At 44.0% G+C, this 119,301-nt stretch overlaps 1 protein-coding gene across 1 annotated transcript; it reads left to right on the plus strand.

The window, feature by feature from the left end:
- Positions 1-541: 541 nt before the first annotated feature.
- MCMDC2 (minichromosome maintenance domain containing 2) lies at positions 542-71,916 on the plus strand (the record flags this gene model as incomplete). The annotated part of the gene is made up of 14 exons (XM_082259409.1): positions 542-647; positions 32,734-32,864; positions 35,795-35,854; positions 36,551-36,746; positions 39,277-39,399; positions 39,495-39,602; positions 43,661-43,789; positions 52,902-53,139; positions 54,009-54,214; positions 54,293-54,453; positions 58,007-58,186; positions 60,658-60,797; positions 61,520-61,629; positions 71,750-71,916. 14 exons carry the CDS (start codon positions 542-544, stop codon positions 71,914-71,916), a joined length of 2,055 nt encoding a protein of 684 aa, XP_082115535.1.
- Positions 71,917-119,301: the final 47,385 nt, after the last annotated feature.

Below are 119,301 nucleotides of genomic sequence, written 5' to 3' on the forward strand. Positions count from 1 at the left end.
ATGCTCAACATTAAACAGTCTATTCAAATTGAATTGGCTGAAATTCACCCCAAAACACAAGAATTTGGGAAGGGTTGAATCTTTTCACAGAGCAATGCACAGAACACATGTAATTTAAAAGTGCCAATTACAATATAGGGCACCATGGAGCACATAAAACACCTAATTGCAACGCAGTGGTGTGAATGGGCCCTAAAACTGCTCTCATGCATACAGAGACGTCATCCTCATAACAGGACACCTTCTACTAGAACAGTCATACATAGTGTCTCTTTCTTAAACCACATTTCTTTTTTTTCTTTTGCTGCTATATATTTTATGAAGACTGTACTATATAGATTTATTCATTTTGTTTTTTAATCCTAAGAGATAATAAATGACCTTTCTTTTCCCAGGGATCACAGACAGGGCCATATAGCCTGAGGTGAAGACTGGCTGCTTGACTTGTTTTCAAGTTACACATTTTCCCGCCAAATTTAGTGTGTGAGGAGAACAGCTGTGTGACTGACAGACTGTGAGGAGAGGCGGCAGGTCGGCAACCATGAGCCAGGCCCCAAATGTCAACCTTATGAGGCAGGCTGCTCTCATCTATATGGACAGGAGTGGTGGGCTGGAGAAATTCATAGAGGACTGCAAGAGATATAATGGTAAATACAGTACAAATGGACGTTTACCACAAACATTTAACAGAGAATATGTTTATTCTGTAAGCGGCTTTCTGTTCTGTTTTCATATCCTCCATGCATACAGACTTGGTTTTTCAGTGTCAGTAATATATATCTAAAGCCAAAACTTTGTTTGTTCATTTTGTATAATAGGGAAGGGTTACTACCTCTTTTCTTGACAACTGTGTCCCAGTGCATAGAGTTTCCTTCACTTACTGTTTTGTAGACGCAACAATAAGTAGGAGGAAATCTCTCCAAAGTGAAGGGAATTCTTGTTAAGCAGTTGTCTCCAGAACAAATCCCCCATTAGAAGATTCCTCTCTATTGCTGTACTGCTGACAACTCCAGATTTTGGATTTTCTCTCACTTTCAGGCCCAGTGACAACGTTTGCCAGGACAAATAGAGAGGGTGAATCTCCCTAACGGGGACACTCACAGCAGTTACAGCCTGACAGAGGTTTTAGTCCCTCACCACTCCATCCATAAGTAAAACAAGGCCCCTTTCACACTTGCGGACTGTTTTTCCGTTTATTATCCATCCGTTGACGGATGAAAAACTGACATTAATACATCTCTATGGAAAAACGGATGTAAATGGATGATTGTAATGTTCTGGTACCCAGACAAACCAGCTCCAGAGGCCTTCAGGAGCCGGCCTTAAGGGGGGGGTACTGTAATGTTCTGGTACCTTTGGGTACCCTAATTACTCTTTTATAAGTGTATGCGCCCCACCATTCTCTTTTGGTAAGGTGCGCATACACCTTTAAGACTGAGCGCCGGACTGGATGGCTATTTAGATCGCCGGCTCTCACTCACATGTGTTCGTTCAAACTGCTTTGTGCCTTGATGCTAACCTGTCTTGAAGCTCTCATGCTTGCAAGCATACCTCGCTGTCGGAACCACGCTGCGCTGATCCCTGTATCCCGCTACCAGATCATCCGCTATTGCCGAACCTCTCCTCTGCTACATTGCTATTAGTGATAAGTACCCCACAGGGGAAACCTCTATAACCTTTATACTAAAGCTTACACTATCTAGCTCTGCATACTAAGGACTATTACTACATCTGCATTATCTAAGATTGCTAGCTCTTGAGCCTACTACCACCTGTTCTTGCACTGGGTTGATCTCTCTTGTATGTCCACCTGCTACTCTGTCATCTGCTACCATACATGATTGCTAAACCTATCTGCATCCCATCTGCTACTATCTTACTTTCAAGAACATTTCCTTTCAAGTGTCTGTCATCTACCATCTCTACCCAACCTGTCTCTTCAGCCTATCATCACTGTGTTACTATATACATAAGTCACTCTAGGAAACATCTTATTGAGTGTGTGTATTTACTTGCTGAATTGAGATCATCCACACATGATGAGTCATTGAGAGTTGGGATTGGTGTCTCAGCGTTTCTCTACATGACTACTGAAGTGGAATATTTCTGCAGCTGAAAATCCACATCATACGTAAAACGCAGGAGCGTTACAATGATCACCCATTTACATCAGTTTACATCCACTTCCATCAACATCCAATTTTTGGACAGATCAATGCCCTATTTTTCTTCAGTTAAAAAAAAAAAAAATAACGGATCGGACGAAAAATGGATGTAAATGGACAAACAGTCAGTTTTTGCATTAAAATATGGCTCCGGGACTCTAGTGGTTAGGGACTCTAGAATGGAGGATGCAAAAATTAGATAAAAAAAAAAAAGGATGACAAACTGAGGTAAACTTCATACGTTTTTTCTTTGAATAAACGTGACTGAACTGATGAAACGAAGGGTACGGATGTATGAAAGGGGCCTTAGATACACCTTAATACAATAGGAACAATACAAATTAAAAAATTAAAAAAACGAAAAATTTTCCAAGAAAAGGTGCTAAAGTAACCTTTTTTTCCAATTTTATATGAAACTCTCAACATTCATTTTATTTACGTATGGATGGTATTTATGAAAGAAAGTTGGCAACAGGAAATCTGTGGAAGATAGTAATATGTAAATCGTGAGCAGATAAATCACAGGAAGTGTTCACAAATTTAGAACACAGTGAAGATCTAGAACATGCTGAAGATCTAGAACAGGGGTCTTCAAACTATGGCCCTCCAGTTGGTCAGGAATTACAATTCCCATCATGCCTTGTCATGTATGTGAATGACAGAGTTTTACAATGCCTCATGGGATGTGTAGTTCTACAACAGCTGGAGGGCCGTAGTTTGAGGATCCCTGGTCTAGAACATGCTGAAAATCGAGAACACAGTGAAAAATTTAGAACATGCTAAAAATCTAGAACATGCTGAACTTAGGCCCCTTTATATGGGAGGTCTGATCAGGTCAGTTTTTCAGGTGGACCTGATGGTGGACCTGATCAGATGGTTCATTCACCCCTATGGACAGGTGGGTATAAACAGACTTGTGTCAGTTTACACCCTCCTACCTCTGGATCCGATGCTGTTTGCTAAAAAAAACAAAAAACAAAAGGGGTTCTGTTCTCTTCCATTTAGGCAGATCAAATTGGAGGGTAGTAGGGTGTAAGCCGACAGTGGTGGAATCTGTTTACTTCCGGCTACCCAGAGAGCAGAGTGGGCTCTGTCTGTGTACTGCAGAAAGACACGGATGTGTCACCCGCCCGCTCTTCTCTGATCAGGATCAGCAGGGAATCCCCAATTTTGTATATTTTGTTCCTCAAAGTACAGAAATTCCGTTGTTTTCTTGCCTAGGTTCTATCAATATTCTCCTGTGTGAGTCATGTATATATAAATAATCTTGTGCATGTTTGAAAATGTAGCAGTTCTGTAACAATGTCATTAAAGAGGTTGTAAACCTCCTAAAAAAATAAACAACTAAAAACCTGTAAGAACATGGCATAATGGTATTAATGGGCTATTATGCATCGCATACTAGCTCATTATGAAATACAGGCCTTAGAACAAAGCCCTTCCAGCGGAGCCTGCTCACCGCTGAGAAACCCGGCATGTTCACCCATCTTCCTCTGTGGGTCGCGTCCTCCAGCCTTCTGATTGGCTGGAGCCGCAATGACGATGACGCATGCATGCAGGAGCCAAAGTTCACGGCACAGGGCTCTGAAGGAACGGCACGGGCGGCCATTCCTTCAGAGCGCATGCGCCGCTGATGTCACTGGCTGCATGTAAAGTAAATATCATAGGCTTACCTATAGATAAAAGCTACAGAGGGAAGGGCTCATTCACACGAGCTTTGCTCTCTAAAAATGCAACAGTGTTCAGATCGCAGAGAGCATTTGACAGGCAATGAGGAGGCATTGTATCGTCTCCTCACTGCCTGTTAACCCCTTGAATTCCACACTAGCAAGCCACAACATGCAGTTGTGGGGAACTTGCAGAGCAGCCCAAATCACTTGTAGAGTGCAGCAGGCGCTATGCCCACCAAAAGTGACGGGGATATAATTCCTGCTGCAGTCGCAGCATGTGCAAATCCCCAGCCACTGCCTCTGCAGCTAAAGGGGGTAGCAGTTGAGGGGATGGTAAAAGCACAGCTCAGGCACAGTGTTTTCACATGTGATCTGTGATCTGTCATCATGGGCACATGTTTGTCCCTGAACGCACAAGACACTAAATACCGGTACCACTCAGTACAATGTTCAGCCACGTTCAGCCGAGGTCTGCCATAGACTTTGACAAGCAGCCTACAGCAGGGCTGGACACTGAACCTGTCCTGGGTACATTAAAATTGCAGTAAAAAGAAGACATTCACCTTCCTCTCCCACCTTCCATAATTCCATACTCCTTTTCTTTTTAAAACATTTTTTTTTTTTTTAATCCAAGTTGCCCCCATTTTCAGTATTGTCGCCTAGGCGAGAGTGATGTACCTGATGGCTTTTGAGATACTCATGTTACGCTGTGACGCATCATCAGTTGTCCGGTTGTCCCTTCTGGGTTTTTACAGCCAGACGCAAAGGCGATAGAAGCTCAGAACCCAGTATGTGGTGGTGAGGGAGCAGCAGATTACAGCAGGACAACTGTGGGTTTGCTGGATGTGAAGCCATAAGCTTGTTTTTACATTTCTCAGCAGGCTTTCAGCTTTTAGGTGAAAGTGATCTGATTAGCTATAGAGCCACCCACAGGGCTGTACTTTGGGGCATGCAGCACTCAGTTACTCACAGCCAGGACGAGTCACAGCAGGACTGTCTGAAGATGGGGCTGGCTGAAGATCAACGCACCTGAAAAAAAAAAAAAGATTGCCGTGGACGGGCCGTACACGCTCGGCTATTCTAGTGCAGATAGTGCATGCGGGGTGACATGTTGGCGTGGGGCGGTGCCATTTTTAAATGCTAGGCGCCTCACCAAACAGTAAGTGAGACCCCTTTGCAGCCCCTTCACCTCAGGAGATGCAGTGCTGCAGGCATGGTACAGGAGATTCTCCAGGAGAATCTCCTGTACCATGCCTGCAGCACTGCATCTTCTGTACTTTGCCCGCAGCACTGCCTCTCCTGTACCATGCCTACAGCCCTGCATGTACCATGCCCACAACCCTAAATCATGCCCACAGCCCTGCATCTCCTACACCATGCCTGCAGCCCCTGCATCTCCTGTACCATGCCCGTGGCCCCTGCATCTCCTGCACCATGCCCGCAGCCTCTGCATCATGCCAGCAGCCTCTGCATCTACTGTACCATGCCCACAGCCCCTGCATCTCCTGTACCATGCCCGCAGCCCCTGCATCTCTTGAACCATGCCCACAGCCCCTGCATCTCCTGCACCATGCCCACAGCTTCTGCATCATGCCCGCAGCCTCTGCATCTCCTGCACTAAGCCCCACAGCCCCTGCACCATGCCCGCAGCCCCTGCATCTCCTACACCATGCCCGCAGCCTCTGCATCTTCTTCTCTATGCCCGCAGCACTGCCTCTCCTGTACCATGCCCACAGCCCTGCATGTGCCATTCCCACAGCCCTGCATCATGCCTGCAGCCCTGCATCTCCTACACCATGCCCGCAGCCCCTGCATTTCCTGCACAATGCCCGCAGCCTCTTCATCTCCTGTACTATGCCCACAGCCCCTGCATCTCCTGTACCATGCCAGCAGCCCCTGCATGTGCCATACCCACAGCCCTGCATCATGCCCGCAGCCCTGCATCTCCTACACCATGCCCGCAGCCCCTGCATTTCCTGCACAATGCCCACAGCCTCTGCATCTCCTGCACTATGCCCACAGCCCCTGCATCTCCTGTACCATGCCAGCAACCCCTGCATCTCCTACACCATGCCCGCAGCCTCTGCATCTTCTGTACTATGCCCGCAGCACTGCCTCTCCTGTACCATACTCACAGTCCTGCATCATGCCCGCAGCCCTGCATCTCCTACACCATGCCCGCAGCCCCTGCATTTCCTGCACATTGTTCACTCTCTCGGCTTAATTCCCTGACCACAACCTAAATAAAGTTTATTTCTGTACCACTACGAAGTATAAAAATGGTGCAGAGACCAGAAGAGGCAACGATGGAGAGAGGCCCACTGTGATAGAATCATGGTGCCTGAGAGAATAATACCTGGTACACACTTGGATGCAACGTAATTTTAGTACAGCGATCTCCCCATAAGCTATTGTGTCCTGTCAAGATAAAATACAGGGGCTGCATCGTTTGTTTTTCCTTTATGTTCTCCTGGTGATCCTACCAGTAAGTCTGTTCTTTTTCAACTTCCTTTACCAGTCGAGCTGTTTAGACAAAGTAGCAGTTATTAGATGGATGAGACAATCCATTTAACACTAACACTGAAGTGCTTACAATGATCAGCTTTTATTCATTCATGTAAAACTTTTATCCCAATAGGAAAAAAACTGTTGCTGTAACAGTTAATAAAGCTAATAATATAATATATATATATATATATATATATATATATATATATAATAAAGTTAATAAAGCTGGAGTTCAGCTTCATTTTCTTAGTCCATCTAAAGCTGGGCATACATGGATCGAATTTCAGCCAGTTCAGCAGGGAGCAGACACATATTCGATCCATGTGTGGCTACTGTGGTTGAACAGAAGTTGATCCACCGATCAACTTCTGTTGAATTTTTTCGCTCAATCAGCGTTACAGGCAAAAGACTGCAGCACTGATCAGTGTATTCTGATGGATGAGGACTCTGCCTGCTATCAGAATGCAAAGACAAAGTGGGGAGGATTTCCCCATCCACATTAAATGTGTGGATGGGGCAGTCCTGTCAATTTTTTCTGTTTAACCTGCTGGTTGAATGGAAAAAACGGACCCATGTATGGCTAGTTTAACACTACCCACTTCCCGGACCAGGGATGCTCAACCTTTTGAGGAGCAAGGGCCACTTAGGGGATTTGGTAACCAGTCACTGGGCACAATGAACTATGGGGCATTTAGGAGTTTTGGTGCATTTTTAGAAAGCGCACCAAACCTGCAGGATATAATAGAAGTCTATGGCTCAGTGCAGCTTATCCACAGGAAAACCGCAGGTGCACTGTGCTGCTTCTGCAGATCAGTGTGAAAGCAACCTAATAAAGCCTTTTTTTAAGTGTCAATATGCCTATTGCAAAATGATGTGATGTTTATGAAACTGATCTTTTTCTCTACCAGCTTCTGCTGGCATTGCTAGGCTGCTAGGAAGGTCCCAGGCGAAGTGCACTTGATATCACTCTACCTGCTTCCTCCGCTCCCGGCTCCGGCCTTCATGTTGATGCAATGCCTGTATATCAGTCTCATTGTCTTTACAAAAGACAGAAGAAAAACAAGAACTGCAACCCAAAGAAAAACTTATCTATACACTTCAAAGGCAGAGCTGTATAGATCTCTGTATTTAACTGATTTTGTGCCGAATTCCAAAGGCCAGAATCTCTACCAGATATCAGAATTTGTGCTTTGGGTCTTTTCAAATGAGTGGACTGGCCCTCTACGCCTGACAGCTAGGAGCTGGGAATGTTGAAGGGAAATAGCACCAATTTTGTTAAAATCTTTGCAGATGTGGGTAAAAGAGTCCTTTAAAAAGACATTATTTAAAAAAAAAAAAAAAAAAAAAAAAGGTTTTGTTTCCTGAAGGTTATATTGAGTTATGTTGTTAGATCACTTTAGGCTTCACACTTTTATTCCCAGCTGACTCTAAAGTTGCGCGATTTTCAGTGCAACATTGGAGTCTGACTTTGACAGGACTTTAAAGTGGTTTTGATAAGACTTTTACACTCTCTGTCATTGAAGTCATGTCAAAGTTGTATCAAATTAGTGCACAGGGCCATCTTAATGCATGGGCACCCCTGGGCACTGCCCATGGGCCCAAGGTACATGGGGGGTCCCATGATAATCTTTCATAACATCATACTTGCCGACTGTCCTGGATTTCCCGGGACAGTCACACTTTTTACTAAGCTGTTGCGGGATGGCTGTGTCCAGGGCAGCTTCCCGAAACCTGTACTCTGATCCCCCTTGTACTGCGTCCTCAATTGGAATGGCATTTCACATGTCCTGCGACTTTGGGTCTCACATGCCGGATCCTAATGGGCCATACTATAAGATTTTCTGAAGACTTTTTCCTTCAGACTTACCAAAACCATATAATATGAGGTCAAACCTAAACACTTTCAATTTGTATCCAATCTGGCAGGCCCTTGCACTACATAGAAAAGGTAAATCTGAAGGAAACAATCTTATAGTGTGTATGGCCCTTAAGTCGCACAAGTGTGAAAGGAGCCTGAGATACACCTAGTGCTAAATTGATATTTTCTATAATAACTTTCATCATATTTTTTATAGTTTATGCTATGTTTAGGAACAACTGATACTCCTGCTTCTAACAAATGATCACTAGCCAGGACGGTTGCTATCATGGGGCATGGTGAGATTTTTGTCTCAGGTCATACCCTCTGTGTGAATGACGCAAACTTTGCATGTTACATCATCATCTTGGCTATGAAAGCAGACCCAGATCGCGGATTGGCATCCCGCCAGTCTAGAGCATGAGGTCGCGGGATACATCAGAGGGCTCAGCAGGCCACGGGTTGAGCACCCCTGTCCGAGACTGACAATGCTGTTCTACAAATGTGTCTGCTTTCCTTTTTCATCCAGATTGCAGACGCTCTAAGACAGAAAGTGAGCTACTGGTAGGATCACCAGGTGAAAAAAAAAAAAGGAGAAAAAAAATGCCATAAAAAAGAAAAACAAATGCAGCCACCATATCTAAGGATTGGTAAGCTGCAAAATATTACATTTTTGGGGGGTTTAATACCGCTTGAAGAATGTCAGGTGGATGCAAGGAGAATGACTGGATAGATTAGAGTTGAAAGTGTCTGAAATTTGCAGCAGGTGTATGGTAGGCAAAAAACAAGATGTGTTCTTGAGCGCTGCTATGTGTTGACCATTGTGTGGTTATTTTCCATCTACCAGATGTAAACTTGTAGTTGGATCGCTCACACCTATACACACTCTCATAAAAAGTGTATCAATATGCAAAATTACAAACAGAAATGGTGCCGTGCTCCTTCAACAAAAATCCGTGTTGCTTGTCTCTTTAAACCTGCATTCCCATAATGCAATGAAACCAATATTTCAAATAATGAGTTATAATGTAGTAAGTAATGAGTTATAAAGTAAAAAAAAAAAAAAAAGTGCTGTAAACAATAATACAATCCTTAAAATGTCCTTTGGTGTATGAATGCTTGCATACACCTCCACTTGCAGCAGTGGCAAAGCCTCTTTGATATATTGAAACGTGCATCTGCTAGAGTAGTGCCCACCTCTGTGTGCTCCAATATACAGCAAGCAATAGTGATTATCCCCTCACCCGATGTGCCCTCACCTGGGGAACAAGACAAACAATGGCCTATAAGCACACGGTTTGCCACTCTGTGGATCTGAGATGTTTCTTACCTTTGTGGTTGCCTCTGGGTATAAATCCTCCTCTGAATGTGGTTAGCGGTCTTTATTTATATACTTCTATAGTAAAAAAAAACTCACATTTTACAGGTGCTGTGAATGCACCAAATTATACATGGCATAAAATCCTCAATCCTAAATGTGGGTATATAGCCACCAAGCAATGTTTGTTACCGCAATCCTCGTTTGGTGCATGACTCAGCATGACGTCGGACTGGCTCCTCCCTGACACGTTGCACCACAGGGACACGTGGCTTCCTCAGGGGAAATGTGTGTACGGTAGGCAATTGGACTTTAGGTCTTCGTTAAGTAATATAGGTGTGTTTAAGAAAAGAATGCAGAGGAATGTTTCTTATGAACAGCACAATGTATAGTGCAAGTTTTAATGAAAAATACCCTGCTAAGCATGTCTGACCTGTTGGGTTAGCAATTTGTTACATAATTAAAATTTTATTTTCTAACCCTAAGAGTCCATTCACACTGCCGCGACTTGTGAGGCGACTTGTGTGCCCTCAAGTCGCTTGACATAACAAAAGCAATGTAAATCAATGAAAGCCGTCTTAATTGGCACTACTGAAGTCGCTCCAACTTCAGAAAAGGGTCCTGTACTACTTTGAGGCGACTTGTATCCGACTTGTCCCAATAGACTTCAATGGGAGTCGCCTCCAAGTCGGATCCTTATCTTATTTGAAGCGACTTGTGATCCGACTTTCCAGGAAGAAGAAGGAAAATTAACCAGGCATTCCCCACATTGCAGCCATGCCGACAGTTCCTATATACCATTATCTCTGCCTGGTCTGTGTGAGTGGCACTGGTGGGCAGTGGCACTGTTGGACACTGATTCATGGCACTGGTGGACACTGATTCGTGGCACAGATACGTGGCACTGATATGTGGCACTGGTGGACACTGATTCGTGGCACTGATACGTGGCATTGATATGTGGCACTAGTGGACACTGATACGTGGCACTGATATGTGGCACAGGTGGACACTGATTCGTGGCACTGATACGTGGCACTGGTGGACACTGATTCGTGGCACTGATACGTGGCACTGGTGGACACTGATACGTGGCACTGATACGTGGCACTGGTAGACACTGATACGTGGCACTGATACGTGGCACTGGTGGACACTGATTCGTGGCACTGATATGTGGCACAGGTGGACACTGATACGTGGCACTGTTGGACACTGATAACGTGGCACTGGTGAGCAGTGGCACTGGTGGACACTGATTCGTGGCAGTGATACGTGGCACTGGTGGACACTTAGTGTGAGGAAAGGGATATGCAGTGTAGTTAGTGTACTATATACCACTATTGTTAGATTCAATAATCTAGTTTCTGTAGGGAAAGTGTTAAGTGTCAGGGTGACTGTAGTGTAGTTAAGGGTGAACTGACTCTGACTGCTATGCCAGGGTGTCAGAACTCATCCATGTCAGGGTGACCGCCATAAGAAAAAGATAATTTTTCTTAGAATTTTTATTAGAGCAGGGATGTGGCTCCGCTCCTTTCACACCTGGGCGTTTTTGTTTTAGGCGTTTATTGGGCTTTTCTGTGGACGTCTTTGGAGGCAGGCATGACATCTGAACTTCTGTATAGGGGTATATATACACACACACACATGTATGTATATATACACATACACACATATAGGTGTGAAAGGAGCAGAACCCCATCTCTGCGCTACTGAAATTATTTTCAGGGATGGTGTTACCCTCCTTTCACACCTATATGTGTGTGTGTATATATATATATATATATATATATATATACCCCTATACAGAAGTTCAGATGTCATGCCTGCCTCCAAAGACGCCCAATAAACGCCTGAAACAAAAATGCCCAGGTGTGACAGGAGCGGAGCCCCATCCCTGCTCTAATAAAAATTCTAAGAAAAATGATTATCTTTTTTTCTGGTTCTGGACATGCTACAGGGCTGAAACTTCACATGTACACTTTTTAGACCCCCCAGATACTAAATCCAAAGAAATCTCATTTATTTTTTTTTTTATTTTTTTCAATAATTGGCTCTCTATCAAAAACGACAATTTTTAAGAACTTTTTTTGGTGGGCAATGAGGAAATGACAACACATCATATCCTGATTGGCCAAATACAAAGTCGTACAAAGTCGTCTATCATACAAGTCGCGCTGAAGTCACGCTGAAGTAGCACTAAGTCGCGCTGAAGTCGTGCTAACAAGTTGCCCCTTATGAGGCGACTTTCTGGTCGCGGTAGTGTGAACCGGCTCTTAGGAATGGAATGTATACTGGCTTTTTTATGCATGGGCTCACATACTAAAATGCTAATTTTTATCTGTCAGCACTAAGGCAAGTCTCCACCTAGTCCCACAATACTATGAGGAGTTTTAAGGCGCTTTTCCACTGCATGGTACCGCATGGTAAGGGTTAGAACAGTTCGGTACGGTTTTGGTACAGCGGCACTTTTCCACTACATGGTACGGCGTCGGTACAGCTCACTTAAACAGTACCACCTTGGTTGGGGTTCCAAGCAGGCCGTACCAATACCATATCCCACAATCCTTTGCATGCAGCATTGATTGTTTGTCACTACTAGCCACTGATTGGTCAGAGAATCGTTGTAATCCCACCCACTTAGTACTACAACAGTGGAAAAGCAAACCCAGCCGAGTAGAGCATATACAGTGCTGAAAGGTGCCGACTCGTACCACTCAGTGGAAAAGCAAACTGAGCCGAGCTGGGCCAAGCAGTACCGAGTGGAGCCGAGTCAGTACTGGCAGTGGAAAAGGAGCCATTAGTAGCCCATTCGGAGGCTCTGAGCGCCTCTGAGAGATGTGGCTAAGCAATCTGGAATTCCTGTTCCACCATTTAAGGCCTCGAACACAACAAAACAATAAATATAAAGCACTATAAACACCAACTTTTAGTTATCGTTTACCTGTGGTTTCTGAGCTTGCTGTCATTTTAAGGTAACAAATAGAGTTTTTTTACATAGTTTCCTAATTTATTATGATTAAGACTATAAAAAAAAAACAAAAACAATAAAAATAATTATTTTTTTACTCTGGTAAATATTAAGTATTGCATATGAATATTATGGAGTCTTTTCAGCCAGCAGATTCACTTTTAGTCCCCTTTTTACCTGTTAAGTATTGTTTCACTCTCAGATATGCTGTAAAGCTGGCCATACACTGATCAAATTTTGCCGGTTGGCAGGGACCGACTGAATTTTGAACCAGCTCAACAGAAGGCGATGGCCCCAGCTCGACAGAAGCTGATCGTTTGATTGACTTCTGTTAAAGGGACATGCTGGAAAATCTTTCTTGATCCGTGGCTGCAGCAAATCATTTGCAGCCACTGATCAGAGAATTCTGCATAGGTGTGCGCAGCCTATTGCATTAGGGTGTGCACCCCAAAGTTTAAATACACATGCATGTGTTTGCCTACATGTATATGGCCCCGGTACATTACTCTCCCTGCTGGCAAAGTGAAATAGAAGTGTGTGGCACTTCTCTTATGGCAGAGCAGGTCCGAGGGAGATCTTTCCCATCTCCTCACTGGCAAACAGAGCGATAATGCTAATGTGCCCTAGGTGATTACGGTGTGCCCAGCCACACCCGGCACACCCTGTGCGCACGCCTATAGAATTCTGACAGTGATGGGTCCGTCTGTAAGAAAACAATATCCTGGCAGGGGGATTCCTCCATCCACCTCCTTTGTATGAATGGAGGAAACTGACAGTGTATGGTCAGCTTCAACAAACCTACTGTTTATAGAGCTCATATGAGCCCTCACAGTAATGACTGTTCCCTTATCAAGAAGGTTCAGAGGGAGGTTTCAGTCACACAAATGGAGCATCAAAGCAAGCTGTGCTTGCTGTGCTGTTTCTGTCAGCTAACTCATATGCCTAGTACACACGCAACGATTATCGGCCGACCGATCGGCCGTCTTTTGTCCAGTGTTGTTGTGTTGGTTGAAATGTGCTTTAGACTGCACACAAATTTTCTCGGCCAACAAAAATCAACTTCAGAAGTGATGTCATGTGATGGTTTACTTTCCGTGTGTTTTTTCTTCTCGGAGCATGCCCAGTCTTGCTCATCAGGTTTTTGTCTGCCGAAATCTGTACTGACTGACGGAAAATCGGCCGTTCTGTTGACGGCCAACAAAAATTTTATAGCATGCACACCAGATTTTGTTCGGCCAAAAAGTCGCAGTCGGTTGTCGAAAGCATCGTACTAACAAGCCGAAAATTGGCCGATCGGACGTTGGCCGAAAATTCACGGCCAACTATCGATGCGTGTGTACGAACTGTGCACAATACCCAAGCAGCTTCTATCTTTCATTTTTAAAGCTTTAGAGCTCTTTCACACGGTCCGCCTCCGTAGGTGGATCCGTGCTGCTCAGCAGGGGATCGTAAACACAGATCCCTGCTGAGCAGGAAGGCGACAGAGCCCCAAGCATCTCTATCGGGGAATCGAAAGAGAGGGGACCGCCTGTCCGCTCTCATCCGATCCCATCCAATCCGATCCCCTGGGCGGATGGAAAATAGGGTTTCACAGACAGGATTGGATGCGGATGGCAGCGGGTGTCAGCGGACATGTCTCCGCTGACATTCGCTGCCCCATAGGGATGCATGGGGGATCCGATCAGATCCGCCTAAAAAACTGACAGGCGGATCGGATCACTCGTGTGAAAGGGGCCTAAATGAGCAAGCTAAAGCTAGAGGCTGATTGGTTTCCATGCACTGTGCCAGATTGTGTCTGTTCCAATCTTAGTAGATTCCCCCATAGTGCTCTGTGATTAAAAGAAATAGCTAAAATAAAACTGACCCTAATTCATTACAATTTCCCTTTCTTTTGTAAGTACCACAGTGGCTTAGTGGTTAGTGTTTAGTGTTTCTGCCTTGCAACACTGGGGTCCCTGGTTGTAATCCCAGGCAGGACATATATCTGTGTGGAGTTTGCATGTTCTCCGTGTGTTTGCATGGGTTTCCTTTCTCCTGTCAATATTAGCCCTAGTATGTGTGTGCCTATGAATGGAAGAGAGGGACCTTAGATTGTAAGCCATCTGAGGTCAGGGACTGATATGAAGAGTATGTAAAATGTTGCATAAGTCACTGTAAAAAATGCCTATAAATTAATAATTGCACTGACAAAATCCATCTGCCGACTTAATCATTTTTACATGCAGCCATCGAGAATGGCAGAGTATGCATTTTCTACTACCTGGATAGCAATCTAGTTCCCTTAAAGTGCACTGTCTCATTCAACACTGACTATTTTTAATTCTTACGTTGCTAGCATTAGTAAATAGGTAGGAAAGTATATCATACGTACTTGTTTAAGGCCCCGGTCACACTGGTGCGACTTGTCATGAGATTTGACAGGTCGAAATTCCATGACAAGTCACACCCTATTGCCAGCAAAGGAACTGTTTCGGAGCAACGCTGACTTTGAGTCCCGCATCGATTTGAAAAAGAAGTTTCTGCACTATTTTTTCCAAATTCAGGGGTGACTTGCATAGACATCTGTGCATAAAATCGCACAGATGTCAGCCAAGTCACAGCTGAAGTTGCACTGACATGTTGCAGTGACATGTGACAATTGAAGTCGCACGATTTCAATGTCTGATTTGATGTGACCGGAGGCCTAAACTTCCTGGTTTCCAGGCCTAGGTAAATGATGTCATACATCCCAGGAGTCTTCAGGAGGGGTTTTCTCAGCTAAGCACACTCTCCTGCCTGCATGCCTGAGCTAAGGGCAGATGGATTCCAGGAAGTAAATGCTGCATGAATCATCTGTTCTTAGACTTGGTTCACGCCTATGCAGTTTACTTTTGGTCATTTCTGCAGTGCTTTTGGCTGTGCATATTGAATTTTTGCACACATAATTTTTTTGCAATTTGCTTTTTTTTTTTTTTTTGCAAATTAAAAACCGTGGCAAAATCGCAGTGACATTGCAGCAAAACTCACTACAGCCATGGCCAAAAGTTTTAAGAATGACACAATTATTCATTTTCAAAGTCTGCTACTTCAATGTTTTTATGTTTTTTTTTTTTTTGTCAGATGCTACCTATGGTATACTGAACTATACACAAGCATTTCATTAGTGTCAAAGGCTTTTATTGACAATTACATGAAGTTTATGCAAAGAATCAATATTTGCAGTGTTAACCCTTATTTTTCAAGACCTCTGCAATTTGCCCTGGCACGCTGTCAATCCACTTCTGGGCCACATCCTGACTGATGGCAGCCCATTATTACATATTCAGTGATTGGAGTTTGTCAGAATTTGTTCCCATGGGATTATGGTCTGGGGAGTTTCCTGGCCATGGACCCAAAATGTTCAATGTTTTGTTCCCCAAGCCACTTGGTTATCAATTTTGCCTTATGACCAGGTGCTCCATCATGCTGGAAAAGGCATTGTTCATCACCAAACTGTTCTTGCATGGTTGGGAGAAGTTGCTCTCGGAAGATGTTTTTGTACCATTCTTTATTCTTAGCTGTATTCTCAGGCAAAATTGTGAGTGAGTCCACTCCCTTGGCTGAGAAGCAACCTCACCCATGGAATGGTCTCAGGATGCTTTACTGTTGGCATGCCTTGGACAGGGGATTCATCAGAGAAAATGACTTTAACCCAGTCCTCTGCCATCCAATCCCTGTACCATTTGCAGAATATCTGTCTGTCTGATGTTTTTCCTGGAGAGATGTGGCTTCTTTTCTGCCCTTCTTGACACCAGGCCAACCTCCAAAAGTCTTCTCCTCACTGTGCGTGCAGATGAACTCACACCTACCTGCTGTCATTCCTGAGCAAGCTCTAAACTAGTGGTGCCCCGATTCCACAGCTGAATCAACTGTAGGAGACGGTCCTGGTGCTTGCTGGACTTACTTGGGCGCCCTGAAGCCTTCTTCACAAATGCAGTGGAAACGGGGTTTTTTGGATTTAAGTTCATTTTCATGGCAAGGAGGGACTTTGCAATTCTTCTGATCACTCTTCATAACATTCTGGAGTTTATGCAAATTGCCATCATAAAAACTGAGACAGCAGACTTTTTGGCCGCGACTCTCCCTAATGAGGAGCACAGACAGCAATAAAAATGGATGACATGTATTCTAATCCCTCCTCATACTATTTAACTGTTTCCAGACCGCCCACCCCAAATTTACTGCGGCAGGCCAGCCCTCCTGCGCGAAACTACGCAGGGCTACGTCGGTCGCGAGCCTGCAGGTGGGGGCGAGCGCACGCCGGCGGCGACACGATCCCGCCCCCACTCGACAGCGGGGACTCTGATGCACGGGGCAGGTACCTCCGATTGCCGCCTGACACCCGCGATCGCTCCCCGATGAGAGAGAAGAACGGCCAGCTGTTGTAAACACAGCCGACCGTTCTTCTCCCTGGAATGATCACAGAGCGCCTGTGATCCTTCTATATAGGATAACAGGTCTCTGTGATCATTTCACAAGCCCAACCCCCATGCAGTTAGAAACACACCCCTAGGTACATATTTAACCCTTGATCACCCATAGTGTTAACCCCTTCCCTGCCAGTGTCATTATTACAGTAACAGAGCATATTTTTAGCACTGATTACTGTAGTAATGTCACTGGTCCCACCAAAAGTGTCAAAAATATCAGTTACCGGTCCGAGCTGTCACAGTCCCACTAAAAATCGCAGATCGCCGCCATTTTGGGTGCGAGGGCCACATGAAATGACCTGGAGTGCCACATTCGGCCCGCGGGCCTTGTGTTTGACACATGTGCCCTAGTGCCTAAAAGCTGAAAAAAAGCTTACAAAAAAAGGCCTAAAAAACACCAGTAAATTGATATGCTCAGCTGTGAATGGTCTTTTAGGATTCATATATTCTTACTTTTATCAGGTAACGTCATCCAAACTGATAATGGCATCTGAAGCCTCACTGAATACCATTCAATGTTCCCGGCCATCCCTGCCACTGTGCACACTGAAGAAACAGCAGTGAAATATACCAAACTGCTGTTTTCTTTGCAGCCAGGACGATAATGTAAAAATGCAAAGTTTGCCTCATTTACACAAAACTGGAACGTGCAAAATCTGGTAAAGCTCTGGGTAGAAACCAATCAACTTCCAGGTTTCTCTTTTTTTTTGCCAAAGCTTAGCGTGGTAGTGAAGTCTCTTTTACAATATAAAATAATGTGCCCCCCTGCAGGTTTGAGCGATAATGTAGTATGCACCGCACACTAGTACATTATGACAGATGTTCTGCTTCGTGTTATTGAACTGTTGTATAACACTAGTCAGACAGCTTAACAATAATTCAGAAGTCAAGAAACGTGAGACATCAAATCTGTATGTATTCTTTTTTCTGAATAACTTTGTAAAACTACAACATAAGCATAAACAAAACATATGTGTCAGTACATTAAACATTATACAGCAGCCTCACTCCATCAGTGGATGTACTTACAGACAATTCTCTCATTAGTCCTGGAATAGATAAGAGCTCTTCTGAATGCTGTCAGGAATAGTTATGAAATGGAGGAAATACAGTTCCAGGTTAAAGGTTACTGCCCTTCCCTCTGAGGGGAATACCTTTTCCTGTCAAGCTCTAACAAATACACTTCCAGGTTAAAGGTTACAACCTCTTCCTATGATGGAAAACATTACTTCCTATAAGCTCTGGCAAATAACTAACTCTGACCACTAGATTACAGCAACATCAACAACATTGCAGTATAATCTGTAACAGCACTGACCAATATGGGCAGAACACTCCCTGTCTGGCATAATTTATTATGTCACTACCCAAACAATTACTGCTATGCAGAAAAAACATAAACAGGTAAATGGAATCCTACTTAGTCTGAGATCAAAACTATAATGTCTGCTATAGGTCTGAGATAAATTCTGGCAGTCTCATTTTTTACAATCTTGACCTCAACCTTTCTAACCTTGCCATCCCTGCTAGGTAGAACATTGACAATAAGTCCTACGGGCCACTCGTTTCTGCTCTCTTGGCTGTCCTTCAACAGAACAACATCACCCACTTTTACATTTGGGCGATCCTCAGTCCATTTCCTGCGGCGTTGCAGGTTTGACAGATACTCTCTCTTCCATCTTTTCCAAAAGGTGTCTGCCAAGCATTGTACTTGCTTCCATTGTTTCGCATGGACTTGGGTTGTACTTATGGTTCCAGATGGAGCCGACAAAGAGTTCACCTTTTGAGTCAACAACATTGCTGGGGTAAGGACCATAGGTGTATCTGGGTCCAAGGACACAGGAACTATAGGCCTGGCGTTCATAATAGCTGTCACTTCTGCCATAAAGGTGCTTAAAGTCTCATGGGTCAAGTTAGCAGGTTTGGTTTGTAGCAACATGGCGTCCAAGATTCGCCTGGCAATACCTATAAGTCTCTCCCAGACACCACCCATGTGTGAGGAGTGTGGAGGATTAAAGACCCATGTACATCCTCTGTCTTGGAGAAAGTCTTGCAATTGTGATTCACTGTCACAAATGTTAAGTTCTTTACAAGCTCCTACAAAGTTTGTTCCTCTGTCAGAACGGAGCAGTTTAGCTGGGCCACGAATTGAGAAGAATCTCCTCAAGGCATTAATAAAGCTCGATGTTGACGTGGCTTCAAGTAGCTCTATGTGTACAGCTCGGGTAGACAAACAAGTGAAAAGGACTGCCCATCGTTTACTGTCCGCGCTGCCTCCTCTAGTGCGACGGGTTAAAACAGACCACGGACCAAATACATCTAAGCCCACACTGGTGAAGGGTGGTTGAGCAATTACTCTGTCTTCTGGTAGCTCTGCCATCTTTTGACTTTGTAACCTTCCTCGCAACTTGCGACAGATGACACATTTGTGTATAACAGCTGATACCAAGCGTTTGCCACCAAGAATCCAGAAACCTGCGGATCTAATTGCACCTTCTGTGATGTGTCGCCCTTGGTGAACTACTTGTTCATGATAGTACCTAACAAGCAGTGTTGCAATGTGGTGATCATGAGGTATAATGACAGGCTGTTTCTCTTCCTCTGAAAGTTCAGCAAGAGACAAACGTCCACCTACTCTCAACAACCCATTCTTGTCTAAAAAGGGGCTAAGCCTCCAAGACGGCTTTGTTTTGGGAATGTCTTTTCTTTTTTGATGCAGTCAATTTCCTTCTGGAAATGCTTGTATTGAACAGAAGAAATTATAACAGACTTTGCCTGAGCAAGTTCTACTAGATTGACCTGTTCATGGAAACCTTCCCACCTTCTGACCTGATCGCTATTGGTTTCTCTCCGGAAGGATTTAGCGACATGGATGAGTCTGGCTAGGGTCTTAACTAATATCTTCCAACAAGAAAATCTCTCAAAACAATGTGAGTGAAGTGTGGTTTCAGAAGCTTTGGTGCTGAAACTCGTAATTTCCGATCTGATTTCAGGGTCAGCTTCGGGCTCTATGAGTGGATAAACATTAGCAGTGTCTATCTGCTCACAGTGTGGTTGGTACAGAAAGGATGGACCTGAGAACCATATAGAGTTCTGAAGGCATGCTGCTTGAGTAGGTCTAGTGGCATAATCTGCAGGGTTTTGCTCTGTAGATACAAAGAACCACTGATCTGGGTGTGTAGATTGCCTGATTCTATTCACTCTGTTGGAGACATACAGATAGAACCTCCTAGTGGTGTTGCAAATGTACCCTAGGACAGTCTTGCTATCAGTGAAGAATTTCACAGCATCAAAGTCAGTGTCTAGTTCATCTGTGATTAGCTCAGACATTTCGACTGCAAGTACAGCAGCACACAACTCTAAACGAGGAATAGTGTGGCCTGGTTTAGGGCTTAATTTGGACTTTCCCATGACAAATCCAACATGACACACATTTTCTGCATCAATTACCTTCAAGTAAGCTACTGCACCTATAGCTGTGGTGGATGCGTCTGAAAGGATACACAGTTCCTTCCTGCAAGCTGATGATAGAGATACAGGAACATAGCATCTGGCTATCTTTAGGTGCTCTAACGTTTGCAAGGATTCTGTCCATTGAACCCACTCACTTAGTCTCTCCTGTGGAAGCAATGCATCCCATTCACTTTTCCCAGATGACAGTTCCCGAACTAGGACCTTACCTCTTATTGTCACAGGCGATACAAACCCTAGGGGATCATAGAGGCTATTTACAGTAGATAGAATGCCTCTACGTGTAAAAGGCTTTTCCTCTGAGGAAACTCTGAAAACAAAACTATCTGATTCTAGATCCCAACTTAGGCCTAGGCTTTTCTGCAGGGGAAGAGTGTCTGTACCCAGGCAAAGATCTTTCTGTCTGCTACAGGGAAGGCTTCCATTACTTTTTGGCTGTTGGAAGCAATTTTATGAAGACACAGGTTGGATTCTGCCAGCATTTGCTTTGCTTTACTGAGGATGGAAATTGCATCTTCAGGTGTGCTAGCAGAAGCGAGTCCATCATCTACATAGAAATGTCTCAATACAAAGTGTTTGGCTTCTTGTCCATAGCGCTCTGCATCTTTCTGGGCAGCTTTTTGCATGCAGTATATAGCGACAGAAGGAGATGGGCTATTGCCAAATACGTGCACTTTCATTCTGTACTCGACAATTTCTTTGTCTATATCATTGTCTTTGTACCAGAGAAAACGTAGAAAGTCTCTGTGGTCTTCTCTGACAAGAAAACAATAAAACATTTGTCGCACATCTGCTGTGAAAGCAACAGGCTCTTTTCTGAAGCGCATGAGGACACCTAGCAAAGTATTGTTTAGGTCAGGGCCACTCAAAAGTACGTCATTTAAAGAGACTCCTTTATACTCTGCGCTAGAATCAAAAACTATTCTGATTTGGTTAGGTTTGTGTGGATGGTAGACACCAAACATTGGTAGATACCAGTGTTCCCTGTCTGTCTCAAGTGGTTCTGCAACTTCAGCGTGATCGTTGTCTAGCATCCCTTTAATGAATTAAATGAAATCTCTTTTCACCTCTGGCTTTCTCTGCAGTGTTTTTCTAAGTGAATGCAAACGCTTCATGGCTTGTTCCCTGTTACTAGGCAAAACACGTCTGGGTGTGCGAAAGGGGAGAGGGGCCACCCAACTGTGATTGTCATCTTGGTAAGCCTCTCTATCCATAATCTGCAAGAAGGTCTGATCCTCTATAGAGAGGGCCTGTTTGTCATCATCTTTAGTTTTCTGGAACACTGTAATCCCTAGATTGTCTGTTTCAATGTTGGAATTGACTTCTTCTTTACCATATAGTGTAAAAGAGTCACAGTGTTGTGTTGACCTGCCAAAGCTTTCCTTGACAACAAAGCTGTTGTGACAGGGACTGAGAAGGGATGTGCGTCCATTTGTTAACACAGACGTCTTCAGAGAGCTAATGTTGTCAGGCTGGTGCACTGTCCCCAGGCAAACTTCTCCTACAATGACCCACCCCAGGTCCAGTCTCTGTGCATAGGGGGCATTATAAGGTCCATTTATTTGCTGGCGCACCTTGTGTACCTGAAGGATGTCTCTCCCAAGAAGTAGAAGGATAGAAACATCTGGCTCAACCGCTGGGATAAGGTGAGCAATTGAGCGGAGGTGAGGGTGGTGATGGGCTACTTCTGGAGAGGGAATCTCAGTTTTGTCGTCAGGTATCATGCCACACTCTATTAGGGTAGGAAGCGGGAACTGCACTTTCTTATTGAAGGATTCAATGGTAAAGTCAGTGGCTCTTCTCCCTGTGGTTTCAATTGTCCCCGCACATGTCCTTAGAGTGTATGGAACTGCACTTGCCTTAAGGTTAAAGATATCAAAGAAATCTGACTTTGCAAGGGATCTGTTTCTCTGTTCATCTAGCACTGCATACATTTTCACTGCTCTTTCTCTCTTGCCAGTGGGATACACGGTCACTAAACAGATTTTTGAGCATGATCGTGCACTCTTGCCTTGTCCACATACTTCAGTGCAATTAGACATTACTGAGGAGAGTGGGGTCTCTTGTTGCTCCCTGCCCTGATCTTTCCTGGGTTCTACAGTCTCTAGTGAAGCAGGAGCAGGGCCAGGGTGTAAAGCTGCAATATGTCTCTCACTGCCACATTCTGTACATTCTACTGGTATTTTGCAGTCTTTGGCAATGTGACAGGTAGATCCGCAGCACTTGAAACAGATGCCGTTTTGTTTAAGGAAGGACATCCGCTCTGCTATGGGTTTGCTTCTAAAGCCTTTGCATTTCTTTAGTGGATGTGGTTTTTTGTGTATTGGGCAATGTCTATCAGGGTTTTCTATGGTGTGTACCTTGTGGGTGCTTTGGTAGTCTGTGACTTCTGAAGGTACAGCTGTTTTGTGTGTGGATACAGAGGTCCTACCGTGAGGTCTGTGAGGTCTCTCAGGTCTGTGTGGTTGATTGCCGCTGGTGGTGAAGGCGAAACTGGGATCACTTCGGATTTTCGCTTGCTGTCGGACAAACCTAGAAAACACAGAGAAAGGGGGAAAGGCAACTCCATAATCTTCTTTGAATTTACCTCCCACAGACATCCACTTGTCTTGCAGATTTGAGGGCAGTTTCTCTACTATGGGATTAGTGCCTCTAGCTGTATCTAGATATGAAAGTCCTGGTAAGTAGCCATCCTCTTTGGCATATTCTATCTCTAGTAGAAGATCACTTAGTTCTTGTAGCCGCACGTTGTCTCTGTAGCCCACTTTGGGAAAGACTTCAAGTTTTCTCAACAGTGCTCCTTCTATTACCTCTGGGGATCCATATGTTTCTTCGAGTCTTTTCCAGGTCATGTTGAGTCCTGCTTCAGGATTGAACAGGGTTGCTCTTCTCATCCTCTTCGCATGCTCTACTGACTCGGTACCAAGCCATTTTATCATTAAATTAAGCATTTCTGCTGGTGATAAGTTCAGGCCTTCAGTGGCATTCAGAAAGGAAGATTTCCATGCCCAATAGTTTTCAGGACAGTCATCGAATTGGAGAAAGCCTGAGCTAACCATTTCTTTGCGGATGAGATATTTGGTGACGTCCACTGCACATTGTTGTTCGCGCATGTAATCTATAGGTTGAGGCGATGGGAACACTTGTTTTTTGTTCTTAGGGGTTTCTGGTGCTTCATTCTTGATTTGCTGGCAGCCGCTGACCTCATGTGGTTGATTGGGCCTGCTCAGGGGGTCTGTTGATCTCGGCCTGACTTCCTTTGCTTCAGGTTTAAGAGACTGTTCCTTTGTGTGTGCATCAGTAAGGTTCTGGATGTACTCACTTGTACGATCTGCAGAGAATAGAGGTTTTTCTGGAACCTCTGCGCCTTTATATGATTTTTCACTTTCTGATCGACTTGTTCCCATGTAGGCATCGGCCTCTGCTTGAGCAACTGCAGCTGCAGTCTGTCGCTGCAGGATGAGCAATTCTGCTTCTTCTTGTGCTATGACAGCTTTCTTTGCTGCTAACTCCTGCATCATCTTGGCTTTCTTTGCTGCTAACTCCTGCATCATCTTGGCTTCTTTTTCTGCGTACTGTAGCTGGACACGGGCAGCTTCTGCCTTGGCACGAGCTCTATCCGCTGAGGAACTTGCTGAGGACATCTTGCTAGCCCGTGAAGATCTGGATGCATGCGATTGTGCATCGTCTTGCTGGGCGCCGGGAATGTTCTCCCTGCCTTGCTGTGTCGGCGGTGGCGTGACATCAGCCTTGTACTTTGTTCCTGATCTTAGACTCATGCTGCAGTAATGGCGTCTCAGTTTATTCCAGACCGGATGTAGTTGTCTTTTTACTGTTCTGCTTCGTGTTATTGAACTGTTGTATAACACTAGTCAGACAGCTTAACAATAATTCAGAAGTCAAGAAACGTGAGACATCAAATCTGTATGTATTCTTTTTTCTGAATAACTTTGTAAAACTACAACATAAGCATAAACAAAACATATGTGTCAGTACATTAAACATTATACAGCAGCCTCACTCCATCAGTGGATGTACTTACAGACAATTCTCTCATTAGTCCTGGAATAGATAAGAGCTCTTCTGAATGCTGTCAGGAATAGTTATGAAATGGAGGAAATACAGTTCCAGGTTAAAGGTTACTGCCCTTCCCTCTGAGGGGAATACCTTTTCCTGTCAAGCTCTAACAAATACACTTCCAGGTTAAAGGTTACAACCTCTTCCTATGATGGAAAACATTACTTCCTATAAGCTCTGGCAAATAACTAACTCTGACCACTAGATTACAGCAACATCAACAACATTGCAGTATAATCTGTAACAGCACTGACCAATATGGGCAGAACAACAGACTTACCTCCAAACAAAGCCCTTTAGCGATGCGCTGTCAGGGCTCTCCCTGGGGCTTCCATCTTCACCCAATCTTCGTTCCGGGTTTTGCATCTCTGGCTGCTTGATTGGCCGGCCGGCCAATGTGATGTCACTCCCATGTGTGCAGGAGTCACATCCTGACATCTCTAGGGTCTCTTCAGTTTTAAAAAGCCTGCCTGTAAGCAGATTTGAACAATTCTGACTACCAGTTTGATTGAACAAGGTAAAGTTAGAAGCTGATTTGTTTACTATGCACAGCTGTACCACATTCTGAGTGCACCAGTTTTTAGTAAATCTACCCCAGAGGGTGTGACCCGAGACAAAAATCCCACCTTGCTTCATTATAGCAACTATTCTGGCTAGTGATCATTTACCAAATGCTGGAGTATCAATCGTTCCTAAACATACTGTTACTAAAAATGTGATGAATGTATAGAAAATATCAGTTGAGCAATATTTGTAGTGTAAAGGGATCTAAAAACCTAACCCAAGTACATTTTCAGGAAAAAAAAAAAAAAAGTGTCCTTTAACCACTTTACGACCGCTTCACGTAGATTTACTGCACCACTCTGCCGCTTACAGGCAAAGCGACGTAGACCTACGTCGCTTGCCCACAAGCCAGTAGGGGGCGAGCGTGTGTCGCCAGGGGCACGCTCCTGCCCCAGCTCGTTCCCTGGGGAGCCAGCGTGTGTGACCGGTGGCTCCGATGGCCGCCGGCCACTCTCAATCTCCCGCAGCTGAGAGAGAAGGACTGACTGCTGATGTAAACACAGCCGTCTGTCATTCTCCCTGATGTAAGTGCAGTGACTATAGGATCCTGCTATATAGGATCGCATGTCTCTGTGGTTACTTCACTAGCCAAGTCCCTGACAGTTAGAATCATGCCCCTAGGGACACACTTAACCCCTTGATCACCAATAAAGTTAACCCCTTCCCTGCCAGTGTCATTTTTACAGTAACAGTGCATATTTATAGCACTGATTACTGTAGTAATGTCACTGGTCCCCCCCAAAAGTGTAAAAAATGTCAGTTAGGTGTCTGATCTGTCCGCCGCAATGTCACAGTCCCGCAAAAAAATATTGCAGTTCGCCGCCATTACTAGTTAAAAATAAAACAATAAAAATGACATAAATCTTTCCCGTAGTTAGTAAACGCAAAAACTTTTGTGCAAACCAATCAAAATACGCTTAGTGCGATTTTTTTTTTTTTACCAAAAATATGTAGCAGAAAACAAATTGGCCTAAAATGTTAAAACATTTTGATTTTTAATTTTTATTTTTTTTCCAAAAATATTGTTATTTCTTCAAAATTGTCGCTCTTTTTTTTGTTTATAGCGCAAAAAATAAAAAAATCGCACAGGTGATCAAATACCACCAAAAGAAAGCTCTGTTTGTGGGGAAAAAAGGACGTCAATTTAATTTGGGTACAGCATCGCACGACCGCGCCATTGTCCGTTAGAATCACGCAGTGCCGAATCGCAAAATAGGGCCTGGTCTTTGAGCAGCCAAATCCTCCGAGGCTAAAGTGGTTAAAGGAGCCCCTTTACCCACATATGCAAAGATTAAAACAACTTGATGCTATTTCTCTAGCTATCAGGCGCTGGGGTCAGTACACTCATTCCAAAAGACCCAAAGGACAAATTTTGATATCTGGTAGAGATCTTGCCTTTTGTAATCCGACATGGAATCAGTTATATACAGAGAACTGCACAGCTCTGCCTTTCAAGTCTATAAATAAGTTTGTGTTTGGGTTGCAATTCTTGTTTGGGCTGATTTACAGGTATGTAAACTGTGGGGAAAAAGAAACCAATCAGATACCTGACTGCATTACCCCAGTGCAGGATAAAACATTTAAAATGTAATTTGATTATAACCTTTATTTTCTTAAGTCCACCCCCCCCCCCCCCCCAAAGAAAAGACTTTTATTAAAAAGTAATTTTGTAAAAACATACTGAGATTGTGAAACTAAAGCCTGGAACACACTAACAGGTTTTTTATTTCGTTCAACCCAAAAACTGAGCTCAGGAGGAGCCACTGTACTATTCGAATTGTGGTACAGCAATCTTCCCCCGCTGAGTTATTATTTTCTGACCCCCCCACCCCACCAGTACACACCAGTCAGCAGTGTACTCTCAGCCATTGGCTTAGAGTGCTGATCAGATGCCGTTAGGCAGATTTTATTTAACCAAGCCCCTTTGACAGAAGCTGGACTCATGTCAGCCCGTGTGTATGGCCCTTAAGAATATGTCAGTAAAAGTCTGTTTATGCTAAAAAAAAAATTCATTTCACTATAGTTAAATGAACAGAGCTAAAGGCCAGATTAAAGCCCCCTGGCCCCTCTATTGCTTAACTGACAAGAAATTATGGGGTCGATCATTTAAAAATGGGCTGTGCAAATGTGTTAAAATTCACCCAAAAGTCATGGATAATCACCATGATGTTTGTAATATGTGTGAAATGCCCACTTCTAATTTCTTCTATATCTACAGAATATTTCCTTTGAAGGGCGAATGTAACATTCCCTAACATTTGATTCCAAGAGAACATTATTAGACTATTTTCTTTCCACTTTATATGTTTTTTTATTCATAAGAATAAAGTGAATCTGGAAAATACTGCCCTATGACTACTAGTAAATAAGTATTTACAGCTGAAATCCACATATATTACAAACTTACAGGTATTATCCATGATATTTTTGCTCATGCGGAGAAATTCACACTGCAATTTGTATTTGTTTTTTTAATAAATAGACCCCCAAGACTCTGTAATGGCCAAAAGTGAAGTTTGCTTCCAGGTCAGTCCCACAGACCCCACAACTATATGAAATAGAAATGTATTCATTTTATTTATTTAACAGACCGGGCATGAAAAAAAATCTAGCTACAGACTGAGGACTTTTATTTAGAAATGATGAGGGAAACCACGTCTTTCATAAATCATTTTAAAAAAATGTTTACGGTATATTTGTTCTCTTTCTGAGTTAACAATTCTCACCCTGATAGTCACAGATTTACACATGTAAAAAAACAGTAAATGTTTACTCAAAATCCTTTTATTCCAAAAATACTCATGTTGATGTTAACAATTTTTCACTCTCAACTTAAAGCGGATCTACACTGTATCTGAATACCACAAACCAAAAACACTCCCTAATTAATTTATAGTATTAAAAGCAAACTCACCCATCCATCCATGTCTAGGTTCTTTATTTTCAAAGCATTTCTGGCCGTGGCTACCTTTAGTAAGGGCAGGTGATTTATGTTGCATTTACTTTCTGGAATCCATCTGCCCCTAGTTCAGGCATGCATGCAGGAGGGTGTGCCTAACTGAGAAAACCCCTCCTGAAGACTCCTGGGATATAGGACATGATTTGCCTAGGCATAGAAACCAGGATGTAACTGACAAAATAGATAAAAAAGTTTAAAACAAATAAATATAATATAACTTCCTACCTATTTACTAATACTAGCAGCATAAGGATTAAGGGTCCATTCAGACTAGCGCGACTTGTCAGGCGACTTGTCAGCCTGACAAGTCGCGCTCGGCCGCTCGCCATTGATTAGTACAGGACCGGTTCTAATAGGAGTGACACAAGTCGCTCCGACTTAGAAAAAGGGTCCTGTACTACTTTGGGGCGACCTGGAGGCGACTTGCATTGACTTCAATTATATGAAGTCCGTGCAAGTCGCGCCAAAGTCGTGGTGCACGCTGTGCACAAGACTTCACAGGTCGCCCCACAAAGTCGGATCGCGCCAGTCTGAATGGGCTGTAAAATAGTCAATGTTGATTTGGAAACAACAAAGAAAAGGCAGAGGTGCCTACAGACACTTCTGCAAGTGGTTGCAAAAAAACGGGCTCAACACTGGTTAAAATGAATAGAAAAATAATTTTATTGAAAACAAAAAGATTGGCATAAAAGGTCAGTCACTGAAATCTACAACTGACTGGATATTGGCCTGTGGAAGTGCTTTCAACTGATGTACCACAACCATATCAACACACACAAAGACACATGTGGGCCCAAACAACTCCACCCTGCACTCTATGGACTCCCACCCTTTGCTATCCTAAACAGCAATATACACATTTGGTAGTAAAACCATATGAACCATCAAATACAACATTCAAGAGATAGGTTATTACTGTATGGATGTGGGGTAGTCCAATCATTAGGTAATAAAGTTCACTGTCTTCATTGGGCTTCAAGGAGGACTTATTCCCAGGAGTCTTGTACACCTTGGAGGAGAACATTATTAATTAGTAACTGTGAATGAATCAAAACAGCCAGTAAATGGGGATAACCGATCCCCTAATCCCCGATCAGCCTCCAAACAGTGTAACATGCAACTCGACGAGACACTCCAGGGATGTAGAGAACCAGTTAATGCAGGAAATTGGACACGCTGAATCCCAATGTGAGTAGGCTCAGTCCATGACTTATTGATGTTGGATACACAGATATGTGGATAATGCCCCAGTAAGTCCTGTGTGCAATTACCGGTGTATACCTGTAAGGTTCAGGCTATGACGCCTGTAAATCAGGGAAATCCAGATATCACTTCATATACACTTGGCTGTGCTGGGAATAAATTGGCTTAAGAGTTATGGACAAGGGGCTTCAAAGTGTCCTGTGTCACACCCTGCATCAAGCTCAATGTTAATAAATCAACCCGATCAGCTCCCTTAACCACTTAAGCCCCGGAAGATTTTACCCCCTTCCTGACCAGGGTTTTTTTTGCGATTCGGCACTGCGTGACTTTAACGGACAATTGCGCGGCCGTGCGACGCTGTACCTAAATGAATTTCACGTCCTTTTTTTCCCACAAACAGAGCATTCTTTTGGTGGTATTTGATCACCTGTGCGATTTTTTTGATCATGCGCTATAAACAAAAAAAGAGCGTAAATTTTGCAAAAATAATAATATTTTTCAAATTTTTTTATATGAAATTGCCAAAAAAAATGTAAAAATCAAAATTTTTTAACATTTTTGGCCAATTTGTTTTATGCTACATATGTTTGGTAAAAAAAAATCGCAAAAAGCGTATTTTGATTGGTTTGCGCAAAAGTTATCGCGTTTACTAAGGGAAAGATTTTTGTCATTTTTGGTGTTTTTTTTTTTAACGAGTAATGGAGGCGATCTGCGATTTTTTTTTTGCGGTACTGCGACATTGCGCCGGACAGATCGGACCCTTGACTGACATCTTTGACACTTTTGGGGCTACCAGTGACATTACTGCAGTAATCAGTGCTATACATATGCACTGTTACTGTAAAAATGACACTGGGAGGGAAGGGATTAACTGTATTGGAGAGGGAGGGGTTAAGTGTGTCCTAGGGGCGTGTTTCTAACTGTGATGGGACATGGCTACTACTGTAAAAACAGAGATCAACGGTCCTACATAGTAGAACCGTCTGATCTCCATTTTTACACAGGGGAGAATGACAGGCGGCTTACATTAGCCGCCTGCCTTTCTCCCTTTCCGGCGAACGATCGCGAGTGACCAGCGGACATCGGGGAACGGGAACGAGCCGGGGGGGGGCGCGCGCTTGCCCGCTATTGGCTCACAAGCCGGTGACAGGCTAGTGACGTATATATACGTCACTTTGCCTGGCCGGGGCTGACTGCCGCAGTATATGTATTTGTGGCGGTCGGCAAGTGGTTAAAACTTCATGTATGAGCGACCTCAAAAGGACTTATTGCAAGGGTTTACAACCACTTTAATGGTTAATCCAGCTCTGCAGAGCTATATGAATTTTGCTTTAATTTTTTTCTAAATGCTACTCTATGCATTTTAGTAAAGTGCCAGAGTAAATCTACATTAACACTTTTCTGCATTTTAGTATGGTGTGTTAAGATAAGAAATCTGCTTGCTGCATTTTCAGTATACCTCCAAGCAAAGATGGGTGACAGCCCATGCATGCACCACAAGTACAATGCATGAACTCTGCACACATAGGTGTGAATGTAGCCTTTCTGTTATATGAAAGCAAAGCTTAGCCAGAGAAATTTTCATTTATATGTGTTTTGTTTTCCGAAACATGATTCATATTTTTAACAAAGTTATTTGCACCTCTTGACATTTTCTTTATTGTATAATCATTTATCAGTTCAAATGCAATTAAGCTGCCATATTTTGAATGGTAACGTGAGTAGTTGCTGCCATCTAGTGGCGAGAAAGCATACTAAAATGTAGCTGTCTTTCGTTCAGCATTTGTTATTAGGGTTAAGAAAAAAACAGCGTTGAAAGAAAAGGAAAGTTCCCATTTCTGAGTTTTTATTCTGAAAATGCTAGCTGCTTTGCTGCTGATTCTGGGGTTTTATAAATGTATTGGTCACCGATCAAAAACAAATATCCTGATCTGCAGTTCTGACTTCATTCTAACTTCACTTAACTAAATTCTTGTTTTAAAGTGGTTGTACAGGTAGAATGTTTTTTACTTACTAATTAATGGACACACAGAGCTTGGCTCGGGATCGAGCCCACATGCGTGCACCTATAGAAAGCGGCTTGCTATGGGGGCACTCAGCAGGAAGGAGAAGCCAAGAGCGCTGGTGGGGGATCGGGGCTGTTCTGTGCAAAACCACTGCACAGAGTGGGTAAGTATAACATGTTTGTTATTTTTTAAAAATATAGGTTTACAATCACTTTAAGACAAGTGTCTCAGAAAGCATTGGGCTTGAAAACTCTGATATGACTTCCAGACAGCTGTCTTTTTGCAAAAGCAGTCTTTATATTTCTCAGCACAGGTTTCCTTTAGGTCCCGCTATATTATGTGCAGCATGAGCATTGTTGTTCTGTGCCAATGACACCCACTGCTGTGTCTGAGCCAATGAGGAGTGAGAGAGCTGAGAGAGCCTCTGCTCTCATACACATCGCTGGATCAAGGTTTTGCTCAGGTAAGTATTTAGGGAGTCTAGGGGAGCTGCTTGCAGAAGTTTTTTTTTTTTTACCCTAATGCAGAGAATGCATTAGGCTAAAAATCCTTCAGCCTTTAGAACCACTTTAAGTATAGCACCATCATCAACACTTTACTGTGAAGTTGAACAATAAGTAGGCATACATTTTTAACAATACAGAACAACTGAAGACCAGAATTAGAAGGGTACTTCTTGTTGAAGGTTAACAGGATTCTTGGGGAACTCTATGTTAGCTTGACCAGAGCTCCACCTACGAGGGAGAGTTCCACTTTAAGCCCCCTTCCCCCGCTCCTGGTAAAGAAATGGCACTTTTGGGGAGTGGGGGGATGACGTTGAAAATGATTTTAACAGGTACTCACTCCCACTTCCGCTACAATCGCCTAGCAGATCGGAAGCAAAAGTTTTCTTTTCCCCCCTTCCTCCATGCGGTCTTCTGGGACACGTGAAAGGTCGCAGAAGAATACTGGACCATTCACAATGTGCAGCATAGCTCTCGCATGCACAGTGGGCACCCGGCTGTGAAAGCTGTCAGAGTCGGGCACCCACAGTTAACATGCTGGTGCTGGGGACTGACGATAGGAGATGAAAACGGCTGGGATGAGCACACTGCTGGATCGTGGGACAGGTGAGCGGCTGTTTATTAAAAGTCAGCAGCTACAATTTTTGTAGCTGCTGGCTTTAAATTTTTACACAGGAGACTGGAGCTCTCCATTAGGTGACAGAACAGCAGTGGTTATCTCTATTTAAGTCTAACCCTGTCTGACTGAAACTTCTGACCGGGCCCTTCCTTAAGGGGTAAGTTCACTTGGATGTGAAAAAATGGTAGAATAATTATTTTTGGTAGTTTACATTTAGAAGTTTAATATACTTAGATCCGTGTAAGCCATTGCTTGATAAGTTGCTTTCACTTACTGCATACAGCTTCTGCTTATGACCATGCTACCAAAGTATTGTGCATTCTCCACCCTCTTTGTGACTGTTTGCTCTAAATATGTCTTGTTGTTCAATTATATTTGCATGTATCCTGACAGACTCTACACACAGTTATGCAGTGTACCGATTTGTAATCTCCATTAATCCTGTGGACATCACTGAACTCAATGCCACACTTGGAAACTATATCCTACATGAGCCACTAAGAGCTTCACAGATCTTCCAGTCGGTATGGCTTAAAAGTTTATTAGATATCATTTAACCATGTAATATTGTTTATACTCTACTATGCGCTGAAACTTTCTCATCTATATACAGTATATATATATATATTAGTATATATAGTGTGTGTGTGTGTATGTATTTTTATATATATATATATATATATATATATATATATATATATATATATATATATATGTATTTACATAACACAAAAGTAGAAAAAGATGGGCCTTTAAGGGCCAAATGGGAGGAGAAGGATCAGCAACAACACCAGATAAACTAAAATATAATTTTATTGTACATATTAAAACAGTACATAGGGATGTTTACCCATGTCTAACATAATTAAAAAAGACAAACATGTAAAATCGCATTGTAGAAATACTTCCCAACAAGGGAGTGCTGATAACTGTTATCAGGAGATGACGTTAGGGTCTCAGATGGAGCACGGTCTAAGGGTCCCCAGCAAGCCTATATAGGTACATCTCATAAAATTAGATGTCATCAAAAAGTTAATTTATTTCAGTAATTCAATTCAAAAAGTGGAACTCATATATTTTATATAGATGCGTTACACACGGAGTGATATATTTCAAGCATTCTTTCTTTTAATTTTGATGATTGTGACTTAAAGCTAGTGAAAACCCAAAATTCAGCATCTCAGAAAATTTAAATATAACATAAGACCAATAAAAAAAAGGATTTTCAATACAGAAATGTTGGCTTACTGAAAAGTATGTCCATGTACAGTATAGACAAATATGTATACAGCGCTATATAAAATCAAATAAAGTGACAATGTGCATCATATAAATCAATAAACTCGCTTAAAGTGCAATATATATTCCTCTTAAGTGCAATATATAATGTCAATAAAGTGCATTCAAAGTAAAGTGCATAAGAGTCCACTAAAATATAAATATAACCGTGGATTAAAATTCAATAAAGTGCTTGATAGATGTTTCATATGAAAGTGCATGTGACACCACCACCGTTTAGCCACCAGATGGCCTCTCACCTCACTGAAGCATTAAACCAGCATTGAATCCTCAATAAGACCAGTATAGGGAATGCCACTTCCTGAATCGGTCTCACTGAAGCATTAAACCAGCATTGAATCCTCTAAAAAGACCAGTGTAGGGAATGCCACTTCCTGAATCGATCTCTCACCATCCCATGGACATGATATGTGAATAAAGATAATGAGGCATCTAAGTGTACACTGCTATTATCCTTTAATTGATTCACATTCAAAGTAGAATTGCACTCACATGAATTGGCACAATGGGCTTGTGCGGACCGTACACACCAAAACAGTAGCTGTCGGGAGCCGTGCTGGTGGGTCGCTGCTCGTCCGTCCAGGTCTCCTCCCCCTATACGCGTGGCGTCTTACGCTTTTGCGACACAACTTCCTCAGTAGGGGTGGCTATGTACAGTATAGTATGCACTTAATACTTGGTCGGGGCTCCTTTTGCATGAATTGCTGTATCAATGCGGCGTGGCATGGGAGACGATCAGCTTGTAGCACTGCTGAGGTGTTATGGAAGGCCAGGTTGCTTTGATAGCGGCATTCAGCACATCTGCCTTGTTGGGTCTGTTGTCTATTATCTTTCCTTTGACAATACCCCACAGATTCTCTATGGGGTTTGGGTCAGGTGAGTTTGCTGGCAAATCAAGCAGTGATACCATTCATTAAAACAGGTATTGGTACTTTTGGCAGTGTGGGCAGGTGCCAAGTCCTAATAGAAAATGAAATCAGCATCTCCACAAAGCTGGTCAGCAGAGGAAAGCATGAGGTGCTCTAGAATTTCCTGGTAGAGTGCTGCGCTGACTTTGGACTTGATAAAACACAGTGGACCAACACCAGCAGATGACGTGGCTCCCCAAATCCTCACTAACTGTGGAAACTTCACACTTCACCTCATGCAATTTGGATTCTGTTCCTCTCCACTCTTCCTCCAGACTCTGGGACCTTGATTTCCAAATGAAATGCAAAATTTTCCGCAGTCCATGATGATTTGGGGAGCCATGTGATCTGCTGATGTTAGTCCACTGGGTTTTATCAAGTCCAAATCCTGCACAGCCCTCTACCAGGAAATTCTAGAGCACTTCATGCTTTCCTATGCTGATTGGCCAGCAAACTCGCCTGACCCAAACCCCATAGAGAATCTGTGGGGTATTGTCAAGAGGAAGATGAGAGACACCAGACCCACCAATGCAGACGAGCTGAAGGCCGCTATCAAAGCAACCTAGGCTTTCATAAAATGTCAGCAGTGCCACAGTGATCTTATGTAATATTATAATTTTCTGAGATACTGAATTGTGCTTGAAACATACCACTCTGTGTGTAACGCATCTATATAAAATATGAGTTTCACTTTTTGAATTGAATTACTTGAAATAAATAGACTTTTTGATGTTCTAATTTTTTGAGATGCACCTGTTTAAGTACATCACTAATCTAGTCTCAAAATACCAACCAAATTGTCCTCTTTGTTCCTCCCAAGACCTTCTGCTCTCTAGCTCCCTTGTCACCTCCTCCCATACTTGTCTCCAATACTTCTCCCGAGCCTCTCCTATCCTTTGAACTCCCTACCCAAATCTGTCCAACTATCTCCAACTCTATCCACTTTTAGGTGATCCCTGAAAACTTTTCTCTTCAGAGAAACCTATCCTGCCCTCACCTAACAACTTTACTTTTATTTTCTCCATCAGCTCTTCCTCCACAGTTATTACCTTTTGTATTACTTGACCCTCCCTCCTAGACTGTAAGCTCTAATGAGCAGGGCCCTCTAATTCCTCCTGTATTGAATTGTATTGTAACTGTACTGTTGGCTCTAACGTTGTAAAGCAATATGCCAACTGTTGGAGCTATATAAATCCTGTATAATAATAATAATAATATACATGTATATATTTATGTATTTATTTTAGGTATGTGATGCTGCAATAAGAATCCTTTCCTTGATTGAACAGTACCAGACTGAAGCACAGGTAGATATTCTGCTCTGAAAATCCAAAGGGTTGGTGATAACACAGAAAATATTCAGCATAGACTCATTGGAAATGACTGAATCAGTGTAGCTGCTGTATAACAAATGTCACTACAGCAAATCCATATTGTGGAAGCTGATGAGAACAAAACATTTGATCAATGTGTGAGACATATAGATGCCTACAGAATGTGACTGCTAGATGTACAGTATATTAGGCACAGCAACCAGCAAAGATTTAGTGAACACTGATACATGCTTTCATTCATTTTCGTTCATTCTAGTTTTTAAAGGGACTCTAATTAAAAGTGCATACTGTATAAATGCACCTAAAGAAAAAAGTGAACACTTTAGTTTCTTCAGAAATTGTTACTTATGATTGAGTGGATCTCTGGATCCCCCCTCTGTGCTCAGTGGTTTCTTCTACTGACACTACAGGACTCGGCAGTGATGTAGGGATTGGCGTGAAGGACCACTGAGCACAGTAGGGAAGGAGATTAGCACCCTCAGACAGGTCAGCTTCTGAAGAAGCTTTGATTGGGGATTTCTCTTCTGTCTCCTCATGCTGTTGATCTGTAGCTGTTCAATGTGGGTTTCTTTCTTACTTTGACACATATTTCATTTAAACTTTGTTCTTTCTATCTTTATGCAGCGCATGTAACAATGAACAAGGTAATCTTGTGTTCTCGCTCTGCAGATAAATGTAGTCCTGAAACTAACACACTTGCCTGAATTGCCTGGCTATCGCTTAAGCCTATGCAACTTCCCCTTGGACTACAAGTCTCAAAGACTTTATATGATGGAAGGAACAGTAACTGCAATATCTACAGTTACAAAGTACACTCAAGGAGCACAATTTCTCTGCTCAGAAACAAGGTGTCCTTTTTCTCAAGGTAAAAATACATATATTTTAGTCTACTTTATTCACAAAAATGTATCATTTTCACTTCTCAACCAGCCCATCTTCACAGTTGTCCAGTGCACACTTTTCTACTTGCTAAAATCTGTGTACTAATATCCCAGTAAACTGATTAATGTATATTGACTAATCTTTTCACACTTAGGACTATGCTACTAACATAATGATATTCAGGGAGATTTGTGTTAAAGAAAGATAAACTATATCTGAGCATCACAAACTTAAAATGCTGTTTAATTCATTTATGCATTTTTAACATTCAAAGCAAACTCACCCATCTAGCCATCCATCCATCCATGTCTCCATGCTTTATTTTGCTAAGAAATCATTTAGAAAAACACTTTTTTTCTAGCTGTGGCCATCTTGATTAAAGCGTTTGTATACTTAAAAAAAAAATAAAAACCCTGCAGGAGAAAGGCATATAGTGGGGATCGAAAGTTTTGGCACCCCGGGTAAAAATTTGTATTAATGTGCATAAAGAAGCCAAGGAAATATGGAAAAATCTCCAAAAGGCATCAAATTACAGATTAGACATTCTTATAATATGTCAACAAAAGTTAGATTTTATTTCCATCATTGACACTTTCAAAATGACAGAAAACAAAAAAATGGTGTATGCAAAAGTTTGGGCACCCTGCAGAATTTATAGCATGCACTGCCCCCTTTGCAAGGCTGAGACCTGCCAGTGTCATGGATTGTTCTCAATCATCGTCTGGGAAGACCAGGTGATATCAATCTCAAAGATTTTAAATGCCCAGACTCATCTGACCTTGCCGCAACAATCAGCACCATGGGATCTTCTAAGCAGTTGTCTAGAAAACTGAAACTGAAAATAGTTGACGCTCACAAAGCTGGAGAAGGCTATAAGAAGGTAGCAAAGAGTTTTCAGATGTCAATATCCTCTGTTCGGAATGTAATTAAGAAATGGCAGTCATCAGGAACAGTGGAAATTAAAGCAAGATCTGGAAGATCAAGAAAAATATCAGACAGAACAGCTCGCAGGATTGTGAGAAACAATTCAAAACCCACGTTTCACTGCACGATCCCTCCAGAAAGATCTGGCAGACACTGGAGTTGTGGTACACTATTCCACTATAAAGAGATACTTGTACAAATATGGTCTTCATGGAAGAGTCATCAGAAGAAAACCTCTTTTACGTCCTCACCACAAAAATCAGCGTTTGAACTTTGCAAAGGAACATATAGACAAACCTGATGCATTTTGGAAACAAGTTCTGTGGACCGATGAGGTTAAAATTGACATAACATTTCAGCAAATTTTGGATGGTAACTTGATGCCTTCTGTGAAAAAGCTGAAGGTAAAGAGAGGATGGCTTCTACAAATGGATAATGATCCTAAACACACCTCCAAATCCACGGGGGATTACATCAAGAGGCGTAAACTGAAGGTTTTGCCATGGCCTTCACAATCTCCTGACCTCAACATAATTGAAAATCTACGGATAGACCTTAAAAGAGCAGTGTGTGACAGACAGCCCAGAAATCTCAAAGAACTGGAAGACTTTTGTAAGGAAGAATGGGCAAAGATACCTCAAACAAGAATTGAAAGACTCTTGGCTGGCTACAAAAAGCGTTTACAAGATGTGTTACTTGCCAAAGGGGGCAGTACAAGATATTAACTCTGCAGGGTGCCCAAACTTTTGCAGACACCATTTTTTTTGTTTTCTGTTATTTTGAATATCAGTATACTGTGCTATAATATGTCTTTGTGATCTGTGCTGTAATATCATTATACAAATGTCCTGTGCTATATTATGCCCCTGTGCACTATGCTATAATATCATTATGTAAATGCACTGTACTATAATAAAGTTCTCTGTGTGCTGTTATTAATATTATGTATCTGTGATGTGCCCTGTACTGTAATACCAATATAGTGCACTGTGCTATAATATGCACCTGTGTATTTTACTTTAATAATATTAAGTGTAGTGTGTTGCAATATTCCTCTCTTTCTCCGTGCTTTAATCCCATAATTTCAATGCACTGCACTAAAAGAATTAATTCTCTGTACACCGTGCTGTAATTATGGCAGACCACGGTGTTCAAGGCTACTAAAAGGGGGGGGGGGGTACAGGTAGTAGTCCTGTATCCGGAATGGTCCTGAGTGGGTAAGCAGGGGGGCACAGGCCCAGCAGAGACAGAGGTGTCCCTAGTGCGGCTTAATTGATTTAATTTAATTAATTTTCGTAGAGTGCAAGAGAACAGCAAAGCATCAGTCAAAATCTTTCTTCTGCTTACCTCCTCTTCCAACGCAATAGGGTGAAAAGGGCCCTGTCGGGTAAACTGTAAGGGACCCTATGATTTCTAATTTCAGCCCTGCACCTCAATACTGGATATTACCCTCCACTTTTGAAAGGATAGGAATGGTCAGGTGAAGATATGCAGGTAGCATTTGGGTAAACACAGGTTTGCTTAAAAATTTTAAAAATGTTAAAATTTATGCACTTTACTAATTATATTATTATGATTATATCAATCAGATTTTCAGTATATCAGAGTCCACATACCTGGGGCTACAGAATTAGCCACAGTAGGACAAGATTTTATGTGCGAATTATGTTCGTCACCACTAAAAGAAGACATGAAGTACAGAGTTCTTGGTGGTATGTGCTATTCTTTAGAAGTTATAAGTATTTCACCTTAGCCTAAATATTTGTCTGACAAAAAAATCAAGTTAACTTTTATATTGTGTCCTCAGATAAACAGGTGGTTGAGTTAACAGATGCAAAGTCATTGCGTGTTCTCCAGGGACATTATTCAACCTATCAGAAAAGCCACTTCAAGTCATATGCTGTATACGTCAGAGGTAACATCTTTCCTATTTATTGGCCCTTTATGTTCCCACTAAAAATAGTAATCAGCATTAGGTTCCTTTCACACCAGATGTATTGCCAAATTTATTTCAGCACATGCAAAAGCAAGGAGCTGTAAAAAAAAATAAGATATGTGATTTGGAGCAATTCACACTGATGTTAGTGCAAGGTGATGCCTCTAAGCACAACACAACGCACATAAGCGCTCAGGTAAAACAGGAGGTCCACACAACTTTGGCTCCTCTGTCAAGCTGTAGACCATAGGTGTCCAACCTTTTGGCTTCTCTGGGCCACATTGAGTGTAGAGAAATTTTCTCGGGCCGCATATAAAATATATACTATAGTTAAGGTATATAAGTAATAAAACGCTGCTGCGCCCTCCCCAGCCCCCCAGCACTAATTTAACACAACTAGTGGATGATCCCCTCCGAGGCTGCCTCTGTGGCCATGCCCCCGACTTGACTTCCTTCCACCCCAGCAAAAAAAAAAATTTTCAGGGGGCAGTGGGCCGCATTGCCTGCGGTTCTGGGCCGCATGCGGCCCCCAGGCCGCAGGTTGGACATACCTGCTGTAGACCCTTTGCATGTTTCAGGAAGTAAGGACAAAGGTGCATTTTAAAGTATAACCCACAGCAACACAGCATGCCAGCACATGTGCGTTTACTTGCGCCAAGTGTGAATGGATCCCCCTAAACATAAATTACATCAGGTAACATGCATTTTAATCTTCTTTTTCCTTTCTGTTTTTTTTTTAAAAGATAACTTCACCTTTAAAAAAATATATATAATAAATGCACATTTTTTTGCAGGTAAAAAATTTAGCATTTATTATTTTTTGTTGCAGGAGCCTGGAAAGCATTGCACCAGCGATCAGCAGATCACTAATACCATGCAGGTCTCCTGTACAATGTTAGTGTATCGGCTTACCCGCATATCCCTTACGCGTAAGCCAATACTCGCTGACAGGAAGATTCAATGAACTACCACGGCGCTCCACAATGAATGACAATTGGCAACTCACGAGATGTTAAAATAGTAAGAGCATTTTCATGTAAAAACATCTGTCCCAAAGCTTCTCCAGACTGTCCCGAGGCTCTGGCAGCCTGGCGCGCAAGCTGTGTTCCCTGTTGTTGCCTGGATGGAAGCAGGATGTGGCCGGACACCGCCGTAACCAGCGTGGAACGCAAGATCGCACTGGGCCAGACGTGATGTCACACAGAAGGCATGTTGGGCGCGATGACGTGAAGTGGGCTGTTTTACTTTTTATCTTAAATGTTTTACTTTTATTTTTATTATTTATTTTTTACTTTTATTTTCTTTTATTATTTTAATTTATTATTTTCATTTTTATATATCATTTTTCAGATTTTTTGTTTTTTGCTTTTCTATTTTCAAAATGTTTCTATTTTCTATTTATTCTTATTTTAATTTTCCACATACTTTATTTCTTAATATTATTCTGAAATTCATTAGATAACACTTTCATAATTAGACCAGATAACTGATTTCTTTTTTTTAACGTATTCTATCCCAATACATGTATACATCCATTTAATAGTTTGAACACATGATAGCCTTGTCTCACGAGTTTTATCATGTCATTTTTTAAATTGCCTTCTCCTTTCACTTAATTTAATTAATTGACATTCACTTTGGCTAATCGTACCTGTCCCTTTGCTGTTGTTTGTCTATATAAGATTGACAGGTCTGTTGACCAATCAGGTCTGAAGAAGAAGCTTGTTGCTTTGAAACGCGTTACCACCCACTTCAAGTCATTACGCCCAACACTCCCTCCAATTGACGTCACGTCTAGGCCAATGCTATCTTGCTTTCCACGCTGGTTATGGCGGTGTCCGGCCACATCCTGCTTCCATCCAGGCAACAACAGGGAACACAGTGTGCATGCCAGGCTGCCAAGGCCTCGGGACGTTCCGGAGGAACTTTGGGACAGACATTTTTACATGAAACTGCTCTTACTATTTCATAATCTCCTGAATTGCCAATTGTCATTTTAATTAAACCATTGCTTTTATATGCTGCACTTAGTCTGGCTCCCCTTTTGTTCCTGCTGTTCATGGAGAACTACAAGCCGACAGTCGCTAAGGATGTTGGGGCTTCCACTTCATTCAGACACAAGGAGCTGTGCGTCTGAATGATGCGACCGTGTGGGCGGAGCACCTCACGGCCTCACTGGTTTCAAATAGTGGCAGCTAGTGCAGGGAACTTCACTCTGTACTTCTGCTACAGGGAGGGGGGGTCAGCGGGTGGCGGCTGCAGCACTGTGAACATTTACATGTTCTCAAAGGTAAACTTATTCTTTAAAGAAAGGAGTACACCTCATACACTTTACAGAAAAACAGTGTACAAATCAAATTAGCATGATAATTGTGCAGGTTAGAAAGCATCTGCTGGCTTACACAGCTCAATGCAATCTGAGCTTCCACAAACATTATAAAATACAAATAATGAAACAAAGGTACTGTAAATTCCCAGTGTGTAGGTGTCTCACGGTTTTTATTTGAGAAACAAGACAACCCATAGATGGGAAGATACCCCAGCATAGCAGAAGGAATAGATGCTAGTATAGAAGAGAAGAGGAGGAAGAATAAAACCCAGCCAGCTGGGCTCAATTTGTCAAAGGAGAGGGGAGAACAAAGAATGATATGAAGGAAAAGGTAGGGAATAAAAGATGGAATGACAATAGGAAGGGATCCATTAATCAGCATCACCTATAGGATGAAAATTACCATACAAGATACCATCCTATATGACTTCCTGTCATAACTCTGACACATGAGGGATAAAAACGTAAGAGGACTATCGTCCAAACAAACAGTAATCAAGGACTTGCAGCCATTGATTGTATCTGAAAGAGTACTTAAAGTGATTGTGAAGTCTTGTTTAAAAAAATAAATAAAAATAGCAAACATATTATACTTACCTCCTCTGTGCAGTTGGTTTTTCACAGGGCAGCCTGGATCCTCCTCTTCTCGGGTCTCTTGTTGCTACTCCCAGCCACTCCCTCCTATCGAGTGCTCCCACAACTAGCAGCTTGCTATGGGGGCACCCGAGCCGAGCTGCAACTCCGTGTGTCCATTTAGACACGGAGCTGGCTTTTGGTCCCAGCCTCTCTCTCTCCTGATCGGCTAACTGACTTTGACAGCCGCGGGAGCCAATTGCGCCGTGGCTGTGTCCCAGCCAATCAGGAGGGAGAGTCCCAGATGGCCCAGGGACTTAGGGACATTGCTGGAGAGAGATGGGGTTCAGATGAGTATTAGGGGGTGCTGGGGGAGGCTGCTACACACCAAAGGTTTTTTATCTTAATGCATACAATGCATTAAGTTAAAAAAAACTTCTGCCTTTGCAACTGTTATAAAGCTATTCCAATAAAACCATTTATGGTTTATCTTAGAGGTCCTGTCCCCAAGGGCCGCCGTAACGTCCTCCATTTTCTGGCTATTATTTACTATGCAAACCCCTGCCCCACAGTCGGAGGAGAGATACTTTTCCAAACACTGGAGATGCAGGTCTTAGTCACATTTAATAGCTGCAGAAGAAAAGATTTCTTGTACTGTCTCAGTGGCTTAGGGGTTAGCTGAAGAAAGATGTATAATCTCTAAGTCTAGGCGCCAGAAAGTTTGTAAGGCCAAGCAATCCCAAAAGACATGTAAGAATGTGCCAACCTGAGTTCCACATCGCCGGCAAATCGTGGGATGGTGAGGGAAGAGTTTGGCCAGTTTAGCTAGTCTTCTATACCAGTGGTTCTCAACTCCGGTCCTCGGGACCCACCAACAGGCCAGGTTTGCAAGATAACTAAATTACATCACAGGTGATCTAATTTGCTGCTCAGTGATTGCAGTATTCTAGTCTGCATCCCCCAAGGTAATACTTAAAATCTGGCCTGTTAGTGGGTCCCGAGGACCGGAATTGAGAACCACTGTTCTATACCACCTGGTTGATCTTCTTTTTCTGATTGCAAGTGGATTAATACCTGCACTGAAAATTCTAAATCACATCATCTGATTACCATGTTTATTTTCTTTTTCTTGTAGATGAGTTAATTAACAGGATGAAAATAGGAGGAAGGTATAGAGTGGTAGGAATTCCAGTATGTGGGCCTAATGGTTCTCAACTATCTTTTTGCATAGAAGCAAATAATATTCATCAGTACATAGCAGACAGTAAGTGCAATACCTTCTAGGAATATTTTTTCATGTATCAAAATACACTAGTTCATATATATTACACAAGCCAAATAAATCCTTTAGGTAGTGTTTGACTTCTTTAATTTCATGGTGAATACTCCAGGAGGATTGGAGGTTTAAGTTATCATCTGTTGCAGGATTTATATTTTTGCCCTTGTGCACTGTGAATTATTTTGTCTATATATGTTCATATATACAGTATATCTTATAGGCCAAGCTAAAATGATTGTATCAGTGAAAAATAAGATAAATTTAGGTGCATGTCACAAAATTAGAATATCATCAAAAAGTTAAGTTATTTCAGTAATTCAATTCAAAAAGTGAAACTCGTAGTTTATATAGATTCATTAAACACAGAGTGATATATTTCAAGCATTTCTTACTTTTAAATTTGATGATTATGGCCTAAAGCTAGTGAAAACCAAAAAATTCAGTATCTCAGAAAATTAGAATATTACATAAGATCAATAAAAAAAGAATTTTTAATATAGAAATGTTGGCTTACTGAAAAGTATGTCCATGTACAGTAAAGTATGCACTCAATACTTGGTTGGGGCTAATTTTGCATGAATTACTGTATCAATGCGGCGTGGCATGAAGGTGATCAGCCTGTGGCACTGCTGAGTTGTTATTGATAGCCAGGTTGCTTTGATAGCGGCCTTCAGCACATCTGCCTTGTTGGGTCTGGTGTCTATCATCTTTCCCTTGACAATACCCCACAGATTCTCTATGGGGTTTAGGTCAGGCGAGTTTGCTGGCAAATCAAGCAGTAATACCATGATCATTAAACCGGGTATTGGTACTTTTGGCAATGTGGGCAGGTGCCAAGTCATCCTGGAAAATGGAATCAGCATCTCCATAAAAATTGGTCAGCAGAGGAAAGCATAAAGTGCTCTAGAATTCCCTGGTAGAGGGCTGCACTGACTTTGGACTTGATAAAACACAGTGGACCAACACCAGCGATTAACATGGCTCCCTAAACCGTCACTGATTGTGGAAAATTCACACTGGACATCATGCAACTTTGATTCTGTGCCTCTGCACTCTTCCTCCAGACTCTGGGACCTTGATTTCCAAATGAAGTGCAATATTTACTTTCACCTGAATAGAAGACTTTGGACCACTGAGCAGCAGTCCAGTCCTTTTTATCCTTAGCCCAGTTAAGACACTTCTGACATTGTCTCTGGCTCAGGAGTGGCTTGACACAAGGATTGTTACAGTTGTAGCCCTTGAAGCACTGACAGCAGTCGTAGTCTACTCCTTGTAAATCTCCCCCAAATTCTTGAATGACCTTTGCTTCACAATCCTCTCAAGGCTGAGGTTATCCCTGTTGCTCGTGCACCTTTTTCTACCACACTTTTTCTTTTCACTCAACTTTTCATTAATATGTTTGGATACAGCACTCTGTGAACAGCCAGTTTCTTTAGCAATGACCTTTTGTGACATTGAGAGACCATTTAAAGGCTCAGGAAACCTTTACCGGTGTTTTGAGATAAATAGCTGATTAGAGTGTGACACCATGAGTCTACAATATTTAACTTTTTTTACAATATTCTAATTTTCTGAGATACTGAATTTTGGGTTTTCACTAGCTGTAGGCCATAACCATCTAAATTAAAAGAAAGAAATGCTTGAAATATATCACCCTGTGTGTAATGAATCTATATAATATAAGTTTCCACTTTTGGAATTGAAATACTGAAAACAATCAACTTTTTGATGATATTCTCACTTTTTGAGATGCACCTGTAAGGAATGCTTCTTATAACTGTCAGTATACCTATGATATACTTTGTGATTTTAGACTTCCTGTTTTTTTTTTTTTTTTCTAATTCTTTATCAAAGGCAACAACACAGTACTATAGGTATACAGAAAAGAAAAACATATCAGAATGACTAGATTTGGAGAGTCTAAGATCACATTATGCAACAGTACATTGACCTCAACTAGAATGGTGTTACCATTACAGGCAGGGCTTTACACCTTCAGCACTGACCCTGTGCTTACTGCTATTTGCTGTCACTGGGGGGGTAGTCAAAGGTTAGGGCTGTGGGCTTGCAGAGGTGAGGGAAGGGGGTAAGTGTGCAGAGGCGAACTAGGTACATAGAAGAGTCATGGAAAGGGGAAAGTGTGCAAAAGTCATTGGGTGCAGAGGTGGGCTGTGGACATTGGTTAGCTATGGCCAGGGGTGAAGAGGTGAGAGGTGAAAGGGGAAAGTGTGCAGAGGTGAGCTGCATATAGGGTGAAGGAGGGGGGGGCTGCAGAGGTGAGTTACAGACAGAGATGCAGTGCTGAGCTGCAGACATTGTGGACAGGAGTGCAGAAGTGATCTTTTGATGGGGATGCAAAGGTTAGCTGTGGATGGTGTAATAAAATGTGGTCTCCAATCATCCTAGAGAGGTAGGTTCCAATTATTTCTTTGTATTTATCAGAGAATTTGAATTTGGTATAATCAGTGGCAAAGCCAGACATTCTTTCACCAGGGGCAAAAACTCAGTTTGAAGATACATTCTCCATCTATACACTCCCAGCCCCCTGCCCAGAGGGGGAAGCGTAATAAATACATAGATAAGCCTTAGGATGGTAATAATAATAGAAGTTTTGGTAATAGTGATTTCAAGCCTCACTTCTGTACTGCCTTAGGAGGGGCGTCGCCAGGAAAGAAGTGAGCCAAGAAGCAGTCTTCATTAGGTTCTGCTCCTGTGTGTTCCTCTTCCTTCCCGGCAGTGCCCCTCCTAATCCGCTGTAAGGGTAAGGCTTGAAATCTCTGCTGCTTTCTTCTGGCATGGCAACTAGGGTTGCCACCGTTTCTTCAAGCCAGTCCCAAACACTTTAGCTGCACACGCCAATTTTTATTTTTTTGTAGTATATACTATAGAATTGTAAAAGACCAGGGACACCTTTGGTTGCCCCAAGGAGAGCAGCAATGTGGCATGCATAGCACGCCACATTGAACAATGGGTGTGGCCAAATTGCGTTAAAAGTTGAAGGGGTTTAAAGGGGCATGTTATATAAAACAAAAGCATTCTTGTACCTATAAAATATACTAAGATTACTAAACCAAATGTCACTTTAAAATTCTGTGGGGACAGTATCAGTAGGGCAGTGTGTGAACAGTGTTAGTTGGGTAGTGGATTGTGTGTGGACATTGTTAATACGGCACCGGACAGTGTCAGTAGATTAGAGACTGGTGTCAGTAGGGGAGAGGTTAAAGTCAGTAAAGGAGAGGTTGGTGTCAGTAGGGCAGTGGATGGTGACAGTAGAGCAGTGGAAGGGGTCAATAGGGGAGACGATGGTGTCAGTGGGGAAGTAGACGGCGTCAATAGATCAGTTGAAGATGTCATTAGGGCAGAGGTTTGTGTCAGTAGGGCAGTGGACCGTGTCAGCAGAACAGTGGACAGTGTCAGAAAGGGAGAGTTTGGTGTCAGTAGGGCAGTGGATTTAGTCAGAAGGGCAGTGGATGGTGTCAGTAGTTTTTATAATATTTTTTATTATTTTTTACAATTATTATTTCTTTACGTCCTCCGACAGTCGCCGCCCCTCATATAGTCTTCACCAATGGGTATTGGCTTCCATTCCGCAGGAGTAGCTAGGCATAAGACTTGTTAGAAACAAAAGCTTTTAGCTTAGACACACCCATGGGGGCTGTCCCACTGGTCAATACCCCCCCTGCAGTAAGCCATCCCAACTCAGTTTGTCTCTGTCTAGCGTTAGGAGTAGATAGGCTTCCCTGTGCTGGGGCTACAGTCTCAGCCTTCTAATCTTTTCTTATGATTTTTATTTGCAAGAATGTCAGTTTTTCTTTGCTTTACTAACTGTTTATTTTGTCAGCTTTAGTTTAGTCAGATCTTCGGATGAAGATGGATTTTGCGGAGCTGGGAATCGGACTGGCCGCCCTGGTACTACAGGGCAGAGGGTCAGATGGATCCCCAGCCCGCCATCGAGCGTTCGGCTATGGTTCGCCCTGGCGTTATGAACGACCCATCCCTGTTCGCAGCAGGGATGCAGCCTGTGAGGTGGCTACCTCACATGGACGCTTATGCGGTTAAGTTCTGCTGTGTCCTGCGTTTTGGCTGACGGCATTCCCTGTCATCTGAGGACAGAGGCTTTCCGTTAATAGAGGCACCCCATGCCATCCGGTACAGGTAAGTACTTTTCTGTGTGGGGCCTCAGTCTGGGGTGGCAGTTCTGTGTTGCTGTGTGTCCCCTCATGTCTGTGCGTTTGTGGGGCTCCCTGATGCGATCCCTGCGGGGGTCTTTTTTATTGCACTGCTGGTGCTGTGTGGGTTTTGGGGGCCCCTCTCCTGTGTCACTTTCATTGTTTAGGAGGTGCAGACTGTGTGTGAGGCGACCGCTGCGGCTGAAAACCATGCGGTCCGCCATTTTGGATGTGGGCAGCATGTCTGGCTTCATTATGGGCTTTGCTAATAGCTTGCTGTGTGGTGTTTTGGCGCCACCCGGCGCCATCTTGTGTGTGGCAGAACGATAGTTCCGAGCACATGTCGGCGGCCATCTTGCCGAAGCCTCCCATTACTTTCTATGGGCAGCCATTTTCCCTTAGCCTTGCAGAATATAGTTCAGCTTCTGGTGACCTCACTCCCTTTTCCTCTGGAGCAGCGATCGGTGTGGTAACACTCTGTGGGGCTCTGCAGACTGTCTCTTCCATATCTCTCTGTTTTATCCTTCCTGGCTCAGTTTTGTCCTTTTTAGGGGGTCTGTGTACACTGTGGATATAGCGGTGGGCTGCGCTATCCGCAGCGCTTTTAAAGGGCCAGTACTTTTTTGTCATATTTTTTGCAATGGAATCTCAGGATAGCAAATTCCCCCCAGCCTTGGTGGGGGACCCCAGTTCTGCTGAACCCCCCCGTCATGCCTAATTTGTCCCCTGTGGTGGCGACTTTAGTGTCACAAATGGAGGTGCTAATGGCTGAACGAGCTGCTAAGAAAAGGCCTAGATTATCTTTCTCCTCTGATTCAGATGGTGATGTGGCTGTTGTGCCCTTTTCAGGGTCTCGTTCCTCCCTGGACCCACTGGGGTCTGAGGGGGAGGCGGAGGTGGAGGCGTTTTTTTAACGCCCAGTTGCATCTCATTCCTTAATTCGCACCTTCATTCAAGGTGTGCGACATTTGGCCCCTCCCCGGAGGGAGCCTTTACCTCCATGGGACTTGAACTTGGTTCTGTCCACGTTACAGTGTTCTCCTTTTGAAAACATTCGGGAGATATCGTTGCCTCTGCGGTCTAAGAAGGTTGCCTTTCTAGTGGCGATCCCTTCGGCTTGCATGGTGTCGGAGTTAGCGGCATTGTCTTGCCGCTCTCCTTATCTGGTGCTTCACAAAGATAAGGTGGTCTTGCGACCTCATTCGTCGTCTCTCCCTAAGGTGGTCTCTGAGTTCCACCTTAATGAGGACATTGTTTTGCCTTCGCTCTGTGCGAAGCCAAAGTATCCTAAGGAGGTTGCATTGCATTCCTTGGATGTTGTCAGGGCGATCAGGGTTTACCTGTCGTCCACTGAATCTTTTCGGAAATCGGATTCCCTCTTTGTCCTTCCTGAGGGACCTCGGAAGGGCATGGCTGCGTCTGCGGCGACCATTGCCAAATGGATCAGACAGACGATTGTCCAGGCCTGTGCCTTGAAGAAACGGGTTCTGCCCTTCCCTGTTAGGGCGCACTCTACCAGATCAATGAGTACGTCCTGGGCCTACCGGCATCAGGCCTCGGTGGCCCAGGTGTGCAAGGCTGCGACTTGGTCATCGGTGCACACATTTTTCCAAATTCTATAAGGTTGATGTTCTGGCATCAGCTGATGCCTCCTTTGGCCGCAAAGTTCTCAGTGCGGCAGTGCCATAGGAGACCCTGGTTTTTTTGTGGGTCCCTGGCTGTTGGGGTTGTTTATCCCCTGGGTTATTTGCTTTCCTGGGCTGTTGCTCCTGTTGAGCCTTTTCTGTTGCCCAGAAGGTTCTCTTACTCTGCGTGTAAGGTTCCTTTCTCTGATGTGGGTACTGCGTTGCCTTTTCTACGGTTGCGCCTCCCACCCCTCATGTCTACACTGCTTTGGGACATCCCATTGGTGAAGACTATATGAGGGGCGGCGACTGTCGGAGGACGTAAGAGAAAACTGAGTTTTTGTAAAATCTTACCGTAAAATTCCTTTCTTTGAGTCCTCCGACAGTCGCCGCCCCCTCCCCTCTTTTGGGGTTTTTTCTTGTACACTTACTGCTATGCTACCAAACTGAGTTGGGATGGCTTACTGCAGAGGGGGTATTGACCAGTGGGACAGCCCCCATGGGTGTGTCCATGCTAAAAGCTTTTGTTTCTAACAAGTCTTATGCCTAGCTACTCCTGCGGAGCGGAAGTAAATACCCATTGGTGAAGACTATATGAGGGGCGGCGACTGTCGGAGGACTCAGAGAAAGGAATTTTACGGTAAGATTTTACAGAAATTCTGTTTTTTTCCATTATTTTTTTAATATATTTTACAATATTTTTTGGAGCCTGTTGGGGGGATTTGGTGAAATATCTGGGGTCTAAACAGACCCCTTATGTCTCACTTTTAAGACAGAGAAAGGAATTCATTCCTTTCTCTGCAGCCTCAGCTGCACTGGACAGTGAATGAATGGGAAGTGCTCTGTGCTGAGCGGCTTACCGGTCATTCACAAACTGAACATTAGTAAACGACACAGATTGTTATACTTTCATTATTAGAAAACACAGGAGTGATCATTTCAGATCACTCACACTGTTCATTCAGAAGAGGAAGGGGCCGGTAAATGATATTTACCGACCCTTTCTCCCTGCTCTTCCTCCTGACACATACTGCAGTAGTCGGTGGGAGAGGTGACAGGGGGAGCCAGCAGCACTGCAGGGGGGGAGGGAAAGGACAGGGGGGGACCAAGGCAGCAGAAAAAGAGGAGGGTGGAGGGGCTGCAATTCCTAGCACTGATCGCCATTCAGCTGGTTTTCAGCGGCAGCAGGAAGAGAATACAGCCGATAGGTTCTAGCAAATCCTGCTCCTGTTTCCCCTCCTGTGCAGATCTGATTTTCAAGGCAGCAAGGGAGCAGGCTGAATCCTCATGGTTTGGATCCTGGCTCCCCTGCGATCAGCGGCAGTGCTGGCTCACAGAGAAGCCAGTGGTGTGAATGCAACTTAGCGGCTCAGCTAGGTCAGTCCAGCCTGAACCAACCTCCCAAATCCCAGCTAGTGTCAGCACTGCAGACAGTTTGGCACCCCCCCCCCTCAAGATGGCACCCGGGCATGTGTGCCCCCCCCCCCTAGTATATAATGTATAATAGAACCATGTCTTGTGAAAACAGTCCTCCTGCTTCATAAGAAACATCATAAGGTCTTCCACTTTCACAATGTCAAAACTGTCTTAACCCATTGACCAATCATAGGGGGCAAGGGGATTTCCAGTAAGATGGGATACAGGTTCTGGAAAAACCTTTTTAAGATGAATTACCAAAGAATGGTGGTATTTCCATCTTGTGAGTGAACTGAAATGTAGTAGACATGCCACTGGATTGTCTGCAAGGGATAGTGTAATAAGTTTTTAAAATTAAAGTGATTGTAAGGCTTAATGCACTCTGGACGTTATCAACATGTCAGTAGAAAGCTGTAGCTGTAGAAGGCATTTTTCAGCTTTTTTGCAGTAGCGTTTTCAACATTTTTTAGCTTTTTTCAGTTGTAGTATTTTTTAGCTTTTTTCTAGCAAAACTATACTCCCACAAAAGCTTATGCCTCAAAAATGTTGATAAACGCAGAATAGCCGCATTTTTAGGCGTTTTGTTAGCTTTTATCAGAGTTAGAGCATTTTTACAGATGAAAAACACCTCCTAAAACTCACTAGTGGGGGGGTTTTCCAGCCAGAAAACGCCCCTCCCAAAAACTGTTGATACCAGCCTATGTGTGCATGGACACATAGGATAACATGCTGGGGAGTTTACTGGCTGCAGAAAAAAAACGTCTGATGCCAAAAACAGCAGCTGCAAAAACATCCAGTGTGTATGAGGCCTTAATCCATACCTTGTAAAATAACACAGTCAGTTTAAAATAGAAATGAAAGGCAAAACATTTGTGTAATGAAAAAAAATAAAATAAACTATTATAAATACCTTTTTACCCCTTTTATAAGTGATCACATTCCCTCTGCTCTCAGGTGCATAAGAGCTGGGGAGGAGTAATGCCAGTACACTGAGCTTCCCAGTGAATAGCTGAGCGGGGGGGTGTCACACAGGACAAATCTGATCATTGGAGGAGAGCAGGCTGAGTTCCCAGAACAGCTAAAAAACTGATTACAGTGTGTTCTCCTGCTTAGTGTGGTAAGTTTTTAATAGGAAAGCAGGGGGACTCTCAGGAACACCATTTCACACAAAGGAAGCAATACAAGGAGAACAGGATACTTTTTCATACAAGTACATGGTACAGCAGGCACATATCAGGAAAAGGAAGATCGGATGTGTGGGCCCCTGCATCTCCAGCAATTAGGATCAATGTTTGGGAACATTCAATGTAGTCTCACAGGGACCCATGTACCATCTAGTTAGAAACTTATACCCAGACTCCTGGAGCCTGGAAGAGATGGAAGATACAGTGGGTACGGAAAGTATTCAGACCCCCTTAAATTTTTCACTCTTTGTTATATTGCAGCCATTTGCTAAAATCATTTAAGTTCATTCTTCTTCCTCGTGAATGTACACATAGCACCCCATACTGACAGAAAAACACAGAATGGTTGACATTGTTGCAGATTGATTAAAAAAGAAAAACTGAAATATCACATGGTCCTAAGTATTCAGACCCTTTGCTCAGTATTTAGTATTTAGTTTTCTTTGTCCCGCAACCTTTCTACGTCATGAGACCTGAGTTCTGGCCATAAAATAATGGTTTGATTGGGTGCTTAGGTATACAAATATCATCATTTTAGCTATCCAGACAGATTCACACTTGTGGCATCTACTTTACACAGGAATGTCATTTGCGGGTGATCTTATCCTTTATGAACAAAGAATGTATTGTACAAGGAAGTTCCTGGATGTAACAACTGTCCACACCTTATAGTGATATCTTTATATCCTAATTTATCCACTAGGTTCTCTGACCATAAGTGAGCCACTTCGAGAACTTTATGAAAAGACCTTTGGTTCCCCATGGATTTTCACGGGAGTACTTGCAAATATTTTTGCTTCACAAGTTGTCCCAGTAGGGACTTACAATACACTTAAACTCTGCATACTACTCAGCCTTGTGCAAACGTGTAACGAAGATGAAGACATTGGAAATACCATAGACCTTTTGGCAGTGACACGTGAGACACTGATTGTGGAGAGGTATCTTAATTAAACTGTATCTAAACCCAAAAACAAAAATGTAATCTATTGCTCGTTACCAATTAGTAAAGTTGTGGTGACTGCATTAGTTTCCTTCTTTTTTTTTTTTTTTTTCAAGTTCACTTGGTGATTCTGCCAGTAACACACCTCCTGTCCTAGGATGACAACATTCACAATCCTTCTGTATAACAAAGGAAACAGAATAGGACTAAGGGACTGTATCCTTCTCCTTATTATCTCCATAACACAGAAGGGTGTGGTTCTGTAGTTTTCAGAGATAGCTGAGAACAATGTATCTGATATTAATCACAGGGATATGGCATGACCAAGTTCTCAGCTAATAAAGTTTCTGAAAAAAATCAACAGGTATGCTTTTGCACATATCGAACAGAAATAACAAAACATTTTCAATCCTATATTTAACAGATCGAAAGGGAGTAAATAGGAGAAGTTTCATTAGTAGGGTTTTCCTTCCCACTTAAAATGTACATTGCAAATACTTATCAAAGACACATTTTTAGTGTGAGAGAATGTTTATTCAATGCATGTTAAAACCCAGCTCCATCTTTTGGCATATTTTATATTGAAAGTAATTGTATAGTGTTTTTTTTTTCTTTATTTAATATGTTCATATTATTAATATATATGTATAAATAAGTTACATTCTTAATTAATCCCAGAGATATTAGACATTCACATTCCTTCTTTTCCTTTTTATTTTATTTTTTTCAAAGGAATTAGTTCACAAAAACTTTCTGTACAACCTCTGAATATACTCACTGTTATTTATTTGCATTTTACAATTCAACTTACAAAAATGGGGGGAAAAGTGTAACATTTAAAAAGGGCAGATAACATCTGTTTTTCAGACTGATGAGTTACAGTGTGGGTCTTCTTCCACGTGGAGTCCGACATACACCTTTTAGTGACATCTTGGCTACTGTAAGAAAAGATGAACATGGGACAGGGACTGCTATCATCCATGCTGGCAGCGCTTTAATGGCAAAAGGAGGAGTCTGCTTTATTGGAGATATAAATTCACATAAAAAAGACAAGCTTGACCATTTAAAGTCAGGTAACTATAAAGTGATAAAATGTAACTCCGTCCCAGCAATCCTCCATGATGAGCTGCTAATAGTACTTTTTGTCATAGTTTTGGAGAGTAGAAACATGGCTGTGTTCATACCTGGGAAGAAATATGGAATAGATGTGGATCACCAGATATTTATACCGCTACAGTGTAATTTCTGGGCATATGCAGATTTCTCTTCTAAGAAGTGCAGTCCAAGAGAAAACACATTTATTGGACAGATGGTAAGTATTGTGAAGAATGGTCTGCAAACAGCACATAATAAATTAAATTGCTAGCAAGGTATGAAAAAAGAGGACTGCAAGTGTACAGCAAAAACATTTCTAACAAAAATAACTTATAATTAACAAAGTAGAACTAAGGGCAAATGTTTCCATTTTGGAAGGAAGGGTTAACTAGTGGTGCACTGAAATTAAAATTACAGTACTGAAAGTGAAAACCAAAATTGACAGTTTTTAATATATATATATATTTTTTTAAATAATTGTATTATATTTGACTTTTAATTAATATCTTGAATTTAAATAAATATTCATTTATTGTCAGCCATTATCTGCACCTTTTGAAGCGGTGTTAAAAATCCCGCTTGCTGCATTTATGTTGCATATTTGGTTAGCACCTCCCCATTGAAATGCACTGGAAACGCAGCAAGAACGCATTTTTTTTAATCATACTATGAAAAACACACCATAAGCGCGGCAAAATCCCAGCAAAGTTGCGGGCGTTTTCGGCATCCATTATCGGCAACTTTTTTTGCTTTCGGCACAACGCTAAAAACCCTTTTTTCTGACAATAGTTTTCGGCGGACAAAATTTTGGTGCATCATTACTTATAACCCCTCAGTTTTTTTTTTTTTTTTGTCATTGGTGTCCTATTGTGGGGATTTCTCTTTACTTCCTCTCCTAGAGTGAAGGAATTCCTGGTTGTCCCCAAGGTCACCGGAACTAGTGTCCCCTTTGGAAGATTTCCCCTCTATTACTGTTCTGGGGACTACCCAAAAATTAAAGTTTTCCTTTTCCTTTCACCGATAATGGTGGTAAACATAACAAATAGAGTTCTCCCCTGATGTGGGCACAGACAGCAATAAAAACCTGGCAGGTGTCCTAATCCCTTTCCGTCCACTCTATTCAAAAATTATTGGCTCAGAGAGAGGGTTAGGGGTACAGGATACTGTAAAACAACAAAAATATATCAGCTCTTCCTAATAGCACCAAACGTGATGGTGGTTCTTATGTCTCAGCGGCAGCCTACCAGTAATAATTAAATCCTTTTAAGAGCAACTAATTGGTGTTTCTAAAGTCTTCAGTAGCATTCTTCCAAAAATTATAGATCCTTTAAGTACCATTATTGATGGACCTAGTTACAGCAGTAGCAGCTTCCCGATAGGAATTGGTTCTCAGGCCCCAGACAAGCAATCATCCAACCTAAGTTTTCATGGACATTCTTCACACACAGCAGACTCCTCTGAATATGATCCATCAGGCTGCCATTTTCATTTTCCAAGCCAGCTCAGATTCCTTGAGTATGGACTCTGGATTGCGCTTCCAGGCAAAAGGCCTTGGAGACCAGTGTTGAATCTCTTCTACACAGGCATCCTCCATAGGCAACAGATTTGGTAGGTAAAGGCACTCTTCTCACATGGACTCCCTTCCCAGTCACTCCAAATATCTATCTACTTCCCCAGCCTACATCACTGTAATAAACTCCTCAGGGATTGTCAAAGGCAGAATAAATATTCATAACCCAATAGGTTGTAACTTTTCACAATGTCTAGTTGGAGAACACTCCCCAATAGCAGACAGAAGAGTACAAATCCAGGGTTTAGGAGAAAACCAGACACAAATAAGAAACTAAACAAAGCTCTGGCTTGCTATAGGATAATGTAAAACACCGAAATTTGTTAAGTATTTTCCAACCTACAGCAAGGTCCCTACGCTATTAATCATATGATCAGCCCCACAGTTGTAGTAAGAAACATTGCACCCCAGCATACCTTTGGATGTGCAATATCTAACCCAATAACAGTACACATATTACAGTGGGTACGGAAAGTATTCAGACCCCCTTAAATTTTTCACTCTTTGTTATATTGCAGCCATTTCCTAAAATCATTTAGGTTCATTCTTCTTCCTCATGAATGTACACATAGCACCCCATACTGACAGAAAAACACAGAATTGTTGACATTGTTGCAGATTTATTAAAAAAGAAAAACTGAAATATCACATGGTCCTAAGTATTCAGATCCTTTGCTCAGTATTTAGTAGAAGCCCCCTTTTGATCTAATACAGCCAGGAGTCTTTTTGGGAAAGATGCAACAAGTCTTTCACACCTGGATTTGGGGATCCTCTGCCATTCCTCCTTGCAGATCCTCTCCAGTTCTGTCAGGTTGGATGGTAAACGTTGGTGGACAGCCATTTTTAGGTCTCTCCAGAGATGCTCAATTGGGTTTAAGTCAGGGCTCTGGCTGGGCCATTCAAGAACAGTCACGGAGTTGTTGTGAAGCCACTCCTTCGTTATTTTAGCTGTGTGCTTAGGGTCATTGTCTTGTTGGAAGGTAAACCTTCGGCCCAGTCTGAGGTCCAGAGCACTCTGGAGAAGGTTTTTGTCCAGGATATCCCTGTACTTGGCCGCATTCATCTTTCCTTCGATTGCAACCAGTCGTCCTGTCCCTGCAGCTGAAAAACACCCCCACAGCATGATGCTGCCACCACCATGCTTCACTGTTGGGACTGTATTGGACAGGTGATGAGCAGTGCCTGGTTTTCTCCACACATACCGCTTAGAATTAAGGCCAAAAAGTTCTATTTTGGTCTCATCAGACCAGAGAATCTTATTTCTCACCATCTTGGAGTCCTTCAGGTGTTTTTTAGCAAACTCCATGCGGGCTTTCATGTGTCTTACACTGAGGAGAGGCTTCCGTCGGGCCACTCTGCCATAAAGCCCCGACTGGTGGAGGGCTGCAGTGATGGTTGACTTTCTACAACTTTCTCCCATCTCCTGACTGCATCTCTGGAGCTCAGCCACAGTGATCTTTGGGTTCTTCTTTACCTCTCTCACCAAGGCTCTTCTCCCCCGACAGCTCAGTTTGGCCGGACGGCCAGCTCTAGGAAGGGTTCTGGTCGTCCCAAACATCTTCCATTTGAGGATTATGGAGGCCACTGTGCTCTTATGAACCTTAAGTGCAGCAGAAATCTTTTTGTAACCTTGGCCAGATCTGTGCCTTGCCACAATTCTGTCTCGGAGCTCTTCAGGCAGTTCCTTTGACCTCATGATTCTCATTTGCTCTGACATGCATTGTGATCTGGAAGGTCTTATATAGACAGGTGTGTGGCTTTCCTAATCAAGTCCAATCAGTATAATCAAACACAGCTGGACTCAAATGAAGGCGTAGAACCATCTCAAGGATGATCAGAAGAAATGGAAAGCACCTGAGTTAAATATGTGAGTGTCACAGCAAAGGGTCTGAATACTTAGGACCATGTGATATTTCAGTTTTTCTTTTTTTATAAATCTGCAACAATGTCAACAATTCTGTGTTTTTCTGTCAGTATGGGGTGCTATGTGTACATTCATGAGGAAGAATGAACTTAAATGATTTTAGCAAATGGCTGCAATATAACAAAGAGTGAAAAATTTAAGGGGGTCAGAATACTTTCCATACCCACTGTATATAGTATTGTTCATGTCAAAAGGGAATACATTTGTACATTTTTTGCATGGTTACCATGAGAACATAGAATGCACTAAGAGTGAATATATTCATTATCTATTCAGGATTTAAGTATGATACCCATAAACTTCATGGATGCATTTGGAATGTTGGTTTACTGCAGTGAGTCATCTCTTAGTCACCCAACTGTGCATCTTGTACAACACAGCCTACTAAGGGCAGTGAATCCTGGATCATCTCTCTGCCCTGCATCTGAACAGTTCACCACACAAGACTTTGAAGAGGTAGCTAGCACAAAATCAACAGTTTATGCATCTATTATTTTTAAACATTATTGCTACTTTTTTTTTCTTTTTTTTTTACTGATGTGAATGTTTGATGTTACAACATAACATATGGGTAACTGTCTCTAAGAAGAGCAGAAAAAAACACCAATAACATTTACTTCTCTTTTGGTGTATAAAAAAAAATCTGATTGAATGACTGCATATCATGCGATTTGATCTCACAAGATCCAACAGCACAATATAAAACACAATTTGACACTTCAAATAAAGTTAAACAAGAAAAAAAAAACAAGGAAGCAGGGCAATGTACTAAAAATGTTGATGCAGGATCTTGGTATGAAACCTGTTGTGGCAAAATGCATTCCACAGCTTTTGCTACAAGAGCAGAAGGAACATCATGCTGCAGTTGCTAATGACTTTCTTCAAACCACTATCAATGAACTAGATTTCCTCAACAAGGTCATAACGGAAATGAAGGCCCAGTCGTCCCAATGGAAGTCGTCTGGTTCTCAATGCCTGAAGGAGTGTGAAAGTGGCAGCTAAATCAAGATCATGTTAACTGTGTTTTTTGATTGGGAAAGTGATTTCTGTAAAGGATTTTGCAGAGTGTTTTGAATAGTGGAAGAGACGCTGGGAGAACTATGTGAGGTCCCATTGTACCTACTTTGAAGGGGACTGAGGTGTCATTGTCCTATATACGTTTCCTCTATCTTGTATCTTCAAAAAATGTCTCTATTTTTCATTTTACGTGGCTTGATACTTTCCGGACAGACCTCATATGTATTTATTTTGTGTTAAATGCATGCTAAGGTTGCATCTCAAAGGGACCTTAGTGCACCCTTTGACAATACCTTCATCTTCCCTTCTCTCTAACATCTCTGTTCAGGCCTAATCCAGAATTAGCATCTACTTCCGGCTTTGAAGCTGACCACTTATGTAAAGTTTTCTTTTGTTCAGCCCAGGGGACGGTTGTACCACAGTCAGGGATCAGGCTCAGAGACTAGGAGAGAGGCTCCTACCAACCTGCTGGATAAGTACACAAGTTTGGTTTAAAAAGGAATTTCCTGCAGCTGGCTACTGTATTCTGACAGCCGTCCCCTGGGGCTGTCAGAATATCCTAACAGAGACTGCAGCTGATGGGTTGCAGTCAATGTTCAGCTGTGCTACAGTCAGAGGTTAGGCTCAGAGCTCATTACCTATAGCAGTAGCGAGGCTCCCACCGGCCTGGCGGATGACACGGGCTCACCGAGAGATCTAAGCACTAACTGGTATTCACCAGAGCCCATTATAGTGGAGATGGGTTTTGCTGCATGTTAGTACCAGGTCACAGTCCTCAGGATCAGCCCACCAAGAGGTGAGGAAGCCAGGGTCCAGTAGCAGATATAAGAGGTAGGAACCAAGCAGAAACATAGTCAGCAACCATGCAAGAGAGCACAATAATCTGGCTAACAGGAAGTACAAGACAAAGTTTGTGGAAGGAGCTCAAGGTTCACCAGAAACAAGGTACAAGACAAGATTATCCAGGGGATCAGACAGGATACTGTCCAGCATTTCAAGTGGCTCAGCAAAAAGTGCTACTGCTGGATGCAGTAGAGGTTGTGGGTTCAGATCCCACTCCCAAGAGACAACATTTTTCTGCCCAGTTCTTTGATTTCTCAATTAAAGTTTGTCAAGTCAGGTGGTGTTAGCAGGGCCACCCACTTGCCTTGTTCTCGTCTTGTTGCCTCTAACAAGTCAGCCTGCTGCTGCTTGCTCTTACCTCATAAGATGCTAGATAGTTACAGTTTTACAACAATCCCAGTGAGTGTATCCCTGAAAAGACTGATCAGTGTATTCTGGTGAGGGGTAGCCCCCTCTGCCAGAATGCAATAGCTCAAGCAGAAGAGATCCCTGCATCACACATTGGTTGTGTTGATGTGCAGATCTGTCAGGTTTTTTTTTTTTTTTCATTTAACCCACTGGTTGAATGATAAAAAACTGATTGTATATACTTTGCTTTAAGGGCCATACACACTATAAGATTTTCTGAAGACTTTTTTTCCTTCAGACTTACCAAAACCATATAATACAAGGTCAAACCTAAACACTTTCAATTTGTATGCAATCTGGCAGGCCCTTGCACTACATAGAAAAGGTAAATCTGAAGGAAATCTGACAACAAAAGTTGGATAGTGTGTATCCAGCTTTACTCTATAATGTTTATCTGGTAAACCTATAAATGAAAATACCCATTCTTGTAGAGCTTGAGGTATTAGTATTGTTTTACAGATTATCAATCTATTGTCCTAGATTGTTGGCAAAATTTAGGGTTGAGGAGACACCGCACTAATTTTACCATTTTCTAGAATGTTGTGTTGGTAGTTCACAAATATAGAATGCTTTTAGTTTATAAACATAGAAATATATTACTACTAACTTAATTACTACTATACATTTGTTAAATAATTTGGTGTTTTTTACTTGTTTAGCTAATTTCTTATGCAAAGAGTTTAACGGTGACCTTTAGCCCCAGGGCTGAAACATTACTCCAGAGTTATTATTTGGCAAGCAGAAGGATAAGGACAGACAGTAGTGGATCTAAAATATCAGCATCAGCATTGAGACATCTGTGAGTACATTCTATAGTATAACATAAGCACCTCATAGTACACTAAACATAAATGTACAGTTTCCCTCAAAGAACAGGTGCAGTAACTCCTCCCTTTCTGAGTCACTCTATCTCTGCCCCCTACCCACCTCTGAGCACCGTCCCGTCCCTTGGTTCCCCCCCCCACCGATCTCACAGTACTGGCCCTTTTACAGAGTACAGAACCAAGTATAATTTTGTGGTGCTAAATCATTTGTATGGGATTTGTTAATGATAACAGGAAAAGCAGTAAAATATATCCTGTGCAGCCAGCAACAATAGACCCCCCCCAACAGTAATAGACACCTCCCACAGTAACAAAATATCACCCCAGCAACTATAGATCCACTCCTACAACAATAGACCCCCCAGTAACATCAACAGATTTCCTAGCAGCTAGCAACAATAAACCCTCCAGTAGCCAGCAACAATAGACCTCTCCCTCAACAATTGACCCCCCCCCCCAGCAACAATAGACCCCCACACAAAAATAGATTCCTGCCATCTTCAATAGACTCTCCAGTATACTCTAGTACCCCTTGCCATTACATACATTCAGTGCTGTAACTGCGTTTCCCTAAATTTCTGCTGAAAAAAAGCTCTGCATATACATGTGGAGTACTTATTGTAAAGAAAGAGGATAACAACAGAAAAATGTAATTTAATCCTTCATCCAATAATATCAAACTTTTTTTTATTTTTAGTTCTTCAATGGCAGAAGCACACACAAAGTTAAGTTTGAGAAGGGAAGTGACAGAAGAAGATGTATTGGTTGCCATTTTATTATTTGAAGGTTCTCTTACTCTGAAACATGGTAAATGTTTTTTTTTTTTCTCTGCAATTAATATGACTATATAAAAGTAAAAAATATGAAATATGTAAATATAAAAGTATGATCTTTACATGAAAAGGGTTAAATATTTGGTAGGTAAATTGGTTGATCATGTATGATTTCCATCATACGCAGGGCCCTGTTACTTTACGTCTTAACTACTTCTGGTCCCGAAGGTTTTACCCCATTAATGACCAGGCCACTTTTTGGGATACGGCATTTACTTTAACTGACAATTGCGTGGTCGTGCGACGCTGTACCCACAAATAGAGCTTTCTTTTGGTGGTATTTTATCACTTCTGTGGTTATAAAAAAGACCAACAATCAAAAAAAAAATAAATAAAACTAAAAAATATTGGTGTCTTTCTGCTATAAAACATAGCCAATAAAAATTTTTAAAAATATTTAAAAAAAATCAAATTTCTTCATCAGTTTAGGCCAATATGTATTCTGCTACACATTCCCAATAAAGCATATAATGATTGGTTTGCGCAAAAGCTATCACGCCTACAAACTAGGAGATAGATTTATGACATTTTTATTTATTTTTTTACTAGTAATGGCGGCGATCAGTGATTTTTAGCGGGACTGCAACATTGCGGCAGACAGATCGGACACCTGACACTTTTGAGAGAACCAGTGACATTACTACTGTAATACTACAAATATACTGTAATACTACAAATATGCAGTTACTGTACTGACATTGGCAGTGAAGGGGTTATCACCAGGGACGATCAAAAGGTTAAGTGTGTCCCTAGGGGATGCTTTCTAACTGTGTGGGGGATGGATTCACTAAATGAACAGCCCCGGCTGGCTATTGCACGAAACGACGTACAGGTACATAGTTTCGTGCAATAGAGCCGGCTTGCCACGGTATATGTACTGCTGGTGGTCGGCAAGTGGTTAAAGTGGAACTTTAGTCAGAAAATTAAATCTTGATAGATCTCTCCAGCCTGTCCCCTTTTGCAGGTATAGCTATGAAAAACATTAAAAATAAGTGCCTATACTATATAAAATCCAGTAATACACTGTCTTGCCCTACTCTGCACATGTTCAGTTGCTCTTCATTTTTCGGCACTGATGAATTTGTAGAGACTGATCTGCTAACATCCTTAAAGCAGAATTAAACCCTCCTATCCTTTACAGCAAATGAAGCTGCTTCTGTTTGATCTGCAATTACCATAATGCTGCACATGTGACACCATCCTTTTGAGGACTTGATTGAGAACGTTAGAAAATGTGATGGTTAGCAATCACGGTGTCCTGTGGAATAATGCCTTTTGTCAGATAATGCATCTGACGAACTGCGCATGCCCAGTAAGTAACGTCACTCCAGCTGATATCCCGATCAGCTGGCATGACGATGACACTGCGCATGCGCAGTTTGTCGGAGGCATTATCCGACATGAGGCACACCGCGGAGACCGCAGAGGGTGTAGAATTAAAATGTCAGATTTGGCCTCGCTCCCTGCGCTCTCTGCAAATGTGCGTGACGAAAACTATTGTTATTGGCCAGATTATTCTTATTGGGAAATTGCAGGAATATTGTTGTGAGTACAGTACATGTAAACATAGCTCTGAGGGGGACAAACAGAAGTATATCTGGACACCTGATGTAAAGGAGAACTCTGATGGGCACACCTGATGTAAAGGAGCACTCTGATGAGACCATAGAGAGCCAACGTTGAAAGAAAATCGCCAAGGCCGAGACCTGTCCCTTGATGGTACTCAACGTTGCTCGACCCCTCTCTGTAGGAAAGCCAAGATTCGAGTCACCGAAAAGGAGAGAAGGTGAACCCCAAGAGACTCACACCACGCAATGTACGCCTTCCAAGTAAGATGGTAAATCTTCCTGGAAGTAGATTTTCAAGCTTTTTAAAGCGTAGGAATCACTGATTCAGACAACCCTTTATCCTTCAGCACCTGGCTTTCAACAGCCAGGTCGTCAACGCCAGCAATTGTAAAGCAGGATGGGAGATCGGAACTTGAGACAGCAGATCTTCCCTGAGAGGGAGTCTCCAAGGAACATCGGCGACCAGCCATACCAGATTGGCGTGCCAAGATCAGCGAGGTCAGTCTGGAGCCACTAGAATGACAGGAATCCCTTCTGCCTTGATCCTGCGCAGGAGTCACGGCAAAAGCTTGAGAGGAGTAAAGGCGTATATCAGTTGATAAGGACTACAGGGAGCCACTAAGGCATCTGTGGCGTTGGCTAGAGTGTCCCGAGACCGTGCTACAACCTCTGAACTTTCCTGTTGAGGCGAGAAGCCAACAGGTCCACCTGGGGAGTTCCCCACCAGAGACACAACTGACTAAACACCTCCGGATGAAGTCACCATTCTCCTTGGTCCTTGGTCCAACACCTGTCGACTTAGATAGTCCGCCTGCCATTTTTCCACCCCTGGAATGTGTACAGCAGAGAGGGCTAGAACGAACCATTCTGCCCAACTTAGAAAGCCGGCTACTTCACGAGCCGCCAGAACACTTCTCGTGCCCCCTTGGTGATTGACAAAGGCCACGGCCATGGCATTGTCTGATTGGATCCGTACCAGAAATCCCTGAAGATGAACTGTCCAATGATCCAGGCAAAGCCTGATTGCTCGGAGCTCCAGTACATTGATTAGTAGCCTGGACTCCTCCAGGGTCTAGACTCCTTGAGCACAATCTGTGCTGAGGACACCTCCCCACCCGGATAGGCTGGCATCCGTGGTGACAACCGTCCAGTACAGGGGAAGAAAAGATTTTCCTTAAGAAGTGCCGGAGAGCAGGGACCCCCTTGTTCTCTGGCTCAACATGATTAGATTGTCCACAGACTGAGGATCCTTGTTCCACTTCACCAGAATCTCCTGTTGCAGAGATCTTGTGTGGAACTGTGCACCGGAACCGCCTCAAAACGGTAGACACCATTGGGGCCAGCACCCGTATGCAAGTCCAAAGAGATGACCGTCTGCTGGACAGCAGAAGCTGAATCGTCTCCTGCAACTTCTAAAGTTTTTCCAGAGGGTCGCCACATTTTTTGGACCTGCCCCCACCTTTCAACCTTCTGGTCCGGGATGCTCCATATGATTGGCCGGGTCTCCTCCATCTCGCTGGATCCTTCCCTGAGAATCTGTCTTTTGGGTTTGTTAGATGACCTAGTGCCCCGGGTGGTGGACCGGACGTTGCTCGGTCTTTTACTTTTTTATGCCAGGAAATCTATTGTACTCCACTGGCGACGACGCTCCCCACCCACAGTACAACAATGGCAGATCCTGGTGAATTCGGTTCTCCCCCTCTATAAAGACACATATGCTCACAGAGGCTGCCCCAAAAAGTTTGACAGAGTGTGGTCCAGATGGATTGCAGATTCCTCCACAGCCATGAGTGATTGAGACGGGTCTCGCCTTTCGCCCTAGGGTGCCTGGCGACTCCTGTCTCTGTGCATGGTTGAGCTCCGGGGAGTTGCGGGAAAATTCCACGCTTGCTAATTGGCCTTGAAGGCGGGTCTCGTGGGGCCCTCTACACTAGTTTTATGTGATGACTGTTGAGTTTACATGGCTTATACTCATGGTTCTTATGTAGCTGTTACAACTGTACTTTGTATTGGACCCCTGCGTGGGTACCATGCCTTACATGTCTGTATGAATGTTCGGCTCGTTTCTGGTCTGAGCCTTTGCACCGCTGTTTGTTGAAGTTGTTTTTCTACGTGTTTATATTTCAATAAAAAGATTTAAAAAAAAAAAAAAAAAGTTTTTCCAGAGGGAGAAACACTCTGGCCGAGGCCGAGTCCAGAGTCAGTCCCAAATATTCCAGGCTCATGGACAGGACTTCTGAAGATTCAGAATCCAACTGAACACCCTCAGCGTTTACAGAATGATCTCCAAGTTGGCCAACAGAGCAGTCAAAGACTCTTCTCGCAAAAGCAGATCGTCCAGGTACCCCAGTAGCGCAATCCCCCGCTGACGCAGTAATGCTAGAACTGGGGCCTGCACTTTTGTGAAGATCCGAGGAGAGGAGGCGAGACCAAAGGGTAACTCCACAAATTGATAATGCTCCACTGCAAATCAGAGGAAGCGCTGATGGGCGATACCAATGGGGATGTGAAGGTAAGCGTCCTTGATGTCGATGGATGCGAGAAAGTCCCCCTGATGTAGGGATGCTACCACTGTGCAAATGAACTCCATTCAAAACTTCTGTACCCGCACAAAGCAGTTCAGCACCTTGCCCTCCTATCTGGGAACCGTAAACAGGTTTGAATAGAAACCGGGACAATCACTGTTTGAGACAACAAGTCTTGCACTGCCCTGTAGGGATCCTGTAAGCAATCTGGGGATAAGTGTAGGTTGGAAGGAAAGAACCCTGCTGGCAGGTATGATCAAAACTCAATCTTGTAGCCGGATTGAACGACATTGTGGACCCAGTTGTCCTGATTTAGGAAGGTCCATGGGTCCAGAAAGCAGCGCAGACATCCACCCACCCCCTGATAGGGGTGAGGGCGCCCCTTCATGCGAAGGAGTTTTTGTCCGCAGGCTTGGCAGACCCCGCTCTTGGTTTGCCCAACCAAGACTTCTTGGAACCCCCCCATTGGAGGCCCTGGAGAGTTTAGATCCCTTGTCATGAGATCTGGAGGAACGAAAAGGCTGCTTGTGAGCAGAAAAAGAGGGTCCCCATCTGCGACGGGACTCCTTACCCTTGGAAGCCTGAGAAAGAAGAGTGCTCTTTCCCCCTGTGAGACCTCTGATGATGTCATCCAAGGAAGCTTCAAGCAGGCGATCTCCCACGAATGGAAGATCGGACAAGGCCTTCTGAGAAGCCTGATCCGCAGACCACCACTTCAAACAGGTAATGCGCCGCAGGACCACCGCAGAGACAGTCGAGAAAGCAAGGGAGCGGCATCCAAAGAGGAATCACAGGCGAACTGTAGCCCTTGGACCAATTGATCTGCCAGCTCCACAAACAAACTCAGGAGGAGAGCTGTTTCTCCTGCAGGTCCCGGTGTAAAACTTTTGCTCATTCAGTCATGACTTGTGACACCAGGGTGATGGTAAGTGCAGACCCAGCCACAGTAAACATATGATGGGTCAAGACCTCCGACTTCCTATCAGCTGGATCAGAGAAGATCAGGGACTCTTCTACCAGTATTACCGTGGTTTTATTCAACCTGGAAACCCGGAGAGTCCACTACAGGAGGTATCGTCCAGAGGAGACACGATTGGGAAGGAGGGGAACCTGGGGGTCCGACCATCCCAGGGAGGGGCCCACGTCCACCCCAAAACCTGCCAGGGGTAGAGGGGGGACAGCTACTTACCACACCAGGAAGAAGACTGCAGATAAATAGGTACAATTAATATAGGATGATTTGCTTCATCTATGTGTATCAGCTGAGGTCAATCACTTGACTGGATATTGGTAAGGGTTTACAACCACTTTAAAGCCTAGAGCCAGCCAAAACATTTTATTTATTCTGTATAGAGTAGGAAAAGGTTAAGTAGAAGTAAAGACAAAATATTTTTTTCATTTTGGATGAAGTAGGAAAGGGTTATACCATTATATATTGTGCTGTGAGGGAAGGAGCAGAGAGCTGGGAAAGCTGTCTACTAATGCTGGACAGGAACTACTTAACAACAAGAGTGGGCTGAGAGTCTATCGATGCTGGTCGGTACCAGAGTGGTTGGGAGAGTCCAATTCTATTTGCTGGCTATATACCTGTGACCCCTGTAGGGCTACCTCCATTTGGTGAGTGCGGTCCAATTGGGGGGGAGCATGATTGTACCTGTTTGTGATTTCTACACAAATTACGAAATTATTTCTGCATTTATTAGGTACTTTTTTTTCTAATTAGGTTATATTTATTGTACCCATTTGCACCATTGCACTTTATTTTTTGTATGTTCACACTTGAGCACACACGACACTTTATTTACAGGTTATGTCACCACATCCTATTTATTGCACATATGACATTTTTCTTTTTGCACACATGACACTTTATTTCTAGGGAGCGCCACCATACCTTTCCTTTTTTCCATTAAGTAGAAGTAAAGACCAAACATTTTTTTCATTTTGGATAAAGTAGGAAACTGTTATACCGTCTGATAGTTTTTTTTTTTGTTTGCTATCTGAACAGCCAAGGCCCAAGCCAGACTGCATTCCAGGACATGCCATTGAGGAAATTTCTGAGGTGTGCACCTGGCAAAAAAAAACAAAAAAAAAAACAAATACAGTGCATTGCGAAAGTATTCGGCCCCCTTGAACTTTTTGACCTTTTGCCACATTTCAGGCTTCAAACAAAGATATAAAACTGTAATTTTTTTTGAAGAATCAACAACAAGTGGGACACAATCATGAAGTGAAATGAAATTTATTGGATATTTCAAACTTTTTTAACAAATAAAAAACTGAAAAATTGGGCGTGCAAAATTATTCAGCCCCTTTACATTCAGTGCAGCAAACTCTCTCCAGAAGTTCAGTGAGGATCTCTGAATGATCCAATGTTGACCTAAATGACTAATGATGATAAATAGAATCCACCTGTGTGTAATCAAGTCTCCGTATAAATGCACCTGCACTGTGATAGTCTCAGAGGTCCGTTTAAAGCGCAGAGAGCATCATGAAGAACAAGGAACACACCAGGCAGGTCCGAGATACTGTTGTGGAGAAGTTTAAAGCCGGATTTGGATACAAAAAGATTTCCCAAGCTTTAAACATCCCAAGGAGCACTAAGCAAGTGATAATATTGAAATGGAAGGAGTATTAGACCACTGCAAATCTACTAAGACCTGGCCTTCCCTCTAAACTTTCAGCTCATACAAGGAGAAGACTGATCAGAGATGCAGCCAAGAGGCCCATGATCACTCTGGATGAACTGCACAGATCTACAGCTGAGGTGGGAGACTCTGTCCATAGGACAACAATCAGTCGTATACTGCACAAAACTGGCCTTTATGGAAGAGTGGCAAGAAGAAAGCCATTTCTTAAAGATATCCATAAAAAGTGTCGTTTAAAGTTTGCCACAAGCCACCTGGGAGACACACCAAACACGTGGAAAAGGGTGCTCTGGTCAGATGAAACCAAAATCGAACTTTTTGGCAACAATGCAAAACGTTATTTGTCGTAAAAGCAACACAGCTCATCACCCTGAACACACCATCCCCACTGTCAAACATGGTGGTGGCAGCATCATGGTTTGGGCCTGCTTTTCTTCAGCAGGGACAGGTAAGATGGTTAAAATTGATGGGAAGATGGTTAAAATTGATGGGAAAATGGATGGAGCCAAATACAGGACCATTGTGGAAGAAAACCTGATGGAGTCTGCAAAAGACCTGAGACTGGGACGGAGATTTGTCTTCCAACAAGACAATGATCCAAACATAAAGCAAAATCTACAATGGAATGGTTCACAAATAAACATATCCTGGTGTTAGAATGGCCAAGTCAAAGTCCAGACCTGAATCCAATCGAGAATCTGTGGAAAGAACTGAAAACTGCTGTTCACAAACGCTCTCCATCCAACCTCACTGAGCTTGAGCTGTTTTGCAAGGAGCAATGGGCAAAAATTTCAGTCTCTCGATGTGCAAAACTGATAGAGACATACCCCAAGCGACTTACAGCTGTAATCGCAGCAAAAGGTGGCGCTACAAAGTATTAACTTAAGGGGGCTGAATCATTTTGCATGCCCAATTTTTCAGTTTTTTATTTGTTAAAAAAGTTTGAAATATTTAATAAATTTCGTTCCACTTCATGATTGTGTCCCACTTCTTGATTCTTCAAAAAAAAAATTACAGTTTTATATCTTTATGTTTGAAGCCTGAAATGTGGCAAAAGGTCGAAAAGTTCAAGAGGGCCGAATACTTTTGCAATGCACTGTAAGCATTTCCCATACAATAATACACCCTCGTGGAGGTTTACTTGCTAAGCCTGGGAAGGGTAGGAATGGCAAAAATCAGAAATGCCTCTGTTGCTTAGAGCCTCAACCAAGCCATCAAAGCTAGCAACTGTATGGCAGCATCAAATACTGGGCCCCACGACAGCAGGTCTGGCCGAAATGAAAGAGTCCGGGGCTTGTCCACCAACAGACTGCTATTGTCTGAGTACTATGTTATTCACAGCCAAGCTAGCATTATAAGAATCACTAAAATGCCCTCCACCTTTTACCCTGGGCAACTGTTGAAGCAGGAGAAACACACAGATCTGAGAGAATAAATTGCAAGGGGTCACCAGGATACCCCCTACAAAATGCCCAAGGATCCCTTGTCTAGGACACAAATGGTTTATCTTGTTGTTGAACCTGAATGCCAGAAGGTCCACATCCTGTGTCTCCCCCCTTTGGTAAGGAGCTTCGAACAGCTGCAGTTGAAGGGCCCACATTTCCATGCTTGGATTGTCCAACATGGAGACAAACAGAACATGCAGTTCTGCCTCCTCTTAATTGGCATGGCTTCTGGTACCCTCTTTGGTGACTAACATTTACCACCCCCATGGTACTGCCCAATTGCACCCAAACTGAGTAACCCTGATGGCAGGCAATCAGACCAATGTTAGAGAGCTAGCCAAATCACGCAAAGTTCCTGCATGTTGATCAGCAATTGCTTTCCTTCAATGACCAGACTCTAAATCAGGGATGGGGAACCCCAGATGTTTTGGAACTGCATTTTCCATGATGCTCTACTACATTGCAGGGTGCATAAGCATCATGGGAAATGTAGTTCCAAAACATCTAACATCTAGGGTGCCAAGGTTCTCCATCACTGCTCTAAACCAATCAGTTCTTCAGAACACCTCCCCAGCCTGATAAGCTGGCATACATTGTCAAAACCACCCAAGTTACCAGAAAGAATCATCACCCCAGCATTTGCTATCCACCATTTTCAAGCCCACTTGGTCTTTGGATGCAAATGCATGGGCAAATCCAAGGACTGCAGTAGTTTGTACCATCCTAACTGAATACGGAGTTGTAATTCCTGGAGTGGAACTGGGCATACAGAACCACACCAAAGGCAGCAACCATCTTTCCTTCCACCCTTATGCAGAAGTGAATCGAGGGGTTCTCAAGAGACCTCAGGGAGTCAACCTGAGAATGTAGGGACAGGTACTTCTCCTGTGAAAATAACACCTTCAATCTGCCTTGTCCAGGACTAGGCCCAACTATTCCTAAATGTTGCTTTGAAACCAAGACCAATATTTGAAGATTAGGTACCCAACCAAACCACTACAGGAGGAACAACAACAGACATTTGACATCAACATTTTGGCAGATTGTCAGGATACCTTGGGCTCTCGAGCCCCCAGAACCAGAGCCAACATCTTGATAAAACACTCCAGAAACAGTAAAAAGGCCAAACAGCAATACCACATAATCTAGTGACAGTACACCACAGCACACTGGGCTCTATTCACAAAGCAGTATCGTACGTCAACCGAGTATGCAGTAAAATGCCACACAGCATTTTTCAAAAAGTTTACATGTTTACTGGTTGTTAAGGACACCGGTGGCCGCCTGCTCCTTAACCACCAGTACACATTCCATAAATACTGCATGCCTCGATCACTACTTAAAGTAGTTGTAAAGTCTTCATGCAGGAATCTTTGAATGAAGAAACTCCCAAGTCCTGTCTTATAGTTCTCAATGGACTATGAGGGTGCTTCCAGCTTTCTAACAGAAAGACCGTGCAGAGATACAGGCAAGAAGGCTGGAGCCTGACATTGCACCTACGAGCCACTGATCGCCAGTGCAATGCTTTGCAGGCTCCTAGAAGGAAAAAAAAAATATATGCACATTTTATTTTTTGTAAACTTATGTGCATTTATTATTTTTTCCTGAAAAGGTGAACTTAACCTTTAACTGGAAATAGGTCAGCCCAGATTGCTGCACTTTGTTTTAGGATATACCATTTGACAAAAAAAAGTTACCTTTTCCGCATAAGATTTTAACCTATTGCAACTCCCAAAGGCTTGGATTTTCCCAATCGTGTTTCATATCATGCTCTCTATTGCAGACTAATCTAAAATCATATATTTAGGATTTCTTGTTTTCATGTGAAAAAAAAATGGATGTTTATCAAGTTTATTTTTGTTTCAAGCAAAGCTTTGTAACTGACATTAAACCTGTGTTTTCATGCAGGCAGCTCTGTGTTCTCTGTATCCCGTAATCCTCTGTTTCCAGTTGAGCTGGTGGATGAGAGTAGTTTGTGTCAGCGAGATAAATACCTGAGAGAATACCAGCACCAGCTCTTTCAGTTTATCATGGCATATGGACCAGCAGCAGCAGTTTCTATCTCTGAAGAATGACACTTGCCCATTAGATGCAAGAAATATTTGCATGTTTTAATCAATCATTTTACTACTGAACTTTTCAACAATAAAACAGTTCTCAAAATAGCAACTAAAATTTATTGGATAACATACCACTAAATAGAACACGATCTAGAAGTCTTCCTAGTGATTTTTAATGCAACTCTTTCCCTCAAGTGCACACATAGCAATTTGTACATGTCTCCTCTACTTTTCTCTTCAAAAGAAGTCTTTCTGGTCTGAGATGCCAACTCAAATGGCAAACATGTAAATCCTGGTACTTGTGTATTTTTTGGTGTTCACAAACATCTGGCACAGATCTGATCCTGCTGCAGCCACATACCGTCTGACTTTCTAGGAAAAAAGTTAGAGGTCTGATGACTGGGTAGAAGGAATGATTTTGCCTGCTCTCAGCTGAATAAGGGCATTTTCATCTAGGCAGCTAAAATAAGGTTCAGGTGGCAACAGAGAGGTTGGGTTAAAATACAATGGATACAGTCAGAAGAGACAGGCCCAGAAAGGTATAACATAGTATAAGGTAGGTACCAGGCAAATATATTCAGTAAGCGAGAATGCATGTTGTAGACATCAAGGATCATTCTGGTGAGATAGAACTTAAATACTCTAACCACTTAGTGTTTCTCTTCAGTGCTGGAAAAAATGTTAAATCTGTATAGGCTGCTGGAGGTTCTGTGTTTATGGATCAAAGAGCAGTGTGGGATATTGGGACCAGGAGCAGTTTTTGATAGATTCTCATTAGACAGCTTGGCAAGTACATATACCTGCTAGAAAAATGCTTACAGGAATAATGGCTGTGGCTGCTGCACCCAGGGTACTTGATGCTGCTGGTGGTGCAAGGGTTGTGAAGATGTGTGGGGACTTGTGCCAGATTGTTTCATGTTGTGGGCCACGGTGCGGGGGGAAAGGACATGTCGCATTGGTGACAAAAAAGGGGGACGGCCTGGGGAGGAGTGAACTGAGAAAGGTGTGGAGGGAGTGTAGTCAGGTGGAAGGGGTATTGTGGAACCAGTGCGCAATGAGGTTGTGCAGGAGGATTGCTCATTGAGGGGTGTGGGATTCCGAAGGGAGTGTGAAGTGCTGGGAGTGGCTACAGGAGGAATTTTCCCCTCCCCAGCTACTTGCCAAGTGGCCAACACTGGCATCACCCTCCCACTACCACAACCTGCAGTGGCAGGTGATTGTGATGTTTGGGAGGGCTCTGCCAATGGGGCATCTTCAGCTCCAACCAGGCGTTGGCGTGTGGCCAGCACCTGAGTGCCAACACTTTGCCGATCCCGTTGATGCTGGTCTGCTAAACTTACCAAGCAGTCACGCATATCTTGTTGAACCCGTACCATCATTGCTACAGATTCCTGTATGAGCCCTAGCAGCCGTACTACCTCATGAGATTGCTGAGTAGGCCTCCTTAACTCATTTTGGAGCTGATACTCGACAAGCAGCGTGTGGGCCACATCCAGCAGAGATGGACGAGGTGGGGTAGGTGACAATCCCGCTGCATCCAAGGCTGCCTGAAATCAGAAGAAATAGACCAAATCTTTATAAAACATCATTACTAAATAGTTCAGATTAGTTTGACAACTTAATACCCCAAGCAGAACGTAGAAAAGTTGGATGTGCTTCTAATAAGTACTTGTTCATTGTAATATTATCCAAGCTAGCAACACTTCTGATAATGGGTACATATTATGTTGGTAGGACTAATATGACAAAGGCAAAACCGTTTCAACATGAATCTGTTCCCAATTAACCCTGGTGTGGTAGGTTGTTTCTGCTTTTGGTAAATCTGTTACTACACCAATGACTTTCAACATCTACGTATGTTGTCTAAAATCTCGCCATCAATCGGCTACAGGACAACCCAACAAAACGACACACATGAATTTGGACCTGGAAAATCAAAGACTGGCCAGACTTTAAAGGTCCTGGATGTTTTTGGCACATTTGTGGCACCCCAAATTATAACATAATTCCCTGACGTTCAAGATCTAACTCTTGTTGTGCTGGTGCATCGTCAGAATGTCATAGCACAAATTTAACACACACAATGTAAGCCACATCTAGCCCAAAAACATTACTACCATTGAAATGTTACATGTGCACCTTGTTCCCTTATATCACATACCCCAGCATTGGATGCAGAATCGTCGCCAGCTCCTGATCCAACTCCAGCTGCTACTTCAAGAGGGGCCTGATGTTCTTTGAAAAAAAAAAGTACAAAACAGGTTTAGTACATAACCTTAGGCAGTAATGATTATGGACAGATTTCCCTCCTAGCTTCAGGAATTAAGCATTGAGGCTAAACATTCAAAAGTGCTTTCCTGGGCTCATAGGACACTTGCTAAAACCCTCCCAAAGGTTAAGAAGGCTTGGTCTGAATACTAATGACGGCACCCATTAATGCTGACAACAGTGTTTTGCAGGGTAAACATCTAAAAGGCAACACTCTTTCTAAAGAAAAGACGTGTGTTAACTGGGTTAATAAGATTCCTAAAAAGATACATTTGCTATACATACCAACACCTTCCTCCAGGCCTTGCTGCACTGGGGGTGTTCCCTGCTGCTGATCTTCTGTAAAGAGGACATAGCAATATGAGCTATCTTGGAAAGGATAAAATATACATCTACATTGTTTGGCACAGTACGATATGGGACCTACCAGGAGGAGGGTCAGCACCCGTGAGTCCGTCTGGGTCGCCAAGCTGCATGGGCTGTGGAGGGGCTGAGATCCGTGCTACAGATGAACAAATTGCAGGTTGGGGAAAAGAAAAAAGGACAATTGTAAGGCCAAGTATAAAAGTCTATTCATGTCACACATAGGATACTAGTTCATCTTTTCACAACAACTTGCACAATTGACATCCAAGTTAATATCCTACCTTGGCGCAAAGCATCCGAATCTACGTCCTCTCTGGAAAAGATGGTATCGGGGCCTAGAATCCTCAAAAAAGGTACTTCGTAATTCCAGAGAGAAACTTGTGCACTTGGATCCAGCCGACCTTCTCGGTCATAAAGACCCTCCGCAGCCCATGCAGTTAGCTTATTCCGAACGGACACACGGATGTCGTTGACCCTCTTCCGCACACTGTCAGTGTGGCGACGTTCACCACCCAGTGCATTTACAGCATCCCGGATTTCATCCCACAATCTTCGCCTCTCAGTTACAGAGGTAGCCGGGGCCCTGGTCCCATGTATCGGCTCATATCTGGCCATATAGGCCTGGACCAGGACCCGGTTCTGATTGGGGGTGAAACGGGGAAGCCGGTGTAATGTGAACAAGCTGCCTCTGGTGGAAGGACCCTCTCCAGGACTACTGTGAGAAGAGGCAGCTTGTCCACTTGGTGTGTTATCACCTCCCCTGGCTTCCTCCTCCGGGCTGGAGACGGTGGACTCCCTCCTGGATACAGCTGGAGCCTCCCTCACACCAGAGCCAGACGATCTGCCCACCCTGCCCCCCCTGGCCACCCTGTCCCCCCTGGCCACCCTACTACTTCTCCTAGGCCTTCCAGTGGGTGGGGCCATGAGAGCACGAGGTGGGCAGAAAATCTGGCTGTCCAGCAGCAGCAAATAGCCCCAAACACCTAAATCTGAAATGACAAAAGAGAAAACAGAAAAAAACATGAGTTGCAGATTGCTCTTCATATACAGTATAATTAGTGAACAGTTACAGAACACACTTACCAAAGCTAGCCACTGCTTGTTTTCAAAGCCGCGTTGGTGGTGGTGGTGGCAAAATAGAGCCTAGGAGGCTGCAAAGAAATAAAAAAAAAACATTAGAAAACGCATATGGTCAAACATCACACGAGGCCCTGCAAAATACTTACCTAATGGCACAAAAATACTTTCTTGGTGGTGGTGGTGGTGGTGTTGGTGGCAAAATAAAGCCTAGGAGGCTGCAAAGAAATAAAAAAAAACATTAGAAAACGCATATGGCAAACATCACACGAGGCCCTCCAAACACTTACCTAATGGCACAAAAAGACTTTCTTGGTGGTGGTGGTGGTGGTGGTGGTGGCAAAAGAGCCTAGGAGGCTGCAAAGAAATAAAAAAAAAACATTAGAAAACGCATATGGTCAAACATCACACGAGGCCCTCCAAACACTTACCTAATGGCACAAAAAGACTTTCTTGGTGGTGGTGGTGGTGGTGGCAAAAGAGCCTAGGAGGCTGCAAAGAAATAAAAAAAAAACATTAGAAAACGCATATGGTCAAACATCACATGAGGCCCTCCAAACACTTACCTAATGGCACAAAAATACTTTCTTTAGTGGTGGTGGTGTTGGTGGCAAAATAGAGCCTAGGAGGCTGCAAAGAAATAAAAAAAACATTAGAAAACGCATATGGTCAAACATCTCACGAGGCCCTCCAAACACTTACCTAATGGCACAAAAAGACTTTCTTGGTGGTGGTGGTGGTGGTGGCAAAAGAGCCTAGGAGGCTGCAAAGAAATAAAAAAAAAACATTAGAAAACGCATATGGTCAAACATCACACGAGGCCCTCCAAACACTTACCTAATGGCACAAAAAGACTTTCTTGGTGGTGGTGGTGGTGGTGGCAAAAGAGCCTAGGAGGCTGCAAAGAAATAAAAAAAAAACATTAGAAAACGCATATGGTCAAACATCTCACGAGGCCCTCCAAACACTTACCTAATGGCACAAAAAGACTTTCTTGGTGGTGTTGGTGGCAAAATAGAGCCTAGGAGGCTGCAAAGAAATAAAAAAAATTAGAAAACGCATATGGTCAAACATCACACAAGGCCCTCCAAACACTTACCTAACGGCACAAATGAGGTATATTTGGTGGTGGTAGTGGTGGAAGCTTTTAGAGGCAAAAGGAGGCTGCAAACATTAAACATACATGAGAAATTGCATGACCTACATACGTGCACATAATAAATTACAGTTATCATGAAAGCAAAAATGGGGTCTTTGGAAGCTGGGAAGGTAAGGGGGCAGGTTTAGACGCCAAATCTAGACTGCACACCTTAACCAAACATGAGAAAACACTAGGGATGCACCGAAATGAAATTCTTGGCCGAAGCCGAATAATAATGAAATGCTTGGCCGAAGGCCGAATACCGAACGCGGTGTTTCGCATTTTTTCCATTTATTTTGCCAATTTTTTGTCCTCTCTCTTGTCCTCTCGTGTCTCTCTCTCTTGTCCTCTCACTCTCTCTCTTGTCCTCTCATGTCTCTCTCTCTCTTGTCCTCTCACTCTCTCTCTCTTGTCCTCTCATGTTTCTCTCTCTCTCTTGTCCTCTCATCTCTCTCTCTCTCTCTCTTGTCCTCTGTCTCTCTCTCTCTCTTGTCCTCTCATGTCTCTCTCTCTCTCTCTCATGTCTCTCTCTCTCTTGTCCTCTCTCTCTTGTCCTCTCATGTCTCTCTCTCTCTCTCTTGTCCCCTCTCTCTCTCTCTCTTGTCCTCTCACTCTCTCTCTTGTCCTCTCTCTCTCTCTCTCGTCCTCTCTCTCTCTCGTCCTCTCTCTCTCTTGTCCTCTCACTCTCTCTCTTGTCCTCTCTCTCTCTCTCGCCTCTCTCTCTTGTCTCACGTGTCTCTGTCCTCTCATGTCTCTCCTTACCTCCCTCCCATCTGCATAGTCGATGTTTGCTGTATGGCTCCTGTGCCCTGTCACAGGCGGAGTACATTTGGTATCACTCCGCCTGTGACAGACCCCGGCGCTAAGCGGCTATACAGGAAGCATCCGCTCTGCTTCCTGTAGTGCCTCCGGCTATGTTATGCTCGGGGATGGCGGGTCGCCGGTCGGGACATTGTTTCGGCACAAATTTATTCGGCCTTTTTACTTATTCGGCCGAACACCGAAAGTGCTTTTTTTGCTATTTTCGGCCGAATAATGTTCGGTTGCCGAACATTCGGTGCATCCCTAGAAAACACATGTCAAAACCACATGCACATGGGGCCAACTGACAATGATTAAAAGACACTTGAGGGGTTCCCAAGCTATTGTGGGTTGGAGGGGATTCACCATAGACAACTTAAGCACTCCCAAGATAAGTACAAATTATCTCCTTCAGGAAACAATAACGGTGAGCAAGAACACACAGACAGACATATATATATATATATATATATATATATATATATATATATATATATATATATTTTTTTTTTTTTTTTTTGAGAGAGAGATACAATTGTCTTACCTAAAGATAATGTACGTTGTGGGTCACAGGGTCTTGCTAGCACATAACAAACATCCATCTATAACATCCAGCAGCCATATTGGCCATGTGCTCATTTTATAGCTGGCTCACAGGTGTGACAATTAGCGGCCGTTTATATATATATCTGCGCATGTGCGAATTTGCGCGCTCAAAATGGAGAACGAACCCCCAAACGCTTTAGATGGTGCAATGTTAGCCTTTATCGGTGCCCTGTTTGAGGAGGCCCTAGCACAGGAGGCAGCAGAAGGTGGGGAAGCAGGTGCTGGGGAAGCAGCTGCAGCAGCACCTCCAGTCCGTGTGCCCTTACCTCGCCAGCCACGCATTTTTGCTCCAAGGATATATTTGGACAAGCTGCGGGATTCTGATGTCAGGAGGAAGTTCCGGCTCGAGCGAGGAACTATTCTACACCTCTACCAGCTGATAGAGAACAAAATTGAAGCGGACACACAGCACGGCTATGCGGTGCCTGGCATGGCCAGATTGCTGGCCACTTTGTATACCTTAGGGCGTGGCAGCTTCCAAGCCACTTCTGGAAGTATAATGGGCATTAGCCAGCCCACAGTTTCAAGGGTGTTCATGTTGGTCATTAATGCCATAGTGGATATAGTGCCCGATTTTATCCACTGGCCACAGAATGAAAATAAGTGGAATGAAGTGAAGTTGGGCTTCTACCTGCGGGCACACATGCCGCAAATCCTAGGGGCAATAGATGGCACCCACATAGCCATCAGGCCACCAAGGAGCCACGAAATGGAGTACCGGAACCGCAAGCAGTACCACTCACTGAACGTCCAATTGGTGTGTGACGCCAAACAACGCATAATGAGTGCCAACACTGGTCAACCAGGGTCGTGCCATGATTCCAGGATGTTACGAAACAGTACTCTGTACCAGGAGTTTGAAAGTGGCCAAATGCCCGAAGGGTGGCTTATTGGTAAAGTATTTTGTCTTAACAACATAAACTGTAAGATTACATAGACATAGGAATAAGCTACATCATTGTACACCCTGATTTAAGCAAAGCCTACATAAAATGTATGTGTTAGGAGTTGGCAGGCTGTTTGCACAAAACCAGATCATCAGCGTACCAGCTCACAACAAAAAGATTTCCAAAGTAGTCTTTGAGTCAAATGAAGGTGGTTAACCAATGTGTAAATGGTGTCCTATAGCCACCCAAACAAAACATAAAAATTATTCCAATGGTATTGCCATATCCCAAAAGTACTTTGCATAAGTGAGTCAATATTGGTTTCCTCACTCTAGTTTAAGATATATTCCAGAAGTAATGCCTATGCTAATGTAATAGGACCAAAATACGGGACAAGTTGGAACTTGCAAGAGAAACACACCACTTTGTGTGTCCTTTTTCCCATTTGTATTAGTGATTTAGGCAGTTAGACAGAGTTGAGATGTTTCATATGAGTTTTTGCACACAGATGAGCAGATTGTTTAGAAAAATGCATCATTGTCTCCCATTTTGAGGAGTCATCTAAAGTCACATGATATGAAGAACTAATGTATATTTTTTTTGTTTTCAGGGGATGCTGGTTACCCGCAGCTGACGTGGCTGATGGCTCCAATCAGGTACCCCCAGGGCCGAGCAGAAATAAACTACAACAGGGCCTTGCGGAAAAGCCGGAGTATCATAGAGTTGACCATAGGTCTTCTCAAATCCCGGTTTCTCTGCTTGGCCCGGCCTGGGGGTGAACTCCTGTACTCTCCTGAAAAGGCTTCCAAGATCATCCTGGCGTGCTGCGTGTTGCACAACATGTGCGTTGCCTGGGATTAATCTTGGGAGCTGACGGAGGAGAGGGAGCCAGATGTCCGTCAGCTGCCACCCCCCAGGCAGCGGAGCACCGCTGCAGGTATGGCCACCCGGAATACCCTGGTTGCTAGCCACTTTACATGTAAGTACTGTAACCGGTCGAGATAGGGCATGTGTATTAATTTGCTAGTGGAGACAGAGGGTAATTATCATCTGCCAATGACACTTGCCATTAGAGATAAAGTGTAGTCAACATTTATAAACTGTGTTACTTGAGCAAGAACATGCACCACTAACCATAAACATGTTGGTATTGTGAATAGTGGAAAGGGCTGAGAAGAGCTGACAGGTGTTCAGTTGTGTCTATGCCACCTGTGTAGTTATTGATAACATGAACGGCTGCTTGGTATCTTATGGTGTCCTAATTTTTCAGAATCTGGACATCTTGGAATCATGGCACGTACCATGAGAAGCCTGTGGTGATGGGCTGTCTGGCATCACAGGTGTGTATTCAAATGTTTGCCTTAATGATTTCTGGTTTGTGTAAGTTGTGTGAAAATGTGTTATTTTACTCGTGATGTAGAAATTTAATGAAGTTCAGAATGAAGCAAACGGGCATTAAGATGTGATTTTCATAATGAAATGTCTTATCCTTTGGTTTATTTTTCCAGGAGTGGTACTGCTTGCGATTGTAGCTGGTAGAAACCCACCTTCATGTAATCCACTCATCTTCATTTGTGGTCAGTGGATATTTGGTGAGGCACATGGCCAGAACTGGCATCAATGACCAACACGAACACCCTGGAACTTCCGAAGTGGCTTGGAAGCTGAACAGCAACCTGGCCATGCCTGTCCCCTATGAGCTGGTAGAGGTGCAGAATTGCTTCTTGACTCTGCATGAAGTTGGTGAAGATATCAGAATCCCGTATCCTTGCCTAATGTAGCCATGGAGCAAAGATCGTGGGCTGGCGCTGTAAAGGCACACGGACTGGAGACTGTCAATATTAGCTTGCTGCATCCCTCCTTATGCTGTAATTCCATAAACAATAAACACTTTTGAACGGAACATGTGTTTTTTTTTGGGTGGGTGGCTACAGACTAAAGGGCCATACACACTATAAGATTTTGAGAAGACTTTATCCTTCAGATTGACCTTTTCTATGTAGTGCAAGGGCCTGCCCGATTGCATACAAATTGAAAGTGTTTAGGTTTGACATCATATTATATGGTTTTGGTAAGTCGACAGGAAAAAGTCTTAAGAAAATCTTATAGTGTATGGTCCATTAAGCTGCCAAGGCCGGAGCTTTGCACTTTGCATGCTGCTTGTACTGGTAATGTGAGGGGTTGGAATGTAGGGTAGGGATGTGACAGTGTTGTGTTGAGGTGTGAGGCAAATGTAGTGTTGGACTATGAGGGTCTGTGTTCAAATATGGAGAGAGTCCAATATCAGACACCTATGTTTATTGGTCCAGAAATTGTAAGAACCATGGTAAATGTGTAAAGAATTGCAGCTCCAGAAAACTAGGACCCCACTCATAGAATCAAAATTGTGTTGGTTCCATTAATGTGCTGGAAATTTGAGTAGAACACACCCCCCCCTCCACCCACCCCCAAAATTAGATATTCTTTACAAAATTTATAAAATAAATGAGAGTGAAAAGAGATCCCAAGTGTAGTGATTTGAAACCATGACGTTGTTAACTGCAGTGAAGTTGCAAAGCACTTAGCTATTGTGCAGAATAGAGCTGTTTGGTGAAAATAAAGGAGTGTGTTAAGGCTAAAAAGCACATATAGCTAAAGTACTAAACATTGTATGGAATCTCGGAAGAAGACCATGGGAAAATTGTGAGGTTTCATCTTGACCTGAAGTGGTGTAGAGGTTTGGTGACATGCCTTTGCTACTTGGAGTCATAAGATTGATTCTACAGACAGACGAGATCATAAAATCACTTAAGATGTTGTAAGTTTGCAAGCGCTTCTGGGTGTAACTATTTAGCAATATATATGATCCAATCCGTTACATTTAAATAAAAAAGAAGTTAGGTGGAGATGATAAGCCTCGAACCTACAGCAGAGGGAGATGATGTGTGCACAGAGGATGTGTGCAGGAACCCACTAGACCACATTGCTATGTGAAACTACTCCGTGCACAAAGACATAAGTATGCAAATTTGCGAAGACGCGATCGTAACTGAATACCATTGACGGCGGAATTCATTGTTGCTGTCCCGCTGTCCAAATCGCCAGTGCGCAAGTTAATTGATTTTAAGGCGGAGAGACTTAAACAAGCCATAGGTGTCTGAAGCTGCAGTTTCTTTAAATCCGGCCGCTTGTGTCTCAGGACTATGTAATGTACAACATAATGTATAGAGTGCAGGGGCCAGGAATTACATCATAGTCCCAGAATTTCCCCTTAAGGCTCATTCAGACCAATCCTCTATATTGAGCTGCTGTCTGTTGTGAATACATCCACCTTGGAGCTGCATGCAAGCAGGATGCAGACGCAGTGGCTGCATGGACAAAGTTGCATGTCAAAATTTGTCATGTGGGTAGGAGTGGATATATGAATATAAAGCAGCTACTGCGTTTGCATCAACTTTTATGGGCTGCCTGCATGCAGCTCCAAGATGGACACACAGCAGACAGCAGCTCTGTGTGGAGAACGAGACTCAATACCTGTTTGAATGAGCCCTTTCAACAGAATCTGCAGAGTTCCCCTTTAAACTGTAAGGGGGAACTCTGATAAAAGGAGGCCCTGGACAACCTGATTTAGAGGGGAGCCTTGGCAACTCTGATGTAAGAGGGCTCTGATGACAGAACCCCCTTACATCAGTGTTCCTCTTTACACAAGAGTTAGCAGAGTTCCCCCTTAAATAAGTGTCCTCCTTACTCCCCCCTTTACCTTAGGGTTCCTAGTTGCACTTCCCTCCAAAATCGTTGTCCATTCCAGGCATGCAGCCTGTAGGGCACTGCCAGCTTTCTCTGGCTCAGGCAAGCTGTTGAACCTTCCTCCTCCTCCTGCCTGTCTTCTTCAAACTATTAGAAACAGGCGCCAAGCGATTGATGTCACGTGCACCCTCCCATACCTTCCATGCTACCTGAGTCAGGCAGCGTTTAGCTGTCTAACAATTGGCCAGTTCTAGAACTACACATGTGCAGAGCTGGAAAATGTACAGGTGTTGTTCTCCTGTCTACAGACATTTAGGTTGGGTTAACATAGCTGGGGTTCGGGACACGGCATGTAATTACATGCGGTGTTTGTATGGTGCGATTTGAGCCATTCGTTTGTATGGCACCAAATCTGCACAAAAAAAAGGTGCAGGACCCTTTTTTCCTGCACTGGAATCAGATTGCATGAGTGCTCACATCTATGCAATCCAACTCTGTCAATCGCACTGCCCTTTGCAGATCGTTTTGGGGTGTCATTAACTTAAAATTTACACCCCATGCAGTTTGCATGAATGCTGTGTGATTTCAATGTGGTGAGGGAAATGCACAGGATTTGCTGCATTTCCCACACCGCATATATGTGAACCTAGCTTCATGGACAGAAAAAAAAGCGCCCTTTTTTTTTTTTACAAATTATTCATCTGGGTTTAGCAACCCAGACTGTGACTGTCCCTATATTTCCTGCTCTAACTTCTCAATCTCCCTGCCCTGTTCCTATCTTCCTTGCTCTGTCCACATCTCACCAATCACCATATCTTCTGATTCCTCCCCATCTCCTTTGCGCTGTCCCCATGTACTCTTCTCTGACTACCCCAATTTGTCTGTGTCCCATTCTCTGTCCTCATTATATCCTAATTTTTTCATCTTTCCTGTGAGATCCATAATGTACAGTCACTGGGCTGTATAATGAGAACTATCTAAGCACTTTGTCCTACCTTTCACTGTGGCTGTGAGATCCCTCCATACCATTCCTGCTCCTATGCCTACTGGCTCCTCCCCCTGCTCTCGGCTCCTCCCCATCATGTCACACACGCCTCCAGCTCAGCTGCGAGTATCTCCAGGCTTGAATGGTGCATCCCCAGGCTCTGCTACCACCCAGGTGGGAGGGAATTGTTTTTCATTGCGGACACTGCAGGGAGAGAAATGGGTGGTGGAGGTGGTTCAGGTGTTCAGAAAGAGAGCGGGCACTGGAAGAGAGGAGTAGGGTCGGAACTCGGGGGGAGCAGCCAAAAGTCACTATAGGGAGGCAGCAACTTGTGCTGGCCGACACCGTGCACTATACCTGACCTGAGCTGGGTAAAGCTGCATGTGACCAGGGCCGGTGCCAGCATAAATGTACAATGTACACAGGAGCAGGAGGTTACTAGTATGCCTGAAGGCACTGAGGTAGACATGGTTGTATTTTGTGTACTGCTATGCCCGGCCAGCAGCCGCAACACTGAGCAACACATGCCGGCAATTTTGTTATTCTTCTTACAATGCATTTCCGGGACATAGAGGTGGCGGTGTTGCCGCTGAGCCGTGGCCACCCCTGTTCACAGTGCCGCCTGGGTCCAATGGACCCAGCGGGATCCATGGAAGGGCCAGCCCTGGGTGCAGGCCCATTCAGTTAGATAAGGCACATTTGGTGGGCAGTACAGGAGGGATAATTCTTGCCTTACTGCAATGCAAACCATTGCGGCAAAGAGATGTGTACACCCCTATTTGCTACGTCTTCAGCTTAAAGAAGTTGTAAACTCGTTTTTGGTTTTTTTTTTTTTTTTTTACACCCTGCAAGAGAAAGACATAATGAGCTAGTATGCATCGCATACTAGTTCATTATGCAATACTTACCTTAGAACGAGCCCCCGCCGTGCCATCCGCTCACCTCTATGACGGGCGACATGTCTAGTCGCCCATCTTCCGGGATTGCGGCATCCGGCCATCTGATTGGCCGGAGCCGCGGTGACGTCACTCCCGCGCACGCGCGCGCGAGCCAACAGTCACGGCACGGGGCTCTGAAGGAACGGCACGAGCGGCCGTTCCTTCATAGCGCATGCGCCAGTGACGTCACTGGATGCATCGAAGGTAAATATCTCCTAAACGGTACATGTTTAGGAGATATTTACAGTACCTATAGGTAAGCCTTATCATAGGCTTACCTATAGGTACAACTTGCAGAGGAGGGTTTACTTCCTCTTTAAGGGGGAGCTTAACCATGTGTTTTTTATCACCCCCCACAAGTGTAAAGTAAAGCCTAGAACACACTGCTAGTTTTCTTTCGTTCAACCCAGTGGGCTGAACGAAAAAAAAACTTGACAGCTTACGTCGGAGCCACGGTACTAACAACGATGTTAGGATGTTAGTACAGCGATCTCCCCTGCTTTTCTATTGTGTTCTGACAAGGGGACGGGGACGCCCTCGCAAGAACACTGGCCATTTGCTGAGAGAGCTGATCGGGAGCCAGCTGGCAGACCTTTTAGGCTTCTGTCTGACTCATTGCAGTACACACGGGCAGAGTGTCAGACGGTTTCTAAAGAACCAGTCGATGCTGCCCAACATTAAGATCGACATTAGGCTTTAGCCTAAATTTCTAGTCAATTACCAGAAATGATATAATTTCTTTAATATTCCCTGAGGAGGCAATTCATACTTGTTGTAAATGAGGAATTCTACTAACTTCTTCCCCCAAACCTTTTCCAAAAGATACCATAGGACTAGATTTTAATAAATACCACAATATACAGCTGTATCTCAGTTATAGTTAACTATGTTGTGGATCATATGTGATGAAAAAAAAAGACCAGATCTTACGGACACTGCTCCACTTTCCACTCCCCACAATTTTAAACTTTTTAAAGTTGTTCACTAAATGTTTTGGCAATAGTTCAAGCCCTTATACACTTATACATTTTTGCTTTTTACTTCACAAGGGCATTTTGTCTATTTGTACTTTACTTACAGTATATGACATATTATTTGTACCTTTAACCACTAGCATATTGGGCACTTATACCCCCTTCCTGCCCAGGCCAATTTTCAGCTTTCAGGGCTCTCACACTTTGAATGACAATTGCGCTGTCATGCTACACTGTACCCATATGAAATTTTTATCATTTTTTTCACACAAATAGAACTTTCTTTTAGTGGTATTTAATCACCTCTGGCTTTTTTATTTCTTACAAAAAAAAAGAAAAATGTCAGAAATGTTTGAAAAAAAAAAGTTTTTCTTATTTTCTAGTAAATTTTGAAAATAAATAAATGTTTCTCCTTCACTGATGTGCGCTGATGAGGCGGCACTGATGGGCACTGATGAGGTGGTACTTATGGGCACTGATGAGGTGGCACTTATGGGCACTGATGAGGAGGTACTAATATGCCGCACTGATGAGCACTGATAGGTGGCACTGATGAGCACTGATAGGTGGCACTGCTGGGCACTGAGAGGTGGCACTGCTGGGCACTGAGAGGCGGCACTGACGGGCGGCACTGATGGATACTGACGGGTGGCACTGATGGGCAGCACCATCAGTGCCCACACTCAGTGCCCATAGTGCTGCTAGTCAGTGCCTAGATGAGCAGGCACTGATGGGCACTGACTGGCAGCACTATGGGCACTGACTGGGGGCATTGATGGCGGGCACTGTGGAATTTTTTTTCCCCTCTTCTGTAATCAGGGCACTGGTGATCAGTGCCCTGATTAAATTCCTTTGTGTCCCCTTACCGGTGATCTGCTCTCCTCTTCCTCACACTGCAGTCTCCGTGTGAGGAAGAGAGCTGGCGATGAGAGATGATCTCATATGTTTACATATGAGATCATCTCTCATTGCACGGTCCGATCACGTGGTAAATGGCCGCTGTGATTGGCCATTCACCACGATCTGTGATTGGCTGTGTCCAAGGGACACGGCCGACACAGATTTTCCCCGATGCGCGCTCGCTGGAGCACGCGGGGAGCCTGTTACTGGGAGGCCGTTTAAAGACAGCCTCCTGGAAATTCGAGTCCGCGCTGTAGCCGTACTTCGGCTATAGCGTGGGCCGGAAGTGGTTAAGTCAAACTTTAAGCACCATTTCTTCTCGGTTACGTTAGGCTACTCCAAGCATCCTCAGGAATCCTACATGGCTCCTAAAAGCAACTTCTTTAAATGTAAAAGGCCTGAATAGACCATTTAAATGTTCCATTCTATAAAGAGAAGCAAACACACAGAAATGTGACATTATATGCATCCAGAAGACCCATCTTTGCAAAATCAATCCTAACCCAGTCAAGCATTGCAATTCCTCCCACTGCTAGTCTGCATGTTATACCAAAGCTCACCAATCACTTTTTACAGAGCGTGATAATGGAGGCAGGTATAGGATTCTAGGTGAGAGAATTAACAATCAATCACATTACAATAAACTTCTAGTATTACAATAGTAAAAATATATATATATATATTTTTTTTTAATTTAGCTGTATATTTCTTGTTACTACCATAACTTACCACCAAAGAACAACCCGAAATAAATGATCCTACTGACAATCGCAGCAATACCATAACTGGTGCATCTAAAAAAATTTGAATATCAAAAAGTTAAAATTATTTCAGTAATTTAAATTTAAAATTGAAACTTATATTATATAGATTCATTACACACAGTGATATATTTCAATCATTTCTTTCTTTTAATTTTGAGGATTATGGCTTACAGCTAGTGAAAACCAAAAATTCTGTATCTCAGTAAATTAGAATATTGTGAAAAAATGTAATTTTGTAGACTCATGTTGTCACACTCTAATCAGCTAATAATAAGATCAGGAGAAAGCTTAATACCTTTTGAAAAAACTGGATTTTTGACTTACCATAAAATCCTTTTCTCTTAAGTTCATTGACGGACACAGTTCTTTCTGATTCATATCAGTAGGGTAATACTGCCCCCTACAGGAGTAGGACACTAGGCAGAAAAAAGTTCTGGCTACGCCTATGGGCAGTCCCGGAGGGTACACCCTCTCTCTTCCTGCATAGGATGCCAGTTTTGTATCAAAGCAGTGTCAGAAAAGTAACACCAACCCAACTCAACATAGAGGGGCGGGTACTGCGTGCGTCAATGAACTTGAAGAGGAGTTCCGGCCTCAAAATAAAAAAAAATCGATTTTGGGCCATCAGCTTGCTGAGGGTCACCTGAAAAAGAAATGGATGCTCCCGATTTTTTTTTTTTTGTTCACTTACCTTGATATTGGAGAAAATATACTCACCTTCCTTCCACTTCCTCTCTCTGCGGCCGCGGCCTGTGCCATCACTTCCGGCTTGCGATGACTCCTGGGAGCTGAACATCATCGCTCCCAGGAGTCAATGCGCCTGCACTTCGCTCGTCACTTACGGTGCAGGCGCGGCATTCCCTGCTACACAGCTTCTGGGCATGCCGCGCCTGCACCGGAAGTGACGAGCGGGGCCGGTGCAGGGCATTCTGGGACTCCGACGTCACCGGAGAGGATGCTGAAGAGGACGCGCTGGCTTCAGCTGCCCACACCTAAGATGGCAGTGCTGGAGAAGAAATTTTAAAGGTAAGTATTTCTTCTAAAAGGTAAGTGCGACCTGCGACAGTTCAGAGGCTATCCATTGTGGAATGTACTAGCCCTGACTGTCCCAGGGGTATTTTTATCTAAAATTCACCCCCAAGGCCAGAACTTTGCTTTAAGAGAAAAGGATTTTACGGTAAGTCAAAAATCCAGTTTTCTTTATCGTTCATTGACAGACACAGTTCTCTCTGATTCATATCAGTAGGGAAGTCCCAAAACAGTGCCATAAAATGAGGGGTGGGAACAGCAGAAAAGAACAGGCAATATAGGACCAGGCAACATAGGACCCATCAGCACAAAAGATGAGGCCCACCTGAAAACAACAGTAAACACCCTCAAGGAAGGACAAAAGCCCTCCAAACAGCAGCCAGCAAAAAACCTTGTGGCCGAAAAGAGGCATCTGCAGATGCCAGCGCATCCACCTTATAAAACGTGGTAAAGGTGTGAACAGACTACCAGGTAGCCGACTTACAACCAGGAGCACAGATGCCCACAAGGCGAAAAGTCCAGGATGTACTAGGCGCCCAAGGAGAACGCGGCGAAACAGGGAAAGGTAGGACCTGACCCCTAATTGAATAAACCTGCACCACCGTCTGTCCGATACATCCGGGAATAGACGCAGCAGACGCAGGCAGTCCCATTCAAAGGCCATCCGGAAGTACAAAGAGCGAGCCTGATGCATGAAAAGACTCAGTAGTCGCCAAGTACACCTGGAGTGCCCGCACTCTCAATAGAGTAAGCAATGCACATTCCATAGGATGTGAGGGCTCAGGACACAAGATGGGAATACAATGTCCCCGTGCAAGTGAACACCAGAAGTTACCTTCGGAGGGAAGGACAGATCCGGACGAAGTACCACTTGGCCCCATAATCAACATATAGGGAGAAAGACAGGACAATGTCGCCAGTGCCAACACCTGCATGCAGAGTGACAGCAACCAAGAAGGCCACCTTCTGTAATAAGGTAGGCAGGGGATACCCTTGAATACTCGCAAACAGAGGGTCAAAAAGAACCGACTGCACCAAATCACGGTCCCCAGTGGGTAACGGAGGTCGCACCGGAAGCACCAAGTGTCGCACCCCCTGGAAGAAGTCACGCACCAGGGCACAGGCGGCCAACAGCCTTCGGAAGAAATTTGCCAAAGCCGAAACCCGACCCTTGACAGTACTCAAGGCCAACTTGTGATCAACTCCCCATTAAAGGAAGCCAAGACCTGGGCCACCGAGTAAGAGCGAGGGGGAGCCCAGGCAATATACGACTGTTTCGTATGATGAACAAAAATCACCCTAGAAGTCGCTTCTCATGCTTCAAGCAGGGTGGGAATCACTGAAGCAGCCAAACCCCCGTCCTTCAGCCCCTGGCATTCAACAGCCAAGTCGGCAAAGTCAGTGACCGCAAAGTCGGACGGGAGATGGGCCCTGGAGACAATAACTCCTCCCCGAGAGGAATTCACCAAGGAGCGTCTGCGGCTAGCCTGACCAGACCGGCGTACCAAGCTCAGCGAGGCCTGTCCAGAGCCACAAGAAAGACCAGAATCCCTTCCACCTCGATCCTGTGAAAAATTATTGGCAGCAACTTGGGAGGAGGAAAGGCAGACCGCAGCTGAGACTGACCTGGCCCATCCGTGAGCACGCACACACGACCATGCCGGCGGCAGCCGTGCGCAGGTGACCATGCTAAACTCCACGGAATCGTTCAAGTTGAACCTAGCGAATGTTCTTGCCCATGACAAAACCCATGGTGCCACCATTGCACCCACCAGAAGGTCCCGGAAGCGGGCCACAAACCACAGCACTATCCTGTAGATGCAACGCCAACAGGCCCACGTCTGGAGTGCCCTCAACAAAGGCACAACTGCAGAAACACCTCCAGATGAAGGGACCATTCCCCTGCATTCAAGGCTGTCCACTGAGGAAATCCACCCGCCAAGGTTTCCACACCTGAAAAGGGAACAGCAGAAGAGCTGAAACAAGGCACACTGCCCAATGAAGAATTGACACATCCAAGGCCGCAAGGACACCCTTGGTGTCCCCTTGGTGAATGACATAAGCCACGGTTGTGGTTTTGTCGATTGAACGTGCATCGGGCAGCTGCAGGTGCCCGATCCAGTGAACCAGGCAAAGCTGGATCGCTCTCAGCCTGACCGAGGGCGAGTCCAAAGTCAGGCCCAGATAGTTCAGTCTCATGGAAGGGACCATGGATGACTTCTGAACGTTCAGAACCCACCTGAACTCCTCCAGAGTTCTCGTGGTGACTTCCAAATCCGTTTGTCATTACCGTAGGAGACTCCACACGGAGAAGCAGATCGGCCAGGAACCCCGGACCTGCCGCAACAGCACCTAGAAGCATAAGCGAGACCCAAGGGCAACACCACAAGCCGATAGAGATCGGGAGAAAATAAATTAGAAAAATTCTTGAAAATCTGGAAAGAGTTTAAAGGTAAAGAGGTTTGGGAAGTGTGTAAAAAGGGGAATAGAAGGAGTATGGAGAGTATAGAAGGGAGCAGAATTTAAGAATAAGACAGAGGGAGTAGGAAGAAGCGGGTGGGTTGGGGGGGGGGGGTGGTATTCGTTATACTTGTAAGAATTAATTTTTTTTGTTGGTTATATTTTTTTTTTCTGAAATTTTGAATTTCAGACTTACAGTGTGTAATAAGTATAATGTGAAAATAAAATTTATATAAAAACATAAATCGCAGCTTTGAGAGGATAGTGTTTACACTAGCCGCCTGCCTTTCTCCCTCTCTACCGACGATTGCTGAGTGACCGGCGGACATCGGGTCCGCCAGTCACACGTGCGGGGGGGGGGGTCCGTGACCACGCGGGAGCGCGCCGCCCGTGGCGCACGCTCGCTCCCCAGAGCCTCACTCTGCCTGTGAGGGGCTGACCGCCGCAATATATGTACTTGCGGCGGTCGGCAAGTGGTTAATAACCGCACAAAGATTGCTACCTGCAAAAGTACACAGAGTTCCAGATATAGGATGAGATGTCCTCTAATTTGTCATGATGAAAATCTCAGGAAATAAATACCAACCCAATATACCAGATAAAAAAAAGGATGACAAAGCCCCAATATTTATTATGATTGATATTATTATTACCTGACTGCCACATACAACATACAATGATACAATGATGTCTGTCAACCCCTCCATATTGCCCAATATGGGTTCCTGACTCCTCCCAGGGTAATTGTCCACCCTCTGAATAGGCTTGGTTTGCCAATCAGTCCAATATATCCAGCGACCTTCCTGTTAAAAATAAGATCATTGGCCCAGTAATTCAAATGGCAAATCAATTTTTCTTATACTGTACATTGTGTTGACCTAAAGATTATCACAGTGTCCCTTCATCCAATCAGAGGTCTTTAACTTGTAATTTGGTTCAACCATCCATTCACTATTATCAATTCACAATTCCTTAACCCCTTGGAGCCTAAGCCTTTTTCTGACATTTGTTGTTTACAAGTTAACCACTTAAGCCCCGGAAGATTTTACCCCCTTCCTGACCAGGGGTTTTTTTGCGATTTTTTACTGCGTGACTTTACCGGACAATTGCGCGGTCGTGCGACGCTGTACCTAAACAAATTTGACGTCCTTTTTTTCTCACAAACAGAGCTTTCTTTTGGTGGTATTTGATCACCTGTGCGATTTTTTGATCATGCGCTATAAACAAAAAAAGAGCTTAAATTTTGCAAATATTTTTCACATTTTTTTTATATGAAATTCCCCCAAAAAAATTTAAAAATCAAAATCTTTTAACATTTTCGGCCAATATGTTTTATGCTACATATGTTTGGTAAAAAAAAAAAAAAACGCAAAAAGCGTATTTTGATTGGTTTGCGCAAAAGTTATCACGTTTACTAACAAAGGGAAAGATTTTTGTCATTTTTGGTGTTTTTTTTTAACGAGTAATGGCGGCGATCTGCGATTTTTTTTGGCGGGACTGCGACATTGCGGCGGACAGATCGGACCCTTGACTGACATTTTTGACACTTTTGGGGTTATCAGTGACATTACTGCAGTAATCAGTGCTATACATATGCACTGTTACTGTAAAAATGACACTGGCAGGGAAGGGGTTAACTGTATTGGAGGGGTTAAGTGTGTCCTAGGGGCGTGTTTCTAACTGTGATGGGACATGGCTACTAGTGTAAAAACAGAGATCAACGGTCCTACATAGTAGAACCGTCTGATCTCCATTTTTACACAGGGGAGAATGACAGGCGGCTTGTTTACATTAGCCGCCTGCCTTTCTCCCTTCCCGGCAAACGATCGCGAGTGACTTCTTAGGGAATGCACTGACTTCTTAGGGAACGAGTCGGGGCGGGCGTGCGCCTCAGCGGGCGCGCGCTTGCCCGCTATTGGCTCACAAGCCGGTGACAGGCTAGTGACGTACTGGTACGTCACTTTGCCTCGCTGGGGCTGACTGCCGCAGTATATGTACTTGCGGCGGTCGGCAAGTGGTTAAAATCAGTATTTTTTGCTAGAAACTTACTTAGAACCGCCAGACATTAGATCTATATACATACAGTATCTCACAAAAGTAAGTACACCCCTCACATTTTTGTAAATATTTTATAATATCTTTTCATGTGACAACACTGAAGAAATGACACTTTTCTACAATGTAAAGTAGTGAGTGTACAGCTTGTATAACAGTGTAAATTTGCTGTCCCCCTCAAAATAACTCAACACACAGCCATTAATGTCTAAACTGCTGTCAATAAATTTGGCCAATTTAGCCATTTTCCCTCCCCGGTGTCATATGACTTGTTAGTGTTACAAGGTGTGAATGTGAAATTTTATGAACTTCTCTATACCTCAGTTAACCACTTTAAGACCAGAAAGGATATGTTCCATTCCTGACGAGGCCCTATTCGGCACTGTGTTACTTTAACGGACAATTGCGTGGACGTGCGACGCTGTAGGCTGTACCCAAATTTTTTTCCCAGAAATAGAACTTTCTTTTGGTGGTATTTGATCAACTGCGCGATTTTTATTTTTTGCGCTATAAACAAAAAAAGAGTTTGGGTTTGGGTATTCATATCCGGTTTTATATAATGGCTCTTATGGGTCCTTGGATGGTCTATAGGGCTGTTTACATTAATTTAGGATTTTAGTACAATTTTGGTAATGTTTCCCGCTTGCGGACGTATACCTTTTTCCATCTATGGATATTGGGTTATTGTGTAATGATCTCTCCCTTGGAGGGTGGATGTATCCTTCCGGGAGATGATCGTTTGTTTTGTTTCCGGAGTGAAGGTATACTTCCGGTCCATCAGCCATTTGTTTTAAGGTCTGAGAACTCCTTCCGGTGTCCTAAGGCGGTCCAGGTGTGGTTTCACTTCCTGTGTGACCCCGGAGGGCGTGTCGGATGACCCCTTGCACTTCCGGATTCGATTGGCCTTTAAAAGACGTCTATCACGCTGCTCCCCCCCCCCTGATGACGCAGTTGCCTGCGAAACATGTAGGCGGAGCCACCAGCGTCGACGTCACAAGCCGGATTGAACGTACCGCTTGCCAGCGGTTATTGGATTTTACACTGAAGGTCTTTTTATGCTCTTGCGTGTGGTGAGTGCATCTAATTTTAAATAAATTTTTTATTGGAACATACTGCACCATGGTCTTTCCCTGTCTCTATATTTCATGTTTGAGAGGGACGCTACATGGTTGATCCTGTCCTTGGGAGGAGATCTATGAACCCCAGGAGCTTCTGATAACACTTTTGGGAATCTGACCGTCCTGCTTTGAGCAAAAACGTTTAGCGACCTTTGTGAGAGCATTGGTCACCTGTATCTGGTAAGAGACCAATCGGTCACTATACGTGTGGTGGAGGTTCTCACTTTTTCAAGCACCTAGTAGACGGATTTCCTCACTTACCATGGTGTACTGGTGGATCGGACTGTTCCATATTATTATTATTCTCAATTGAACTTACGTTTCCATATATACACAGGATTTTATTTACAGCGCTGCATTTTATATCTCAATTTTGAAAAAAAAAATATATATATTTTTCACATTCTGCTATATGACATTCTCAAAAAAAAAATTTAAAAATCTAAATTTTTTAACATTTTAGGCCAATTTGTTTTCTGCTACATATTTTTGGTAAAAAAATCGCAATAAGCGTATTTTGATTGGTTTGTGCAAAAGTTATCACGTTTACTAACTACGGGAAAGATTTATGTCATTTTTTTTTACTAGTAATGGCGGCAATCTGCGATTTTTTGCAGGACTGCGACATTGCGGCGGACAGATTGGACCCATGACTGATATTTTTGACACTTTTTGGGGGACCAGTGACATTGCTACTACAGTAAAATTGGGATGGGCGGTCGGTAATTGGTTAAACAAGATTTAACCTACTATGTACAATTTATCTGAATCACAGGTGGTGGTAAATATTTAGTTTTTCCAATTCCATTTTCTCTGTATAATACATTATATGATTAGTTTAGCTTAGATACATAACAATAAGTCCTAATACAACAGAAATGGGTGTCATTTGGTTTTAAAATTGTAGTTAAAGCGGAGTTCCACCCTTAAAAGTCACTTTGCCCCATCTGCTTGCTCTGTTTTACCTAACAAAATAAATGGATAATCACGATTTTTTTTCTTTACTTAGCTTGCTTTAGAAGAAAATATACTTACCTTACTTCCTCTTCTTCCCTCTGCGGCCGCGGCCTGTGCCGTCACTTCCTGCTTGCATTGATTCCTGGGAGCTGAACGTCATCGCTCCCAGGAATCAATGCGCCTGCACCGGCCCCGCTCGTCATGTCTGGTGAAGGCGCGTCATTCCCTGCTAAACGGCTTCTGGGCATGCCCAGAAGTTGTGCAGGAATGACGCGCCTGCACCGGACATGACGAGCGGGGCCGCAGCAGACGCATTCTGGGATGAAGAGGACGCCGAAGAGGACGCGCTGGCTTCAGCTGCCCACACCTGAGATGGCAGCGCTGGACAAGACATTTTCAAGGTAAGTATTTCTTCTAAAAGGTAAGTGCGACCTGGGACAGTTCAGAGGCTATCCATTGTGGAATGTGACTGTCCCGGGGGTATTTTTAGTGAAAAAAACTTTCAGAGGGTGGAACTCTGCTTTAAGTGTGGCAGAGAAAGACAGACAAGTGGATTTGAAGTATTTTGCTTGATAAACTATTTTTTTTTTTAACCACTAGCCGACTGCTCACAGTAATCCTACTGCGGCAGTGCGGCTCTCCTGGGTCCGGCAACGTAGACCTACGTCGCTCACGTTCACGGCTCCAGGGTGCGCTCCCGATCCTGGTCTCATTCAGCTCAGAGCTGATCAGTCACCAGATGCAGACCAATGATTTTTGGTCTGGATCTGGTGATCGGTTCTGGCCAATGGCATCATGTCCCCTGCCTGTGTAATGTTAACACAGGCAGGGGAAGTAATGTAATTTTCCCTCCTGGAGCCCTTTTTGTTCCAGGAGAAGAAGAAGAAGCATCTAAAATGTAAATTCCACAACACTACACTGACACTACCACACATAGGTACACTTTTAACCCCTTGATCACCCCCCCTAAACCCCTCACGTAAGCAATATTTATTGTGACATAAGCAATCATTTATGTGCACATTAGCACGTATGTCATAATTATATTTATTGTTGGTATTTATGTTGGCACCAGTTACCATTATACACCTTCCCACCACATTATTGGGTTGAGTGGGCTAGTCCCCAAACCCATTTATAGGTAGCAGTGACACTCAGCTTGTTATTTATTTCATTCAGATTTATTTTGATCACAGGCAGCGCCATTTCTCACCTGCACATAGCACTTTTTCAATTGGGATACCAAAACCCGGTGATAGTTTTTAGTGAGGGCAGCAGCCTTATTATTTATTTATTCACCACTTTGCTTGGTCCATAGCGTGGGAAACCCCCATATTTCTTGATAATTAAAATCTGCCTACAACCCCTCCCACTGATCAAAGGAAGTACTAGTCATTGGCTAGTGCTGGGGCCCAGAGTCCTGCATTGGAGCTCTCAAACAAATTGTAATCCAACAGTAAAGGGGTGGAAATCCCAAAATTATATCCCAAATTAGGGTGGCACTGTCCCTTTAGGCGAAGCAGAACAAGACTGTGGCCAAAGGCCTCTCACTAGTATGCAGTCTGCTGTAAAGCCTGCTCCCTTTCTCTGGTGTACGGAACCCTGGACATTCAAGGGCTGCGTCTGTGGCAATGGCGGCAACTCTGGACTCTGCAGTGACGATCTGTTATAAAGGCAGTGGTGCTTGCTTGGTCCCTCTGATGGTAGTGGCCTCTGAGCAACAGCACAGTGCCACCCTGATATGAGTTCTTGCCCTTCATGTGAGACCCCCCAAGCCCAGGCTTCTTCTTTTTGCTCCTCCATCTGGCACAACTTCCTCCTGGGACTTGTAGTACCAAAGAAACAAAAAAGGGCGCACCGACCTAGCGCATTATCCTCAATAGAAGGCTTTATTAAAGTAACATTAAAAAATGGCTACTCACAGACGTAGATAAAATAAATCATATCAAGCTCAATTGCTCAAACGTCCGGGTGTAGTCCATACAATCGTTCATAACTGATGAGTTGACGGCTGACGCGTTTCGAGGCCCAGCCTCTTCCTCAGAGCCACTGTGTCATGGCTTTCTCCTTGGTTTATGTAGTGATGTACTGATCCAGTCCCTACCCCTAAGTGGGAGTGTCTCTTCCCCCGGGGGAGTGGCTAGAGTACTACAGCTCTTCCTCTCATGACCTCACTTATTAGTGGTATATAGTGACATAAATCAATCATGCTGATACAAAACAATGCTAAACATATATGCTAAAAATGTATATGTATACATATAGTTAAAATCATGTACATGAAAATAGGATTAAAATGTAATATAGTAAAAGTAAAAACCATATACATAAAAAACCATATACAGTAAAACCTTGGATTGCGAGCATAATTCGTTCCGGAAACATGCTTGTAATCCAAAGCACTCTTATATCAAAGCAAATTTCCCCATAAGAAATCATGGAAACTCAGATGATTCGTTCCACAAGTCCTTCAGTTTATAGTCCATATAAAAAGATTATAGCATTGCGATAGGTTATATAACCATAAAATGTCCATCCACAAATAGCCACTTCCACAAGGGGATTAGAAGCAAAATCCAGCAGGAGCTACAGAGTATGAAAGAGAAGAGAGGCGCCTCTAAGTGTAGCAATATGGTTCCATTTAATGAAGGTACAACATTTAGCAACTCACATGATTGATGAATAAAACAGGCACATCTTAGTATGCAGGCATCCGGGGTAAAGCTATCCACATAGACTATCTTCTGCACCGCCGACTGCCAGTCTGTAATCCTGACCGGGAAGACCACCCTGCAGTAAAGCGATCTGAAAGCGAGGGGCAGCATGGAAGGGATGACGTAGATGGTGGTGTGGAGGACGGTCTATGTGGACAGCTTTAGCCTGGATGCCTGTATCCTTAGATGTGCCTGTTCCAATCATCAACCATCTGAGTTGCTAAAGTTTGTACCTTCATTAAATTTAACCATATTGCTACACTTAGAGGTGCCTCTTCTCTTTTCTACTCAGCTGTGACTTGAGGCTACTTGTATATCAAGACATCGCTTGTAAACCAAGTCAAAATTTATTTGAAAATTTTGCTTGTCTTGCAAAGCGCTCTTAAACCAAGTTACTCTCAAACCAAGGTTTTACTGTACATAAAAACTACCATGAGCAGATATCACAGACTGATGGAGTTGCTTGCTGAGTGCATATAGAGACACTGTAGGGGCTCCCTGAACTGACAATGGAGGGCAGCTAATGTGATCACTATTGGTAATACTCCCCATAATTTTCCTTTTTTACCTTTGCTGGTCTGCTGTGGTCTGGGCCATAGTCTCACCCACTCCTCTCCATACAATCCCCAAATTCTTTCATCATACAGGAGAGGGAGGGGGGGCGTGGAGAAGAACTGCACCAAACAGGGGGAGTCAACACGGGGGTGGGGAGCCGATCGATCATTATACACCGGCTCCCGGCTCCGTAGAATGCTAATAGAGGGAGGACTCATGCGGAATATGGAGCCGATCGGTCATTACATGCCGATCACCGGCTCCGTGGAACGCACGCCGTTACATGGCTTCCGGGTTACCGCGATGCGTTCCAGCTGTCGTCACTTCCGCTAACATCACTTCCGCTGACGTCACTTCCCATGAATGGAGATGCTACGTACAGCGAGGTAGTTCGTCTCCATGGTGACCCTCCCTGGCCCTCCATTGGTCCAACGAGCACCAGCACCGCCCCTACTGCACAGCACCATATCCTAATAGATTACATATGAACGATTCCAGTAATCCTATATTTTAGCCTCAATTATAGCACTGTCCCTTATTCTAGGACCTCCACCCTTAATATGGAACCATTTAAAACCACAATACGTCTCTAATGGACTCGAGAGTATTGTATATGGATATATGTATATTTTACTTACTTCCTCTTACTATTAGTACTATTGTGGTCCTAGTGCATACATGTGGTGGCGCGCATGATACATACGTACAAGGACCCACACCGGCCATGTGATCACATGCCCATATGCACACACACATGCACGCAGCACCACATATGCACAATATGCATATAAGATGGACAGAGCCCTTCTCTACGTTAATCTGAGTCCAAAGACCGTTGATATGAACACGTGTATAAGAATATGCTGCACTATATATCTAGATAAATGCTCAATATGGTCACAATATAAAACCGACAATTAAAATCAATATAGAGAATAATTGATAGCTGAGGGGAATGTGTAGGTGTACATATATACCTTCCTTTTGAGGGTTGACCCGAGGATTGACTTTTCCGTCTCTCCAGGGGAAAAGACCCGTCCTCAAGTCTGGGTGAACCGATATCATCATTCACTGATAGTCACAGGTTCCCGCTAAACCTGCGACTATACGGCTGTTTGCAAACTGGATGGGACCATGTTTTACAATATAGTTCCGAGACTCCAGAGCAACATCCATGGATGCCGCTCCGGAGACTCGAACTAGAACATGATCCTGATTCAATTTAAAAAATTGAATCTAGATCATGTTTTTTTATCCTTAGAACCGATATCAAAAAGCAGAGAAGGAACAGACCGAATGTAGGGTGCCCACGGCACAGGCTATCCAACGGGCCCGGCATCCGACCTGAACATGTGGAAATGTGTATGGGGATCAATAGAGCCATCAGACTCAGTGTACCCATTGTCCTTACAGAACCCCATGGATCTCTAGATCCTCATTAATGCCCCCTGGTGCTAAAGCCCCCAGAGAGAAGATCCAGTATGTTTCTCTCTTGCAGAGTTTCTGGAATCTCACCCCATCATCCTGGTCCTTACTGATGGCTTCGATCCCAAACACCCTTAGCCCTGTAGGGTCTCCATCATGGAACTGGCAAAAGTGGCGGGGTACCGAGTAGTTGTTACGATCTCTCGGTCCCTCCTTGGTCTTTTTGTTGAGTATGCTACACTTGTGCTCCCCGAATCTTACTCTCAGGGGTCGTATGGTACGTCCGATGTATAGTAGACCACATGGGCAGATTAGGGCATATATAAGGTAGCTAATGTTACTTTAATAAAGCCTTCTATTGAGGATAATGCGCTAGGTCGGTGCGCCCTTTTTTGTTTCTTTGCTTTCAGTACCGGTGGACTACCCCAGTCCGTTATGGGCAGCAAGACCTAAGCCATCTAAGAAGCCAGTTGTGAGTCCCGGGAGGAGTGTGGTCGAGGGGCCTGGATACCAAGCGCAGGAGGAGGGTGGTCACACCTTATTGTTTTTTGGGACTTGTAGTACCACCAAGTCTGTCGGTGTAAAGTCTCCAGATGGGGACTACATCCCCCCCCCCACAAATCCCTGCAGTTCCCAGCAGATCACTGGGTGGGCTTTCTCTCCCCAGAATATTGTGCAGCCAATCCTTGCCCTTCTGCTGTCTGAGTGAGTGGTAGGTGGGACCGCCATCCAGCAGCTGCAGAGTCCTCTTTCTCCTCTTCTCTAGCCCAGTAGCTCTGGCAGGGAGAAGAAGAGAGTCTGCAGGGTAAGCTGTGTGACAACCCATCATGCAGAGGGACAAAACAGCACCACTGCCAAGGCTGCAAAAGCAGTTATGTATTCAAAATGCAGTACATGTATTTAACCATTTCAAGACCAGGCCATTTTCTGACACTTGATGCTTACAAGTTAAAATCAGTATTTTTGCTAGAAATACAATATATTTTAAAATATACTAAACCGTAAAGTTAGCCCAATTTTTTTGTATAATCTGAAAGATGATGTTACGCTGAGTAAATGAATGCCTAACATGTCATGCTTTGAAATTGTGCAAACTCGTGGAATGGCAACAAACTACGGTACTTAAAATCTCCATAGGCAACAATTTTAAATGTTTTACAGGTTACTTGTTTAGAGTTACAGAGAAGGTCTAGTGCTAGAATTATTGCTCTCGCTCTAACCATCGCGGTGATACCTCACATGTGTGGTTTGAACACTGTTTACATTTGCGGGTGCAACTAATGTATGCGTTTACTGTGGCGCGTGAGCATGGAGGGATGGCTGCTTTATTATTTTTTTTTTTTAGGAAGAGATGTCTAAAATTATCCCGCACGCTGGAAATAATATATAAAAATGTTGAAGATGTGCAGAAGAAATTGTTATACCTATGTTTAAAAAGAGGAAATAGAGAGTTTGCTGCCACCTCTGAATTTCCCAATAAGGAAATCTGGATAATGTATAGAAGGAGATGTGAGGTAGGCGCTCCTCTAAGAGTATATGAAATGGACGCATTTCATTACTTTCTCCATATGTGAGCGATGGTACCGTAGGAAGCCGGTAAGAGAGCTGCGAAGACCAGGGAAACATCCTTACTGCAATTAAGGCTACATACCCCTGCAGGGGTAAGGATTTGTGGTGAGTGTATAACCATAAGGGGAACAGAACCTGCACGAGCCTTGATGCACTAAGGAAGAAGGAAGCACTGTCACTTTAGGCTTTGGATATTTTTACAGCACAGGATCACGGGTAAGGCTCCCCTTCACGAACTTTGAACCAGCACATTTTTATTTTTTGTCACCATTAGTGTTTTAATTATTGTCATATTTATATAAGGCACATTGTGATGTACTCGTTTGAAAGTTGGATATAGAGCACTTCAATTCAATATACTGTAATCACATTATTGGCACTTAATTACTAATTAATCACCTTATTTAATTTATTCTTCTACATGTCACTCCCTCCAGTGGTTGGGAAGGGAATCACAGCCTTAGCAATTGGCTGTAATCATAATAAGTACTTTCTCATCATATATATTATTTTTTTTTTATTAGAAAAAAAAAAAATGATTTTCTTTTTATTTCATTGATTTTTTACCCTGTCCCTTAAAGTTTTTTTTAAATCACTTTTATTTCTGTCACAAGGAATGTAAACACCCTACGTGACAGCAATAGTCAATTCGGGTATTTTTTTTGAGTGATCTGGGTTACCTTGTTTGGGGCAGAATCAAGTTTCCAGCCCAATAGAAATCAATTGGAGTGCCTGAAAAACGCACATAACACGTGTTTTTGTGCCTAACAGCCAGTCTCCTCCTCCTGGTAACCTCCTTCCAACTGAAGGAAACAAAAACCCTTACACCTGAACATGCATGGAAAACACATGTAAACACAATTGAAGAAGCCGACCCTCACGTGTGCACCGAGCTTTAGCACTGGAATGAGCGATTTCCGAAAAAGGATGCAATGAGGCTTTATTACCTTGGTTTCATGTTCTGTTCTATCACTTAGCTTCATATTTTATTTATTAGAAGGTAATCGGTGTACATGAGTTTAGGAAGATTTATTTTGGAGAAAGAAAGACAGTGAAGAGCGTAGAATTTGGCTCTTAGCACGCAGAACAATCTAGGAGTAGTGTGTACTTCTCAGTGTTTTAGTGAGCCCTGAGGAAGAGAGGGGGGGGGTCTGGAGGGGTCTAAGCAAGTGAGGGGGGGTGAGGAAAGGGGTGTCTAAGGAAGAGGGGGGGGTCTAAGCAAGAGAGGGGGTGAAAGGGGGGGTCTAAGGAGGAGAGGGGGGTTCTGAGGAAGAGAGGGGGTGTCGGAGGAAAACAGGGTAGGTGGGTGAGGGGGGGGGGGGTCTGAGGAGGAAATGTCTAAGGAAGGGAATGGGTGTCTAAGGAAGGGGGAAAGAGGAGAGGGGGGGTCTAAGAAAGATGAGGGCTGAGGAAGAGAGGGGGGTCTTTGGGGGTGGGGGGGTCAAAGGAAGAAGGGAGGGTAAGGAGGGGGTGTTTGGGGGGGGTCTAGCGAAAACCGGGTAGGTGGGGGGAGGGGTCTGAGGAAATGTCTAAGGAAGGGGGGATGAGGAGAGGGGGGGTCTAAGAAAGAAGGAGGCTGAGGAAGGGAGGGGGGTCAAAGGAAGAAGGGAGGGTAAGGAGGGGGTGTTTGGGGGGTCTAGGGAAACAGGAGTAGGTGGGTGAGGGGGGGGTCTGAAGAGGAGAGGGGGGGGGTCTGAGGAAGAGAAGGGGTGTCTAAGGAAAAGGGGGTGAGGAGAGGGGGTCTAAGGAAGAAGGGATGTGAGGAGGAGAGGGGGGCCTGAGGAAGAGAGGGGGTGTCTGGAGGGTGCCGAAGGAAGAAGGGGAGGGGGTGTTTAGGGGGGTGGGTCTAGAGAAAACATGGTAGGTGGGGTCTGAGGAAATGTCTAAGGAAGGGGGGCTGAGGAGAGGGGGGCCTAAGGAGGGGAGGGGGTGTCTGGGGGAGGGGGTCAAAGGAACAAGGAAAGGTATTTGGGGGGTCTAGGGAAAATGGAGTAGGTGAGTCTGAGGAGGAGAGGAGGGTGTCTAGGAGGAGGGGGAGCTCTGAGGAAGAGAGGAGAGATCTGAGGAAGGGGGGGTTTAGGGAAGGGATGAGGGGGCTCTGAGGAGGAGGGAGGGAAGGTCTGGGACTGAGTTCTCACCCCTCTTCCCCCTTGTATATACAGACCACACCGGAAGCATCTTCTTCCTCCCTCCAGTCATGTGACAATGTAATAGAGAACAGCAGCCTTCCCTCACTGCAGCAGCGCTCTCTATTGCCACCTGCAGGCTGGAGGGAGGAGAAAGTCTAATCCTCTCTTCCAGCCCTATGTCTGTATTCCAGTCAGTGTGCATAGGGGAGGAGTGGCCTCACAGCCAGCGCGCGGAGGTGGGCGTGCGCTTCCTCTGATTGGTGGAGGGGGCGGGCGGTGACGTCATATGACGCGAAGGCGGAGCCTCGTCATTTTTTCCTGTAGACTGCCAAGGAGAGGGAGTGTTTATTTCGCTGCCGTCTCAGCGCCCTACAGCGGATTTGTATGAGATTACAGCCACAGTTTTTTCATCGATAATCTCTCGTCTGTATCCAGGAGAGACAGTAAGTGTCATTAGTTGTCATCAGTGCCGTCGGCAGGGGGGGGGGGGGGGCTGACAGGGGCTATAGCCCCGAGTGGGCCCCCAAAAAGCCCCGGGTCTCCTGTGAATTGTTTATTATTATTAGCCCCGAGTGTTACTGTCCTATATGGTCCTCTTCCTTGGGTCTCTAATGCCCGGCCTGTCCCTGTCACACTGGTTGCTAGTATAGCCTGCCGCTTGTCGTCTAGCAACCAGTGATATCACTCCTCACGTGACAACAGCAGGAGAGACGAGGCTGAAGTTGGTTTCTTATTCGGCAGTTTCTTATACATTACTATGACAAATAAACCTTCTTTCCTCTTATTCCTCTGCAGTAAATCTGTTTTTTTCTACATAAATGTTAAATATTATTTGTGAACAATCAGATTAATAAAAAAAAAATCTAGATTATTTGTGTTTTTACTGAAAAAAACGATAGTGAAAAATGGATGAAAAAATATGCATTTTGAATAAGTAACTGAGGAATTTAAGGGGTTAAACTCTGTTGGGCCACTGATCTAACGGTGGAAATATAAAGAGTAAGGACCCCTCCATAAGGCTCCCAGTGTTCAGAGCGGAGGATTTCAAATTCCTCCTCCGCGCCTAGAATTAGCTCCGCCTCCTCCACCCAATTCTCTCTTCTCTGGGCGGCAGCGCGGATAGTGACAGGAATAGTGTCCACTCCATAACGACTCCACTTGCCAGCACCTGCAAAAAGGTAAGTTATTTACAGCAAGTTTGGGGGGGCGGGCGGACTCCTGGTGCCGCTCCTCCATGACAGGAGTGATCGTGATTTCACTCCTGCAGCTGCCACACTTGTTGGGCGGAGGATTAGGCTTTCTCCTCCCTCCAAAATGCAGGGGGAGATAGAAAGCTGGCAGACGTTCCTTCCTCTCTCCCCTTGTCATTTCATTTATCACATGACTGCAGAGAGGAAGGAGAAGTTGCCTTAATTTAAGAGAGATGTGAGTACAACTGGGGGGGGGGGGGGGGGGGGTGACATGGATGGGGACAGTGTGATTGGAGAATGTGATGGGGACAGTGTGATTGGAGAATGTGATGGGGACAGTGTGATTGGAGAATGTGATGGGACAGTGTGATTGGAGAATGTGATGGGACAGTGTGATTGGAGAATGTGATGGGACAGTGTGATTGGAGAATGTGATGGGACAGTGTGATTGGAGAATGTGTTGGGGACAGTGTGATTGGAAAATGTGATGGGGACAGTGTGATTGGAGAATGTGATGGGACAGTGTGATTGGAGAATGTGATGGGGACAGTGTGATTGGAGAATGTGATGGGACAGTGTGATTAGAGAATGTGATGAAGACAGTGTGATTGGAGAATGTGATGGGGACAGTATGATTGGAGAATGTGATGGGACAGTGTGATTGGAGAATGTGATGGGGACAGTGTGATTGGAGAATGTGATGGGGACAGTGTGATTGGAGAATGTGATGGGACAGTGTGATTGGAGAATGTGATGGGACAGTGTGATTGGAGAATGTGATGGGACAGTGTGATTGGAGAATGTGATGGGAACAGTGTGATTGGAGAATGTGTTGGGGACAGTGTGATTGGAGAATGTGATGGAGAATGTGATGGGGACAGTGTGATTGGAGAATGTGATGGGGACAGTGTGATTGGAGAATCTGATGGGACAGTGTGATTGGAGAATGTGATGGGACAGTGTGATTGGAGAATGTGATGGGGACAGTGTGATTGGAGAATGTGATGGGGACAGTGTGATTGGAGAATCTGATGGGAGAATGTGATGGGGACAGTGTGATTGGAGAATGTGATGGGACAGTGTGATTGGAGAATGTGATGGGACAGTGTGATTAGAGAATGTGATGGGGACAGTGTGATTGGAGAATGTGATGGGGACAGTGTGATTGGAGAATGTGATGGGACAGTGTGATTGGAGAATGTGATGGGACAGTGTGATTGGAGAATGTGATGGGGACAGTGTGATTGGAGAATGTGATGGGGACAGTGTGATTTGAGAATGTGATGGGACAGTGTGATTGGAGAATGTGATGGGGACAGTGTGATTGGAGAATGTGATGGGGACAGTGTGATTGGAGAATGTGATGGGGACAGTGTGATTTGAGAATGTGATGGGACAGTGTGATTGGAGAATGTGTTGGGGACAGTGTGATTGGAAAATGTGATGGGGACAGTGTGATTGGAGAATGTGATGGGACAGTGTGATTGGAGAATGTGATGGGGACAGTGTGATTGGAGAATGTGATGGGACAGTGTGATTAGAGAATGTGATGAAGACAGTGTGATTGGAGAATGTGATGGGGACAGTGTGATTGGAGAATGTGATGGTACAGTGTGATTGGAGAATGTGATGGGGACAGTGTGATTGGAGAATGCGATGGGACAGTGTGATTGGAGAATCTGATGGGACAGTGTGATTGGAGAATGTGATGGGGACAGTGTGATTGGAGAATGTGATGGGACAGTGTGATTGGAGAATGTGATGGGGACAGTGTGATTGGAGAATGTGATGGGACAGTGTGATTGGAGAATGTGATGGGGACAGTATGATTGGAGAATGTGATGGGACAGTGTGATTGGAGAATGTGATGGGGACAGTGTGATTGGAGAATGTGATGGGACAGTGTGATTAGAGAATGTGATGAAGACAGTGTGATTGGAGAATGTGATGGGGACAGTGTGATTGGAGAATGTGATGGTACAGTGTGATTGGAGAATGTGATGGGGACAGTGTGATTGGAGAATGCGATGGGACAGTGTGATTGGAGAATCTGATGGGACAGTGTGATTGGAGAATGTGATGGGGACAGTGTGATTGGAGAATGTGATGGGACAGTGTGATTGGAGAATGTGATGGGACAGTGTGATTAGAGAATGTGATGGGGACAGTGTGATTGGAGAATGTGATGGGAACAGTGTGATTGGAGAATGTGATGGGACAGTGTGATTGGAGAATGTGATGGGGACAGTGTGATTGGAGAATGTGATGGGGACAGTGTGATTGGAGAATGTGATGGGGACAGTGTGATTTGAGAATGTGATGGGACAGTGTGATTGGAGAATGTGTTGGGGACAGTGTGATTGGAAAATGTGATGGAGAATGTGATGAGGACAGTGTGATTGGAGAATGTGATGGGGACAGTGTGATTGGAGAATGTGATGGGACAGTGTGATTAGAGAATGTGATGAAGACAGTGTGATTGGAGAATGTGATGGGGACAGTGTGATTGGAGAATCTGATGGGACAGTGTGATTGGAGAATGTGATGGGGACAGTGTGATTGGAGAATGTGATGGGGACAGTGTGATTGGAGAATGTGATGGGACAGTGTGATTGGAGAATATGATGGAGAATGTGATGGGGACAGTGTGATTGGAGAATGTGATGGGACAGTGTGATTGGAAAATGTGATGGGGACAGTGTGATTGGAGAATGTGATGGGACAGTGTGATTGGAGAATGTGATGGGGACAGTGTGATTGGAGAATGATGGATACAGTGTGATTGGAGAATGTGATGGGGACAGTGTGATTGGAGAATGTGATGGGGACAGTGTGATTGGAGAATGTGATGGGGACAGTGTGATTGGAGAATGTGATGGGACAGTGTGATTGGAGAATATGATGGAGAATGTGATGGGGACAGTGTGATTGGAGAATGTGATGGGACAGTGTGATTGGAAAATGTGATGGGGACAGTGTGATTGGAGAATGTGATGGGACAGTGTGATTGGAGAATGTGATGGGGACAGTGTGATTGGAGAATGATGGATACAGTGTGATTGGAGAATGTGATGGGGACAGTGTGATTGGAGAATGTGATGGGGACAGTGTGATTGGAGAATGTGATGGGGACAGTGTTTTTGGAGAATGTGATGGGACAGTGTGAATGGAGAATGTGATGGGACAGTGTGATTGGAGAATGTGATGGGGACAGTGTGATTGGAGAATGTGATGGGGACAGTGTGATTGGAGAGTGTGATGGGGACATTGTGATTGGAGAATGTGATGGGACAGTGTGATTAGACAATGTAATTGGAGAATGTGATGGGGGCAGTGTGATTGGAGAATGTGATGGGGACAGTGTTTTTGGAGAATGTGATGGGACAGTGTGATTGGAGAATGTGATGGGGACAGTGTGATTGGAGAATGTGATGGGACAGTGTGAATGGAGAATGTGATGGGACAGTGTGATTAGAGAATGTGATGGGGACAGTGTGAATGGAGAATGTGATGGGGGACAGTGTGATTGGAGAATGTGATGGGGACAGTGTGATTGGAGAATGTGATGGGAGAATGTGATGGGGACAGTGTGATTGGAGAATGTGATGGGGACAGTGTGATTGGAGAATGTGATGGGACAGTGTGATTGGAGAATGTGATGGGGACAGTGTGATTGGAGAATGTGATGGGGACAGTGTGATTGGAGAATGTGATGGGGACAGTGTGATTGGAGAATGTGATGGGAACAGTGTGATTGGAGAATGTGATGGGACAGTGTGATTGGAGAATGTGTTGGGGACAGTGTGATTGGAGAATGTGATGGGGACAGTGTGATTGGAGAATGTGATGGGGACAGTGTGATTGGAGAATCTGATGGGACAGTGTGATTGGAGAATGTGATGGGGACAGTGTGATTGGAGAATGTGATGGGACAGTGTGATTGGAGAATGTGATGGGACAGTGTGATTAGAGAATGTGATGGGGACAGTGTGATTGGAGAATGTGATGGGGACAGTGTGATTGGAGAATGTGATGGGACAGTGTGATTGGAGAATGTGATGGGACAGTGTGATTGGAGAATGTGATGGGGACAGTGTGATTGGAGAATCTGATGGGACAGTGTGATTGGAGAATGTGATGGGACAGTGTGATTGGAGAATGTGATGGGGACAGTGTGATTGGAGAATGTGATGGGACAGTGTGATTAGAGAATGTGATGAAGACAGTGTGATTGGAGAATGTGATGGGGACAGTGTGATTGGAGAATGTGATGGTACAGTGTGATTGGAGAATGTGATGGGGACAGTGTGATTGGAGAATGCGATGGGACAGTGTGATTGGAGAATCTGATGGGACAGTGTGATTGGAGAATGTGATGGGGACAGTGTGATTGGAGAATGTGATGGGACAGTGTGATTGGAGAATGTGATGGGACAGTGTGATTAGAGAATGTGATGGGGACAGTGTGATTGGAGAATGTGATGGGAACAGTGTGATTGGAGAATGTGATGGGACAGTGTGATTGAAGAATGTGATGGGGACAGTGTGATTGGAGAATGTGATGGGGACAGTGTGATTGGAGAATGTGATGGGGACAGTGTGATTGGAGAATGTGATGGGGACAGTGTGATTTGAGAATGTGATGGGACAGTGTGATTGGAGAATGTGTTGGGGACAGTGTGATTGGAAAATGTGATGGAGAATGTGATGAGGACAGTGTGATTGGAGAATGTGATGGGGACAGTGTGATTGGAGAATGTGATGGGACAGTGTGATTAGAGAATGTGATGAAGACAGTGTGATTGGAGAATGTGATGGGGACAGTGTGATTGGAGAATCTGATGGGACAGTGTGATTGGAGAATGTGATGGGGACAGTGTGATTGGAGAATGTGATGGGGACAGTGTGATTGGAGAATGTGATGGGACAGTGTGATTGGAGAATATGATGGAGAATGTGATGGGGACAGTGTGATTGGAGAATGTGATGGGACAGTGTGATTGGAAAATGTGATGGGGACAGTGTTTTTGGAGAATGTGATGGGACAGTGTGAATGGAGAATGTGATGGGACAGTGTGATTGGAGAATGTGATGGGGACAGTGTGATTGGAGAATGTGATGGGGACAGTGTGATTGGAGAGTGTGATGGGGACATTGTGATTGGAGAATGTGATGGGACAGTGTGATTAGACAATGTAATTGGAGAATGTGATGGGGACAGTGTGATTGGAGAATGTGATGGGGACAGTGTGATTGGAGAATGTGATGGTACAGTGTGATTGGAGAATGTGATGGGGACAGTGTGATTGGAGAATGTGATGGGGACAGTGTGATTGGAGAATGTGATGGGACAGTGTGATTGGAGAATGTGATGGGACAGTGTGATTGGAGAATGTGATGGGACAGTGTGATTGGAGAATGTGATGGGACAGTGTGATTGGAGAATGTGATGGGAACAGTGTGATTGGAGAATGTGTTGGGGACAGTGTGATTGGAGAATGTGATGGAGAATGTGATGGGGACAGTGTGATTGGAGAATGTGATGGGGACAGTGTGATTGGAGAATCTGATGGGACAGTGTGATTGGAGAATGTGATGGGACAGTGTGATTGGAGAATGTGATGGGGACAGTGTGATTGGAGAATGTGATGGGGACAGTGTGATTGGAGAATCTGATGGGAGAATGTGATGGGGACAGTGTGATTGGAGAATGTGATGGGACAGTGTGATTGGAGAATGTGATGGGACAGTGTGATTAGAGAATGTGATGGGGACAGTGTGATTGGAGAATGTGATGGGGACAGTGTGATTGGAGAATGTGATGGGACAGTGTGATTGGAGAATGTGATGGGACAGTGTGATTGGAGAATGTGATGGGGACAGTGTGATTGGAGAATGTGATGGGGACAGTGTGATTGGAGAATGTGATGGGGACAGTGTGATTTGAGAATGTGATGGGACAGTGTGATTGGAGAATGTGATGGGGACAGTGTGATTGGAGAATGTGATGGGGACAGTGTGATTGGAGAATGTGATGGGGACAGTGTGATTTGAGAATGTGATGGGACAGTGTGATTGGAGAATGTGATGGGACAGTGTGATTGGAGAATGTGATGGGACAGTGTGATTAGAGAATGTGATGGGGACAGTGTGATTGGAGAATGTGATGGGGACAGTGTGATTGGAGAATGTGATGGGACAGTGTGATTGGAGAATGTGATGGGACAGTGTGATTGGAGAATGTGATGGGGACAGTGTGATTGGAGAATGTGATGGGGACAGTGTGATTTGAGAATGTGATGGGACAGTGTGATTGGAGAATGTGATGGGGACAGTGTGATTGGAGAATGTGATGGGGACAGTGTGATTGGAGAATGTGATGGGGACAGTGTGATTTGAGAATGTGATGGGACAGTGTGATTGGAGAATGTGTTGGGGACAGTGTGATTGGAAAATGTGATGGGGACAGTGTGATTGGAGAATGTGATGGGACAGTGTGATTGGAGAATGTGATGGGGACAGTGTGATTGGAGAATGTGATGGGACAGTGTGATTAGAGAATGTGATGAAGACAGTGTGATTGGAGAATGTGATGGGGACAGTATGATTGGAGAATGTGATGGGACAGTGTGATTGGAGAATGTGATGGGGACAGTGTGATTGGAGAATGTGATGGGACAGTGTGATTAGAGAATGTGATGAAGACAGTGTGATTGGAGAATGTGATGGGGACAGTGTGATTGGAGAATGTGATGGTACAGTGTGATTGGAGAATGTGATGGGGACAGTGTGATTGGAGAATGCGATGGGACAGTGTGATTGGAGAATGTGATGGGACAGTGTGATTAGAGAATGTGATGGGGACAGTGTGATTGGAGAATGTGATGGGAACAGTGTGATTGGAGAATGTGATGGGACAGTGTGATTGGAGAATGTGATGGGGACAGTGTGATTGGAGAATGTGATGGGGACAGTGTGATTGGAGAATGTGATGGGGACAGTGTGATTTGAGAATGTGATGGGACAGTGTGATTGGAGAATGTGTTGGGGACAGTGTGATTGGAAAATGTGATGGAGAATGTGATGAGGACAGTGTGATTGGAGAATGTGATGGGGACAGTGTGATTGGAGAATGTGATGGGACAGTGTGATTAGAGAATGTGATGAAGACAGTGTGATTGGAGAATGTGATGGGGACAGTGTGATTGGAGAATCTGATGGGACAGTGTGATTGGAGAATGTGATGGGGACAGTGTGATTGGAGAATGTGATGGGGACAGTGTGATTGGAGAATGTGATGGGACAGTGTGATTGGAGAATATGATGGAGAATGTGATGGGGACAGTGTGATTGGAGAATGTGATGGGACAGTGTGATTGGAAAATGTGATGGGGACAGTGTGATTGGAGAATGTGATGGGACAGTGTGATTGGAGAATGTGATGGGGACAGTGTGATTGGAGAATGATGGATACAGTGTGATTGGAGAATGTGATGGGGACAGTGTGATTGGAGAATGTGATGGGGACAGTGTGATTGGAGAATGTGATGGGGACAGTGTGATTGGAGAATGTGATGGGACAGTGTGATTGGAGAATATGATGGAGAATGTGATGGGGACAGTGTGATTGGAGAATGTGATGGGACAGTGTGATTGGAAAATGTGATGGGGACAGTGTGATTGGAGAATGTGATGGGACAGTGTGATTGGAGAATGTGATGGGGACAGTGTGATTGGAGAATGATGGATACAGTGTGATTGGAGAATGTGATGGGGACAGTGTGATTGGAGAATGTGATGGGGACAGTGTGATTGGAGAATGTGATGGGGACAGTGTTTTTGGAGAATGTGATGGGACAGTGTGAATGGAGAATGTGATGGGACAGTGTGATTGGAGAATGTGATGGGGACAGTGTGATTGGAGAATGTGATGGGGACAGTGTGATTGGAGAGTGTGATGGGGACATTGTGATTGGAGAATGTGATGGGACAGTGTGATTAGACAATGTAATTGGAGAATGTGATGGGGGCAGTGTGATTGGAGAATGTGATGGGGACAGTGTTTTTGGAGAATGTGATGGGACAGTGTGATTGGAGAATGTGATGGGGACAGTGTGATTGGAGAATGTGATGGGACAGTGTGAATGGAGAATGTGATGGGACAGTGTGATTAGAGAATGTGATGGGGACAGTGTGAATGGAGAATGTGATGGGGGACAGTGTGATTGGAGAATGTGATGGGGACAGTGTGATTGGAGAATGTGATGGGAGAATGTGATGGGGACAGTGTGATTGGAGAATGTGATGGGGACAGTGTGATTGGAGAATGTGATGGGACAGTGTGATTGGAGAATGTGATGGGGACAGTGTGATTGGAGAATGTGATGGGGACAGTGTGATTGGAGAATGTGATGGGGACAGTGTGATTGGAGAATCTGATGGGACAGTGTGATTGGAGAATGTGATGGGGACAGTGTGATTGGAGAATGTGATGGGACAGTGTGATTAGAGAATGTGATGAAGACAGTGTGATTGGAGAATGTGATGGGGACAGTGTGATTGGAGAATGTGATGGTACAGTGTGATTGGAGAATGTGATGGGGACAGTGTGATTGGAGAATGCGATGGGACAGTGTGATTGGAGAATCTGATGGGACAGTGTGATTGGAGAATGTGATGGGGACAGTGTGATTGGAGAATGTGATGGGACAGTGTGATTGGAGAATGTGATGGGACAGTGTGATTAGAGAATGTGATGGGGACAGTGTGATTGGAGAATGTGATGGGAACAGTGTGATTGGAGAATGTGATGGGACAGTGTGATTGAAGAATGTGATGGGGACAGTGTGATTGGAGAATGTGATGGGGACAGTGTGATTGGAGAATGTGATGGGGACAGTGTGATTTGAGAATGTGATGGGACAGTGTGATTGGAGAATGTGTTGGGGACAGTGTGATTGGAAAATGTGATGGAGAATGTGATGAGGACAGTGTGATTGGAGAATGTGATGGGGACAGTGTGATTGGAGAATGTGATGGGACAGTGTGATTAGAGAATGTGATGAAGACAGTGTGATTGGAGAATGTGATGGGGACAGTGTGATTGGAGAATCTGATGGGACAGTGTGATTGGAGAATGTGATGGGGACAGTGTGATTGGAGAATGTGATGGGGACAGTGTGATTGGAGAATGTGATGGGACAGTGTGATTGGAGAATATGATGGAGAATGTGATGGGGACAGTGTGATTGGAGAATGTGATGGGACAGTGTGATTGGAAAATGTGATGGGGACAGTGTTTTTGGAGAATGTGATGGGACAGTGTGAATGGAGAATGTGATGGGACAGTGTGATTGGAGAATGTGATGGGGACAGTGTGATTGGAGAATGTGATGGGGACAGTGTGATTGGAGAGTGTGATGGGGACATTGTGATTGGAGAATGTGATGGGACAGTGTGATTAGACAATGTAATTGGAGAATGTGATGGGGACAGTGTGATTGGAGAATGTGATGGGGACAGTGTGATTGGAGAATGTGATGGTACAGTGTGATTGGAGAATGTGATGGGGACAGTGTGATTGGAGAATGTGATGGGGACAGTGTGATTGGAGAATGTGATGGGACAGTGTGATTGGAGAATGTGATGGGACAGTGTGATTGGAGAATGTGATGGGACAGTGTGATTGGAGAATGTGATGGGAACAGTGTGATTGGAGAATGTGTTGGGGACAGTGTGATTGGAGAATGTGATGGAGAATGTGATGGGGACAGTGTGATTGGAGAATGTGATGGGGACAGTGTGATTGGAGAATCTGATGGGACAGTGTGATTGGAGAATGTGATGGGACAGTGTGATTGGAGAATGTGATGGGGACAGTGTGATTGGAGAATGTGATGGGGACAGTGTGATTGGAGAATCTGATGGGAGAATGTGATGGGGACAGTGTGATTGGAGAATGTGATGGGACAGTGTGATTGGAGAATGTGATGGGACAGTGTGATTAGAGAATGTGATGGGGACAGTGTGATTGGAGAATGTGATGGGGACAGTGTGATTGGAGAATGTGATGGGACAGTGTGATTGGAGAATGTGATGGGACAGTGTGATTGGAGAATGTGATGGGGACAGTGTGATTGGAGAATGTGATGGGGACAGTGTGATTGGAGAATGTGATGGGGACAGTGTGATTTGAGAATGTGATGGGACAGTGTGATTGGAGAATGTGATGGGGACAGTGTGATTGGAGAATGTGATGGGGACAGTGTGATTGGAGAATGTGATGGGGACAGTGTGATTTGAGAATGTGATGGGGACAGTGTGATTTGAGAATGTGATGGGACAGTGTGATTGGAGAATGTGATGGGACAGTGTGATTGGAGAATGTGATGGGACAGTGTGATTAGAGAATGTGATGGGGACAGTGTGATTGGAGAATGTGATGGGGACAGTGTGATTGGAGAATGTGATGGGACAGTGTGATTGGAGAATGTGATGGGACAGTGTGATTGGAGAATGTGATGGGGACAGTGTGATTGGAGAATGTGATGGGGACAGTGTGATTTGAGAATGTGATGGGACAGTGTGATTGGAGAATGTGATGGGGACAGTGTGATTGGAGAATGTGATGGGGACAGTGTGATTGGAGAATGTGATGGGGACAGTGTGATTTGAGAATGTGATGGGACAGTGTGATTGGAGAATGTGTTGGGGACAGTGTGATTGGAAAATGTGATGGGGACAGTGTGATTGGAGAATGTGATGGGACAGTGTGATTGGAGAATGTGATGGGGACAGTGTGATTGGAGAATGTGATGGGACAGTGTGATTAGAGAATGTGATGAAGACAGTGTGATTGGAGAATGTGATGGGGACAGTATGATTGGAGAATGTGATGGGACAGTGTGATTGGAGAATGTGATGGGGACAGTGTGATTGGAGAATGTGATGGGACAGTGTGATTAGAGAATGTGATGAAGACAGTGTGATTGGAGAATGTGATGGGGACAGTGTGATTGGAGAATGTGATGGTACAGTGTGATTGGAGAATGTGATGGGGACAGTGTGATTGGAGAATGCGATGGGACAGTGTGATTGGAGAATGTGATGGGACAGTGTGATTAGAGAATGTGATGGGGACAGTGTGATTGGAGAATGTGATGGGAACAGTGTGATTGGAGAATGTGATGGGACAGTGTGATTGGAGAATGTGATGGGGACAGTGTGATTGGAGAATGTGATGGGGACAGTGTGATTGGAGAATGTGATGGGGACAGTGTGATTTGAGAATGTGATGGGACAGTGTGATTGGAGAATGTGTTGGGGACAGTGTGATTGGAAAATGTGATGGAGAATGTGATGAGGACAGTGTGATTGGAGAATGTGATGGGGACAGTGTGATTGGAGAATGTGATGGGACAGTGTGATTAGAGAATGTGATGAAGACAGTGTGATTGGAGAATGTGATGGGGACAGTGTGATTGGAGAATCTGATGGGACAGTGTGATTGGAGAATGTGATGGGGACAGTGTGATTGGAGAATGTGATGGGGACAGTGTGATTGGAGAATGTGATGGGACAGTGTGATTGGAGAATATGATGGAGAATGTGATGGGGACAGTGTGATTGGAGAATGTGATGGGACAGTGTGATTGGAAAATGTGATGGGGACAGTGTGATTGGAGAATGTGATGGGACAGTGTGATTGGAGAATGTGATGGGGACAGTGTGATTGGAGAATGATGGATACAGTGTGATTGGAGAATGTGATGGGGACAGTGTGATTGGAGAATGTGATGGGGACAGTGTGATTGGAGAATGTGATGGGGACAGTGTGATTGGAGAATGTGATGGGACAGTGTGATTGGAGAATATGATGGAGAATGTGATGGGGACAGTGTGATTGGAGAATGTGATGGGACAGTGTGATTGGAAAATGTGATGGGGACAGTGTGATTGGAGAATGTGATGGGACAGTGTGATTGGAGAATGTGATGGGGACAGTGTGATTGGAGAATGATGGATACAGTGTGATTGGAGAATGTGATGGGGACAGTGTGATTGGAGAATGTGATGGGGACAGTGTGATTGGAGAATGTGATGGGGACAGTGTTTTTGGAGAATGTGATGGGACAGTGTGAATGGAGAATGTGATGGGACAGTGTGATTGGAGAATGTGATGGGGACAGTGTGATTGGAGAATGTGATGGGGACAGTGTGATTGGAGAGTGTGATGGGGACATTGTGATTGGAGAATGTGATGGGACAGTGTGATTAGACAATGTAATTGGAGAATGTGATGGGGGCAGTGTGATTGGAGAATGTGATGGGGACAGTGTTTTTGGAGAATGTGATGGGACAGTGTGATTGGAGAATGTGATGGGGACAGTGTGATTGGAGAATGTGATGGGACAGTGTGAATGGAGAATGTGATGGGACAGTGTGATTAGAGAATGTGATGGGGACAGTGTGAATGGAGAATGTGATGGGGGACAGTGTGATTGGAGAATGTGATGGGGACAGTGTGATTGGAGAATGTGATGGGAGAATGTGATGGGGACAGTGTGATTGGAGAATGTGATGGGGACAGTGTGATTGGAGAATGTGATGGGACAGTGTGATTGGAGAATGTGATGGGGACAGTGTGATTGGAGAATGTGATGGGGACAGTGTGATTGGAGAATGTGATGGGGACAGTGTGATTGGAGAATGTGATGGGAACAGTGTGATTGGAGAATGTGATGGGACAGTGTGATTGGAGAATGTGTTGGGGACAGTGTGATTGGAGAATGTGATGGGGACAGTGTGATTGGAGAATGTGATGGGGACAGTGTGATTGGAGAATCTGATGGGACAGTGTGATTGGAGAATGTGATGGGGACAGTGTGATTGGAGAATGTGATGGGACAGTGTGATTGGAGAATGTGATGGGACAGTGTGATTAGAGAATGTGATGGGGACAGTGTGATTGGAGAATGTGATGGGGACAGTGTGATTGGAGAATGTGATGGGACAGTGTGATTGGAGAATGTGATGGGACAGTGTGATTGGAGAATGTGATGGGGACAGTGTGATTGGAGAATGTGATGGGGACAGTGTGATTTGAGAATGTGATGGGACAGTGTGATTGGAGAATGTGTTGGGGACAGTGTGATTGGAAAATGTGATGGAGAATGTGATGGGGACAGTGTGATTGGAGAATGTGATGGGACAGTGTGATTGGAGAATGTGATGGGGACAGTTTGATTGGAGAATGTGATGGGACAGTGTGATTAGAGAATGTGATGAAGACAGTGTGATTGGAGAATGTGATGGGGACAGTGTGATTGGAGAATCTGATGGGACAGTGTGATTGGAGAATGTGATGGGACAGTGTGATTGGAGAATGTGATGGGGACAGTGTGATTGGAGAATGTGATGGGACAGTGTGATTAGAGAATGTGATGAAGACAGTGTGATTGGAGAATGTGATGGGGACAGTGTGATTGGAGAATGTGATGGTACAGTGTGATTGGAGAATGTGATGGGGACAGTGTGATTGGAGAATGCGATGGGACAGTGTGATTGGAGAATCTGATGGGACAGTGTGATTGGAGAATGTGATGGGGACAGTGTGATTGGAGAATGTGATGGGACAGTGTGATTGGAGAATGTGATGGGACAGTGTGATTAGAGAATGTGATGGGGACAGTGTGATTGGAGAATGTGATGGGAACAGTGTGATTGGAGAATGTGATGGGACAGTGTGATTGAAGAATGTGATGGGGACAGTGTGATTGGAGAATGTGATGGGGACAGTGTGATTGGAGAATGTGATGGGGACAGTGTGATTGGAGAATGTGATGGGGACAGTGTGATTTGAGAATGTGATGGGACAGTGTGATTGGAGAATGTGTTGGGGACAGTGTGATTGGAAAATGTGATGGAGAATGTGATGAGGACAGTGTGATTGGAGAATGTGATGGGGACAGTGTGATTGGAGAATGTGATGGGACAGTGTGATTAGAGAATGTGATGAAGACAGTGTGATTGGAGAATGTGATGGGGACAGTGTGATTGGAGAATCTGATGGGACAGTGTGATTGGAGAATGTGATGGGGACAGTGTGATTGGAGAATGTGATGGGGACAGTGTGATTGGAGAATGTGATGGGACAGTGTGATTGGAGAATATGATGGAGAATGTGATGGGGACAGTGTGATTGGAGAATGTGATGGGACAGTGTGATTGGAAAATGTGATGGGGACAGTGTTTTTGGAGAATGTGATGGGACAGTGTGAATGGAGAATGTGATGGGACAGTGTGATTGGAGAATGTGATGGGGACAGTGTGATTGGAGAATGTGATGGGGACAGTGTGATTGGAGAGTGTGATGGGGACATTGTGATTGGAGAATGTGATGGGACAGTGTGATTAGACAATGTAATTGGAGAATGTGATGGGGACAGTGTGATTGGAGAATGTGATGGGGACAGTGTGATTGGAGAATGTGATGGTACAGTGTGATTGGAGAATGTGATGGGGACAGTGTGATTGGAGAATCTGATGGGACAGTGTGATTGGAGAATGTGATGGGGACAGTGTGATTGGAGAATGTGATGGGACAGTGTGATTGGAGAATGTGATGGGACAGTGTGATTAGAGAATGTGATGGGGACAGTGTGATTGGAGAATGTGATGGGACAGTGTGATTAGAGAATGTGATGGGGACAGTGTGATTGGAGAATGTGATGGGGAATGTGATGGGGACAGTGTGATTGGAGAATG

Source organism: Pelophylax lessonae (assembly GCF_965119305.1).
Source record: "Pelophylax lessonae genome assembly, chromosome: 5".
NCBI classification, from domain to species: Eukaryota; Metazoa; Chordata; class Amphibia; order Anura; family Ranidae; genus Pelophylax; species Pelophylax lessonae.